The 144,179-nt window shown below is 43.5% G+C and overlaps 2 protein-coding genes across 3 annotated transcripts; both read left to right on the forward strand.

Annotated features, from left to right (window-relative positions):
* The first annotated feature begins 12,663 nt into the window (after nucleotides 1-12,663).
* LOC115131324 (polypeptide N-acetylgalactosaminyltransferase 4-like) lies at nucleotides 12,664-53,142 on the forward strand. Of its 2 annotated transcripts, none has more exons than XM_029662939.2 (11): nucleotides 12,664-13,022; nucleotides 33,449-33,904; nucleotides 35,791-35,960; nucleotides 36,807-36,996; nucleotides 37,086-37,271; nucleotides 37,639-37,756; nucleotides 45,110-45,286; nucleotides 47,513-47,644; nucleotides 48,036-48,146; nucleotides 49,331-49,483; nucleotides 51,100-53,142. In XM_029662939.2, exons 2-11 carry the CDS (start codon nucleotides 33,516-33,518, stop codon nucleotides 51,241-51,243), a joined length of 1,770 nt encoding a protein of 589 aa, XP_029518799.1. In that variant the 5' UTR covers nucleotides 12,664-13,022; nucleotides 33,449-33,515; the 3' UTR covers nucleotides 51,244-53,142. The 2 variants fall into 2 exon arrangements, with proteins under 2 accessions (XP_029518799.1, XP_029518800.1); XM_029662940.2 differs by lacking the exon at nucleotides 12,664-13,022 and adding an exon at nucleotides 13,239-13,260.
* A 2,855-nt stretch (nucleotides 53,143-55,997) lies between these two features.
* LOC115121116 (polypeptide N-acetylgalactosaminyltransferase 12-like) lies at nucleotides 55,998-88,533 on the forward strand. Its single transcript, XM_065020324.1, has 10 exons — nucleotides 55,998-56,978; nucleotides 69,375-69,544; nucleotides 70,223-70,412; nucleotides 77,081-77,266; nucleotides 77,469-77,586; nucleotides 78,600-78,776; nucleotides 82,132-82,263; nucleotides 82,544-82,657; nucleotides 85,169-85,327; nucleotides 87,192-88,533. The coding sequence occupies exons 1-10, from the start codon at nucleotides 56,623-56,625 to the stop codon at nucleotides 87,330-87,332; spliced, it is 1,743 nt and encodes a 580-aa protein (XP_064876396.1). The 5' UTR covers nucleotides 55,998-56,622; the 3' UTR covers nucleotides 87,333-88,533.
* Nucleotides 88,534-144,179: the final 55,646 nt, after the last annotated feature.

The raw sequence follows: 144,179 nt of genomic DNA on the forward strand, positions 1-144,179 counted from the left end.
GATATGGCTGACTTGCTTAAACAAATGTGGTTTCTAATGACAATTGAGATGTACAGACTATGGCATAAGGAGAAGACAAGCGGATAAGAGGCATTCTGTAATTTCTACTCTATGAGCAAGCAAGGATGGACATAGTCAATATAACTATTTGTTTAGCACCTTTGAAATGTACAGCGACAGAATTCAGAGCATGGGCCGTTCTTAGTGTACTCCCTGTACACCAAGTCAGAACCGTAGGATAAATAAAGGGGGCATATAAGCAGACAATGAAAGCTCTTACAATATTCAATGATTTTTCTAAAACAGGTTAAAGGCTACATGTGCACCACCAACTCAGAACAGTAGGCGAAATTAAGAGGGGTAAATAGACCAAATTATTAGGGTGAAGCACATGGGCTACTAACATCTTACTACACAACATACACTTAGTATTACTTTCTTAGCTACAGTATACATATCTTCCTGGCATATTACATAATTTATGTAGCATACAATACATTTTTGGACTCACCTTGTTGTGCTGTGCTCACTTGAACAGGAAGATGGCGCGGCAGTCTTTCTTGGGCAAATATTGTCATCAAAATTTGGCATTCTCTGGATTTATGGTGCTTTCAAAACAACTGGGAACTCTGGAAAAAAAAACAAGGTTGAATCATGATGATGTCATTGATCTTCAGGTTGTAGTTCTAGAAAGAGGCCGGATTTACAATTCCGAGTTGGATGACCGTTCAAAACGTATTTTCCCAGTCGGAGCTTGTTTATTCCTGACTTCCCAGTTGTCTTGAACTCACTGAAGTCAAGTTTTTTTTCACAGTTCTGAGTTAACAGTTGTTTAGAGCGCGGCACAAATCATGCTTCATTGACAGCATGGCCAATGTTGAATGCTTATAATTGGAAATTTGGAAAAGAGCCCCTTAATCCCAGATTTGGGACCACACAGCCACTCCACTGAATAGCAGGCTAGCGATTGCTTTGCAATGCTTGAAGTTAACGTTAGCCACTGTCACTGATTCCTTTCAAACCATCATTGTTGAATTTGGGATTTCCAACTGTTGTGTAATGTTTATTTCTAATGGCCGATGAGCACCGATACGTTTTATCTATAATTTCTCTTCACTATTTCTCTTCATATGACAAGGATTAAAAAAGATTTTCCAGTTGTGGTGGAAATTATACCTTGAACTAATAATGAGGAGAGGCAAAGTCAATAATCAATCAAGGTATTACTTTTATTAAAAATGTATTATAATAAGGAGGCTTGTCGCCCCGCATGTGAAGTGGAGTGAGAGCCTAAAAACAGAGTACAGGAGCATTTATTTAGTCAAGCTACCCCATGCAAGCATCTGCAAAACACGTCACCCTATGTATCCGTATGTGTGTGTGTGAAGGGGGAACAACTGAGTGAAAAGGTTGCCTCAGTCTGTCGCAACTGAGTGAGGGCAACAGGCGCCAGAATGACAGGAAGTCACTCCAGACATACTTCCTCTAACAGTAGCTGAATGGTTCACCCAAGTGCCTTTGACTGTCGGCCCATATGATGCATGGTCGTACTGGTCACACGCACACACAAAAACATGAACCGTTCGCCCAGAAACAGGCTCCAAAACAGAACAATGGCTCTATCACTAGTGTGCAGAATATAACACTTTGCCCTGTCTCTGATCAAGAGGAATCAGTCAGTTTCTGTCATATTCTTGGCTGAGTGCCCAGATATCATGGGTCATTATACACACACAGAACAGTTAGAACAGGCCTCTCTTAATGCACACACACACTTTTCTTATCTTATATAAGTTAGTTAAATAAACTATCTCAAGCCCAATGCATAGGCTTAAAGAAGGATATTTTAGTACACAAGCATTAGTAGGGTTTAACAGAAAATGTCCCTCACACAGTAGATTGCCAACTTGATTCATGATGATGACTGCTAGCTAAGATTTTGAAAGTATGATCTTGACATGATCAGTCCAATCAAAGCTACTGTACAAATAATGTGATTTGACGTAATTGTATCTGTGGATAATGACCTTGAGCCTTCTTGGATGGGCACTTCTAATGTAACTCCATGGCAGCACCCTAAGAGTTTCTAGCTCTCCCCTGAGACTTGGCGGTGACGTAGTGTCCTCATGAGTGACAGAATACTGAGCCAATCACGGCGCAAAGCTCCAAATTTTCTGCTGCCTTGCCCCACCAGAAAGCACTGAGCTAGGATGAACCACCTGCATTTTGGAGGTGCCTTACTCAAGAAAACAATGTTCGTATGCGGTATTATTAACTCAATGACAGATTTTTATTTTACATTGTTTGCAAACTGAAATGTGACATACAGTTGAAGTCGGAAGTTTACATACACCTTAGCCAAATACATTTAAACTCAGTTGTTCACATCTCCTGACATTTAATCCTAGTAAAGATTCCCTGTCTTAGGTCAGTTAGGATCACCACTTTATTTTAAGAATGTGAAATGTCATAATAATAGTAGAGAATTATTTATTTCAGCTTTTATTTCTTTCATCACATTCCCAGTGGGTCAGAAGTTTACATACACTCAATTAGTATTTGTTAGCATTGCTTTTTAATTGTTTAACTTGGGTCAAACATTTCAGGTAGCCTTCCACAAGCTTCCCACAATACGTTGGGTGAATGTTAGCCCATTCCTCCTGACAGAGCTGGTGTAACTGAGTCAGGTTTGTAGGCCTCCTTGCTTGCACACGCTTTTCCAGTTCTTTCCACATATTTTCTATAGGACTGAGGTCAGGGCTTTGTGATGGCCACTCCAATACCTCGACTTTGTTGTCCTTAAGCCATTTTGCCACAACCTTGGAAGTATGCTTGGGGTCAATGTCCATTTGGAAGACCCATTTCCAACCAAGCTTTAACTTCCTGACTGATGTCTTGAGATGTTGATTCAATATATCCACAACATTTTCCATCCTCATGAAGCCATCTATTTTGTGAAGTGCACCAGTTCCTCCTGCAGCAAAGGACCCCACAACATGATGCTGCCACCCCCGTGCTTCACGGTTGGGATAGTGTTCTTCGGCTTGCAAGCCTCCCTCTTTTTCCTCCAAACATAACGATGGTCATTATGGCCAAACAGTTCTATTATTGTTTCATCAGACCAGAGGACATTTCTCCAAAAAGTATGATTTTTGTCCCAATGTGCAGTTGCAAACCATAGTTGGGCTTTTTTTATGGCGGTTTTGGAGCAGTGGCTTCTTCTTTGCTGAGCAGCCTTTTAGGTTATGTCGATATAGCACTCATTTTACTGTGGATATAGATACCTTTGTACCTGTTTCCTCCAGCATCTTCATAAGGTCCTTTGCTGTTGTTCTGATTGCACTTTTCACACCAAAGTACATTCATCTCTAGGAGACAGAACGCGTCTCCTTCCTGAGCGGTATGACGGCTGCGTGGTCCCATGGTGTTTATACTTGTGTACTATTGTTTGTACAGATGAACGTGGTACCTTCAGGCATTTGGAAATTGCTCCCAAGGATGAATCAGACTTGATGAGGTCTACAATTATTTTTCTGAGGTCTTGACTGATTTATTTAGATTTTCCCATGATGTCAAGCAAAGAGGCACTGAGTTAGAAGGTAGGCATTTAAATACATCCACATGTACACCTCCAATTGACTCAAATGATGTCAATTAGCCTATCAGAAGCATCTAACTCCATGACATAATTTTATGGAATTTTCCAGGTTGTTTAAAGGCACAGTCAACTTAGTGTGTGTAAACGTCTGACCCACTGGAATTGTGGTACAGTGAATTATAAATGAAATAATCTGTCTGTAAACAATTGTTGGAAAAATGACTTGTCTCATGCACAAAGTAGATGTCCTAACCGACTTGCCAAAACTATAGTTTGTTGACAAGACATTTGTGGAGTGGTTGAAAAACGAGTTTTAATGACTCCAAACGAAGTGTATGTAAACTTCTGACTTCAACTATATATATATATATTATTATTATTTTTGCTTAAAATGTGGAGCTCAGAATCTGCCCTGAATGACGTGTTGTCACCGATTATAACTCATAGCCTACTAGCAACATTTAGAGGTAGACCACTGTCAAATCTTATTCTAGAGTGGGTTGTGCTGTTTCAACTGGGTTAGGATTATCAGACTGGAAAAGTGAAATATGAAAAAAGCTTTTCAATCATGCACTGGCAGACAGTTCAGTTACCTGTTCGAGGGAGTAAAAATCGCAGCGCATCCGATTGATATTTGCTAGTGGGCTGAGGCAATTAAAGCATTTCAGTGAGAGCTTGCTCGGAACGATTTTATTGTCTCTGTGTTTTGATAGACGAGGGATGGAAGCGGTAGGAACAGTTCCAGCAGTGTTATCAGGTGCAAACAGGATCTCCGGCTCCACAGGGGTAAGACATCAGAGGACGCACGCTTCCCAGTTCGCGCGTCACCGCCTCCGGGCCGTGACTCATCCAGTTGGCATTGACGATGATGAGCTCCCCAGTGTGCTAGGTCGGGGGAGAGAAACGACACTTGACTCCGGATCGAATGTTCCTCTAGTACTCAGGGCCATAACCACATATAAAGACACCGAGGTCCGTACCTTGATAATTGATTCAAGAAAAAAAGTATATATCTTTTTTAAATTTCACCTTTATTTAACTGGGTAGTCCTCAACTGGCAGCTTCATTAAATAGTACCTGCAAAACACCAGACTCAACGTCAACAGTGAAGAGGTGACTCCGGGATGCTGGCCTTCTAGGCAGAGTTGCAAAGAAAATGCCATATCTCAGACTGTCCAATAAAAATAAAATATTAAGATGGGAAAAATAACACAGACACTGGACAGAGGAACTCTGCCTTGGAAGGCCAGCATCCCGGAGTCGCCTCTTCACTGTTAACATTGAGACTGGTGTTTTGCGGGTGCAATTTAATTAAGCTGCCAGTTGAGGACTTGTGAGGCATCTGTTTCTCAAACTAGACACTCTAATGTACTTGTCCTCTTGCTCAGTTGTGCACCGGGGCCTCCCACTCCTCTTTCTATTCTGGTTAGAGCCAGTTTGCACTGTTCTGTGAAGGGAGTATTACACAGCGTCATACGAGATTTTCAGTTTCTTGGCAATTTCTCGCATGGAATAGCCTTCATTTCTCAAAACAAGAATAGACTGACAAGTTTCAGAAGAAAGGTCTTTGCTTCTGGCCATTTTTAGCCTGTAATCGAAATCACAAATGCTGATGCTCCAGACACTCAACTAGTTTAAAGAAGGCCAGTTGTATTGCTTCTTTAATCAGAACAACAGTTTTCAGCTGTGCTAACATAGTTGCAAAAGGGTTTTCTAATGATCAATTAGCCTTTGAAAATGATAAACTTGGATTAGCTAACACAACGTGCCATTGGAACACAGGACTAATGGTTGCTGATAATGGGCCGCTGTACACCTATGTAGATATTCCGTAAAAATCAGCCATTTCCAGCTACAATGGTCATTTACAACATTAATAATGTCTACACTGTATTTCTGATCAATTTGATGTTATTGTAATGGAATGGTTTTCTTTCAAAAACAAGGAAATGTCTAAGTGACACCAAACTTTTGAACGGTAGTGTAACTCTGGGTATTCCTTTCCTGTTGCGGTCCTCATGAGAGCCAGTTTCATCATAGTGCTTGATGGTTTTTGCGACTGCACTTGAAGAAACGTTCAAAGTTCTTGTGGGCAAAGCTGTCATCAAGGCAAATGTTGGCTACTTTGAAGAACCTCGAATATAAGTGTAACGGGATTCTTCCTGGGAAGGAGAGGCGGACCAAAATGCAGCGTGGTTATTTTGATACATCTTTAATAAAGATGAAAATAGAACAATATACAAGAAATGTGAAAAACCAAAAACAGCCCTATCTGGTGTAACAAACACAAAGACAGGAACAATCGCCCACAAAACCCAACACCATATATCATATATCATAGTTGAGTACTTTTTTCACCACTACACTGAGATATGAGAAGAATGTAGTTTAACAAAAGTGTATTCAAAATTCACGGGTGCCTCATTACATTATGTGTGCCAGTTACTTCAGGTCTAAGACAATCATAAATAGTAAACAAGTACCACATCAAAAAGCTCTCATACCATCCAATAGAGTCTGTCAAATGCAATTGAGAAAGAGCCAGTTGTATGCAGTAATAGAACTAGCTCTCACATCTCTGTACAGATCCCAAAAGCAGAAAGCTGGCCATTTGCCTGCCTTTCTTCCAAAAGGATTCTTACTTACTGTACAACTTTCTTTGAGGCACAGTCTTCCAAAACAGCTTGCCCACAAGCTTCACACCTCCTTCTCTCCTCCTACCCCCTTTGTGTCTCTTATAAATGACACAAACAGCTCACAGACTTCGATGTGTTGCCAGGACAATGGGATGAGAGCCTTGGGGAGTTTGGTGCAGGAGAGGGGAGGGAGTTTTTGGAGAGTGTGTGTGTGTGAGATGGGAGTTTTGGAGGTATGAGGAAATGGGGTGGTGTGTTTGCATGCCATGGAGGAGCTTTGTTTAACAGAGGCTCCCAGAGGGCCCCGTGGCTAGAATGGGAATAAGCCCTTCTCTCTCACACATTATCACTTAGAGGATTCAGGTTCTGGCTCAGGTCTGCTTTGGCTGCATAAACAGTTGTCGTGTCTTTACTATCATTAAACTGAAGACTTATGGTTTTTATCAAAGATTCTCTGTAATTAGTATTACGCGATTAGACGGATTAATCATGTAACCGTAATTAACTAGGAAGTCGGGGCACCAAGGAAAAATATTCAGATTACAAGGTTATAATTTCCTAATATATCCTTTCAGATATTTTCATATCTGATCCACAGTCTTCTGATTAATGAATGATTTACTTTACCTCACGTTAGTCTCATTCCAAACATCGTAAATTGTTGGTTATCTGCACGAACCCAGTCTTCACTATGAGTCATCCATACATCAATTGTCTTAAATCATTTATTTATTACTAACTAAGTAATTCACAGAAATGCATAAACAAACAAACAAACAAGGTCAATGTGGTTACAAGAAATGATAGGAGAATGTGCCCTAGTGGGCTAAACCGGCATGGCGGCTTGTTAGACAAAAGGGGAAGTGTGGGTCGTCTAAGAAGTCACTACAGAGTGATAATTATAACAATTGAAATGCTAATTCTTTGCACATGAACGCTCACTCATTCGGGAACAATTGCAATCAATATATATATTTACGCTCAGTGTGTCGTCTTGATCGCTGGTGAAAAGTTTGTTTCTGTTGGAGAGTTTCGTCCTCTCTCTCTCTCTCTTTCTCTCTGTCTTGGTTAGAGGGGATAGTTCAGAGTGATATTAATTAATTTGTTATAGAATGGATGTTTCGGTGGTTGTCGTTCTTCGCGTTCAATGATACCGAATTCCTAGCTGCAGACTAGTAATTAATATCAAAGACTTGTTCTTATTCTGTCGGTATCGATAGTCTAAGAGTTTAACCACGTGGTATGTTTAAAAGATTCAGCAATGGTCTACAACCTTTGTCCTCCCCTAATGGAGAAAAACATGGTCTGGTGATAATTTCTCAAAGTTGGGTTTTATTCGGAATGACAGAAAAGGGCTGTCCCAGGACGCCTGACCCTAACTGGGCTCAGGGGCGGTCCTCTGATTTAGTTAACTCAAATGCCCTTTTTGAGTTTTCCTTCATTAAACAGTCCAAAATCATATTACACAATTTTACAAACAGTATCATACTCACTCATTCATCTTATACAACAATTAGATGTAAACCTCATATCTGAGGCTATTATATAAACAGTGTTATGGTAATGTGGCCACACAGTCTCCCATGAGCTTCCCCAAGTTGTGACAAATGGACCAGTTTGTATCTGGATTCTTCATCCGATCTTTTATACTTTCTCCGGAACATGAAATTTGTTCGTACCTCAAGTTCTGTGAGGTGGAAGGAATTGCTTTGTTCTCCATGAAAATTTACTCTGCCTCTTATACTATGTGGCCATGTGGCAGGGTCTTCTCAGGAATTTACGACCTCTCTGACCACAGCAACCTAGTTGAAGTAGGCACGGGGAGGTAGGGAGAGGGGGATGGGGCTTGCTATGCCCAAAGAGGCCAACGTCATTACACAGTGCATGGCACCCTGCCTCTTGCATCCTTGGCACAGTCACTCACCACCGCAGCACACTGTAGCAGCAGCCCCTGGCACAGAGTCAGTCTGGAGGGTGAGAGACACGTCCTTGTTGTGACCTCTCTACCTCCCTCAATGACAGCACAGCGAACTCAAACAACACTCGCTGTCATTGTCTGTATTTCCCTCCTCACTCACTCACTCACTCACTCACTCACTCACTCACTCACTCACTCACTCACTCACTCACCAACCTCCCTCACTCACTGACTCCCTCCCCCCTCCCTCCCTCGCGGTTGCGTAGTAGAACATCATCTGTAATTGATGGAAATATACTCTGACACATCCATTTGGGAGAGCGAGGGTCTGAGGGTAGGCTCAGGTAATTATGAGTCACTCACTGGGTCAACTAAGGTCGAAAGAAATGTCAAAAGTCCCATTAGTGTGTTCACAAATTGACTAGCCTCGCCAGTCCTGGTCGCTGAAGGTCACCCTTACTATTCCTTTCTAATGGCTGAACTTCATAAGGACAGAAGTCAGAATACGGCAGACCTGGGTTTAAATACTATTTGAAATAATTTCACATACTTTAGTTTGACTTGATTGAGCTTACCTGGCTAAATGGAATCAATAGAATAGTCGCACATGAGCAAACCCATCTGGCACTACAGGCAGACGAAAGCAAACACTCAAAGTATTTGAAAGATTTCAAATAGCATTTGAACCCAGACATGGAATGTGGGCCAGAATCCATCTCAATTAAGAGCCGGGACCTTCCAATAGACCTTGATTCACAGTGATTTATTGCATGGTCTAACCAAATGAAAAACAACTGCAGTGTGTGGGGACACTGGAGTAATTATATCACACTTGAAAATGTAGATATTGGCGATGGTGTTGGAAATGCAACAGGGACACTCCATGTTTGTGGGGAGTACGTTCGGTTTTCCGATCAGCTCTCTCTCCTTTGCATAAATGGCATATCCTTGAACAGTGCTCTACAGATTGCAGATATGGTGGAAGAAGTTCACATGGATGGGATTTGAGATGTCATTGGCCTGCTCCGGTATAGTTCCTCTGTGGAATCTATGGTACACACCAAACGTCTGAGGTGCATGAAGGTGGTGAAGAGTATTAAGAAGGCCGTCGATCAGCATTTCAGATGAGTTCACGACTTTGTGACCTGTCCTTGCAGATCTGATTATTGTGCCACTGGTAAATATGTAATAGGATGTACTATCTAACAAAGCCACTAGATGTCGATGCACACTTTGATAATTGTTTTCCCACTGAGCATTGCCTTTCGACTTCTCTAATGACTACTTGATATTCAGCACTCGAAATCCTTTCAAAATAACTGTATGGTTAATAAGGTCCCAAGATGAGAGACGTGTTCAACTTGAACTGTGTTTGACCTGAAACGACCCTCCAGGTAACAATAAGATGCTATAGTCAGACAATGTTCTAATTGGCTTAATCAGGCCAATCTGAGAAAAAAAGCCTTTCTGGCCTGTTTAAACACAGTTTACCACTTTAATGTTGTTTAAGAAACAATTCATTATTGGAATATATTTGACAAATTATGATCTGAATCAACTTCATTGGTCCTTTATCACTTTCCATAGAACAAGCACAAATTGTTAGTCTTTGTATGTAGGCCGACCACTGTCATGTCATGTGATCTCACATTGATACCATAGCTGTCAACACATTGTATGTTTAGTAGAATGTTTCATTCTAATCAATGAATTGAATGAACATTTTTAAAAAATTAGGAACACATGGGTAAGCGAACTTGTACAATTCAGAGGCTGCAACTAATTAAGCTTTTGGATTCAGGAAAGGTTGAAACGTAAGACTATACAAGAGTCCCTCTTGTTTAGTTGCTTGAGATCTCAGATGATATCAGGGAAACGAGACCCCTCTGGTTCCGCCTGGGGGCTCCTGGGAGAGAAAGAAGTGTCAATTGGTTTCAACGGGAGAAAGAGAGAAGGAGAAAGAGAGGGAAAGATAAAGAGAAAATGAGAAAGAAAGAGATGGAAGATGAAAGAAAAGTTCCCTGGCAGGCTACCAATAGTCACAGGTGTCTGCCGAACAATGGGCCAGTACAATGGTGGTTGCCAGCCTGGCACACTGCTGCCCAGCCAGGACTGGTTCGGTATGAACAGGACCCCTAGAGGAAAAGACACCAAACCAATCCTTATAGGGGATTAAACTGTTAATAAATCATTTGGGGGGTAATTTGTAGCTGTCATTTGTTAATTTACCGTAAAAGAGGTGTAGCCTATACTCTTTTCCTGTTAAAATTATGTTATTACACTGTGACACACGATTCACAGTCTTGTGAGAATGATTGTGAACTTGAGTTATTTACAAAAATTATAACTGGCTTCATTGAATATCCTCAGCATTTGCATTAAATATCGACAACATTCCAGCAGTGGAGGCTGCTGAGAAGAGGACGGCTCATAATAATGTCTGGAACGGATCAAATGAAATGGCATCAAACACTTCAAAACCATGTGTTTGATGTATTTGATACCATTCCACTCATTCTGCTCCAGCCATTACCACAAGCTCGTCCTCCCCAATTAAGGTGCCACCAACCTCATGTACATTCCAGTATTGCGTTTATATTCTTATCAGTGCTAGTCTGTGCATTGAACTTTAGCCACAACCCATTCTACAGCCTGTGATATCAGATTCAAACCTAAACCCCGTTTTAAGTTATGAAACCATAAACCATGTGTTGGTATTGATCTAACATAAGCAACGTTGTCTTGACACTGTGAAATGAGAAGGCAAATAAATGATTCACACAGAACACTTTTCCTGATAGCTGGCTGTGAATTGTATCTATTGGAATTGAATTTGTTTCATATTTTCAGTGTTTGAGTGATCCGTCCTCGGTCGTCTGCAATAGCTACAGACTTGAACTGACACGTGGCCACAGGTGTTCTCAAGCCACATTCATATAGTTCCTCTCCTTTTACTGAAGGTCACATTTCCAAAGTTTTTATTTGGCAAATAAACCTGAACTGACTGACAGCTCTCTGGTTAAAGAAACCTGTTCTCATGCCATACATTTGTTGACATTGCAATGCCTATGTAGTCAATTACACAGAGTAGGCCTAACCTGTTTTATACTGTTGAAATATGCCACACCGGGGCTGCCCTTTGCAATAAAGTCGGTGGAGTTGAAGTCCAGGTTATCTAGGCTACTTCAGGCTTTGAAACACAGGGATGTAGACAGTAGATGGATATTTACCAGGTAATAAAGGCTGGGTACAACAATGGTCTGTAGGATGTGAAAGAAAGGCTTCCTTTAACCAACAGTTGTGAAATACTGACCACAAAAAAGTCAAAGCCAAACAGTTATGGTCCAAAGGTTTGATTCTGTTAACTCCTCCATTCCCAAGCACATTTAAGGGGGTGTTTCACATCCTTTTACATTTATGCATATATGTGCCTTTTGTTTATTCCCACAAGTATTCAACAATTGTTTTTTTATTTGTCAATTTTAAGAAGTTGTCAAAAAGAATGTTAATGTTCAAAAGCATGCAAACTTACATAGACATATTGAGAGTTCAGACTGGGGTACATGAAAATCTAATTAATAAATGCAGGCTCTAACCTGTAAGCCACACCTCTTAAGAGTGTCAACCATGGATAGAATATATATACACATATACAGTACCAGTCAACAGTTTGGACACACCTACTTATTCTAGGGTATTTCTTTATTTGGACTATTTCTACATTGTAAAACTATGAAATAACACAAATGGAATCATGTAGTAACCGAAAACGTTCTAAAGAAATCCAAATATATTTTATATACTTCAAAGTAGCCACCCTTTGCCGTTGTAATGTGTTCGCTAAGAATCGGGAAGCAAGTACAGGGAGTGAATTTAATAAATAATGGAACAAAACGAGAGTAGGTACAGACATAAAAGATTGGAACAGAATCAATAACACCTGGGGAAAGAACCAAAAGGAGTGACAGATATAGGGGAGGAAATCAGCAAGGCAATGGAGTCCAGGTGAGTCTCATGAAGCGCAGGCGCACGTAACGATGGTGACAGGTGTGGTAATGAATAACCTGGCGACAACGACTGCCAGAGAGGAGGAGCAGGAGTAGACGTGACAGCCTTGATGATAGCTTTGCACACTCTTGGCATTATTTCAACTGGAATGATTTCCGACATATGCTGAGCACTTGTTGGCTGCTTTTCCTTCACTGTGTTTCTAACATCAATTTGATGTTATTTTAATGGACAAAAAAATGTTGCTTTAATTTAAAAAAAAAAAAGGAAATTTCTAAGTGACCCCAAACTTTTGAACACTATTAGAGATATGGATTAACTGGTAAAGTGTCACATAACGCCAAACACACACACAATATATATAAGATCAATTAGCTACATTTTTAATGTATTATTTATGACAGAAAATGTGTTACAAGTGGACATCACGTTTTATAAAATGATGAAATATTATTTTTCCCCGCAATGTTATGCTCACGTGTTTTAAAATTATTTTTATGTTTAGCTCTAACTTCCTGGTGACCAACCAACTACACTTGCTTAATCAGCAAACCTGAATTTCTGGAATAACACGCGGTTTTAAAGTAAAACATATTTTCCAGTACGCCTACATTTAGTCTGGTATCTAATTGAGTACACAGCTTGAAGAAGCTTCCATTGAAATCGAGTGAAAACAAGAGCTGGCTACCTAAATTCCAGAACGTAAAAGTGACATCCCCAGCTAGCCAGCGCTCATCAACGTGGAGAGGACGTGGTTGTGCCTTGTGCTTACTGACAGCTGTAGTCAGAGATAGAAGACAGATGCAAACTAGAGAAAACCCTGAGCAGTTTCTAAGAACACGGAATGTAGTGGAATGATAAGGTAAGAATTATATTAACTTGCACACTTGGCTAATCAGGTGTAATCTATCAAGCAAGGTAATTTAGCTAGCACCAATGGTCGCCCTGGACCAGAGCTAACTATCAAGGAGGTCCGTCAGCTGGCTAGCAGATAGATAGCTTTCTCTTTTGCTACAGGACGTTTTGCTAAACGTGGCTAACGTTAGTTGATGTGTAAGTCTCTGGTTCTCGAAAATTACTGGCTGGGCAACCAGCTCCAAGTGAGTAATACGCTAGCGAACGTCAGGTGTATAACAAGCTATCTAACGTTTGAGTCTCTGATTAGATAACTATCTCTCAGATCTGATAGCTAGTTAATATAGCTAGTTAGTTAACGTTAGAAATTCTAATTTGACAGCTGAACTAGGCTAACCTAACCCATGTCCATGCAAATAACTTTTACTAATGTTATTTTGTAACAAACCGTTTGTAACAACAGGATTGATTTAGCAAGTGTGCTTTCTATTCCCTGATTTCACATGGACACGGGTGTTCATTCTAAATGCTTTTAAACCCTTCCCAGTCCCAGCTATGAGCTAGTTATTATAGCTCACTATAAACCTCGTCTAATCTGAATTGAAGAGGATCTAGATTCTCTGCAGTTTTAACATTATCAGCATATTTGCATTACAGTGATAAGTGATTCTGTATTGTCTATAATTGATGCCTGTCAAGTTCCTTGAACTAGCTATCTAGTCTGTTGGAACAAAAGGTAGTCCTGCTGATTGCTGAAGATGGATCTTCTGCTCACTCCCTGCACTCAGACCACAAACTTAACATCTGGGAAAACAATAACTAAACTAAACCTGTCAACATACAAGAATACATCAGTTATCATTTTAGAGTTTGAGTCAACAGCATGCAAGATGCATCACGTCTATTAAAGAGAAAGTAGGCTGAAGCTGAACTACAAGCTTTCCCTGTAGGCTATAGTCTATTTGCGTCAGTGTGTGAAATACATTTGATATAACACTTATCAACCTCCTGATACGGCCAGCCGTCGGTCTTACTACAGTGTGTAGGTCTAGCGTAATCACTGAGGAGTCGTTTGTGTCATTGAGGGATGTTTTTCAATGCTGAATGTTTACACTGAGTAAATGCTCACATAAGCCTGTTGGCACTTGTAGTTGAAGCTGGCCAGCTGTTCCTCTCTGGTGTACCAGTGACACTCCGGGGGGAGGATGAGTTTCCCGTAGGTACAAATCTAGGATCAGCATCCCCTCCCCCCATTCTAACCATTAGGGGGGTAAATGCAAAACTGACCCAAGATCAACGTTGGGGGAGGGGGGGCAACTTTAACCTACACCATTCAGTGACACTGATAACATCATGGTAAAATACAGAATGTACTAGTACCTATTTTGTCATGGGTTTTTCAGTGCTGAAGGTTGATTTTTATTTGCTGGTTGAAAAAAGACACACCGTATATACATTTTAAAAACGTGACAGGGATATCACAAAGAAGTCAGACTTATTTCCATTGTGGAAATAAGTTAACAGCGAGTAAACTCTCACATATTGGCCCTCATGTTTCAGGTTGTCCAGCTGTTCATCTGCAGTGTACCAATCCAATCACTGTACCATTCAGTACTCCATTCAGTGACACAGATACAATCACACAGTATGTGTGTCAATCACACAGTATGTAGGAATGTACTGACACCTATTTTCTAACTTGCAGTTACTGTTGTCAGTGCAACTTGTTTGACTGGTCTCTGAGATGGATGTCACAGCAAAAGCGCAGCCCTGTTCCGTGTTTGTACTTTAACATCCTTGTAGATTACGCTAGCTCTCTGTCAATGTCAGGGGGATGTTTCTTCTCCTTAACTGTTGCAGATGAAGACATTGGCTACATCCATTCCTAGTGGTGTGCTAGTAGAGAAGAGGCTGATGATAATTATGTTGGAACATTATTCTAGGGCTAGGCTAGCCCAACTGGTTCTAGCCCAACTGGTTTGTGCATAGCAGCAGAATTCATTCCACCACACAAAACAATACAAGATTATGGCTGGATTAAAGTCCTTCTACAGGTGGCTATAGTCTACTGTACACTAAACTCTATAGTTTACTGTACACTAAACTCTATAGTTTACTGTACACTAAACTCTATAGTCTACTGTACACTAAACTCTATAGTCTACTGTACACTACTCTATATTCTACTGTACACTACTCTATAGTCTACTGTACACTAAACTCTATAGTCTACTGTACACTAAACTCTATAGTCTACTGTACACTACACTATAGCCTACTGTACACTACACTATAGCCTACTGTACACTACACTATAGCCTACTGTACACAACTCTATAGCCTACTGTACACTACTCTATAGCCTACTGTACACTAAACTCTATAGCCTACTGTACACAACTCTATAGCCTACTGTACACTACTCTAGTCTCTATAGCCTACTGTACACTAAACTCTATAGCCTACTGTACACTACTCTATAGTCTACTATACACAACTCTATAGCTTCTATATACAACTCTATAGCCTACTGTACACTAAACCTATAGCCTACTGTACACTAAACTCTATAGTCTACTTTACACAACTCTATAGCCTACTGTACACTACTCTAGTCTCTATAGCCTACTGTATAGCCTACTGTACATTACTCCATAGTCTATATCCTACTGTACACTACTCTAGTCTCTATAGTCTACGGTACACTACTCTATATCCTACTGTAACCTACTCTATAGTCTACGGTACACTACTCTATAGCCTACTGTACACTAAACTCTATAGCCTACTGTACACTACTCTAGTCTCTATAGCCTACGGTACACTACTCTATAGTCTACTGTACACTACTCTATCGTCTACTGTACACTAAACTCTATAGCCTACTGTACACTAAACTCTATAGCCTACTGTACACTAAACTCTATAGCCTACTGTACACAACTCTATAGCCTACTGTACACAACTCTATAGCCTACTGTACACTACTCTAGTCTCTAGCCTACTGTACACTACTCTATAGTCTACTGTACACTATACTCTATAGCCTACTGTACACTACTCTAGTCTCTATAGTCTACTGTACACTAAACTCTATAGTCTACTGTACACTAAACTCTATAGCCTACTGTACACTACTCTATAGTCTACTGTACACTACACTATAGCCTACTGTACACTACACTATAGCCTACTGTACACTACACTATAGCCTACTGTACACAACTCTATAGCCTACTGTACACTACTCTATAGCCTACTGTACACTACTCTATAGCCTACTGTACACTAAACTCTATAGCCTACTGGACACTACTCTAGTCTCTATAGCCTACTGTACACTAAACTCTATAGCCTACTGTACACTACTCTAGTCTCTATAGCATACTGTACACTACTCTATAGTCTACTATACACAACTCTATAGCTTCTATATACAACTCTATAGCCTACTGTACACTAACCTCTATAGCCTACTGTACACTAACCTCTATAGCCTACTGTACACTAAACTCTATAGTCTACTTTACACAACTCTATAGCCTACTGTACACTACTCTAGTCTCTATAGCCTACTGTATAGCCTACTGTACACTACTCCATAGTCTCTATATCCTACTGTACACTACTCTATATCCTACTGTACACTACTCGAGTCTCTATAGTCTACGGTACATTACTCTATAGCCTACTGTACCCTTAACTCTATAGCCTACTGTACACAACTCTATAGCCTACTGTACCCTTAACTCTATAGCCTACTGTACCCTTAACTCTATAGCCTACTGTACACTACTCTATAGCCTACTGTACACTACTCTATAGTCTCTATAGCCTACTGTACACTACTGTATAGGCTCTATAGCCTACTGTACACTACTGTATAGTCTCTATAGCCTACTGTACACTACTCTAGTCTCTATAGCCTACTGTACACTACTCTAGTCTCTAGCCTACTGTACACTACTGTATAGTCTCTATAGCCTACTGTACACTACTGTATAGTCTCTATTAGAGGTCGACCGATTATGATTTTTCAACGCCGATACCGATTATTGGAGGACCAAAAAAGCCGATACTGATTAATCGGACGATTTTAAAAAGAGACAAAAAAACATGTATTTGTAATCATGACAATTACAACAATACTGAATTAACATAATATAATACATCAATCAAATCAATTTAGTCTCAAGTAGATAATGAAACATGTTCAATTTGGTTTAAATAATGCAAAAACAAAGTGTTGGAGAAGAACGTAAAAGTGCAATATGTGCTATGTAAGAAAGCTAACGTTTCAGTTCCTTGCTCAGAACATGAGAACATATGAAAGCTGGTGGTTCCTTTTAACATGAGTCTTCAATATTCCCAGGTAGGAAGTTTTAGGTTGTTATTATAGGACTGTTTCCCTCTATACCATTTGTATTTCATTAACCTTTGACTATTGGATGTTCTTATAGGCACTTTAGTATTGCCAGTGTAACAGTATAGCTTCCGTCCCTCTCCTCGCTCCTCCCTGGGCTCGAACCAGGAACACAACGACATCAGCCACCCTTGAAGCAGCGTTACCCATGCAGAGCAAGGGAAACAACCATCCCAAGGCTCAAAGCGAGTGAAGTTTGAAACGCTATTAGCGCGCGCTAACTAGCCAACCATTTCACTTCGGTCACACCAGCCTCATCTCGGGAGTTGATATGCAGCGCAATGCTTGACGCACAACGAAGAGCTGCTGGCAAAATGCAGGAAAGTGCTGTTTGAATGAATGTTTACTCGCCTGCTTCTGCCTACCACTGCTCAGTCAGATACTTAGATACTTGTATGCTTGTATGCTCAGTCAGATTATATGCAACACAGGACACGCTAGATAATATCTAGTAATATCATCAACCATGTGTAGTTAACTAGTGATTATGATTGATTGTTTTTTATAAGATAAGTTTAATGCTAGTTAGCAACTTACCTTGGCTTACTGCATTTGCGTAACAGGCAGTTTCCTTGTGGAGTGCAAGGAGAGCGAGGCAGGACGTTATTGCGTTGAACTAGTTGTAAGGTGTAACAGTAAGGTTGCAAGATTGCATCCCCCGAGCTGACAAGGTGAACATCTGTCTTTCTGCCCCTGAATGAGGCAGTTAACCCACCGTTCCTAGGCCGTCATTGAAAATCAGAATGTGTTCTTAACTGACTTGCCTAGTCAAATAAAGATGAAATAAAGGTGTAAAAAAAAAATATTTTAAAAACGATTTTTGATTGTTATGAAAACTTGAAATTGGCCCTAATTAATCGTCCATTCCTATTAATCGGTCGACCTCTAGTCTCTATAGCCTACTGTACACTACTGTATAGTCTCTATAGTCTACTGTACACTACTCTATGGTCTCTATAGCCTATGGTACACTACTGTATAGTCTCTATAGCCTACTGTATAGTCTCTATAGCCTAGTGTACACTACTGTATAGTCTCTATAGCCTACTGTATAGTTTCTATAGCCTACTGTACACTACTGTATAGTCTCTATAGCCTAGTGTACACTACTGTATAGTCTCTATAGCCTACTGTATAGTTTCTATAGCCTACTGTATAGTCTCTATAGCCTACTGTACACTACTGTATAGTCTCTCTAGCCTACTGTACACTACTGTATAGTCTAGACTACTGTATAGTCTCTATAGCCTACTGTACACTACTCTATAGCCTACTGTACACTTCTCTATAGCCTACTGTACACTACTGTATTGTCTCTATAGCCTACTGTACACTACTGTATTGTCTCTATAGCCTACTGTACACTACTGTATTGTCTCTATAGCCTACTGTACACTACTGTATTGTCTCTATAGCCTACTGTATTGTCTCTATAGCCTACTGTATAGTCTCTATAGCCTACTGTATAGTCTCTATAGCCTACTATACACTACTGTATAGTCTCTATAGCCTACTGTATAGTCTCTATAGCCTACTATATACTACTGTATAGTCTCTATAGCCTACTGTATAGTCTCTATAGCCTAGTGTACACTACTGTATAGTCTCCATAGCCTACTGTATAGTCTCTATAGCCTACTAGACACTACTGTATAGTCTCTTTAGCCTACTGTATAGTATATAGCCTACTATACACTACTGTATAGTCTCTATAGCATACTGTACACTACTGTATAGTCTCTCTAGCCTACTGTACACTTTACTATAGTCTCTATAGCCTACTGTACACTACTGTATAGTCTCTCTAGCCTACTGTACACTACTCTATAGCCTACTGTACACTTCTCTATAGCCTACTGTACACTACTGTATTGTCTCTATAGCCTACTGTACACTACTCTATAGCCTACTGTACACTTCTTTATAGCCTACTGTACACTACTGTATAGTCTCTCTAGCCTACTGTACACTTTACTATAGTCTCTATAGCCTACTGTACACTACTGTATAGTCTAGACTACTGTATAGTCTCTCTAGCCTACTGTACACTACTGTATAGCCTACTGTACACTACTGTATTGTCTCTATAGCCTACTGTACACTACTCTATAGCCTACTGTACACTTCTCTATAGCCTACTGTACACTACTGTATTGTCTCTATAGCCTACTGTGCACTACTCTATAGCCTACTGTACACTACTGTATTGTCTCTATAGCCTACTGTATAGTCTCTATAGCCTAGTGTACACTACTGTATAGTCTCTATAGCCTACTGTATAGTCTCTGTACACTACTGTATAGTCTTTATAGCCTACTGTATAGTCTCTATAGCCTAGTGTACACTACTGTATAGTCTCTATAGCCTAGTGTACACTACTGTATAGTCTCTATAGCCTACTATACACTACTGTATAGTCTCTATAGCCTACTGTACACTACTGTATAGTCTCTATAGCCTAGTGTACACTACTGTATAGTCTATAGCCTAGTGTACACTACTGTATAGTCTATAGCCTACTGTACACTTTACTATAGTCTCTATAGCCTACTGTAAACTACTGTATAGTCTAGACTACTGTATAGTCTCTCTAGCCTACTGTACACTACTCTATAGCCTACTGTACACTTCTCTATAGCCTACTGTACACTACTGTATTGTCTCTATAGCCTACTGTACACTACTCTATAGCCTACTGTACACTTCTCTATAGCCTACTGTACACTACTGTATTGTCTCTATAGCCTACTGTACACTACTGTATAGTCTCTCTAGCCTACTGTACACTTTACTATAGTCTCTATAGCCTACTGTACACTACTGTATAGTCTAGACTACTGTATAGTCTCTATAGCCTACTGTACACTACTCTATAGCCTACTGTACACTTCTCTATAGCCTACTGTACACTACTCTATAGCCTACTGTACACTACTCTATAGCCTACTGTACACTACTCTATAGCCTACTGTACACTACTGTATTGTCTCTATAGCCTACTGTATTGTCTCTATAGCCTACTGTATAGTCTCTATAGCCTACTATACACTACTGTATAGTCTCTATAGCCTACTGTATAGTCTCTATAGCCTACTATATACTACTGTATAGTCTCTATAGCCTACTGTATAGTCTCTATAGCCTAGTGTACACTACTGTATAGTCTCTATAGCCTACTGTATAGTCTCTATAGCCTACTAGACACTACTGTATAGTCTCTATAGCCTACTGTATAGTATATAGCCTACTGTACACTACTGTATAGTCTCTTTAGCCTACTGTACACTTTACTATAGTCTCTATAGCCTACTGTACACTACACTATGAAAGATTAGTGGAATCTGTGTGGGTAGCTGGACAGGTAGGATGACTGACAATGAAGGTGAACAGGTGGTCACGGGTCAGGTGACAGAGGAATGTATGAGACTGAGGCAGGAATTCCTTTAACCATAAAGTGGTATATTTACTGGGTAGTCTGTGCTGCATCACAAAGGAAACAAATAACATGTATACAATCAAATCCCAATCAAAGATCAAATCATATCAGTCATTATTAACATAAATTAGGGAATTCAACAGTCCAGTTCATTAAGAAGTCAATAGTAATCATCCGCGAGTCATTTAGGCTCACAACTATTTATCATAAATCATGAGAATACAAACAGTGAATGGTTATACAATCTATAATCCCCATGATCAAAGTCAATCAGTTAGCAAACAATGACGTTTCTCATTTCACGCTTTCAACAGTCTTCATGTGTACATATAATTAATTTCAATACACATGAACCATATCGATTGTGTAATTGGCCTATGAGGATCTGTAGGGCCGTGATCATTGACAATTCACATTACACAATATGTTTGAAGCTTGCGCTCCAAGCCGCGCTCCGCGGTGATAACTATTAACAGTAACTGAATGGCCCACTCTCCCGATCGCCACAGATAATTCAGAAAGGTAACATGAAAGGTAACAGAGTCGGTGGACTTACGTGGATTCATGGACGCACAGAACTTCTGGGTGAGATGGAGTTAAGGAAGAGAAAGCAGCGAGATCAGGCGATGGCAATTTCCTCCTTTTATGGAGTTGAGATCTGTCGGACATTTCCACCTGACCTAATTAAAGCGCCCTGGCCCAGCTGAGTAAATGGCAATGAATTAAAGGAGTATTCCACCAACTCCATGGGCCTTTTCTACAGCCACCCCGAAATTTGTTAAATTCCACACTCCTCAAAAATGGCTCATTGCTCCCCGTCCTCTGTCATCTCAGGGAGAGGAATCAGTCGGGCAACTGGCCGGATATATGTCCGGTTCTTCACCTGGATCTCCACTGATCTAACACGACCATCGATCCCAGGCATGGTCTTAGTTATACAGCCCACTGGCCAGGAGGCTCGAGGCAGCTGAGGGTCCACCATCATTACTACTTGGCCAGTTTCCAGGCTTACCATTTCTCTCCGCCATTTCCCTCTGTGCTGTAGACTTGGTAGGTAATCCCGAATGAATCGGGCCCAAAAATGGTCAGCTAAGATTTGGCTGTGTCGCCACCGGCGTCTGCCTACGAGGTTGGTATCAGCATACATGGCTTGAGGAAGTGACGCATCTCGGCGTCCCATCAAGAGCATATTCGGTGTAACCGGATCGGGGTCAGCGATGTCTGCAGAGAGATATCCCAAGGGTTTGGAGTTCAGAATCCCTTCCACCTCTATCAGGACGGTCCTCAAGACAGTTTCAGTGACAGTTTGGTCCCCTAGTACGACTCGTAAGGCCGTCTTTACAGATTTGATCTCTCGCTCCCATGTTCCTCCAAAATGAGGAGCGCCTGGAGGGTTAAATTTGAATGAGATTTGTTGGTCCTTCAGCTGATCCTGGAGGCTGGGTTCCATGGCTTGGAAGGCTTCCTCCAACCTGGCTTCTCCTGCCTTGAAGTTCGTACTCTGTCAGCCAGAATCTCGTAGGGTTTCCCCGTCGGGAGATAAACCGTAGGGCCATGAGGAAGGCTTCAGTATCCAAACTTTCCAGTAGGTCCAGGTGGACACATCTGGTTGTCAAACACTTGAATAGAATGCCCCAGCGCTTTTCCACACGACGACCTAACTTGATCATCAAGGGGCCAAAGCAATCTACTCCTGTTGACCAGAAGGGTGGTTTAAGGAGGTGCAAGTGAGCAGGGGGTAAATCTGCCATTTTGGGCACCGTAGCTCCGGCCCGCCATCTCTGACATTCTACGAGGCGTATTGGTGCTTACGAATGGCTCCTCGTCCTCCAATTATCCAGTACTTCCGCCTCATCTCCCCATAGACCCTCTCTGGCCCTGGGTGGAGAAGCCGCTCATCATAACTCTTGATGAGGAGCCTGGTAAGAGGGTGTCTGGAGTCAAGGATAATTGGGTGGATAGCATCTGGGTCCAAAACCTCTGCTTGGCGCAGCCTCCCTCCGACTCTGATCACTCCAATGATTGGATCATATTCTGGGGCAAGAGAGAGAAGACGGCTGCCCTTAGCCACTTCCCTACCGGCTTTCAGAGCTTTCAACTCCTCAGGGAAGCTAACTGCTTGTGCTTGCTGGAGGAGTAGTGTCTCTGCCGCGAGGGAGGTAGGTATAGAAGCCACATCATCTGAGGTCTGGTTTGTGGCTGTGATCAGATCCGGCAGTGTGTGTGATTGTGTTAGGTCAGGGAGAGCCGTTGTTGGTTCCGTAGAAATGCTGTAGCATTGGGGCGGACTTCCTTAACTCATGAGCTTCAGTTGGTTGCGGAGGGGCCGCACGCCTGGGGGCTGTCGGCCACTCTTTCTCTGGTTGGGACAAGAATGGTGGTCCCAAGCTCCAGCGATGGGGTTTAGCCAATTCCTTAAGGGTTTTACCTCTAGTTATGTCATCAGCAGGATTGTTTATGCTATCAACATACCTCCAGTCCTGGACTTCTGTTAGTTCTGGATTTCGCAATGCAGTTCCGACAAACACCTTTATACCTGCAGGACTCGACTTGAGCCAGGTCAATACAGTGGTCGAATCACTCCAGTAGATGACCCGTTGGATTGGCAAGGTGAGCTCGGCTCGCAAGGTAGAGGCCAACTGGGCTCCGGAAAGGGCAGCACTGAGTTCCAGCCTAGGCATTGACAACTGCTTCTTGGGTGCAACCCTGGACCTGGCCATGACAAAGGAGACATGGGTGTGGCTTGCCTTATCCTCCACTCTAAGATAGGAAACCGCCCATAGGCTCGCTCCGAAGCGTCACAGAACACATGCAGTTCCAGGCATGATCCCAGTTGGTCAGCACAGGATGGTACATAACATCTTGGCATTTGGACATCAGAGAGCTCCGTTAACTCAGTTTCCCAACAGATCCATCGCTCCACTAGGTCAGCCGGGTGGATTGATTCATCCCAGTCCTCTTGGTCTGCCACAGGTCCTGGACTAAGACTTTGGCCCGTGTTGTGTGTATGGCAGGATATACCCAAGGGGATCGTATTGACTGGCCAGGGTCCGATAGATGGTGCGCAGAGTGGGGGTTTCGGTACTCGGGGGATGAGCGGTGCTTATACCCCAGGGTATCCGGTATGCAGCTCCACCTCAGTCCTAGAGTGGGCTCTTCTAGGTTAGCACCAGACTGCGTTAGCCATAGTTCACTGCTACTGGACCTAGCTTGTGGCGGGAGGTGCCGGATAACCTCCGCTCTGTTACTAGCCCACTGTCGGACCTCAAATCCCCTTGGACAGGAGATTCCGTACTTTATCAAGGAGTGATTTCGCTTCAGCCGTGGATGGGATGCTCTGTAAGCAGTTATCCACATAGAAGGCATTTTCCACTGAATCCAATACTTCTGGGTCACTGTCTGATGCTCCCGTGCGTGTCTCTGCAGAGCGTATATGGCACAGCAAGGACTGCAGGTGGTGCCAAATGGGAGTACCTGCCATTCATAGATTGTGGGGCTCTGCATCTCGTTCCATATCTCGCCATATGAACCGGAGCAGTGTGGTGTCGGAAGGCAGTAAACGAATCTGATGAAACATGGCTTTGATGTCTCCACTGATGGCTGTAGAGTGCTGCCGAACCGGAGAAGGACACCGAGCAAGGAAGGACCTAAGGTTGGTCCGGGAGTAGACAGTCATTCAGGCTTTGACCAGCTGCTTGGAATGAACAGTTGAAGACGAGTCTATACTTCCCACCATGTTGCTGGATAACATGGTGAGGGAGATACCAGGATTCACGGAGTGCGTTTCCCTCTTCATGAGCTGTCACTTCAGTGACGTAGCCTGCCTTCACAAGGTTATGAATCTCTCGGTTATGAACTTCTGCAAGCTCAGGATTCTTCACCAGGCGTCGCTCCATTCCATGCAGTAGTGGGAGTACAGCCAGTGTCGTGGTTGCCAGAGGAGGATGGTTGGGCACCCGTAGCAGGGGGGTTGCATACCTGCGAACGCCATCCATTTCAGTGGTGGTGGTGCTCTTCTCCAGGAGGTCTAATGCATAGGAGTCATTTTTCGAGCGAGTGACCTCCTGTAGCCTCCGGTTGGAGAAGGTGTCCATCTTCCAGAGCATCTCAACATTCCGAAGGAGGTCAGTGGCTGCATCTGGATTGCTTCTGGTGAAGAGGACTTGCTGTGACTGTACAGCTTGGGTGGAGAGAAGTAGATGGGATGGACCTTGCACCGCCCAACCCAAGGATGTATGGACAGCAATGGGTCCTCCTTCTGGTCCAGCTCGTATAGGCTCAGTCGGGGTGACGAGATGTGGGTGGTCTGACCCAATCAGGATAAGTGGTGCTACTCTGGCCAGGTTAGGAAGAGGCAATCCTCGTGAGATGAGGATATTGTTTCTGTAGAACACTTATCGGGCAGGAGTGCTCTGCGAGATTCAAGCCATCTGCCGTGAAGGCATTGGTGATGTTATAGGTCACGTCCCTGTTTCCTGAAGGTGAAATGCTAAAGGTTACAGCAGAGCCTTTCATTTGGATAACATCATGTCGCACCGTTCTGAGATTAAGGGTCTCGGGGGTCCCTTCCAGGTTAAGCTGACGGGTGGCCGCTGTGAGAATGATTGTTCTTTCTGACCCATCATCTAGAACGGCGAATGTATCAATGCTTCTCCCTTCACTTTGCAGAGTGACCTTGACCACCTTCAACATGACCCTTGGAGACCGGTTCTGCTGGTCGAGATACAGCTCCTTTGCAGCTCCTACCATGAGCATACTCTGCTCCTTCTGTGCTTGGGGAATTACATTATGCAACACGGTGAGATGGATTTCTTTACAGCGGTTGCAGGGTTTCCTCAATGTGCAGGTCTCCGCCTTATGACTACGGGCACACTTGTAGCATCGCTCGCCTGAAGTGATCCAGGCCTTCAATTGAGTTTGAGTGAGCTTTTTAACCCTGGGGCATGAGCCAAGGAAGTGCCCCTTACTATTGCAATATGGGCAGTAAGGCTGGAATTTGATGTTCTTGCTCTTGAGAGGGGTCTTCTTCCTGGGTTCCTCCCCGGCCTCACTATTTAAGTACATGGTAGTGGGATTTGGCCTTTTCTGTCCCTGCTGGCGTTCAAACTCCTTCCTTCCCCCTGTGGCTATGGCGGAGATTGTGGCCTGGTGAGCGATGCTCTTCACCTTTGCCTTCACCTCCAACCATGCGGCCAGGTCTCTGAGAGCATAGGTGCTTCTCGAGCCCTCTTTCAGGATGCCCTTATTCAAACAATGTTCAATGAAACTGTCTCTGAGGTACACTGGAAGTTTGCTAAGAAGCCTGTCCACGTGGGAGCCACATTTCAGCTCGTTCCCGTCTTCTCCTTCAACGGATTGGAGCATCGAGGTCAGGGATTGGACAGCCAGGGAGAATTCTTGAAGGCAGCATGGTCTCCATTTTAATTGGAGACGTGTTCAGGATGTTGTTTAGTTCATTCTGGACCAGCTGACGTGGCTCACCATATCTCGCCTTCAGGGCCTGGAGAGCTGCAGTGTATGGTGTTGCGGAGTGCATAAAGGATTGGGCCAGCCTGTATGCACTGGGAAACCGCAAATGATCCATTAGTACTTGGTATTTGTAGCGTTCTGACAGATGACTGTGAATACCCAGTAGGCTCTCCAATGCCATTTCCAAAAGGACAAATTCACTCTCCTTTCCATTTTCAAAGTATGGCAGTTTGGGTCTGGGAATTCCATAGGCTGAGGCTACTAGAAGTTTCATAATGTTGGCTCCCTCTTCTGGTTGCGTGAAGGATAAACCCGGGACTTCTGATGAGCCCACTGTGGCCTCATTGGGCCGGTCCCCTACTGTCCCATACCCACCATTTGTGGCAGCCGGAATTGGGCTAGAGCCCTCCGACCTGTTGTTTGAGGACTGGCCTCGCCCTGGACGAAAGGAACGATTTGCCTTGGTTGGTAATTGGCGGAAAGGCGAAGGAGTGATGCTTTGTCCAGATGGAGGAATGCTAACTTGTGTCACTGGCGGAGCGGCCTGTCTCCCGTGCTCCGTGTTGGCTGTTGACCCCGGAGCCTCCGAGGACTGTGTGCCATGCTGTACCAGAGGGGCAGATTGGGAAAGAAAGGCAGACAGTTCAGGTCCATGTGGAGGGGTGGTCAGGTCAACTCCCTGTTCGTTCCTCTCCAGGAAGGATGTGACCATCCGTGCCTCCTCCAATTCCCTTCTGGCTTGACGGTGCCGTCGCTGCTGTGCCAGGTCCTTGGCAATGAATTCCCTTTCCTGTAGAGCTCTACGGGCCTGCACATCCAATTGGTGACATCGTTCGTCAGCCTGTCGTTCCTCCTCAATCTGTCGCTCAATTTCCTCCAAAGCTAATAGTTTCATCCTCTCTTGTAGAACAGCGGTCTGTGAATCGCTGAGGGCTAGTGAATGGCGGCTGCCATGGCCACTTCCAAAGGGGTATCCACTGGTCGAACTCCCACTCCATCTAGAGTGCTTCGACGATTTCCCATTAGTTAAGGGGTGAGCGGAGCCTGCCTCTGGAAGCTGGTCGACCTGTGCAGTGGGAGTTACCTCCTCTATAGGTTCTTCACGTAGACCACTTTCCTGCTCCAAAGCAGTTTCCGGTCCTTGGCTCAGAAGGGATGGTTGATGGCTGAAACATATAGTTGATCCATCAACTCTTTGAGCTCTGGTGGGCTTGCCCTTTGATGTCGGAACCTCGACCACATAATCCTTAAGATAACCAGGTGCTTGCCTGGTTCTTCTGGTGCTGCTGGTGGTTGAGGATGAAGCCTTTGTTGCTTTAGGCTTAGCTCCTGGATATTTCCTTTGTTCCAAGACCTTTCCCTCAGCTGCTCTCTCCTCCTCTCTTCTTCCTTCCAGTGGAGACAATTCTTCCCTCTCCGCCTCCAATTCCTTTTCACCTGTCTTTGGTTCAGTCATCATCCGGTTCGAAGGACCATTGAAAGATTAGTGGAATCTGTGTGGGTAGCTGGACAGGTAGGATGACTGACAATGAAGGTGAACAGGTGGTCACGGGTCAGGTGACAGAGGAATGTATGAGACTGAGGCAGGAATTCCTTTAACCATAAAGTGGTATATTTACTGGGTAGTCTGTGCTGCATCACAAAGGAAACAAATAACATGTATACAATCAAATCCCAATCAAAGATCAAATCATATCAGTCATTATTAACATAAATTAGGGAATTCAACAGTCCAGTTCATTAAGAAGTCAATAGTAATCATCCGCGAGTCATTTAGGCTCACAACTATTTATCATAAATCATGAGAATACAAACAGTGAATGGTTATACAATCTATAATCCCCATGATCAAAGTCAATCAGTTAGCAAACAATGACGTTTCTCATTTCACGCTTTCAACAGTCTTCATGTGTACATATAATTAATTTCAATACACATGAACCATATCGATTGTGTAATTGGCCTATGAGGATCTGTAGGGCCGTGATCATTGACAATTCACATTACACAATATGTTTGAAGCTTGCGCTCCAAGCCGCGCTCCGCGGTGATAACTATTAACAGTAACTGAATGGCCCACTCTCCCGATCGCCACAGATAATTCAGAAAGGTAACATGAAAGGTAACAGAGTCGGTGGACTTACGTGGATTCATGGACGCACAGAACTTCTGGGTGAGATGGAGTTAAGGAAGAGAAAGCAGCGAGATCAGGCGATGGCAATTTCCTCCTTTTATGGAGTTGAGATCTGTCGGACATTTCCACCTGACCTAATTAAAGCGCCCCTGGCCCAGCTGAGTAAATGGCAATGAATTAAAGGAGTATTCCACCAACTCCATGGGCCTTTTCTACAATAGCCTACTGTATTGTCTCTATAGCCTACTGTATAGTCTCTATAGCCTACTGTATAGTCTCTATAGCCTACTATACACTACTGTATAGTCTCTATAGCCTACTGTATAGTCTCTATAGCCTACTATATACTACTGTATAGTCTCTATAGCCTACTGTATAGTCTCTATAGCCTAGTGTACACTACTGTATAGTCTCTATAGCCTACTAGACACTACTGTATAGTCTCTATAGCCTACTGTATAGTATATAGCCTACTATACACTACTGTATAGTCTCTATAGCCTACTGTACACTACTGTATAGTCTCTCTAGCCTACTGTACACTTTACTATAGTCTCTATAGCCTACTGTACACTACTGTATAGTCTAGACTACTGTATAGTCTCTCTAGCCTACTGTACACTACTCTATAGCCTACTGTACACTACTGTATTGTCTCTATAGCCTACTGTACACTACTCTATAGCCTACTGTACACTTCTCTATAGCCTACTGTACACTACTGTATAGTCTCTAGCCTACTGTACACTACTGTATAGTCTCTCTAGCCTACTGTACACTTTACTATAGTCTCTATAGCCTACTGTACACTTCTCTATAGCCTACTGTACACTACTGTATTGTCTCTATAGCCTACTGTACACTACTCTATAGCCTACTGTACACTTCTCTATAGCCTACTGTACACTACTGTATTGTCTCTATACCCTACTGTGCACTACTCTATAGCCTACTGTACACTACTGTATTGTCTCTATAGCCTACTGTATAGTCTCTATAGCCTAGTGTACACTACTGTATAGTCTCTATAGCCTACTGTATAGTCTCTGTACACTACTGTATAGTCTTTATAGCCTACTGTATAGTCTCTATAGCCTAGTGTACACTACTGTATAGTCTCTATAGCCTACTGTACACTACTGTATAGTCTCTATAGCCTACTGTACACTACAGTATAGTCTCTATAGCCTACTGTACACTTTACTATAGTCTCTATAGCCTACTGTACACTACTGTATAGTCTCTCTAGCCTACTGTACACTACTCTATAGCCTACTGTACACTTCTCTATAGCCTACTGTACACTACTGTATTGTCTCTATAGCCTACTGTACACTACTCTATAGCCTACTGTACACTACTGTATTGTCTCTATAGCCTACTGTACACTACTCTATGGTCTCTATAGCCTACTGTATAGTCTCTATAGCCTACTGTATAGTCTCTATAGCCTACTGTATAGTCTCTATAGCCTACTGTATAGTCTCTATAGCCTACTGTATAGTCTCTATAGCCTACTGTACACTACTGTAGCCTACTGTACACTTCTCTATAGCCTACTGTACACTACTGTATTGTCTCTATAGCCTACTGTACACTACTCTATAGCCTACTGTACACTTCTCTATAGCCTACTGTACACTACTGTATTGTCTCTATAGCCTACTGTACACTACTCTATAGCCTACTGTACACTTCTCTATAGCCTACTGTACACTACTGTATTGTCTCTATAGCCTACTGTACACTACTCTATGGTCTCTATAGCCTACTGTATAGTCTCTATAGCCTACTGTATAGTCTCTATAGCCTACTGTATAGTCTCTATAGCCTACTGTACACTACTATAGCCTACTGTACACTACTATAGCCTACTGTACACTACTATAGCCTACTGTACACTACTCTATAGCCTACTGTACACTACTCTATAGCCTACTGTACACTACTCTATAGCCTACTGTACACTACTGTACACTACTGTATTGTCTCTATAGCCTACTGTACACTACTGTATTGTCTCTAGCCTACTGTACACTCAACTCTATAGTCCCTATACTCTTAACAGCAGCAAACCATCCATCTGCACTGTGGTCAGTCAGACCTTCATGAGATTAAACACTGCTAGGGCTGTCCATACTCTCTTTTTAAAATCCCCTCTGACAGAAGATGCTTGATAAGGTGGTATCTAGATTAGTGTTAGTGTAGCAACGGGGCTGTGTAGCCAGCAAGCAATGGTGGACCCAAAGCCTCCTGTAGCTGGTGGCTTAGTCCTACTTGTTTTGGATTTTTCAGAACTCCCAGTCTTACTCCAAAGAGGAGGCAGATCTTCTCCCTAAGCCTTCTGTTAGGCTGCTGGTCCGAATCCCTCCCTCCCCAGACACACCAAGGGCTATCAGATTCAGTGGGAGGAAGTTGTGATGGACAGCTAATATAAAGGAGGTTTTGTTTAGTAGCGTTCTCTATTTTGTAACCCCAGGCCTCGAAGAAAGCGGCATGGGCCTGGTAATGCCTCGAAGAAAGAGGCATGGGCCTGGTAATGCCTCGAAGAAAGCGGCATGGGCCTGGTAATGCCTCGAAGAAAGCGGCATGGGCCTGGTAATGCCTCGAAGAAAGCGGCATGGGCCTGGTAATGCCTCGAAGAAAGCGGCATGGGCCTGGTAATGCCTCGAAGAAAGCGGCATGGGCCTGGTAATGCCTCGAAGAAAGCGGCATGGGCCTGGTAATGCCTCGAAGAAAGAGGCATGGGCCTGGTAATTCCTCGAAGAAAGAGGCATGGGCCTGGTAATGCCTCGAAGAACTGAAATGGAGACTCATGCTTAGTGACTTAGCAATGCTGCAGCGCACATCAAGCAAATACTCTCCTCAGTTTATGAAAGACCTGAATCTGACAATGTTTTAAGGGTGTTTTGGCTTAGGCCTATCATATAAAAATCTATTTAGGGGGTAACATCCTTGCCATCCTCTCAGAATTTCCCTGTCAAGATCAAATATTGAATATTTTCCAGAGTTAAATTTACGACGTTATAGTAAAGCAGTCTAGTCTTGATAATGGAAAAAATCTCAATGCTAGAGTAGGACGCTGGAGTGTGTGTGTGAATGGAACACATCACATGTAGGCTATATTCGGAGTGGAAAGGTACAGAGTGGATAAAAGCCTGTGGAAGTTACTGTCTAAAGCCTCAGTCAGTCACTGCTGCTGTACTGAGTATCCCTGCTGAAATATTAATACTGTGATTACACTCAATGACAGTAATGCTGGCGACGGGTTTAGCAGTATCTGCCCTCTTTGATTCGCCTCTGGTATGCCTGTCTTTTGAGTTGAGCTATCTGACTGTATCTAAGCCTACATGTTGTTACTACTAGAAGAACATTAGAACAACATTAGGCCTAGACTGTTGCTTAACCCTATCACCTTAGAGAACCTTGGCTATATAGTACGCTTTGAAAAAATGGTTCCAAAAGGGTTCTCTGGCTGTCCCCATTGGAGAACCCTTTGAAGAACCTTTTTGGGTTCCATGTAGAACCCTCTGTGGAAAGGGTTCTCACATCGGGACAGCCAGAGAACCCTTTTGGAACCATTTTTTTCAAAACCTTCTAGGGTGTACAATATGTGTTGTTTCCTGTATAAAATGTTGGATTTGATTAAAGATGCAATGTACAGAAATCGCTCCGCCATTTCCTGGTAGCTAAGATTCTAATCGTTGCCTCATTTCAGTTTGTGACAAAACAGTGTAGAGAATCATTGTACCATCTAAACCACTGTGAAATATTATTTCCATAACAAAAAATATTGTATTTTCAGCTGTTTGAAGCTGGTGTACAAAAATGAAGAACGGGAAGCATAGAAATAGAACAGATCTACCTCTTCTTAGACTTGCTTTCACTGAGAATTACAGATACAACTCTCATTTCTATGTAAATTTGGTCAGGTCGCCCAAAAAGTTACATGTTGAAGCATCTCAACACCACAGCGTAGCAGCCTATAATTCCACCAGTGATCTTTGCTATTTCTATTTAATTTCAGCTCCCATTTAGCCCTGAATTTGTCAGTCAATTTGAGCGGCATCATTAGCAGTGTTTTCTCATTTAGCAGTAAACAGACGTCTCTGTCAAGCATTAGCGCTGCCACGGAGTGGAATGAAATTAGCATAAAATCATTAGCCTTTAAGCGTTTTGTGTTTAATCAAATCTTGTTGTCATGTGGAATGCTCTGAGTGATAATTTTAATGAATCAACATATTTTTAATCAACAGATAGGCCTGTCCCCAACCTCCACTGTCATAATGATTTCTATCACAGTTATGCATAAGTTGTTATAATCAGTATTATTCAGCTGTTGTAATGGAAATATTTAAGATGATAATTTAGAGTAATCAACAGTGTTGGACCTTCTGTAATACAGCATTTCCAGTGTTCTATTTGTAACACTCAAGGTGCAGGTTGATGGCCGCCAGACTTGTTCTGGATTATTTTCATATCTGTTGATAGTGGTTGACGCCAGACTGGAGGTACATAGACCGAGGACACACTGATTATTCACTGTCCTATTGAAGGCATTCTATGAACACTGATTCTGTAGCAGCTGACCAAGTCACTGCCTTTTTACTTTTGTCTTCCTACAAGCCTCTCAGGCTAGTGTTTACACAGCATTTGGTGTGGTCTTAATAGGATGTGAAGGCCCAGTCTCCAAGAGGCCAGTTAGACATTTCCTCTGCGCTGGAGGTGTCTCCCTGTTGCACCTTGTAATAAACCGGATGGATTTTTGAATGAACTATGACTGCTCTCCTTTTTGTTCACCTGGTAGTTCCTATTACAGCCTGTTTTTAAGTGGTTTAGGTCTAATGGTTCACTGTCATGGATCCACTTATAACTCAGCTCAAGGTATCTAATACTTTCATCGTAGGCCAAACTTCAAACTGGACCTAAACCTTTTCTCAGCCCTCCTTGCTGTTTTTGTGTTTTCCACAGAGCTGTCTGGCCTGGGCACTCTTGAGTGGCAGTTGGTGAGACTCCACGTGACTGGTTGCTGGGGGCGATGAGGGTGCGTTGGTCCCGGAAGCTGGGCTTCCTAGCAAAGACCTTCTTCCTGCTGTGGGTGCTATGGCTGGGCTACATTCTCCTAGCCCGCTCCACCGCCTCCTCCATAGGGGCCGATGGAGGGGAGGACGGAGGGGGCCGCATCCTGCGGGTCAGGCACTTCTCCCGTGTGGAGGAGCAGGGAGGTGAGCAGCTGGCCAGGCCCGTGTACGTGAAGGCGCCAGCGGACGCCAACGCGCACGGGGAGTGGGGCCAGGCTACCAGGCTGAACCTCAGCCCGGAGGAGAGGAAGCAGGAAGAGGACAGCGTGGAGAGATACGCTATTAATATCTTTGTTAGTGATAAGATCTCCCTGCACCGACACATCAAGGACAGCAGGATGAAAGAGTGAGTAGCCAAATGATCTTCATCTCAACACAGGGCATAGAGAGCCCCGCCCCTCCCAGCAGTACAATCAGGTAGCCTAGCAGTTAAGATCGTTGGGCCAGTAACCGAACGGGCGCTAGTTCCAGTCCCGAGCCGATTAGGTGACAAATCTGATGTGTCCTTGATCAAGGCAATTAACCCTAATTGCTCCTGTAACTTTTGATAAGAGTGTCTACTAAATGACTAAAATGTTATATAAATTCATCTGGACCAGTAGTTTAGTTTCTGCTGATTGCAGAAACATACTGTTGGCATACAGTCAGCTTCCAATAAACACTGAATCTGTCTGGGCTCACTATCGGCTTCCAATAAACACTGAATCTGTCTGGGCTCACAGTCAGCTTCCAATAAACACTGAATCTGTCTGGGCTCACTATCGGCTTCCAATAAACACTGAATCTGTCTGGGCTCACTGTCGGCTTCCAATAAACACTGAATCTGTCTGGGCTCACTGTCGGCTTCCAATAAACACTGAATCTGTCTGGGCTCACTGTCGGCTTCCAATAAACACTGAATCTGTCTGGGCTCACTGTCGGCTTCCAATAAACACTGAATCTGTCTGGGCTCACTGTCGGCTTCCAATAAACACTGAATCTGTCTGGGCTCACTGTCGGCTTCCAATAAACACTGAATCTGTCTGGGCTCACTCAATAAACACTGAATCTGTCTGGGCTCACTGTCGGCTTCAATAAACACTGAATCTGTCTGGGCTCACTGTCGGCTTCAATAAACACTGAATCTGTCTGGGCTCACTGTCGGCTTCCAATAAACACTGAATCTGTCTGGGCTCACTGTCGGCTTCCAATAAACACTGAATCTGTCTGGGCTCACTGTCGGCTTCCAATAAACACTGAATCTGTCTGGGCTCACTGTCGGCTTCCAATAAACACTGAATCTGTCTGGGCTCACTGTCGGCTTCCAATAAACACTGAATCTGTCTGGGCTCACTGTCGGCTTCCAATAAACACTGAATCTGTCTGGGCTCACTGTCGGCTTCCAATAAACACTGAATCTGTCTGGGCTCACTGTCGGCTTCCAATAAACACTGAATCTGTCTGGGCTCACTGTCGGCTTCCAATAAACACTGAATCTGTCTGGGCTCACTGTCGGTTTCCAATAAACACTGAATCTGTCTGGGCTCACTGTCGGCTTCCAATAAACACTGAATCTGTCTGGGCTCACTGTCGGCTTCCAATAAACACTGAATCTGTCTGGGCTCACTGTCGGCTTCCAATAAACACTGAATCTGTCTGGGCTCACTGTCGGCTTCCAATAAACACTGAATCTGTCTGGGCTCACAGTCGGCTTCCAATAAACACTGAATCTGTCTGGGCTCACTGTCGGCTTCCAATAAACACTGAATCTGTCTGGGCTCACAGTCAGCTTCCAATAAACACTGAATCTGTCTGGGCTCACTGTCGGCTTCCAATAAACACTGAATCTGTCTGGGCTCACTGTCGGCTTCCAATAACCGCTGAATCTGTCTGGGCTTGCGGTCAGCTTTGAGTGAGGCCAGGATCCTTTTTTAAGGCATACGAGCTGTCTGTGTCCATTACTTTACAGAGAGTAGCCTACTTCCCTGACTGGCTTTTCTTTTCTTTTTTTTCATCTCTACATGAGAACTGCTCAGGCATGTGGGACATCGGTGTGATTTCTTTCCCTTAACATTTCTGCCTCTTGCTGTTTCCACAGCTCCCAACAGGAATGACACCAAACGCTCCTCTCCTGCACTGACCAAAGCAACTCTCAAACAACTCTCCAATGAGCCACTGATTGTGTGGTCAGTCTTGCAGTCAGTTTATAATCTGATCCTCCTAACAACAACTCTCTCTCTCATTTGAGTACAGATGCAGAGCTAAGAAGTTTGACTACCGCCGTCTGCCGACCACGTCAGTGATCATAGCGTTCTACAACGAGGCCTGGTCCACCCTGCTCAGGACCATCCACAGTGTTCTGGAGAGCACACCCGCTGTTCTCCTGAGGGAGATCATCCTCATAGATGACTTTAGTGACCGAGGTGAGACAGAGCATGAAACTGGCTTTGCCTGATTTAAGATTTATTTTGGAGAGAAGGGTAGTGCATGAGCGAGAGAGAGAGGGTAGTGCATGAGCGAGGGAGAGGGTAGTGCATGAGCGAGGGAGAGGGTAGTGCATGAGCGAGGGAGAGGGTAGTGCATGAGCGAGGGAGAGGGTAGTGCATGAGCGAGGGAGAGGGTAGTGCATGAGCGAGAGAGAGAGGGTAGTGCATGAGCGAGAGAGAGAGGGTAGTGCATGAGCGAGAGAGAGAGGGTAGTGCATGAGCGAGAGAGAGGGTAGTGCATGAGCGAGAGAGAGGGTAGTGCATGAGCGAGAGAGAGGGTAGTGCATGAGCGAGAGAGAGGGTAGTGCATGAGCGAGAGAGAGGGTAGTGCATGAGCGAGAGAGAGGGTAGTGCATGAGCGAGAGAGAGGGTAGTGCATGAGCGAGAGAGAGGGTAGTGCATGAGCGAGGGTAGTGCGAGAGCGAGGGTAGTGCGAGAGAGAGGGTAGTGCGAGAGCGAGAGAGGGTAGTGCGAGAGAGGGTAGAGCGAGAGAGGGTAGTGCGAGAGAGGGTAGTGCGAGAGAGGGTAGTGCGAGAGAGGGTAGTGCGAGGGTAGAGCGAGAGCGAGCGAGGGTAGAGCGAGGGTAGAGCGAGAGAGGGTAGAGCGAGAGAGGGTAGTGCGAGAGCGAGAGAGGGTAGTGCGAGAGGGCGAGGGTAGTGCGAGAGGGCGAGGGTAGTGCGAGAGGGCGAGGGTTGTGGGAGAGGGCGAGAGAAGAGGGTAGTGCGTGAGCGAGGGAAGGGGTAGAGAGTGAAGCCTTTGACCATCTCTCTGTGTGAAACCCAGTCTATCTGAAGTCTCAGCTGGAGCAGTACATCAGTAACTGGGAGCGTGTCCGCCTCATCCGCACCAACAAGAGGGAGGGGCTGGTCAGGGCGAGGCTCATCGGCGCCAGCTACGCCACGGGTGACGTACTGACCTTCCTGGACTGTCATTGCGAGTGTGTCCCCGGCTGGATCGAGCCGCTGCTAGAGAGGTGTGTGTGTGCGTGTCACATAGCCACCATATTGACAATGTGATTACAGTTTCATGTGTGTAAGTTTCATGTGTATCTTCTCCCTCCAGGATTGGTGAGAATGAGAGCACTATCGTGTGTCCGGTGATCGACACCATCGACTGGAACTCGTTTGAGTTCTACATGCAGACAGATGAGCCCATGATCGGAGGCTTCGACTGGAGGCTGACCTTCCAGTGGCACGCTATCCCTGAGGTCGAACGCAAGAAACGCAAGTCCCGCATCGAACCTATCAGGTCTGTACTGTCTGGTCATCAGTTTGATTACAAAATTAGATCTCTGTCTGTGTCCAAAATGGCAAGCTTTTCCCTATATAGTGCACTACTTTTGACCAGGACCCTAATGCTCTGACTAAAAGTTATAATCCCAACTCAAATACTCTCCGGCCTTGTTTGAAATGGTTTGAAATGCATCTTTCCTTCTCTCCTCCAATCCTTGAGTTAATCAGTTATCTAGTTTGATTGGTGATGCAACTAGACCAAAACATTGCTTTTACTTTAGCTGCCCTCTTGGCCAGGTGACGGGTCATTTTAAAAGTCTTCAAGTCTCTCTGTGACTGTTGATTGGGCTCAACTCCATGTTCCACTATGATCTCTCTCTCAGGTCTCCTACCATGGCTGGTGGGCTGTTTGCAGTGAGCAAGGCGTACTTTGAGCACCTGGGCACATATGACATGGGCATGGATGTGTGGGGAGGAGAGAACCTAGAACTGTCCTTTAGGGTGAGTACTGGACACTGTCACTGACACTATGGCATCAACATCTCAGTGGCTGAACAGTCTATTTAATATGGCATCACAATCTCAGTGCCTGGACACTGTCTTTCAATATAGCATCATCTCAGTGCCTGGACACTGTCTATTTAATATGGCATCATCAACTTCTCAGTGACTGGACACTGTCTTTCAATATAGCATCATCTCAGTGCCTGGACACTGTCTATTTAATATGGCATCATCAACTTCTCAGTGACTGGACACTGTCTTTCAATATAGCATCATCTCAGTGCATGGACACCTGGCATCATCACTGTGACTGGACACTGTCTTTCAATATAGCATCATCTCAGTGCCTGGACACTGTCTATTTAATATGGCGCAATCAACTTCTCAGTGACTGGACATTGTCTTTCAATATAGCATCATCATCTCAGTGCCTGGACACTGTCTATTTAATATGGCATCATCATCATCTCAGTGACTGGACACTGTCTTTCAATATAGCATCATCATCTCAGTGCCTGGACACTGTCTATTTAATATGGCGCCATCAACTTCTCAGTGCCTGGACACTGTCTTTCAATATGGCATCAACTTCTCAGTGCCTGTGGCGTTTGCTGTTCATCTAATCTCAGCAAAAAAAGAAACATCCCTTTTTCAGGACCCTGTCTTTTTAAGATAATTTGTTAAAATCCAAATAACTTCACAGATCTTCACTGTAAAGCGTTTAAACACTGTTTCCCATGCTTGTTCAATGAACCATAAACAATTAATGAACATGCACCTGTGGAACGGTCATTAAGACACTAACAGATGGTAGGCAATTAAGGTCACAGTTATGAAAACTTAGGACAATAAAGAGGCCGTTCTACTGACTCTGAAAATTACCAAAATAAATATGCCCAGGTCCCTGCTCATCTGCATGAACGTGTCTTAGGTATGCTGCAAGGAGGCCTGAGGACTGCAGATGTGGCCAGGGCAATAAATTGCCATGTCCGTACTGTGAGACGCCTAAGACAGCACAACAAGGAGACAGGACGGACAGCTGATCGTCCTCACAGTGGCAGACCACGTGTAACACCTGCACAGGGATCGGTACATCAGAACATCACACCTGCGGGACAGGTACAGGATAGCAACAACAACTGCCCGAGTTACACCAGGAACACACCATCCCTCCATCAGCGCTCAGACTGTCCGCAATAGGCTGAGAGGGGCTGGACATCACCGGCAACAACATCGCCTATGGGCACAAACCCAACGTAGCTGGACCAGCCAGGACTGGCAAAAAGTGCTCTTCACTGACGAGTTGCGGTTTTGTCTCAGCAGGGGGGATGGTCGGATTCGCGTTTATCGTCAAAGGAATGAGCGTTACACCGAGTCCTGTACTCTGGAGCAGGATCGAGGTGGAGGGTCCGTCATGGTCTGGGGCGGTGTGTCACAGCATCATCGGACTGAGCTTGTTGTCATTGCAGGCAAACTTTACAGGGAAGACATCCCTGGGCTAGGGTCATTCCCCCCCCAAAGATGTCCGGGAAATTGCAGGTGCCTTGGTGGAAGAGTGGGCTAACATCTCACAGCAAGAAGTGCCAAATCTGGTACAGTCCATGAGGAGGAGATGCACTGTAGTACTTAACGCCCCCCCCCCTTTGTTCAGGGACATATTTTTCTATTTCTGTTAGTCACATGTCTGTGAAACTTGTTCAGTTTGTTTCAGTTGTTCAATATTGTTATGTTCATACAAATATTTGCACATGTTAAGTTTGCTGAAAATAAACGCAGTTGACAGTGAGAGGATGTTTATTACCTCTCAGGTCCTTGGTTAAGAATAGAATGGACACTTACTTGCATTCTGATCTAGGCTCGCAAAAAGGTTTACTTAAAGTCTATCGGCTTCCCGAGTGGCGCAGCGGTCTTAAGGCACTGCGTCGCAATGCTGACGTGCCACTACAGCCTGAGGTTCGATCCCAGGCGCACAATTGGCCCAGTGCCGTCCGTGGAGGGGAGGGTTTGGCCGGAGGGCGTTCCTTGGCTTATCGCGTATCTAGTGACTCCTTGTGGCAGGGGTGGGCGAACCGGGCGCCTGCAAACTGACCGGTCGTCAGTCTTAACGGTTTCCTCCGACACATTGATATGGCTGACTTCCGGGTTAGTGAGCAGTGTGTTAAGAAGCAGCTCGACTTGGCGGGTCATGTTTCGGAGGACGCAAGTCTCGACCTTCGCCTCTCCCGATCTCGTTGGGGAGTTGCAGAAATGAGACAAGGTTATAACTACCAATTGGAGAGAAGAAAATATAAGATGGTGCATAAAAAGGTTTAAATGTTTTATTTGAGGAAAATGGATATAGGCTGATTCTTGGATGGGGTATCACCTTGAGTGATGTTTTATGTAGGTAGAATTAAAATGCCTCTGCGAATCCCCATTCATAATTGATGTCTTGTGATTTGGTTTACAACAGTTTTTTGAGACTCCAAAGAAATAAATATTGCACGGGAATTAAATGTTTTGATGAGAATGAATAGGGTTCTACAAGGTATAGCTAAGTATCCATTACACTGAGAGAGAATCTGTCTGGTAATTAGGGCATAACTCAAGGAAGTCGCTAAATGTAGTTAGCAAATAGCGAGGTAGCCTAGCTACGTGTCATTTCCCGCAAGCTGTTTTCTTGGCCGTAGTGGGAAACAAACAATTTATAAGATGCAAGTTCATACTATAAATAAAATGTTCTGCAGGAAATAGATACAATTAAAAATGTTCCCAAACAAACTGTTTTTTGACTCTCTGTCATTTGTATAATAGCCGAGAGAGGACAGAGAAGAAGAGTGGTAGTGTTGCTGATTATTCATAGACAAGGTCCATTGTGGTTTCTGCCTGCATTATCACACCACTTACATCCCAATTTGGATCCTTTTCCATAGTCTGGAGAACATTTGAGGCACTAATTTGACTTGTGTGGAAAGGAAAACCTCTCCACAAATCGTATGGGGAAGTTTGAGTCCCATGCATCTTGTCTGGATTTTTGCCAGAACGATTAGGTGAAGGGATACTCTACAATGATATACACTGCTCAAACAAATAAAGTGAACACTTAAACAACACAATGTAACTCCAAGTCAATCACACTTCTGTGAAATCAAACTGTCCACTTAGGAAGCAACACTGATTGACAATAAATTTCACATGCTCTTGTGCAAATGTGTTCAGATCCAAGATGGCGTAGCAGTCAGACGTCATGTCGTGTCCCTTGTATATATCGTTTTTTAAACATATTTTTCTTCGCATATCTTTTAAAACATTTTGCTAAACCTCAACTTCTAAATACTCTCCTGCAACCCGCCTCACCCAATGTAGCTATTTCTTCTAAAGTATTTATATTTACTTCGGATCCGGAACCCCTCAACTGAAGCTAGCCAGCTAACTACCAGCTATCAGTCAGCAAACCATTGCTAGCGGTCTTCAGCTAACCGGTCATCAGCTAACCTTTAGCTCGGAAAGCTCTCGCCAGTTCGAACAACGCGACTCTAACCAGAGCATAACGGACCTATTATTTTTTTTTATCCCCGGATTCCCACCGCAAACGGAACATTTTCAGCTGGATCTTCACAACTAGCTATCTAGCTAACCGCAACCCCGGATGATTACTCCTGGCTAGCGTTTCCACCCACTTAGCTTGAAGCTAGCCCGGCCAGAGCTCCTGTGCTACCACCGAAGCATACTCCTGGGCTACAATATCCGGACCCACGACCGGTCTATCGATGTCACCGCATGAAGAGGAATAAACAGACTCACCCCATCGCGACGTCCCCCAAAGGCTAACTTTCTAGCCCTTGCTATCTCCTTGCTTGCTAATTCGAACTGCTAGCTTGTTTAGCCCCGGTCCGCTAACTGCTACCTTGTTTAGCCCCGGTCCGCTAACTGCTACCTTGTTTAGCCCCGGCCTACTAACTGTTAGCTTGTTAGCACAGGCCTGCTAACCGTCTGAATCGCCGCGTCCCAAACACTCACTGGACCCATATTTACTTTCTATCTCTTTTCGATTTTTAATTTGTTTATACCTTCCGGTAACCTGCCTCACCCAATGTGATACGGAATCGCTATTATTTTTAATTTTTAGAACACACTCAAGAACCTCCAGAAGCTAACTAGCTACAAGCTATTTAGTCATTGTTAGCAACTGCTAGCGGCTTTTACCTTTTACCTTCTGCACAGCCAGACAGTTTTTTTAAACCTGGATAACACTCGCCACTCCAGCTTCCCTGCCCCATCCACCGCTGCCCCCTGGACACTGATCACTTGGCTACATAGCTGATGCATGCTGGACTGTCCATTAATCACGGTACTCCATTCTGCTTGTTTATGTTTTATCTGTCGGCCCCAGCCGCACTCAGGCTCTGTGTGTAGTTAATCCGACCCTCCCTGCCTAGTCAACGCCATTTTACCTGCTGTTGTTGTGCTAGCTGATTAGCTGTTGTTGTCTCACCTACTGTTTTAGCTACTATTTTAGCTAGCTCTCCCAATTCAACACCTGTGATTACTGTATGCCTCGCTGTATGTCTCTCTCAAATGTCAATATGCCTTGTATACTGTTGTTCAGGTTAGTTATCATTGTTTTAGTTTACAATGGAGCCCCTAGTTCCACTCTTCATACCCCTGATACCTCCTTTGTCCCACCTCCCACACATGCGGTGACCTCACCCATTACAACCAGCATGTCCAGAGATACAACCTCTCTCATCATCACCCAGTGCCTGGGCTTACCTCCGCTGTACCCGCACCCTACCATACCCCTGTCTGCGCATTATGCCCTGAATATATTCTACCATGCCCAGAAATCTGCTCCTTTTATTCTCTGTCCCCAACGCTCTAGGCGACCAGTTTTGATAGCCTTTAGCCGCACCCTCATACTACTCCTCCTCTGTTCCGCGGGTGATGTGGAGGTAAACCCAGGCCCTGCATGTCCCCAGGCACCCTCATTTGTTGACTTCTGTGATCGAAAAAGCCTTGGTTTCATGCATGTCAACATCAGAAGCCTCCTCCCTAAGTTTGTATTACTCACTGCTTTAGCACACTCTGCTAACCCTGATGTCCTTGCCGTGTCTGAATCCTGGCTCAGGAAGGCCACCAAAAATTCTGAGATTTCCATACCCAACTATAACATCTTCCGTCAAGATAGAACTGCCAAAGGGGGAGGAGTTGCAGTCTACTGCAGAGATAGCCTGCAAAGTAATGTCATACTTTCCAGGTCCATACCCAAACAGTTCGAACTACTAATTTTGAAAATTACTCTCTCCAGAAATAAGTCTCTCACTGTTGCCGCCTGCTACCGACCCCCCCTCAGCTCCCAGCTGTGCCCTGGACACCATTTGTGAATTGATCGCCCCCCCATCTAGCTTCAGAGTTTGTTCTGTTAGGTGACCTAAACTGGGATATGCTTAACACCCCGGCAGTCCTACAATCTAAGCTAGATGCCCTCAATCTCACACAAATCATCAAGGAACCCACCAGGTACAACCCTAAATCTGTAAACAAGGGCACCCTCATAGACGTCATCCTGACCAACTGGCCCTCCAAATACACCTCCGCTGTCTTCAACCAGGATCTCAGCGATCACTGCCTCATTGCCTGTATCCGCTACGAAGCCGCAGTCAAACGACCACCCCTCATCACTGTCAAACGCTCCCTAAAACATTTCTGTGAGCAGGCCTTTCTAATTGACCTGGCCCGGGTATCCTGGAAGGACATTGACCTCATCCCGTCAGTTGAGGATGCCTGGTCATTCTTTAAAAGTAACTTCCTCACCATTTTAGATAAGCATGCTCCGTTCAAAAAATGCAGAACTAAGAACAGATATAGCCCTTGGTTCACTCCAGACCTGACTGCCCTCGACCAGCACAAAAACATCCTGTGGCGGACTGCAATAGCATCGAATAGTCCCCGCGATATGCAACTGTTCAGGGAAGTCAGGAACCAATACACGCAGTCAGTCAAGAAAGCTAAGGCCAGCTTCTTCAGGCAGAAGTTTGCATCCTGTAGAACAAGAGTACCTCCTCCCAGCTGCCCACTGCACTGAGGCTAGGTAACACGGTCACCACCGATAAATCCATGATTATCGAAAACACAAAACAACATTTCTCAATGGCTGGCCATGCCTTCCGCCTGGCTACTCCAACCTCGGCCAACAGCTCCGCCCAAGCCTCTCCAGGTTCTCCTTTACTCAAATCCAGATAGCAGATGTTCTGAAAGAGCTGCAAAACCTGGACCCGTACAAATCAGCTGGGCTTGACAATCTGGACCCTCTATTTCTGAAACTATCCGCCGCCATTGTCGCAACCCCTATTACCAGCCTGTTCAACCTCTCTTTCATATCGTCTGAGATCCCCAAGGATTGGAAAGCTGCCGCAGTCATCCCCCTCTTCAAAGGGGGAGACACCCTGGACCCAAACTGTTACAGACCTATATCCATCCTGCCCTGCCTATCTAAGGACTTCGAAAGCCAAGTCAACAAACAGGTCACTGACCATCTCGAATCCCACCGTACCTTCTCCGCTGTGCAATCTGGTTTCCGAGCCGGTCACGGGTGCACCTCAGCCACGCTCAAGGTACTAAACGATATCATAACCGCCATCAATAAAAGACAGTACTGTGCAGCCGTCTTCATCGACCTTGCCAAGGCTTTCGACTCTGTCAATCACCATATTCTTATCGGCAGACTCAGTAGCCTCGGTTTTTCGAATGACTGCCTTGCCTGGTTCACCAATTACTTTGCAGACAGAGTTCAGTGTGTCAAATCGGAGGGCATGCTGTCCGGTCCTCTGGCAGTCTCTATGGGGGTGCCACAGGGTTCAATCCTTGGGCCGACTCTTTTCTCTGTATATATCAATGATGTTGCTCTTGCTGCGGGCGATTCCCTGATCCACCTCTACGCAGACGACACCATTCTATATACTTCCGGCCCGTCCTTGGACACTGTGCTATCTAACCTCCAAACGAGCTTCAATGCCATACAACACTCCTTCCGTGGCCTCCAACTGCTCTTAAACGCTAGTAAAACCAAATGCATGCTTTTCAACCGTTCGCTGCCTGCACCCGCACGCCTGACCAGCATCACCACCCTGGACTCATATCAAACATCTCCAATCGAAAATCAAATCAAGAGTCTGCTTTCTATTCCGCAATGATAATTTTTGTGTGATTTTGTTGTCAGCACATTCAACTATGTAAAGAAAAAAGTATTTAATAAGAATATTTCATTCATTCAGATCTAGGATGTGTTATTTTAGTGTTCCCTTTATTTTTTTGAGCAGTGTATCATATGTCCTTTACTATGTTGTATTCATCTGTTCATCTGCTCCACAGGTGTGGCAGTGTGGAGGTTCTCTGGAGATCCACCCCTGCTCTCACGTGGGACACGTCTTCCCAAAGAAAGCACCCTATGCCAGGCCCAACTTCCTCCAGAACACGGTCCGTGCTGCAGAGGTGTGGATGGACACCTATAAACAGCATTTCTACAACAGAAACCCCCCGGCCAGAAGGGTAAAGTACTGTAGTACACTTTACAATAAAATGCTATCTTAACTTATTGTAAAGTGATTAACTAACTTGCTGTAATGTAATAAAGCAATAAACAAACTTGATGTATTGTAAAAAAGCGACAAAGTAACTTATTGTAAAGTGCATAATTCCAGCAGGTGATAAGAAGTAGGTCATGCTCTAGTTAAAGGTGTGATAGTTAGGCTATACCAAGGAAGGAACACCTTAGACTTGGCTATATATTGTAATGGATTAACTTGGTTGGAGGTGTTGCTTCACCTGTCTAGGTGTCAGCAGTGTTGATGAGGTGCTGTCTGGGTGTGAGAGGAATCATCTGTGTGTGTGTGTCTTTTTTTTTGTGTTGGCTGACATCAAGGTTTCATGTTTCTTGGTTTCACCACTGAAATGAATTACATTATTAATGCCAGGGATCTTTGATCAAACAAAACATTACCTTACCAAAGGGAGATGGAGACTGGGTGCCAGTTGGAGCTGGCAGGTTTGAATTCACTTGGGTGTCATTTACATATAGGCCTTTATCAAGGTGGTTTGTTTTGTTTGAAGAGAAATGTGGTCACAGTGGTTTTGGTTTAAACCACCAAAGTAGTTTTTGTCCAATCGGAAGCAAATGGACCAAAACAGGGCGGGAGTACGATCTACCTGAATCTGTCCAATAACAAATGCATGGTTTATTGTTTCTGTTGCAAAATGTTTTGCATAATCCAACTTTAGTGTCACAATCTGACGTGTGTTTGAATTCCCTCCCTTTGGTTTGTTCAAGGTGGGGAGTCCCACTGCTCCCATTAGTACAACACCATGGCAAACGTTACCTCCTTAAACAATCTCAACAACACCCTATCATATGTGAAATCCTTTTCTTATGAACACAACAGCAATTCCCCAACCAGGATTCAAACATATTCAAGATAACGGCCCAGGATGTAGCTACATACACTACATAGCCAAAAGTATGTGGACACCCCTTCAAATGAGTGGATTAGGCTATTTCAGCCACACCCATTGCTGACAGGTGTGTAACATCGAGCACACAGCCATGCAATCTCCACAGATTAATTGGCAGTAGAATTGCCTGTACTGAAGAGCACAGTGACATTCAACATGACGTGATTGGATGCAACCTTTCCAACAAGTCAGTTCTTCAAATTTCTGCCCTGCTAGAGCTATACCGGTGAACTGAATGTGCTGTAATTGTGAAGTGGAAACATCTAGGAGCAACAACGGCTCAGCCGCGAAGTGGTAGGCCACACAAGCTCACAGAACGGACCGCCAAGCGCGTAACAATCAACTGTCTTTGGTTGCAATACTCACTACCGAGTTCCAAACGGCCTCTGGAAGCAACGTCAGCACAATAACTGTTCGTCGGGAGCTTCATGAAATGGGTTTCCATGGCCGAGCAGCCGCACACAAGCAATGCCAAGCGTCGGCTGGAGTGGTGTAAAGCTTGCTGCCATTGGACTCTGGGGCAGTAGAAACTCGTTCTCCTGGAGTGAAGAATCACGCTTCACCATCTGGTAGTCTGACGGAGAAATCTGGGTTTGGCGGATGCCAGGAGAACGCTACCTGCCTGAATTGTTAAGTTTGGTGGAGGAGGAATAATGCTCTGGGGCTGTTTTTCATGGTTCAGACTAGGCCACTTAGTTCCAGTTAAGGGAAATATTAACGCTACACCATATTCTAGAGCATTCTGTGCTTCCAACTTTGTGGCAACAGTTTGGGGAAGGCCCTTTCCTGTTTCAGCATGACAATGCCCCCGTGCACAAAGCGAGCGAGGTCCATACAGAAATGGTTTGTCAAGATCGTTGTGGAAGAGCTTGACTGGCCTGCACAGAGCCCTGACCTCAACCCCATCGAACATTGTTGGGATGAATTGGGATTTCCACCTCGAGCCAGGCCTAATCGCCCAAAATCAGTGCCCGACCTCACTAATGCTCTTTTTTGTGGCTGAATGGAAGCAAGTCCCCACAGCAAAGGCCGTTATTGCAGCAAAAGGGGGACCAGATGTTCGACAAGCAGGTGTCCACATACTTTTGACCATGTAGTGTATGTGTACATGATATGGTGTGTCATATCAAACCACTCCTAGGATTGTCAACTTTGACCTGAACTGCATTTAGCATTGCAGGGAGATTTAGCCTATTATTCTGCTGTAGCTTTAGAGTTGTGTGTGGAAATTGGCGCTAGCTAAATAAGTGTGTTATTTTTCCACAGGAGACCTATGGGGACATCTCAGAGAGGGTGGTCATTCGAGAGAGACTGAAGTGTAACAGCTTTGAATGGTACCTGAACAACGTCTACCCTGACCTGCATGTACCAGAGGACCGGGATGGCTGGCACGGGGCGGTGAGTCTCTGTTCGTCTGTGTCTCTCTCTGTCACTGTCTGTTTCTGTTAGTTTGTCTCTGTCTCCATGTCATAATCAAGTACATTTTTCCCTAAACACCAGAGCACCACTTGAAAAAATGTAGATAGGCAGCATAATCCAGCACTTTGTTCTTTCAAATGTATATAGGTGGCCTCAATAAGTGTCTAGGTGTGGACTCAAGGTGTTGACTTCACCCCAGGCAATTGTTTCAGTCAATCAATCAATCAAATGTATTTTATAAAGACCTTTTTACATCAGCAGTTATCACAAAGTGCTTTACAGAAACCCAGCCTCAACCCCCAAAGAGAAAGCAATGCAGAGACATGGATGGCAGATCTCATGATGCTAATCCAGATCATTCTCATCACAGTTGCTTAGCTCTGGGATGCATTCAGAGTGCCTGGACTACAACGCTCCGGAACACAATCCCACAGGGGCGCACGTCTCCCTCTTCAGCTGCCATGGGCAGGGCGGCAACCAGGTGATATAACATTTCACGTCTGTTTATTTTGTCTCTCCACCCTCCCTGACCCACGTCTGTCTCCCTGATGGACAGACGGAGTGGTTTTTCTGAATATCAACGATATCTGGTGACCACGGGAGAATATCCACCTCATCTAGAATCTAGCTTCAAAGCGAGATACGAAGACATCGTAAACTTTGTTTTAGTATTGCCAGACAGTGTCCTAGATAATATTTTAATCCTAAATCTACAGATATCTTAAACACGCAACTAAGATGTATAACTTTTCTAGCCAAGTTAGTTAATAGCCAAGAAGACTTGCTGGGCTGTATGGATGTATATTTTATGTCCAGTCATAAACGGGGTAGTGAGGCATTCAGGCAGAGGCCTCATCTCCACCAGCTATATCTCTCTGATTACTCATTGATGCATTGCATCAGGTGTACACCGCTTCTAAAAGCAACACGTGTGTGACTGAAAATCTGTTTCCACAACCTGCTCTGAAACAAGAAACGGGAACCTCTACCTTCTCTTTAGCGGTCCCCCCTAGTTCCATTTAAAAGATACATGAGACCACACGAGGGAGAACTCTTGATTTGAATAGAAATCACAGTTACCCCGTCTGAAAGATACATAGGATGTGGGGAGAATGAAGTGAATGATCGGACCATTGAAGATTGATTTATGGGTCGTGGTCAAAAGTAGTGCACTATATAGAGAATAGGTGGTCAAAAGTAGTGCACTATATAGGGAATAGGGTGCCATTTGGGACGCAACCTCAGTGTTTATATCTGGGTGATTGAAATGGTTGGGAGCCTTCTTATTAGCATGATGAACCCCACTGACTGTTCAGTACACACATCTGGCTCAATGGAGATCCATCCAGCAGCCATTTCTCAGAGGGAGAGATGAATGAAAGAGGGGGAGAAAAAGAGAGGGGGAGATGCAGGGGGGGGGGGGGGGGTGCACATAAATGTTTGGTCAACAGACATTAATTTGACCTAAATCCAATCCTAAATCTCTCAAAGGGAAGAGATTCTTATGGTGAAATCTCAGATAGCTGTGGAACGCTAATGTTCAGAGCTGCTGATTTGATAAGCAGAAGCACAGCGAGGAAACATTGATCCATTCCCCAGGATGACAGTGATTACTATAATTCAGAAAGCATGCATGTAAATGCCTCTCTCTCTCCTTCCCCCCAGTACTTTGAGTACACGACCCATAAGGAGATCCGCTATAACTCTGTGACGGAGCTGTGTGCCGAGGTCCCCGAGGGACAGATTTACATTGGGATGACACACTGCCCCCACGACAGAACCCCTACACCCCCCACCATCATCTGGGAGTTCAGAGAGGTGAGTGATGCAGACGCAAGCATAAAGATTCATGTTAACGGAGGAATGCTCGTACACACACACTCATTCATTCATTCACAGAAAAACAAAGCATTTATAGTATTGAGTATGAACAACTGGGCTGATCGAATTTGAAAAGACATGACAGTTTTTTGGAGTTTCTTTTCTACAGTTGTAAAGCGACTTTGGGTCCTTGAAAACCGCTATATAAGTCCCATGTATTATTAGTGGTCTTCATACTACATTTAGGTTTGTTTGCTCTAATGCCTTATACCTGGATCATTGGCAGGGTGCGCATAAGGCTAGGAGAAGCTAAGCTTCCCCTAAAGTAAATTGAATTAAATTGCCAAAATTATATACTGTAATTAGCCTACTCCAGTCTATACAGAAATAAATACTATCATTCAAAATAGGCTACTGCAACAGAAAGCATGGTTTGGCCATAGAGGATCATTAGCTTAAATGTAATATAATAACCTGTGGATTGTTTTAAATCGCATTGGGCAGCACGCAGGGCATATACCAAATAGACCATTGTTTAGTTGCGACCCAGTGAAAAGTAGAGGCCCAGCCAAGCATATCGCAATGTTCAAAAATACAATTGCGAGAAAACAGTTTGGAAAGCAAGTGGCTATTGCTGTAAAGAGACAACAATAGAAAATACTCTAATCTGTCTTTTCGTTCTCAACTTAATTGATTGAACGTCATAGCCTATCTTATCTGCACTAGCGGAGAGCATGTGTGTTATGTTACGAATATTGTTCACTCTTTATCATTGGGTCAGTGCCACATTTGTTTTTGGACAAACATTTCATATTGTATTTGTCTCTCCTTTTTTGTCCTATTATATGGATCAGACAGACAATGTCGTTTTTTTATTGATCTGTTTGTCAGTATCAGCAGAGTAGGCCACCCGGTCATTTTGATCATTTTTATACCAGAGACTCTGGGTTCGCGCCCAGGCTCTGTCGCAGCCGGCCGCGACCGGGAGGTCCGTGGGGCAATGCACAATTGGCCTAGCGTCTTCCGGGTTAGGGAGGGCTTGGCCGGTAGGGATATCCTTGTCTTATCACGCACCAGCGACTCCTGTGGCGGGCCGGGCACAGTGTGCGCTAACCAAGGTAGCCAGGTGCACGGTGTTTCCTCCGACACATTGGTGCTGGTTGAAGGCGCGCTGTGTTAAGAAGCAGTGCGGCTTGGTTGGGTTGTGTATCGGAGGACGCATGGCTTTCGACCTTCGTCTCTCCCGAGCCCGTACGGGAGTTGTAGCGATGAGACAAGATAGTAATTACTAACAATTGGATACTATGAAATTGGGGAGAAAAGGGGGTTTAAAAAAAGAAAAAGAAAAACAGATTCTGCAAATGTCTTCAGTCATATAAAGGGTCGTAAATTATAAAAGGCCATCTTTTTTTGTGAACTATGATTGAATTCTATTATTAGCCTATATTATGACTATCCAATGTAATCATCACGTTAGGAATAGTAGGCTATCTTCCATATGTCTGAAAATACGATGATGCATGGAATGGTTTATTATAAAGGTGCATTTTTATCATGAAAATTAGCTTGAAACTCACACACCGCCTATGACCTGATGCCTCTTACCACTTCAGGACGGGACGCTCTACCACCCTCACTCAGGCATGTGTATCACCTCCTACCGCACAGCCGAGGGGCGCACAGACGTCCAGATGAGAATCTGCACGGCCGGAGACAAGCAACAGCGCTGGAAGTTTGAGAATGGTCACCCTAAGTGACCTCTTGGAGAGAGGGAGAGACTCTCTGCACACTACTGAATACTTGACAAATGTCCTCATTTAAAGTGCCTTTGCAAACCAAATGGGTGGTAGATGGGCGCCACACCTGAGGTGACAATATTTCTCTCTGTCGGAATTCCTCCTTAACAGTTTACCTCCTCTCACTGTGAGGGCTGAAAAACAATAAGAAAGCTTGAACGTGTGGTGTCAGTTCTAAAAGACTGGTTTGAAAGAGGAACAAGGTCATGGGAATTCAGTGGGATAAGCATAGATGCTAACAAATACTCTTGCATTGAACAATGTTTTTTAAATCCTATTTTTGTTGTTTTTTTACAGGTAAACCACACAAAAAGTCATCTAAGGGTGTTTCTGGGGTTTGAATTGAAAAAGTAAAATGTTTACTAAACAAATATGAGTCATTTAGGGGTCTAAAGGATTAGTCTTTCCTAGGTGTTGTTAATCTGGGGTTTGTTACTCAAATATAACACTTTGAGATAGCTAAATAAGTCCAAACGCTTGGTGTCATATGAGACTTACTATACAAGCCCCATCTTGTGTGAGTGAATGAAGTGGACTCTGACACTAGTAGGCTACATGCGTTCTACTCATCAGCTTCTGACTCTGTTTGAAGACTGTTCAAGGTAGGATCAGATTGGGCTGTTCAAACAAGACTTGAAACACTTAAGCGTGCGCTATTGTCCAATTTCACCATTGCCTGAGTGAGGTTGGTGGGACATTTGACATGGTTGTTTGGTAGTATTCACTGTGCTGTGCAAAAACATTCTTTACACAGGCTGATTTATTGTGTCTACAATGTGCCTAAAAAAACAGAACAGTTGTATTTTCGGAGGAGTTTTTTTAACGTGTTTTAATCTAAAATCTACTGTGCCTAACAAAAGCAAAAACATGTTCATTTCACTTTCATAGTAGCAATATTCTCATGGGTGTTTGTCTGCAGCAATATTGTCTGCTCTCTTGCGTAGCCTCACCATTTCAGCTAGCACATGTCATGGCATTGCTTACTGTAGCATTCATCAATTGTTGATCTCTCAAGGGCTTGATTCTCTTAAATGCCCAGTGCAGTCAAAATGAGTTTTTTCCTGTGTTTTGTATCATATTGTACAACTGCTGATGAAACGAACACTGTAAAAGCTAGAAAATGTGATCAGTGTTGGTTCCTGATAGTTGCTGATTAAAAATAAATCTACACAGGACTTTCTAAACAGCAGGTCTTGCATGGATGGAGTTTTTTGACTGCCTGGTGACATCACCAGGTGGTAAATGAGTTAATAGATCAATAACAAAGAGTTCCAAACCAAACTTGGCCAATAACAGCTATTTTTCCCTTCCCCAGACTTACATCAATGCAGCCTTTGTATCAGTACTTGAAACTTCAACAGCACCAGCACTCTGCTCAATCCACTAAACCTAAACTTTTCCTAAAATAACTTTTCTGGTTCACTTGATTGGGATTCTACAACCAATGGAGATGCATAATCGTGTGTGTTGCCATTGAAGTGCTTATTGAAATCAGCTATACTGCCGAAGACTGCTCTTCCTAATGCAGAGTCTTTTTTTGTGGTGCTTTGCACTAGGGCCTTTTTTAAATCAAATATTTGTACTGAATGGTTGATCTTTCAAAGCTTTTATATGATTCTATGAATTATTTTTTATTTCCTTTGTAAATAATACTTTTTGGTATAAAGGGACCTGAATGGGATGGGGCTTATTTGAACTACTGTACCGATTTAATAAGCATAAGAGTCGGTGGGGATTGTTTGTACCGGTGAAGCATGAAAGGGTTCAAATAAAGTTGGAGTTTTGGAAGATTGCTGTAGATCAATTAATGCCTTTTTAACTCACTGACCAATGACTATTAAAATCAAGAATCCAAAGGTGTTGATTTTGTGTTTCTTCTTGCTTAGCACTGACACACGACTCCATTGAAGATTGACAAGCAAGTAAGAAATATTTACTTCACTGTTTTCTTCACTATAGGTATTTCCAAGTATACTGCTTTAGCACCATCTGGTGGCCATGGAAGGAACCAACCCGAATGTCAAATGGTGAAATTGACGCTGTTTGTGGTTCAATAAATATTGGTATGTCATTTTTTTTTACCTTACAGTAAGTAATAAAACAATCAGGATTTTAAACATTCTTGAGTTCATTACATGACATGGTTACACCAACGGCTTCAGTGTTCACTACTCCAGTCAATTACTCCATTACTGTTTGTGAAATTGGATGCGTTTACACAGGCTGCACAATTCTGATATTTTTTTTCCACTAATTAGTCTTGATCAATCAGATCTGAAAAAGAACAGTGGAAAAAAATATCAGAATTAGGCTGCCTGTGTAATCTAGGTTTAGTGAAGTGTAAACCTAAAATAATTTTGCTTGCCATAAATGATGTAAATTACACTTGTAAAATGCTGTAGCATGTGCATTACTCTGGACAGCATCCTGGGGTGTTGCATCATAAGCACCTTGGAAATGAAGCCAATTAGCTGTGGGTTGATGCAGTGCCATATTTGTTGGCCGTTTGAGAATAATGCCATATGAGCTACCGTCTGAGAAAAGAGTGTATGGACAATTTAATTTGCATTTACAGTATCTCGGTTTTTACATATTTTATTTTTTAATTGGTGTAGAGAGAATACCTGTTGTGCTACAACATGAGTGTTGACTCTGTCTTGTATGAAAATGTCCACTTGCATAAAATGTAGCCTAATGTATGTTTTCTCCCAGTGATAGTAAGAAAGACCGGTCAGTGTACCGTGGTATATTACAACACTCCAGTTGCCTTGTTTCGTTGTTCCTTTCACAATAACGCTATTCAATCAAACAGTATGGCACTCAAATGACCTCACTCTGAACAGTTAACTCAATTATTAATCATTTTAATTTGCTTAAAGATGTTTGCTTCAAACTTGACATTTTTTACAAAAAGACCTGTGACAGTGCTAAGAGAAATAATGTAGGAATATTTGTCAATAATGAAAACTTTGTTGCACCCGTAAATGTTGAACGACAAGTAAATGTTAAGTTACTATTTTTATAACACGAGTGCTACTCATGCAAGAACACACAGTAGTCTCTTTGACATCAGTGCATGAAAACTACAGGAAACTCTTCAGACACCATCTCGATATGGAAGTAAATTTTTTCGTAGCAGGTTAGGAGACTGAGGGTAACGATAGGAAAAGGATTAGAGTTAGAGTTAGTGAAAATGCTCTCCTAAACTGCTACAAAAATCCCTGAAAACTATAGTTTTTTGTTTAACCAGGCAAGTCAGTTAAGGACAAATTCTTATTTGCAATGACGGTCTAGGAACAGTGGGTTAACTGCCTTGTTCAGAGGCAGAACAAAATAGTTTTACCTTGTCAGCTTGGGGATTCGATCTAGCAACCTTTTGGTTACTGGCCCAACACTCTAACCACTAGGCTACCTGCCATGGTATAAAGTAGTGTCACGTGATATTGTACTGTTTTAGTGGAGCGGGTCGAGAGCTTCAAGTTCCTTGGGGTCCAAATCACTAAAGACTTCAAATGGTCCACACACTCACAGTTGTGCAGAAGGCATGACAGCACCTCTTCCCCCTCACAAGGTTGAAAAGGTTTATCATGGGCCCTCAAATCCTCAAAAAGTTCTACAGCTGCCCCACAGAGAGCATCTTGACTGGCTGCATCACTGCTTGGTATGGCAACAGCACCACCCTCGATCGCATACATCACTGGGGCCAAGCACCCTGCCATCCAGGTCCTCTATACCAGGCGGTGTGAAAGGAAGGCCCAAGCCATAAACTGTTCTCTCTGCTTCTGCATGGCAAGTGGTACCGGTGCATTAAGTCTGATCCCAACAGTCCCCTGAACAGCTTCTATCCCCAAGCCATAAGATCTCTAAATAGCTAACAGAATCTGAGTTGACCCTTGTATTTCTTATTATTTTTGCACTGTTTCTATGCACACTCACAGGACTCTACACACTCACACACACTGACTCTCCAACACAAAAATAACACGCACACACATTTATACTGACTCTACACACACAAACATAAAATTTGAATTTATGCTGCTGCTACTCTGTTTATCATATATCCTGATGCCTAGTCACTTTACACCTCAACATATACGTTACTACCTCCATCACTCCAGTATCCCTACACATTGTAAATATTGTATTGGAACTGACCCTGTATGTAGCGTCTTACTTTTTCATGTTCTTATTTCTTATTTTTGTTCTACCTTATGTTGTTTTTAGTACTACATATTGATTACTTCATTGTTGGGTTTACTGTGCACATAACATTAAAACTTAAAACAAATGTTTATTTTATTTGTATAATTATGTAAGGGGAATCGAAACGAAACTGCTGTAAGAACTGCTGTTTATTTTGCAGTTCTGTACAACTCATGACACTTGAGAAAGATTACAGTGACTATATCGACTTGAATAATTGTGTGCAGCTTGATTGGAAACACAGTTGTCAGTGGAGGCTGGTGGGATGAGCTATAGGAGTACGGGATCATTGTAATGGTTGGAATGGAATAAATGCAACAGTATCAAACCCATCAAACATATGGAAACCACATGTTTCGACTCTGTTCCTTTTAATTCCCTTCCAGCCATTACAATGAGCCCACCCTCCTATGGCCACCAGCCTCCACTGGTGTGTGTGGATGTTGCAGGTAAAGCTATAACAATGTGATAACATTGTGTCTAATGCGACTGGTGCGAATATAGGAGGGAGCGCGAAGTGGATTTGGAATAGTAGGCTGCTGGCGCCGAACCGCTGGATAAGGCTCTTTGATTTTACCTGGATAATTTTCCCTGGGTGCTACTGCTAATCCATCAAAATAGCTCATCTAATCGGGCAAATCCTTCTTTAACATCAGGTAGGTTAATGGAGAAGACTTTGACCAAGGAAGCCAAGTGCTGGATCTCTGGATAACGGAAAAGCGCGTTGGGAAATGTGACACTTGTTTGATTATTCAAATTCGGTCAACACAGTTGATCAACTTTAAGTAGCCTAGCGTGTTTGATATAAAAAGTTCATTCAATCAAAATAGGAGGAGGACTCTTACAATGAGCAAAGTTATCAGCACCACATTTTCTGTGTTTTGTTGTTGTTTTTGTTTCGTTGATCTGTGGCATATTCATTAAGACGATTGTGTTGCAAAACGTTCTCAAACGGAAGCAAAATGAACATAAAGGGGCGGGACAAACATGAATTTGTCCAATAGAAACTATCGTTTTCGTTGCTTAACGCAATTTTTTGGACTAATATTTTACACCCCTGGTTTGGTCATGCACTTGCATTGTGCTGTTGTAGCCCACCGGGCATGAAAACTTCGCGTGAGGAAGGGAGACACGATGGCACGTTGCATGGGAAGGAATCGGTCAGAGTTGATCGTTTGCCTGTTCGGAGCTTCTATAGTGGGATATTATATTTTTAACAGGCATAATAATCCAGGTGACATAGGTGGAACAAGTCTAAGAGAAGTTCCCATTGAGCAAGATATTGAAAATGAATTGCTTAAAAAGCCTGTTTATGACAAACCGCCGTTGGATTTAAATGCCTTAGGAGAACTGGGCAGAGCTGTCAAATTGAACCTCGTTGGAGAGGAGAAGAAAAAAGAAGAGGAAAGTATTAAAAAGCACCAGATTAATACCTATGTGAGTGATATGATATCTCTCCACCGCAGCCTACCTGAAAGATGGAATCCTCTGTAAGTTGACAGTGAGTTTCAGTGTGTTGTTTATGATATTTTTCCAGCATTCGTCTTGTGATGTAAGAGTGTTATAAAGCTTTTCAAAAATATGACTGACTAAATAAGTGTTGTACATGTAACAGTATAACTTTAGACCGTCCCCTCGCCCATACCCGGGCGCGAACCAGGGACCCTCTGCACACATCAACAACAGTCACCCTCGAAGCATCGTTACCCATCGCTCCACAAAAGCCACAGCCCTTGCAGAGCAAAGGGAACTACTACTTCAAGGTCTCAGAGCAAGTGACGCTATTTAGCGCGCACCGCTAACTAAGCTAGCCGTTTCACATCCGTTACATACAGGCCTACCCTCAGGGGCAACATGCACCCCAAAAATCTGAGGGGAAAAATCTGAGGGGGGCAGTCTCGAGGGAAGCTAGAATTTTCATTTATCAAACACCTGAAACAGATTTTTTTCAGCAATCTAGACATAATCATTGTTGTTAAATCTATGTGAAACATATCCAAGCATACCTTTTGAACTGTCAGGGCATGCATTCATGGATGCCAAGGGAAGCCACCCCCCCCCCACCAAAAAAACATATACAATTATTTATCTTTTGTCTTTTCATAATTTTCCTTCAATTCATAGCATTGAATGCAAGGGAAGCCAGCAAACATTTGGCCTCCCATGTTAAAAAAAGTATAAAATAATAGCTAATCAGTGTTGAGCTAAACTGAGTGAGCTCATCTGTGAATGGTCCTGGCGCACCAAAAAAAAGTGCAAAGGGAAGCCAGTTTGGATTTGGCTTCACTCCTATCGCATCGCATCGAGATAAATACATCATTGACAGAAACAACTTGAATTATTGCATCTCATTGTGTTGTTGTCCTCCTTTGGCTAGTTAGTTAGCTAAAATTGTCCTTTTCCTAAATTAGCCATGGATGGAGTTAGGGATTTGGACTTTTACTTAGTTCTCCGTACTGGCCAATGACAATAACAGCGATTCTGATCCAAACATAAATTCACACATTGTTGTGCCCCTGGACTGAGAGGATGGAAGTTCAATATCTAGCTAGATGTAGAAGGCTAATGTTAACTAGCTAAAGTTGCCCATGAAAGGAAGTTAGGCTAGCAAGCCAGCATTTTAGCCAGATAGCCAAGGACAAAAAAAATAAAAGCCTGTACTGTATGACAGAGTCATAGACCGTTTCGTCAACATGAAAGAGGATGATGTCATTGGCGTTTCTCTACTAGTAGGGTGAGTCAACATGTTTTTTCTACCTGTTGCACGCACACGCATAAATTAGAACCATGGACAGCCACATCATATTTAGCTTACATTGATTGGACTAAATGTTTTTTTATACCTTTTAGTTGTCATTGTATTAGACTAAGTAGAGGTGATTTGTTGAGATGTTGAAATGGGGCTGGAATAGTGGAGGCAGCTCCTGTTTTCTTTGCGACTTGCGGTAACTCTCCGTGGTTCTAAATCAATAGTTGTTTAGTAGTCCAAAAATGTTGGAAATGGTAACTTGCTTGACCATGCTGCAGGTAATGTAACCGTTCCGGTGCTCGACGTCGCCGGTCTACTAATCACCGCCCCCGACAACCATCATTATGCACACCTGCTCCCCATCGTTACGTACAACTGGACCTTATCATGGAATAGAATCAAATAGAATAGAATAAAACTTTATTGTCCATCCAGGATGGAAATGTTTCTTTGGCATCACGTTCCATTAAAAGGATCACAAACACATACATTCTCACATCAGACACATTTAAACCAGTCAGTCCATCATGTTGCATCCACTACCAACATAGAGGACATTAATACATTCACTCACAACTGATCACTGTGCCAACTGCACTAGATAGATCAGTACATATACCGATACAATTTACTTTGCATTTAGTAGTCCAACAGCACAAGGAACGAATGAATGTTTGAACACGTTCTGCTTGACCGTGAGCCTTCTGAAGCGCTGGCCAGAGGGAAGCCTCTTGAACTGAGGGTGGGAGGGGTCGCCAACGACAGCCCGTGCCTTCTTTTTGGTTGCCTTGTGGAACAGAATGCTCAAATGTGCCTATGGTCGACCAATTACTTTTCTGGCTGTGTTTGCTATTCTGGTCAGTTTGCTTTTGCTCCTCACACTCAGATTACCATACCAGACTGTTACATTGAATGTGAGGATGCTCTCCACCAGCTCAGATTACCATACCAGACTGTCACATTGAACGTGAGGATGCTCTCCACCAACACATATTACCATACCAGACTGTCACATTGAACGTGAGGATGCTCTCCACCAGCTCAGATTACCATACCAGACTGTCACATTGAACGTGAGGATGCTCTCCACCAGCTCAGATTACCATACCAGACTGTCACATTGAACGTGAGGATGCTCTCCACCAGCTCAGATTACCATACCAGACTGTCACATTGAACGTGAGGATGCTCTCCACCAGCTCAGATTACCATACCAGACTGTCACATTGAACATGAGGATGCTCCCCACCAGCTCAGATTACCATACCAGACTGTCACATTGAACATGAGGATGCTCTCCACCAGCTCAGATTACCATACCAGACTGTCACATTGAACATGAGGATGCTCCCCACCAGCTCAGATTACCATACCAGACTGTCACATTGAACGTGAGGATGCTCTCTACCAGCTCAGATTACCATACCAGACTGTCATATTGAATGTGAGGATGCTCTCCACCAAGCTGCTGTCCACCAAGCTGCTGTCCACCAAGCTGCTGTCCACCAAGCTGCTCTCCACCAAGCTGCTGTAGCTCCAGAACATCCTGGCTGACCCCAAACCCCTTCTATTTCCTGATTAAAAATAGGCGCCGGCTTGCTTTGAAAAAATTACAGTCTGTAAACTCAGCTTGTTATCAATTTGTGTCCCTAGGTATTTTAAACACTCAACCACCTCCTCTGGTTGGTCATTCAGAGAGAGTGGTTGGGATATTGGTAAATTCTTGCTATTGATGATCAGATCCTTTGTCTTTTCCACATTGATGTGGAGGGCACTTGACCGGCACCATTCTTGAAGGTTGTTGTTCTGTTTTAAATAGCTGTCCCCATCTGACGTAGCATCTTTAAAAAAAATAGTTCTACCAGATCCATGTCATCCGTGTACTTGAAAAGGCTCACATTGTTTCCTTGGGTCTTCATTTCATTAGTGTAGATAGAGAACAACAACGGTGAAAGTACACACCCCTGGGGCGCCCCTGTGTTCAGGGTCAGTTCATCAGAGAGGGCCCCATTCATGAAGTCCTTGATCCAACCTGCAAGGCCTCCGTTGACATTCAGGTCCAGTAGTCGTTTCAGCAGTGTGTGTATTTGCATTGTCTTTAAAGCTGAACTAAAATAAGTAAATAAAATGTGTGCATATGATTACAGAAAAGGTGTTGTTGTGACCTCTTCGCAACTGTCTTGGAGTGTTTGGACCATGATAGTTTGTTGGTGATGTGGGAACTTGAATCCCTCGACCTGCTCCACTACAGCCCCGTTGATGTGATTGGGGGCCTGTTCAGCCCTCCAAATTCTTATTTTCAATGACGGCCTAGGAACAGTGGGTTAACTGCCTGTTCAGGGGCAGAACAACAGATCTGTACCTTGTCAGCTCGGGGGTTTGAACTTGCAACCTTCCGGTTGCTAGTCCAACTCTCTAACCACTAGGCTACCCTGCCGGCCCGCCAAGCTTGTAGCTGTAATCGCAGCCTAAGGTGCTTTAACAAAGTACTGAGTAAATGGTCTGAATAATTATGTAAATGTGATATTTCAGTTTAAGAAATTTTGGTCTTTTGACCAATAAGATCAGCTCTGAAAACGATCTGATGTGAAAAGATCAGAATTGAGTTGCCTGTCTAATTTCAGCTTTAAACACTTTGAATACTGGCCCAGATCTATTATCTTTGGTACCAGCCCTGTTTGTGCTCTAATTCCACTCCTTGTCATGCCAATGACAATCAAATTAAATTGTATTTGTCACATGCGCCAAATACAACAGGTGTAGACCTTACTGTGAAATGCTTACTTACGAGCCCTTAACCAACAATGCAGTTCAAGAAAGAGTTAAGAGAATATTTACTAAATAAACTAAAGTTAAAAAATTTATAAAAAGTAACACAATAAAATAACAATAACGAGGATGTATACAGGGAGTACCGGTACAGAGTCAATGTGCAGGGGTACAGGTTAGTCTAGGTCATTTGTACATCTAGCTAGGGGTAAAGTGACTATGCATAGATAATAAACAGCGAGACGCAGCAGTGTAGAAACAAAGGAGGGAGGTGTCAATGTAAATAGTCCGGGTGGCCATTTGATTAATTCATTGTTCAGCAGTCTTATGGCTTGGGGGTAGAAGCTGTTAAGGAGCCTTTTGGACCTATAATTGGCACTCCAGTACCGCTTGCCGTGCGGTAGCAAAGAGAACAGTCTATGACTAGGGTGACTGGAGTCTTTGACAATTCTTTGGGCCTTACTCTGACACTGCCTAGTATATCAAATCAAATCAAATCTAATTTATTTATATAGCCCTTCGTACATCAGCTGATATCTCAAAGTGCTGTACAGAAACCCAGCCTAAAACCCCAAACAGCAAACAATGCAGGTGTAAAAGCACGGTGGCTAGGAAAAACTCCCTAGAAAGGCCAAAACCTAGGAAGAAACCTAGAGAGGAACCAGGCTATGTGGGGTGGCCAGTCCTCTTCTGGCTGTGCCGGGTAGAGATTATAACAGAACATGACCAAGATGTTCAAATGTTCATAAATGACCAGCATGGTCGAATAATAATAAGGCAGAACAGTTGAAACTGGAGCAGCAGGTGGAGCACAGTCATGTCAGGACTGGGGACAGAAACTGGAGCAGCAGCATGGCCAGGTGGACTGGGGACAGGAGTCATCATGTCAGGTAGTCCTGGGGCATGGTCCTAGGGCTCAGGTCCTCCGAGAGAGAGAAAGAAAGAGAGAATTAGAGAGAGCATATGTGGGGTGGCCAGTCCTCTTCTGGCTGTGCCGGGTGGAGATTATAACAGAACGTGGCCAAGATGTTCAAATGTTCATAAATGACCAGCATGGTTGAATAATAGTAAGGCAGAACAGTTGAAACTGGAGCAGCAGCATGGCCAGGTGGACTGGGGACAGCAAGGAGTCATCATGTCAGGTAGTCCTGGGACATGGTCCTAGGGCCCAGGCCAGTTGAAACTGGAGCAGCAGCATGGCCAGGTGGACTGGGGACAGCAAGGAGTCATCATGTCAGGTAGTCCTGGGGCATGGTCCTAGGGCTCAGGTCCTCCGAGAGAGAGAAAGAAAGAGAGAAGGAGAGAATTAGAGAACGCACACTTAGATTCACACAGGACACCGAATAGGACAGGAGAAGTACTCCAGATATAACAAACTGACCCTAGCCCCCGACACATAAACTAATGCAGCATAAATACTGGAGGCTGAGACAGGAGGGGTCAGGAGACACTGTGGCCCCATCCGAGGACACCCCGGACAGGGCCAAACAGGAAGGATATAACCCCACCCACTTTGCCAAAGCACAGCCCCCACACCACTAGAGGGATATCTTCAACCACCAACTTACCATCCTGAGACAAGGCCGAGTATAGCCCACAAAGATCTCCGCCACGGCACAACCCAAGGGGCGCCAACCCAGACAGGCCGACCACAACAGTGAATCAACCCACCCAGGTGACGCACCCCCCCCAGGGACGGCATGAGAGAGCCCCAGTAAGCCAGTGACTCAGCCCCGTAACAGGGTAGAGGCAGAGAATCCCAGTGGAAAGAGGGGAATCGGCCAGGCAGAGACAGCAAGGGCGGTTCGTTGCTCCAGAGCCTTTCCGTTCACCTTCCCACTCCTGGGCCAGACTACACTCAATCATATGACCCACTGAAGAGATGAGTCTTCAGTAAAGACTTAAAGGTTGAGACCGAGTTTGCGTCTCTGACATGGGTAGGCAGACCGTTCCATAAAAATGGAGCTCTATAGGAGAAAGCCCTGCCTCCAGCTGTTTGCTTAGAAATTCTAGGGACAATTAGGAGGCCTGCGTCTTGTGACCGTAGCGTACGTGTAGGTATGTACGGCAGGACCAAATCAGAGAGATAGGTAGGAGCAAGCCCATGTAATGCTTTGTAGGTTAGCAGTAAAACCTTGAAATCAGCCCTTGCTTTGACAGGAAGCCAGTGTAGAGAGGCTAACACTGGAGTAATATGATAAATTTTTTGGTTCTAGTCAGGATTCTAGCAGCCGTATTCAGCACTAACTGAAGTTTATTTAGTGCCTTATCCGGGTAGCCGGAAAATAGAGCATTGCAGTAGTCTAACCTAGAAGTGACAAAAGCATGGATTAATTTTTCTGCATCATTTTTGGACAGAAAGTTTCTGATTTTTGCAATGTTACGTAGATGGAAAAAAGCTGTCCTCGAAATGGTCTTGATATGTTCTTCAAAAGAGAGATCAGGGTCCAGAGTAACGCCGAGGTCCTTCACAGTTTTATTTGAGACGACTGTACAACCATTAAGATTAATTGTCAGATTCAACAGAAGATCTCTTTGTTTCTTGGGACCTAGAACAAGCATCTCTGTTTTGTCCGAGTTTAATAGTAGAAAGTTTGCAGCCATCCACTTCCTTATGTCTGAAACACATGCTTCTAGCGAGGGCAATTTTGGGGCTTCACCATGTTTCATTGAAATGTACAGCTGTGTGTCATCCGCATAGCAGTGAAAGTTTACATTATGTTTTCGAATAACATCCCCAAGAGGTAAAATATATAGTGAAAACAATAGTGGTCCTAAAACAGAACCTTGAGGAACACCGAAATTTACAGTTGATTTGTCAGAGGACAAACCATTCACAGAGACAAACTGATATCTTTCCGACAGATAAGATCTAAACCAGGCCAGAACATGTCCGTGTAGACCAATTTGGGTTTCCAATCTCTCCAAAAGAATGTGGTGATCGATGGTATCAAAAGCAGCACTAAGGTCTAGGAGCACGAGGACAGATGCAGAGCCTCGGTCCGTTGCCATTAAAATGTCATTTACCACCTTCACAAGTGCCGTCTCAGTGCTATGATGGGGTCTAAAACCAGACTGAAGCATTTCGTATACATTGTTTGTCTTCAGGAAGGCAGTGAGTTGCTGCGCAACAGCCTTCTCTAAAATTTTGAGAGGAATGGAAGATTCGATATAGGCCGATAGTTTTTATATTTTCTGGGTCAAGGTTTGGCTTTTTCAAGAGAGGCTTTATTACTGCCACTTTTAGTGAGTTTGGTACACATCCAGTGGATAGAGAGCCGTTTATTATGTTCAACATAGGAGGGCCAAGCACAGGAAGCAGCTCTTTCAGTAGTTTAGTTGGAATAGGGTCCAGTATGCAGCTTGAAGGTTTAGAGGCCATGATTATTTTCATCATTGTGTCAAGAGATATAGTACTAAAAGACTTGAGCGTCTCTCTTGATCCTAGGTCCTGGCAGAGTTGTGCAGACTCAGGACAACTGAGGTTTGGAGGAATACGCGAGGTTTAAAGAGGAGTCCGTAATTTGCTTTCTAATAATCATAATCTTTTCCTCAAAAAGTTCATGAATTTATCACTGCTAAAGTGAAAGTCATCCTCTCTTGGGGAATGCTGCTTTTTAGTTAGCTTTGCGACAGTATCAAAAAGGAATTTCGGATTGTTCTTATTTTCCTCAATTAAGTTAGAAAAATAGGATGATCGAGCAGCAGTAAGGGCTCTTCGGTACTGCACGGTACCGTCCTTCCAAGCTAGTCGGAAGACTTCCAGTTTGGTGTGGCGCCATTTCCGTTCCAATTTTCTGGAAGCTTGCTTCAGAGCTCGGGTATTTTCTGTGTACCAGGGAGCTAGTTTCTTATGAGACATTTTTTAGTTTTTAGGGGTGCAACTGCATCTAGGGTATTGCGCAAGGTTAAATTGAGATACTCAGTTAGGTGGTTAATGGATTTTTGTCCTCTGGCGTCCTTGGGTAGGCAGAGGGAGTCTGGAAGGGCATCAAGGAATCTTTGTGTTGTCTGTGAATTTATAGCACGACTTTTGATGTTCCTTGGTTGGGGTCTGAGCAGATTATTTGTTGCAATTGCAAACGTAATAAAATGGTGGTCCGATAGTCCAGGATTATGAGGAAAACATTAAGATCCACAACATTTATTCCATGGGACAAAACTAGGTCCAGCGTATGACTGTGACAGTGAGTGGGTCCAGAGACATGTTGGACAAAACCCACTGAGTCGATGATGGCTCCGAAAGCCTTTTGGAGTGGGTCTGTGGACTTTTCCATGTGAATATTAAAGTCACCAAAGATTAGAATATTATCTGCAATGACTACAAGGTCCGATAGGAATTCAGGAACTCAGTGAGAAACGCTGTATATGGCCCAGGAGGCCTGTAAACAGTAGCTATAAAAAGTGATTGAGTAGGCTGCATAGATTTCATGACTAGAAGCTCAAAAGACGAAAAACGTCATTTTTTTTTGTAAATTGAAATTTGCTATCGTAAATGTTAGCAACACCTCCGCCTTTGCGGGATGCACGGGGATATGGTCACTAGTGTAGCCAGGAGGTGAGGCCTCATTTAACACAGTAAATTCATCAGGCTTAAGCCATGTTTCAGTCAGGCCAATCACATCAAGATTATGATCAGTGATTAGTTCATTGACTATAATTGCCTTTGAAGTAAGGGATCTAACATTAAGTAGCCCTATTTTGAGAAGTGAGGTATCATGATCTCTTTCAGTAATGACAGGAATGGAGGTGGTCTTTATCCTAGTGAGATTGCTAAGGCGAACACCGCCATGTTTAGTTTTGCCCAACCTAGGTCGAGGCACAGACACGGTCTCAATGGTGATAGCTGAGCTGACTACACTGACTATGCTAGTGGCAGACTCACTATGCTGGCAGGCTGGCTAATAGCCTGCTGCCTGGCCTGCACCCTATTTCATTGTGGAGCTAGAGGAGTTAGAGCCCTGTCTATGTTGGTAGATAAGATGAGAGCACCCCTCCAGCTAGGATGGAGTCCGTCACTCCTCAGCAGGTCAGTCTTGGTCCTGTTTGTGGGTGAGTCCCAGAAAGAGGGCCAATTATCTACAAATTCTATCTTTTGGGAGGGGCAGAAAACAGTTTTCAACCAGCGATTGAGTTGTGAGACTCTGCTGTAGAGCTCATCACTCCCCCTAACTGGGAGGGGGCCAGAGACAATTACTCGATGCCGACACATCTTTCTAGCTGATATGCACGCAGAAGCTATGTTGCGCTTGGTGATCTCTGACTGTTTCATCCTAACATCGTTGGTGCCGACGTGGATAACAATATCTCTATACTCTCTACACTCGCCAGTTTTAGCTTTAGCCAGCACCATCTTCAGATTAGCCTTAACGTCGGTAGCCCTGCCCCGGGTAAACAGTGTATGATCGCTGGATGATTCGTTTTAAGTCTAATACTGCGGGTAATGGAGTCGCCAATGACTAGAGTTTTCAATTTGTCAGAGCTAATGGTGGGAAGTCGGGCGTCTCAGACCCCGTAACGGGAGGAGTAGAGACCAGAGAAGACTCGGCCTCTGACACCGACCCGCTGCTTAATGGGGAAAACCGGTTGAAAGTTTCTGTCGGCTGAATGAGCGACACCGGTTGAGCGTTCCTACAGCATTTCCTTCCAGAAACCGTGAGAAAATTGTCCGGCTGCGGGGACTGTGCCAGGGGATTTATACTACTATCTGTACTTACTGGTGGCACAGACGCTGTTTCATCCTTTCCTTCACTAAAATTACCCTTGCCTAACGATTGCGTCTGAAGCTGGGCTTGCAGTACAGCTATCCTCGCCGTAAGGCGAGCACAGCGGCTGCAATTAGAAGGCATTATGTTAATGTTACTACTTAGCTTCGGCTGTTGGAGGTCCTGACGAATCGTGTCCAGATAAAGCGTCCGGAGTGAAAAAGTTGAGGAAAAAATAAATAAATATATGAACGGTAATTAAAAAGTGAAAACCGTAAAGTTGTCAGGTAGCAAAATAGGCAAAATAGGTTGGCAACAAAACGCACAGCAACTCGAAAACAAGCCTGCAAGTTGTGACCGGAAATGACGTAGTCAGCTCTTCACAGAAATGGGTCTAGTAGTATAGAGTATAGAGGTCCTGCATGGCAGGAATCTTGGCCCCAGTGTTGTACTGAGCCGTACGCACTAACCTCTATAGCGCCTTACGGTCGGATGCCTAGCAGTTGCCGCAGTTGCCATACCAGGTGGTGATGCAACCGGTCAGTATGCCCTCAGGGGTTCAGCTGTATAACGTTTTGAGGATCTGGGGACCCATGCCAAATATTTTCAGTCTCCTGACGGGAAAAGGTGTTGTCGTGACCTCTTCGCGACTGCCTTGGAGTGTTTGGACCATGATAGTTTGTTGGTGATGTGGATACCAAGGAACTTGAATCTCTCGACCTGCTCCACTACAGCCTCGTCGATGTGAATGGGGGCCTGTTCAGCCCTCCTTTTCTTGTAGTCCATGATCAGCTCCTTTGTCTTGCTCACGTTGAGGGAAAGGTTGTTGTCCTGGCACCACACTGCCAGGTCTCTGACCTTTTCCCTATAGGTTGTCTCATCGTTGTCGGTGATCAAGCCTACCACTTTTGTATCGTCAGCAAACTTAATGATGGTGTTGGAGTCGTGCTTGGCCACGCAGTCATGGGTGAACAGGGTAAACTGGAGGGACTAAGCACGCACCCCTGAGGGGCCCCCATGTTGAGGATCAGTGTGGCAGATGTGTTGTTGCCTACCCTTACTGCCTGGGGTGGCCCGTCAGGAAGTCTAGGATCCAGTTGCAGGGGAGGTGTTTAGTCCCAGGGTCCTTAGCGTAGTGATGAGCTTTGTTGGCACTATGGTATTGAACACTGAGCTGTAGTCAATGAACAGCATTCTCACATAGGTGTTCCTTTTGTCCAGGTGGGAAAGGGCAGTGTGGAGTGCGAGTGAGATTGCGTCGTCTGTGGATCTGTTGGTGCGGTATGCGAATTGGAGTGGGTCTAGGGTTTCCAGCATAATGGTGTTGATGTGAGCCATGACCAGCCTTTCAAAGCACTTCATGGCTACTGATGTGAGTGCTACGGGGCGGTAGTTATTTAGGCAGGTTACTCGCTGACTCTTCCCAGTTGGTCCGCGCATGCTATGAGTACATGTCCTGGTAATCTGTATTCTATAGGATTCAATTTTAGTCCTGTATTGAAGCTTTACCTGTTTGATGGTTCGTCTGAGGGCATAGCGGGATTTCTTGTAAGCGTCCGGATTAGTGTCCGACCCCTTGAAAGCGGCAACTCTAGCCTTTAGCTCGGTGCGGATGTTGCCTGTAATCCATGGCTTCTGGTTGAGATATGTACATACGGTCACTGTGGGACGACGTCATCGATGAAACTTATTGATGAAGCCAGTGACTGAGGTGGTATACTCCTCAATGCCATTGGAACATATTCCAGTCTGTGCTAGCAAAACAGTCCTGTAGCGTAGCATCTGCGTCTTCTGACCACTTCCGTATTGAGCGAGTCACTGGTACTTCCTGCTTTAGTAGTTTTTTTCCACTTGTAAGCAGGAATCAGGAGGATAGAAATATGGTCAGATTTGCTAAATGGAGGGCAAGGGAGAGCTTTGTATGTGTCTCTGTGTGTGGAGTAAAGGTGGTCTAGAGTTTTTTCCTTTTGGTTGCGCACGTGGCATGCTGGTAGAAATGAGGTAAAACTGATTTAAATTTGCCTGTATTAAAGTCCCCGGCCACTAGGCGCGCCACTTCTGGATGTTTGCTTATGGCCTCATACAACTTGTTGAGTGCGGTCTTAGTGCCAGTATTGGTTTGTGATGGTAAATAGACGGCTACGAAAATATAAATGAAAACACTCTTTGTAGATAGTGTGGTCTACAGCTTATCATGAGGTACTCTACCTCAGGCGAGCAATACCTCGAGACTTCCTTACTATTAGACTCCGTGCACCAGCTGTTATTGACAAAGAAACACACCCCACGCCTCATCTTACCAGACGTAGCTGTTCTGTCGGGCCGATTAACGGAAAACCCAGCCAACTGTACATTATCCATGTTGTCGTTCAGCCGCAATTCGGTGAAACATAAGATATTACAGTTTTTAATGCCCCTTTGGTAGGATATTCTCGAACGAAGATCATCCAGTTTATTTTCCAGTGATTTCAAGTTGGCCAGCAGAACGGATGTTAGAGGTGGGTTACTACCGTAGCACAGTTGGTTGGGAGCCCATAAAACGGCAGCCATCCCCTCCAGCGCCATTCTCAACCATTGAGTGCCAATGAGTGGCATGATGGCACAAACGGGTCTGGGATCAGGCTACAGATCGATAACAAGTGATATGTTTCTCTCTTCTCCAGTTGTAAGGACCTGAAGTATGACTACAGGAGGTTGCCATCTACCTCAGTGGTGATTGCCTTCTACAACGAGGCGTGGTCCACGCTGCTACGCACTGTCCACAGTGTCCTGGAGACATCACCTAACTTACTGCTACGAGAGGTGGTGCTGGTGGACGACTATAGTGACAGAGGTACAATCATAGACATACATGGCATGCATGTGCTGATCTAGGATCAGGTCCCCCCTGTCCATGCAATTTGTGTTAATTGTGATTTAAAAGCCAAAATCTTAGATCAGCACTCCTACTCTGAGACCCTGATGGACAGACAGGCTTGGCTAGAGTAGACATGATATGCCATTCTGCCTGTCAAAGCAAATGAGAGACAATAGCTGATGAATATGACATTCAATATGTTAAGGTCACAGGTTTAGTGCACAGTTTTTGCTCTGTACTGAAAGTGCTCTTTCTTGAAAATTTGACTTCTGACATGCAACGTTTTTTGTAGACTAATGAACTAAATACAAAATACAGTTTTTGAGTGAACTATCCCATTGAATACATTTCAATCATTTTGAATGCCAGTTGGTAAACATGCAGCCTTGCCCATCGGTCACTATTTAACCCTCTCATGACGAAGTATTGGCCAAGTGAGTCACTGGAAATATTTGATAAGATTTCTGTCAAGCAGTTGGTTGTATTATTTAATTAATTACCAATTAACCACAAAGTTCAGGCACACCTATTAGCTGAACCACGCTGTGGTAACATATCACATACCTACATTTCTTTGTCAGTCGAGGAAATGTACAATCTTGCTTTTCCATCAATCATGAAATGTAAACAACAGCCCTTTTTGTTCCACCGCAGCTCATTTGAAGGAGCCGTTGGAAAACTACATCTCCAGCTTGAAGAAGGTGCGTCTGATCCGGGCCAGGAAGAGGGAGGGCCTGGTACGGGCCAGGCTCCTGGGGGCCTCCATTGCCACGGGTGACGTGCTGACCTTCCTGGACTGCCACTGTGAATGTCACGAGGGCTGGCTGGAGCCCCTGCTCCACAGGTGAGAAACACCATAGCAGGCCAGGTGAGGACTGCTCTTATTCAGTCTAATTGTGGGACTGTAGTACAGTAGTGCCCCTTCCATTCATTCTACCTTGTAGTTGTACGCATCATGCTGCTGTGGATATGTATAGCTACATCAACTATTTTACCCACCAATCCTCTTTTTCACCAATCCCAAACCTGTAATCCTGCCTACTTAAATAAAGGTTCAATATTTTTTTCATTTTTATAATCTTGTTATACTGCAACCCCCTGCCGCCTGTCGCCAAGCCTGTTTATAACCCTGTTATAACCCTGTTATACTGCAACCCCCTGCCGCCTGTCGCCAAGCCTGTTATAACCCTGTTATAACCCTGTTATACTGCTGCAACCTGCCGCCAAGCCTGTTATAACCCTGTTATAACCCTGTTATAACCCTGTTATACTGCAACCCCCTGCCGCCTGTCGCCAAGCCTGTTATAACCCTGTTATAACCCTGTTATACTGCAAACCCCCTGCTGCCTGCCGCCAAGCCTGTTATAACCCTGTTATAACCCTGTTATACTGCAACCCCCTGCCGCCTGTCGCCAAGCCTGTTATAACCCTGTTATAACCCTGTTATACTGCAACCCCCTGCTGCCTGCCGCCAAGCCTGTTATAACCCTGTTATAACCCTGTTATACTGCAACCCCCTGCTGCCTGCCGCCAAGCCTGTTATAACCCTGTTATAACCCTGTTATACTGCAACCCCCTGCTGCCTGCCGCCAAGCCTGTTATAACCCTGTTATACTGCTGCAACCTGCTGCCCAACCCTGTTATTATCCTGTTATAACCCTGTTATAGGGTGAACCCCTGCTACCTGCCACCAACCCTGTTATAACCCTGTTATAACCCTGTTATAGGGTGAACCCCTGCTACCTGCTTCCCAACCCTGTTATAACCCTGTTATAACCCTGTTATAGGGTGAACCCCTGCTACCTGCCGCCAACCCTGTTATAACCCTGTTATAACCCTGTTATAGGGTGAACCCCTGCTGCCTGCTGCCCAACCCTGTTATAACCCTGTTATAACCCTGTTATAGGGTGAACCCCTGCCACCTGCAGCCAACCCTGTTATAACCCTGTTATACTGCAACCCCCTGCTACCTGCAGCCAACCCTGTTATAACCCTGTTATACTGCAACCCCCTGCTACCTGCAGCCAACCCTGTTATAACCCTGTTATACTGCAACCCCCTGCTACCTGCAGCCAACCCTGTTATAACCCTGTTATACTGCAACCCCTTGCTATCTGCAGCCAACCCTGTTATAACCCTGTTATACTGCAACCCCTTGCTATCTGCAGCCAACCCTGTTATAACCCTGTTATACTGCAACCCCCTGCTACCTGCAGCCAACCCTGTTATAACCCTGTTATACTGCAACCCCCTGCTACCTGCCGCCAACCCTGTTATAACCCTGTTATATTGCAACCCCCTGCTACCTGCCGCCAACCCTGTTATAACCCTGTTATATTGCAACCCCCTGCTACCTGCCGCCAACCCTGTTATAACCCTGTTATATTGCAACCCCCTGCTACCTGTCGCCAACCCTGTTATAACCGTGTTATACTGCAACCCCCTGCTACCTGTCGCCAACCCTGTTATAACCCTGTTATAACCCTGTTATACTGCAACGCCCTGCTACCTGTCGCCAACCCTGTTATAACCCTGTTATACTGCAACCCCCTGCTACCTGTCGCCAACCCTGTTATAACCCTGTTATGCTGCAACGCCCTGCTACCTGCCACCAACCCTGTTATAACCCTGTTATAACCCTGTTATAGGGTGAACCCCTGCTACCTGCTGCCCAACCCTGTTATAACCCTGTTATAACCCTGTTATAGGGTGAACCCCTGCTGCCTGCTGCCCAACCCTGTTATAACCCTGTTATAACCCTGTTATAGGGTGAACCCCTGCCACCTGCAGCCAACCCTGTTATAACCCTGTTATACTGCAACCCCCTGCTACCTGCAGCCAACCCTGTTATAACCCTGTTATACTGCAACCCCCTGCTACCTGCAGCCAACCCTGTTATAACTCTGTTATACTGCAACCCCCTGCTACCTGCAGCCAACCCTGTTATAACCCTGTTATACTGCAACCCCTTGCTATCTGCAGCCAACCCTGTTATAACCCTGTTATACTGCAACCCCCTGCTATCTGCAGCCAACCCTGTTATAACCCTGTTATACTGCAACCCCCTGCTACCTGCAGCCAACCCTGTTATAACCCTGTTATACTGCAACCCCCTGCTACCTGCAGCCAACCCTGTTATAACCCTGTTATGCAACCCCCTGCGACCTGCAGCCAACCCTGTTATAACCCTGTTATACTGCAACCCCCTGCTACCTGCAGCCAACCCTGTTATAACCTGTTATACTGCAACCCCCTGCTACCTGCAGCCAACCCTGTTATAACCCTGTTATACTGCAACCCCTTGCTATCTGCAGCCAACCCTGTTATAACCCTGTTATACTGCAACCCCCTACCTGCAGCTGTTATCTGTTAGCCAACCCTGTTATAACCCTGTTATACTGCAACCCCTGCTACCTGCAGCCAACCCTGTTATAACCCTGTTATAACCCTGCTACCTGCAGCCAACCCTGTTATAACCCTGTTATACTGCAACCCCTGCTACCTGCAGCCAACCCTGTTATATAACTGCAACCCCTGCTACCTGCAGCCAACCCTGTTATAACCCTGTTATACTGCAACCCCTGCTACCTGCAGCCAACCCTGTTATAACCCTGTTATAACCCTGTTATACCCTGCAACCCCTTGCTATCTGCAGCCAACCCTGTTATAACCCTGTTATACTGCAACCCCTGCTACCTGCAGCAGCCTGTTATAACCCTGTTATAACAGCCAACCCTGTTATACTGTTATACTGCAACCCCTTGCTATCTGCAGCCAACCCTGCAACCCAACCCTGCTTATAACCCTGTTATACTGCAACCCTGTTATGCCAACCCGTTATAACCCTGTTATCTGCAGCCAACCCAACCCTGTTATAACCCTGTTATACTGCAACCCCTGCTACCTGCAAGCCAACCCTGTTATAACCCTGCTGCAATCTGCAGCCAACCCTGTTATAACCCTGTTATACTGCAACCCCTGCTACCTGCAGCCAACCCTGTTATAACCCTGTTATACTGCAACCCCTGCTACCTGCAGCCAACCCTGTTATAACCCTGTTATACTGCAACCCCTGTTATAACCCTGCTACCCCTGCAGCCAACCCTGTTATAACCCTGTTATACTGCAACCCCTGCTACCTGCAGCCAACCCTGTTATAACCCTGTTATACTGCAACCCCTGTTATGCTATCTGCAGCCAACCCTGTTATAACCCTGTTATACTGCAACCCCTGCAACCCCTATCTGCAGCCAACCCTGTTATAACCCTGTTATAACCCTGTTATAACCCTGTTAACCCCCTGCTACCTGCAGCCAACCCTGTTATAACCCTGTTATACTGCAACCCCTGCTACCTGCAGCCAACCCTGTTATAACCCTGTTATATTGCAACCCCCTGCTACCTGCAGCCAACCCTGTTATAACCCTGTTATAACCCTGTTATAGGGTGAACCCCTGCTGCCTGCTGCCCAACCCCAACCCTGTTATAACCCTGTTATGTTGCTGCCTGCTGCCAACCCTGTTGCAACCCTGCTACCTGCTCGCCAACCCTGTTATAACCCTGTTATTATACCTGCAGCCCCCCTGTTATACTGCAACCCCCTGCTACCTGCAGCCAACCCTGTTATAACCCTGTTATAACCCTGTTATACTGCAACGCCCTGCTACCTGTCGCCAACCCTGTTATAACCCTGTTATACTGCAACCCCCTGCTACCTGTCGCCAACCCTGTTATAACCCTGTTATGCTGCAACGCCCTGCTACCTGCCACCAACCCTGTTATAACCCTGTTATAACCCTGTTATAGGGTGAACCCCTGCTACCTGCAGCCCAACCCTGTTATAACCCTGTTATAACCCTGTTATAGGGTGAACCCCTGCTGCCTGCTGCCCAACCCTGTTATAACCCTGTTATAACCCTGTTATAGGGTGAACCCCTGCCACCTGCAGCCAACCCTGTTATAACCCTGTTATAACCCTGTTAACCCTGCTGTTAACCCCCTGCTACCTGCAGCCAACCCTGTTATAACCCTGTTATACTGCAACCCCCTGCTACCTGCAGCCAACCCTGTTATAACCCTGTTATACTGCAACCCCCTGCTACCTGCAGCCAACCCTGTTATAACCCTGTTATACTGCAACCCCTGCTATCTGCAGCCAACCCTGTTAACCCTGTTATAACCCTGTTATACTGCACCCCCTGCTATCTGCAGCCAACCCTGTTATAACCCTGTTATACTGCAACCCCTGCTACCTGCAGCCAACCCTGTTATAACCCTGTTATACTGCAACCCCTGCTACCTGCTGCCAACCCTGTTATAACCCCCCTGCTACCTGCAGCCAACCCTGTTATACCCTGTTATAACCCCCTGCGACCTGCAGCCAACCCTGTTATAACCCTGTTATACTGCAACCCCTGCTACCTGCAGCCAACCCTGTTATAACCCTGTTATACCCTGCAACCCTGTTATACTGCAACCCCTGCTATCTGCAGCCAACCCTGTTATAACCCTGTTATACTGCAACCCCTGCTACCTGCAGCCAACCCTGTTATAACCCTGTTATAACCCTGTTATACTGTTAACCCCCTGCTACCTGCAGCCAACCCTGTTATAACCCTGTTATACTGCAAGCCCCCTGTTATAACCCTGTTATACTGCAGCCCCTATCTGCAGCCAACCCTGTTATAACCCTGTTATACTGCAACCCCTGCTACCTGCAGCCAACCCTGTTATAACCCTGTTATACTGCAACCCCCCTGCTACCTGCAGCTGCCCAACCCTGTTATAACCCTGTTATATACTGCAACCCTGTTATAACCCTGCTACCTGCAGCCAACCCTGTTATAACCCTGTTATACTGCAACCCCTTGCTATCTGCAGCCAACCCTGTTATAACCCTGTTATACTGCAACCCCCTGCTACCTGCAGCCAACCCTGTTATAACCCTGTTATACTGCAACCCCTTGCTATCTGCAGCCAACCCTGTTATAACCCTGTTATACTGCAACCCCCTGCTACCTGCAGCCAACCCTGTTATAACCCTGTTATACTGCAACCCCCTGCTACCTGCAGCCAACCCTGTTATAACCCTGTTATACTGCAACCCCTGCTACCTGCAGCCAACCCTGTTATAACCCTGTTATACTGCAACCCCCTGCTACCTGCAGCCAACCCTGTTATAACCCTGTTATACTGCAACCCCCTGCTACCTGCAGCCAACCCTGTTATAACCCTGTTATACTGCAACCCCTTGCTACCTGCCGCCAACCCTGTTATAACCCTGTTATACTGCAACCCCTGCTACCTGCAGCCAACCCCCCTGTTATACTGCAACCCCTACCTGCAAGCCAACCCTGTTATAACCCTGTTATACTGCAACCCCTGCTACCTGCAGCCAACCCTGTTATAACCCTGTTATACTGCAGCCAACCCTGTTATAACCCCTGCAACCCCCTGCTACCTGCAGCCAACCCCCTGTTATAACCCTGTTATAACCCTGTTATACTGCAACCCCCTGCTACCTGCAGCCAACCCTGTTATAACCCTGTTATACTGCAACCCTGCAGCCAACCCTGTTATAACCCTATCTGCAGCCAACCCTGTTATAACCCTGTTATACTGCAACCCCCCCCTGCAGCCAACCCTGCTATCTGCACCTGCCAACCCTGTTATAACCCTGTTATACTGCAACCCCTGCTACCTGCAGCCAACCCTGTTATAACCCTGTTATACTGCAACCCCCTGCTACCTGCAGCCAACCCTGTTATAACTGTTATAACCCTGTTATACTGCAACCCCTGTTATACTATCTGCAGCCAACCCTGTTATAACCCTGTTATACTGCAACCCCCTGCTACCTGCAGCCAACCCTGTTATAACCCTGTTATACTGCCAACCCCCCTTGCTATCTGCAGCCAACCCTGTTATAACCCTGTTATACTGCAACCCCTGCTATCTGCAGCCAACCCTGTTATAACCCTGTTATACTGCACCCCCTGCTACCTGCAGCCAACCCTGTTATAACCCTGTTATACTGCAACCCCTGCTACCTGCAGCCAACCCTGTTATAACCCTGTTATATTGCAACCCCCTGCTACCTGCAGCCAACCCTGTTATAACCCTGTTATACTGCAACCCCCTGCTATCTGCAGCCAACCCTGTTATAACCCTGTTATACTGCAACCCCCTGCTACCTGCAGCCAACCCTGTTATAACCCTGTTATACTGCAACCCCCTGCTACCTGCAGCCAACCCTGTTATAACCCTGTTATACTGCAACCCCCTGCTACCTGCAGCCAACCCTCTTATAACCCTGTTATACTGCAACCCCCTGCTACCTGCAGCCAACCCTGTTATAACTCTGTTATACTGCAACCCCCTGCTACCTGCAGCCAACCCTGTTATAACCCTGTTATACTGCAACCCCCTGCTACCTGCAGCCAACCCTGTTATAACCCTGTTACACTGCAGCCTCCCGTGTTTACTTCTGCATTCTTCTCCTTTTCCTCCCAGGATAAAGGAGAAGCCATCGGCTGTGGTCTGTCCCGTCATCGATGTCATTGACTGGAACACTTTTCAGTATCTAGGCAACTCTAGGGAACCCCATATCGGAGGATTTGATTGGCGGCTGGTCTTCACCTGGCACTTGGTGCCAGAGTACGAGCAGAAACACAGACGCTCTGCCATCGATGTCATCAGGTCTGTGGTACCCTAAAATCCCCAGTGTATCGGAGTGGGAAATAGTCCAATCCTAAATGAACTATCAAGATGTACTTTAAAATGACATGCATATTATTAGAGATCAACAATTGTTATAAACACCATATACTGTATAATTGATGATAATTATGGAACACGTTTTCAAGATCTGCTCTGTAAGCTGAGTGTGTTTTGGTCTCAGGTCTCCTACTATGGCTGGAGGGCTGTTTGCTGTCAGTAAGAACTATTTCCATTACCTGGGCACGTATGACACAGGCATGGAGGTGTGGGGAGGAGAGAACCTAGAGTTCTCATTCAGGGTGAGTGTGTGTGAGAGAGAGAGAGAGAGAGAGAGTTTGTGAGCATAGTGTCTGAGCAACAAAGTGTGTGTGTGTGTGTGTGTGTGTGTGTGTGTGTGTGTGTGTGTGTGTGTGTGTGTGTGTGTGTGTGTGTGTGTGTGAGTGAGTGAGTAGGTAAGAGTGTGTGTGAGCGACAGTGTGTGTGAGATAGTGTGTGTGGACTTTGTGATCTGTGTGTACTTTGTGTGATACGTGTGTACTTTGTGTGATACGTGTGTACTTTGTGTGATACGTGTGTACTTTGTGTGATACGTGTGTACTTTGTGTGATACGTGTGTGTTTGCAGGACTCTATGCTGTTTATCCATGGCTTCTTTCTGACATTGCTGTCATAAGTTAAAAACTCACTGGAATCCTGTAACGGATGGTCACCATATCGTTGTAAAATATGTGTGGTGATTCACTATACACTGAGTTTTACAAAACATTAAGAACACCTTCCTAATATTGAGTTGCACAGGGATGCTGGCCCATGTTGACTTCAATGCTTCCCAAAGTTGTGTCAAGTTGGCTGGATGTCCTCTGGGTGGTGGACCATTCTTGATACACACAGGAAACTGTTGAGTGGAAAAAAACATACACACAATCCATGTCTCAATTGACTCAAGACTTCAAAATCCTTCTTTAAACTGTTTCCTCCCTTTCATCCACACTGATTGAAGTGAATTTACAAGTGACATCAATCAGGGATCATAGCTTTCACCTGGATTCACCTAATCAAAATCACGTTAAAGAACTCTGGATCAAACTTTCTCACAATCAATAAAGTTGCACATTTTGAAGAATTGAAACCAGCATAGAGCTCATGTTTTTCTGGATTATGTTACTTCCTGTGAGATAGAAAACAAAACCGCCACAACAGAACTCCCTCCCATTTTAAAAAGACACACAAGGCTGTTCATTGTGCTGCCTGATTGAATCATGGTGTGTAGCTCATAATGTTCTGGTGTTGCTCCTGCTGTTGTTGTTCTTTAGATCTGGCAGTGTGGGGGCAGCCTGGAGATCCACCCCTGCTCCCACGTGGGCCACGTCTTCCCCAAGAAGGCCCCCTACTCGCGGAGCAAGGCCCTGGCCAACAGCGTGCGTGCTGCCGAGGTCTGGATGGACGAGTACAAGGAGTTGTACTACCACCGTAACCCCCACGCTCGTCTGGTAGGTCAGCCCTGAACAGGGAATAGAAAAATGTGTGACTGCAGAGTTTGAAAGTTTATGGTGCTGAGATTGTTGGTTAGGATCTGTAGGGGAGGTGGTAATATTTTGCCTGCATGCGCAGCTTTAAAAGTATTGATCAAATGCACTCATGCCTTTCCCTGACTGTAGACTAGAGGCCTATCAGAATGATTGATTAATCACATCTTTTCACCTCTGAGGACACACACCGCTCCCCGCGGGCTGCTCTGTAAATGCTCTCCTGATTGAGTGACACTTGTGATGCATAAGGACGTAGGGGACACCCGAGGGGACACTCCGTAAGGTGTGAGATTACCATCGAGAGGCACAGCTCAGTGAGTCAGAGACGCTCCGTCCCGGGAAAACCCAAGTGCCAGGTTGCCAACAGGTTCAAATAAAAGAACATGTTTACATATAGCTCAATCAGGCACAGCTGAGGTGTCACAATGAAACCAACAAAATAGTTGCAAAAGTGCAAAGGCCGCTCATCTGGCACTTGAAGGAGGCTAAACAAACCCTAAAAGTGTTTGAACCGAGGCCTGCCAGGGTACCAGGCTGTCAGTGTGTGTCATTAAAGGGAATGGCCTTCTGGACTGAACACAGATCAGATGGCACTCATCTCTCTGAGAGGAGATGGATGTGCTAACTGCCAAGTGAGAAGTGCCAGGCAGAACACTATCCGCTCCACTCACTCACTCACTCACTCAGTCTCTCTCTCTCTCTCTCTCTCTCTCTCTCTCTCTCTCACTCAGTCTCTTGTTTCCTCTGTCTTTTTCTGACCCACTATCGCTTTGTCTTTCTCTTCCTCTGCCACATCTCTCTTTCTCTAGCTCTTTCGCTCTCTTTCTCTCTCCTCTCTCTTTCTCTAGCTCTTTCTTTCTCTTTCTTTCTCTCCTCTCGTTCTCTTTCACTGTCTCTCTCTCCAATATTCTTCTCTTTCTCTCTCTGCTCTGTTTGTTGGAGGTTTACTAACAGAAGTCAAATGTATTAGAACATCTTCTGCCTGTTATTCAGAAGGGGAATATGCCATTCTGCCCTTTTCAGTAGTACACAATATGAGACAATTGCTCTCAAGAATCTAGTGACTCGTGTTGATAAAGCTTTTGTCAAGCAATGTGATGATTTCTAATATCTCTCAGTATGTACTTGTTGTTTCCTGTTCAACTTTTAATTCACACCAGTTGAAACCTGCCTATCACTACTTGTAGCAGAAGTGAGTAGGGTTGCAAAATGTCCCTACTTTACCAAAATTCCTTGGTTTTCCAGAAATGTGCTTATTCCCCTCATGCTAATTCCACCCCTCCCCCGTCTCCCCGTGACTGATCACTTCCTTCTCTTGGGTCTAAATAAATTGATGAGCAACCAATTAGAGCTGTGTTCAGGCGTGCTGCTCGCATCTATCATCCTGAGGCATTGCTCACCCCCCTCCAACAGGGGCTTGACTCCAAACAGATGTTCCTCTGTGGACCATAGCTCACACCTAACAACCCCTCTGGAGTGGTAAAACACAGTAAACCACCACGCAGAAATTAAGAAATGCTAATGATGATATTAGAATGCTGTGGATGGTGCTGTGGATTGTAACATTTATTTGTGTTAACTGCTCTAGGGTAGGGGGCAGCATTCGGAACTTTGTATGAAAAGCATGCCCAAATTAAATGTCCTGCTACTCGGGCAGATTTGGATAGAAAACAATCTCAAGTTTCCAAAACTGTTAAAATAGTGTATGTGAGTATAACAGAACTGATTTGGCAGGTGAAAATCTGAGAAAATCCATTCAGGAAGTAGTTTTGTAGTTTTCTATTCTATGCCATTTCAAGTATCCATTGATTTAGGACTCAAATTGCAGTTCCTATGCCTTCCACTAGATGTCAACAGTCTTTAGAAATTGTTTCAGGCTTGTATTTTGATAAATGAGGGAGTAAGACCAGTCTGAATGAGTGGACCCTACCGTGTCACAGAGCTTTTTCATGCACAATCCCAAGAGAGTGCCTTTCTTATTTACCTTTTATATTGATGACGTTATTGCTTCTACACCTGCATTGCTTGCTGTTTGGGGTTTTAGGCTGGGTTTCTGTACAGCACTTTGAGATATCAGCTGATATATTTATATAGCCCTTCATACATTTGTTTTGATTTGATTTAGGCAAAAAAAAACTGAGGATTGAATATAAACATCGTTTGACATGTTTCTTTGAACTTTACGGATACAATTTGGATTTTTTTGTCTGCCTGTTTTGACTGCGTTTGAGCCTGTGGATTACTGAAGAAAACATGCGAACAAAACTGAGGTTTTTGGATATAAAGAGACTTTATCGAACAAAAGGAACATTTATTGAGTAAATGAGTGTCTTCTGAGTGCAAACATATGAAGATCATCAAAGGTAAAGGATTAATTTTATCTCTATTTCTGACTTGTGTAAATATTCTACTTGGCTGGTTACTGTTTGTAATGATTTGTCTGCTGTTCTCAAATAATCGTAAGGTATGCTTTTTTAAAAATCTGACACCGTGGTTGGGATTCACAAGAAGTTAATCTTTAAACCTATTTAAATATGTTTTGTTTTCTGAATTTTTATAATGAGTATTTCTGTATTTGATTTTGGCGCTCTGCAATCTCACTGGATGTTGGCCAGGTGGGACGCCAGCGTCCCACATACCCTAGACAGGTTGCTTAAAGGGATCAATCACACACAAGTTTTAGCATTTTGTTTATTAGTCCACTGTTAATACAATCCCCCAAAATGTTGCATGTCAAGTTTTCAAGATACAGAGCAGTAGAGAGCACACACTGTGATGATTATGCATGTTTTGAGTGAACTCTCCTTTAATAGTGACCAGGATGCAGGATGCAGTGGTTCACAGGCAGGTGGAAGTGATTATGTGTGATTTGGGGTTGTGTGCAACAGAAGAGGAGTGTGATGCAAAAGTCTGTTTTTGTAATGTGTCAATGTAATGTACTGTGTGTGTGTGTGTGTGTGTGTGTGAGAGAGAGAGATGTAAACATTTTGAAAAACCATATATGGTGCTGTTGTCTGTCATTGCACACAATATACCCAGAGACTCAAACAGACAGGAAGTCGGTTTCACATTTGATTTCTGAACTCATATCAGCATTGGCTCAAAATAAATACCCTTTTATGATGCACAAAAGTTCTGTTTTAGCCTGAAATCCAGAAGCTGTTTTTCTAACATTCTACTCTGTGTCATGTTTAGCATGGCAAGGAGTGGAATGATAACTGGTACCCAGGCTAGTCCTGTCTATGCTTATAGAAGACTCTAGTTCATAAATTGGAAAGAAATGTGGAACTAAAGTTTCTTGTGCCGTTGTTGTCAGGAGGCCTTTGGGGATGTGACAGACAGGAGGAAGCTCAGGACCCAGTTAGGATGTAAGGACTTCAAGTGGTACCTGGAGAACATCTATCCTGATATCCACGTTCCTGAGGACAGGCCTGGGACGTTTGGAATGGTGAGGAGAATGCTGCCATTTTGACTCCAGGGACAAATTCATTTGGCAAACGGAAACAAACTGAAACTATCTGAACTTGTCCTGTAAGAAAAGCTTGTTATCGTTTACCTATACTACGGTGTGCCTTAATGAACCTCACATTGGCACCACATGAACCTTTTTTATTAAAGGGATAGTGCACTCAAATGTCAGTTATCATAGACCATGTTGAACTTTCTCTTGACTCCCCATACTCATATTTGTACTATACCAATGGCATCTGCATGTTGTTTCCCTCTAGCTGAAGAACAGAGGCATGTCCAGCTACTGCTTTGACTACAATCCTCCTGACGACCATAACCTGGTGGGCCACCGGATCATCCTCTACCCCTGTCATGGCATGGGACAAAACCAGGTAGCTATGGCTCCATCTTTACTCTCCATGTCCTTCATTTAAAACCAGGTACAGTTGAAGTCGGAAGTTCACATACACCTTAGCCAAATACATTTAAACTCAGTTTTTCACAATTCCTGACATTTAATCCAAGTAAAAATTCCCTGTTTTAGGTCAGTTAGGATCACCACTTTATTTTAAGAATGTGAAATGTCAGAATAACAGTCGAGTGATTTATTTCAGCTTTTATTTCTTTCATCACATTCTCAGTGGGTCAGAAGTTTACATACACTCAATTAGTATTTGGTAGTATTGCCTTTAAATGGTTTAACTGGGGTCAAACGTTTCAGGTAGCCTTCCACAAGCTTCCCACAAGTTGGGTGAATTTTGGCCCATTCCTCCTGACAGAGCTGGTGGAACTGAGCCAGGTTTGTAGGCCCCCTTGCTAGCACACGCTTTTTCAGTTCTGCCCACAAATTTTCTATAGGATGGAGGTCAGGGCTTTGTGATGGCGACTCCAATACCTTGACTTTGTGGTCCTTAAGCCATTTTGCCACAACTTTGGAAGTATGCTTGGGTCATCCATTTGGAAAACCCATGTGCGTCCAAGCTTTAACTTTCTGACTGATGTCTTGAGATGTTGCGTCAATATGTCCACATAATTCTCCAGCCTCATGATGCCATCAATTTTGTGAAGTGCACCAGTCCCTCCTGCAGCGAAGAACCCACACAACATGATGCTGCCACCCCCATGCTTCACGGTTAGGATGGTGTTCTTCAGATTGCAGGCCTCCCCCTTTTTCCTCCAAACATAACAATGGTCATTATGGCCAAACAGTTCTATTTTTGTTTCATCAGACCAGAGGACATTTCTCCAAAAAGTATGAACTTTGTCCCCATGTACAGTTGCAAACCGTAGTCTGGCTTTTTTATGGCAGTTTTGGAGCAGTGGCTTCTTCCTTGCTGAGCGGCCTTTCAGGTTATGTAATATAAGACTCGTTTTACTGTGGATATAGATACTTTTGTACCTGTTCCCTCCAGCACAAGGTCCTTTGCTGTTTTTCTGGGATTGATTTGCACTTTTCGCACCAAAGTACATTCATCTCTGAGACAGAGTCTCCTTCCTGCGCGGTATGACGGCTGTGTGGTCCCATGGTGTGTATAATTGCATTTGGAAATTGCTCCCAAGCATTTTTTTCTGGGGTCTTGGCTGATTTCTTTTGATTTTCCCATGATGTCAAGCGAAGAGGCACTGGGTTTGAAGGTAGGCCTTGAAATACATCCACAGGTACACCTCCAATTGACTCAAATGATGTCAATTAGCCTATCAGAAGCTTCTAAAGCCATGACATAATTTTCTGGAATTTTCCAAGCTGTTTGTAAACTTTGTAAACTTAGCAACTGTAGCTATAACTCCATGTTTACTCTCCATGTCCAACATTAAGTAGTGGTCCATACACTGGTGTGCTAGCTTATAGCTGTCATGGTAAACAATGCTCACAGGGCTTTCATGGCCAAAAGCCTTTTCATGGCTTAGTGGTTATTTGGCTTTTGCCTGGGCCTGGCAGACAACATGTGGATAGTGGAAAGAGTGTTTGTCTCATGGCTTCAGATGATAATGTACGTTGACAAGTAGAAAATTGCTTTGTGAATTTGGACTGAAAGGATAGTGATGAAAGCAGTAACCATCACGCTCAACCTTAAATAGTCTTTGTTTGGTACGTTGAACCAATAAAACATCATTTTTGCGCCCAAAGGATAAAGAGAGTATTGTACAAAAGTGATATCCAGTGTGGGCTACATTGAGCCCCTTACAAGTGTCACGTTCTTTCAAAATCGAACCCAGAAGCAGACCAGGACAAGGAGAGTAGGATGAAGGTGAGTATTTATTTACAAGTGAATGTGAATGGGTAGATATATCCAGGTGGCGTAGCGGGCAGCGGTGGTGAGTAAATAGGTGGATCCAATGGGGTAGCGGAATCCTCCTCCGACCAGGTGGGAATGGGGTAAATGATCCGGGTGAGTAACTGAAGACAGAACAAACGGAGGTAAGTTTAAGGCAAGCAATAACGTAAAAAAACAACAAAACAAATTCTATCCAACATGAGGCTGATACTATGGCACAACATACTGTTCATGGCTAACGATCCGGCAGGGAATGGATGTCAGGTCAGAGCTTTTGAAGGGGAGAGGTGATGATCAGGACAGGTGTGCAGGTTACTGATGGGATACAGGTGCGGGTGAATATCGATCTCCCAACAAGCTAATTCGCCCGGCAACCAGACAGGGTGTGTTCCAGGACACCGGAAACACACTCCAGGACAGAAACACAGGCAAACACAGACTCAGGAAGCGGGATTCGTGACAACAAGTTGGCATTGTTATTTCAGCACCCCTCTGTGTATCCACTGTGGTGCCTTACTTTGTACTGGCAACTGAAATGGACACAACTAAACTCACACTACACTGCCCAGATTGCCCACACTCTGCTGGTCTCACCCTGCGTCTCACCCTACGTCTCTCCTGCTGCAGTTCTTTGAGTACTCCAGTAAGAGAAGTGAGATCCGCTATAACACCAGGGAGCCAGCAGGGTGCGCTGTGGGGGACGCCGTCTCCACCTACCTGACTGTGCACCTGTGCAAGAATCCCCGGCAGCCTGTGCCACAGGACCAGAAGTTTGTCCTCAGAGAGGTGAGGGGGAAAGGGACTATGCATCCTAAATGGTAACCTATTCCCTATATATGAGGGCCCTGGTCAAAATGGCACCCTATTTTCTACACTGTTTAGACAATAGGGTATCATTTGGGATGCAGCCAAGAGCTTGTCTTCAAGTGAATGGGAAGGATGGGATGGAGGTGAGGAGGGGAAGTATGGTCATTTTTGGAGGGAAAGGCAGACTTTAACGACAAGGAAGTGGGACAGGAAAACAGGGAGCAGAGGAAGTGGTTTGGGGGAGGGTTGGGAATAGGGGTGGTTTTGGTAACAGAAAGAAGGTGAGGGATAGTGTGAGACTATGGGCCAGAGAGAAAAAGGGTGGCTTAGAAAGAGGGACAGTGGTGGCTCGTAGGCTTTAGATATACGAGGACAGGCTCATTGTAATGGCATTAATGTAAGGGTATCAAACAAATCAAATCAAATTTTATTTGTCACATACACATGGTTAGCAGATGTTAATGCAAGTGTAGCGAAATGCTTGTGCTTCTAGTTCCGACAATGCAGTAATAACCAACGAGTAATCGAACTAACAATTCCAAAACTACTACCTTATACACACAAGTGTAAAGGGATAAAGAATATGTACATAAAGATATATGAATGAGTGATGGTACAGAGCGGCATAGGCAAGATGCAGTAGATGGTATCGAGTACAGTATATACATATGAGATGAGTATATTAAACATATGGAAACCATATGTTTAATACCATTCAGCCATTACAATGAACCAGTCCTCCTATATCTCCGCCCACCACCCTCCTCTGAAGAGGGTGGAGAAAAGAGATTGGAGTGCGTTGTGGAACACCCAGAGGAACACACATGGACCCATACAGGAAGTGTGTAGCTAAATGTTGGTTTTCACTAATCACTCTTGTGTTCTGTGTGTGTGACGTTGAGTTTCTTGTCGGAGCGGCCTCGAGGCCTTCAGAGCATGCTCAAAGGAAATCTTTGACAAACACTGACATTAAGCCCTCCCCTCTCAGCTCTCATCTCTCTCGTTCTCTCTCAGTGATATCTCTCTCCTTCACAGTTCTCAATTTTTCACACTGTCAGTGCTCTCTCTCTCTCTCTCAGCATCCTTATAAAATGTCTCTCCTTCTCACCCACCCACCATTGCCTTAGCCTCCACAGACTTCAACTCCCGTCAGATACAGAATCAACCGGGTATCACTTTAGTAAATCAAATCCCCATAGTCTTTCAATGGAGTAGAGGTCACATAATCTAATAATGTCTTTCGGATAGCTTTGATGTAGCAGTTTGTACACAATGGATCATAGAACATTGAGGTAGCCTATTGTCTGGGTGTGCATACTTGGTTGTTTATGTGTTCAGTGTAGCCATCTATGTAGCTGGAGCTAAAGCATTCTATCTAAATGGAGAGGGCGAGGAAGAGAGGTAGGGAGAGAGAGCAAGCAACAGAAGGCAGGGGGACAATTTCTTGGCCCTCTCTCTCCATATTCAAACATGAGGATTTCAATGTACTGTGATATTGCTGTTTTCACACTGCACTGCTCCCCTCTCTGTAATGCCTGTAGTCTCTGGTGTTCCTGGATGTAGCCTACAAACCAGTGGTTTACAAGTCCACTCCTCCAGGGCTGTATGCAGTCCTACTGCTGTTAATATCCCTTTGGTGCTCATTTATCATTGAGTCCACACACTTGGTTGCTCAGGTAGATATTAGCTGGTTTGAAGGCAAGGATGAAGACCAGCATTAGGTAACAGGCCTGAAGGGCTACTCTATACTAGTGGTCCATTTGGTCTGTCTTGTAAAAGAGATTGTATTTCAATAACCTGTATGAATAAAGGTGACATGTTCTAAATCACTCTTCTCCAATAGGACGGCACCCTTTACCACATGATGACCCAGAAGTGTGTCCAGGCCGTGGACGAGTCGGACAACGGCAGCCGTGCCCCCGCCCTGCGGCCCTGCTCGGACCACGCCAACCAGAAGTGGTTCTTTGAGGAGAGGGGGGAATAGTGGAGCGAGCCAGACGAAATCTCTAACACTGGGGTGGAGGGACAACCAAACCCATATCCTGTAGTTGAGGGAGAGGGATGGAGGCCCCAAGACCCATACTCAGGTCCAGTGTCCCTATGCTGTGGAGATAGCCTGGGTCGTTTTCACTAGGAACTAAACAGAAAAAAAACTTGCTGAAACGGGGAGGTGCTAATTGAATTAGTGCAATTGGAATCACTTGTTTTTGTTTTCTGTTGCACACTGTTTTGAATCGTTGTGCCCTAATGAATATTACCCAAGTCAGGTGAAGCAGGAACCGCTATCTTACCTCCTGTATCTATGCACAACCTTGTGCTTGCTCGACAACACATACCACATATCTGCTTCTCCAATCTTTTTATTCATTTTTTTTTACATTGTTTGGGTTTTCAAACACAGTTTTACATCCAGGGATTTAATGACAACTGTTGCAATTGTTCATGCTGTTATTTACATTTACATTTAAGTAATTTTAAGTCATCTTCTTATCCAAAGTGATTTACAGTACACTAAGTAATTTTTTTCTTGTTTTTCTATGGTTAAGGGCTGTGTCCACTCACTTCAATGGGGTAACACCCATAGAGAATGATAGAGGCCCCAAAAGGTCGTATTTGCATGGGCAACACCATTGAGAGCTTCCACCAATTTAATGCAGTCAACTGGGTGGGACTTCCAACTTCATTGGCTGTTCCCTCCTGGTGACCCTGTTGGATTCATGTCATCAGAAGGGAACAGCAAATAGTTTAGAAGGAAATGTACTACTTCAAAATGGAGATTGCCTTAATGCCCCCCTCTCACTTTCATCGTTTTCCATCTCTCCTTCTCTTGAACCCAGGACCACTTTGCCCCTGGTAGTGGATGTTTTTGGCATTGCAGTGTTCTTGACAGAGTGACAGTATGTACTTGCATTACATTGCAGCTGGATAGCTCAGACTCAACCTCTAGAGAGCGCCAAAGCTTCCATCTTGTGTGCTGATCTTTTTCCCCACTCCAACCAATATGCTCTCAGCTCAGTGAGGTGTGTGCATGGTTCATTTTTATTAGTGATGCATTTACGTCTGTCCCTCATTGTAAGGTCAACCCTGTTTTGTGAACAGAACTCTTGTTTTAATATGGTGAAACCATGACCTTTTTTTGATCATCTAATTGTCAAATCATAGAGTAAAAAGCTGGTTCTACTCTTTCTGGCCATTTTCTAGTGTTTTGTGGTGGGAAACTGAGTGGGTAGATTATAGAACGTCAACCCTGTTGCCCATAGATCTTTATTTCACAACAGGATTGATGGTGATTTAAGAAGAAATCGTTAACCTTGTTACTGTCAACCCTGTTACTTTATTTGCCACTGAATAGGCACTTACTATATTTTTTTATTTATTTAACCTCTTAAGATGGGAAAACGTGTGTTTTATGAAGTTGAACATGTGCTCTTTAGGTGAAATCAAAAGGTGCCGAATTGGACCCAAAACTAAACATATATATATATATAAATACTGTGTCTGTTAATTTCATTTCATTACATTCATGTTTATTTCAAATGAGATATTTACTCAGTTTGTTTCCACTTGACTCTATTTCCTGCAACAACAAGTAGGACAGCGATTGTTGGCATTGAATAAGAAACGTTCATTTAGGCCATCAATTGGGCGATTTTACCCCGAATAACTCCCTTACCTGATGCAAAAATAGATATCAAAAAAGATTTAAAGACAAAGTATACCACTTATTCCCTACAGTTATAGTGCATAAGGTGTCAAAAGATATAGCCTATGTGTATGAAAGATAGATATCTTATGCAAGGAGGTTGTGACCAATTGTGGATGTATTGATCCCTATTTAGCCTAGAAGTGTGGATGTGTGTGGTCACATAGTTGTTGCATTTTTGGTGGATGTTGGGTACACAGCGGTGACACACCCCCACACACATACAGTATCTTTCTGACAGGTCATAGAATAGGGCGGTGCTTCTCTATCATCGTACGTCATAAAGTGGGATGTTCTGCAAGCTGTCCAGATGTTCTCTGTCTGTATGGGACACAGTACTCTGGATGCCTCCCACATGACTCCCTATTCCCTATGTTGTACACTACTTTTGATCAGGGCCAATAGGAGACACAACCTCTGTTAAGTAACTTCTTCCACTTTCACATACTATATATGCACTATGCAATTCTGTTTTGTTTCTCTTCACAGTGTTCTATGACATGTACAGTACCAGTCAAAAGTTTGTCCACACCTACTCATTCAAGTGTTTTTCTTTATATTTCATATTTTCTACATTGTAGAATAATATGGAAGACATCAAAACTATGAAATAACACATATGGAATCATGTAGTGAGCAAAAAAGTGTTAAACAAATCAAAGTATATTAGATTTTTTTTATTTTTCAACATAGCCACCCTTTGCCTTGACAGCTTTGCACACTCTTGGCATTCTCTCAACCAGCTTCATGAGGTAGTCACCTGGAATGCTTTTCCAACTGTCTTGAAGGAGTTCCCACATATGCTGAGCACTTGTTGACGGCTTTTCCTTCACTCTGAGGCCCAACTCATCCCAAACCATCTTAATTGGGTTGAGGTTGGGTGATTGTGGAGGCCAGGTTATCTGATGCAGGACTCCATCACTCTCCTTCTTGGTCAAATAGCCCTTACACAGCCTGCAGGTGTGTTGGGTCATTGTGCTGGTGAAAAATAAATTATAGCCCCACTAAGGGCAAACCAGATGGCATGGGGTATCACTGCAGAATGCTGTGGTAGCCATGCTGGTTACATTTACCTTGAATTCTAAATCAATCTCAGACAGTGTCACCAGCAAAGCAACCCCACACCATCACACCTCCTTTTCCATGCTTCACGTTGGGAACCACACATGCAGAGATCATCCGTTCACCCACCTCTGGACAGATTTCCACCAGTCTAATGTCCATTGCTCATGTTTCTTGGCCCAAGAAAGTCTCTTCTTCTTATTGGTGGCTTTAGTAGTGATTTCTTTACAGGTATTCAACCATGTTGAGATGTGTCTGTTACTTGAACTCTGTGAAGCATTTATTTGAGCTGGAAACTGAGGTGCAGTTAACGCTAATGAACTTATCCAGCAGAGGTAACTCCTTTCCTGTGGCGGTCCACAGGTAAGCAAGTTTTATCATAGGACTTGATGGTTTTTCTGACTGCACTTGAACATACTTTCACAAAGTTCTTGACATTTTCCGTATTGACTGACCTTCATGTCTTAAAGTAACGATGGACTTGTCGTTTCTCTTTGCTTATTTGATCTGTTCTTGCCATAATATGGACTTGGTATTTTACCAAATAGGGCTATCTTCTGTATACCACCCCTACCTTGTCACAACACAACCGATTGGCTCAAACGTATTAGAAGGAAAGAAATTCCACAAATTAACTTTTAACAAGGCACACCTGTTAATTGAAATGCATTCCAGGTGACTACCTCATGAAGCTGGTTGAGAGAATGCAAAGCTGTCATCAAGGCAAAGGGTGGCTACTTTAAAAATTATATTTTGATTTGTTTAACACATATTTGTTTACTGCATGATTCCATATGTGTTATCATACTGTTGATGTCTTCACTATTATTTTACAATGTAGAAAATAGTAAAAAATAAAGGAAAACCCTTGAATGAGAAGCTCTGTCCAAGCATTTGACTGGTAGTGTATATTTACTTGATTTTCGCATTTTAAGATTGTTAAGATTTTGTCCCAATCCAAGTTGAAAGAATAATGGGAAATACTTCACTGTAAAGGGATTGGTCAATCAATATGCTGGATCCAATTCCATGTCACATGTCTTTTTTTTATGCTGTTCATCATTCCAAGTGGCCTTAACCATCATCAGAAAATGAAGGATTCATTTATTTATCTATATTTTGTTTGGAACTGTTTAACTGGAGTAGATTTGATGACACTCAGAGTTGGTGTTCATATTAAGGTACCATTTTCTATTCCTTAACTCAAATGTGTAATGTCTGTATAATAATACAAGTTCCAACTTTTAGGTAATGTATTCTTGGTTGGTATGTCTTCACTTCAAAGCACGTGCATCAAACACCTGAAGTCTTTCCCCATACCATACCAGTACAGTATTGTACTCTGCTGTGGGCCGACGCACATCCAGGTATTCTCTAGTACTGTACCTTTCAAAAACGTCTCCATAAAAAAACACTTAATATTTCATTTTAGTAACTACACATATTATTTATAATATTTCATGTTTGTTCCCTTTGCCATATATGACTCATGCGCCCCAGTGATAGTAATATAGACTGATGCTGGTGGATCCATTTCTGTCATCCTCTTTCCGAGATGGAGTGAGAAGAAGTGAGAGTTCTGTTCGTTCTGTTCAAACCATATCTGATTGGTTTTAACACCAGCTGCTGTGTGAGAAGGCAAAATGTCAAGCTCACGCCAAGTCCCTCTGTTCCCCCTGTGCCTCAGCAATGCCCTGCAGTCTTCCTCAATTACTCATTCATGAAGCTCCGCTGTTTGATATTTCATAGGGTGCCTGCGTGGGCCTCCTTTGTGTGGTGTCATCTGCCTAGGCTGGCTCTCTGGGGCGGTGAGCGGAAAGGAAAGGGTTTAGAACCTTAGAGCTGCGTTCCCTGTCTCTCCTCTCACAGAAACACTGAAGGAAACTACCTACACATATTTAGCAGATGTTATTGCGGGTGTAGTGAAATGCTTGATCTAAAAGTAAAAGAATGCAATTAAGAAATATATAAATATTAGATTGAGCATGTTGGAGTGGCATTGACTAAAATACAGTAGAATAGAATACAGTATGTACATATGAGATGCGTAAAGCAGTATGTAAACATTATAAAAGTTCCTAGTGTTACAATATTGAAGTGGCCAGTGATTCCAAGTCTATGGATATAGGGCAGCAGCCTCTAAGGTGCAGGGTTGCGTAACCAGGTGGAATCCGGCTAGTGATGGCTATTTAACAGTCTGAAGGCCTTGATATAGAAGCTGTTTTTCAGTCTCTCAGTCCCAGATTTGATGCACCTGTACTGACCTCGCCTTCTGGATGATAGTGGAGTGGACAGGCCGTGGCTCGGGTAGTTGATGTCCTTGATTATCTTTTTGGCCTTCCTGTGAAGGTGTCCTGGAGGGCAGGTTGTTTGACCCTGGTGATGCATTGGGCAGACCGCACCACCCTCTGGAGAGCCCTGCTGTTGCAGGCTGTGCAGTTCAAATCAAATCTAATCAAACTTTATTTGTCACATGTGTACAACAAGTGTAGACTTTACAGTGAAATTCTTACTTACAAGCCCTTAACTAACAGTGCAGTTCAAGAAGAAAATATTTACCAAGTAGACTAAAATAAAAAGTAATAATAAAAAGTAACACAATAAGAATAACATAACGAGACTATATACAGGGGGTACCGGTACCGAGTCAGTGTGCAGGGGTACAGGTTAGTCGAGGTAATCTGTACATGTAAGTGGGGGCGAAGTGACTATGTATTGGTAACAAACAAACAGCGAGTAGCAGCAGTGTGCAAAGGGGGGGGTGTCAATGTAAATTGACCGGTGGTGATTTTATGAATTGTTCGGCAGTCTTATGGCTTGGGGGTAGAAGCGGTTAAGGAGACTTTTGGTCCTAGACTTGGTGCTCCGGTACCACTTGCCGTGCGGTATCAGAGAAAACAGTCTATAACTTGGGTGACTGGTGCAGCTCTAGAACCTTTTGAGAATCTGGGGACCCATGCCAAATCTTTTCAGTCTCCTGAGGGGGAAAAGGTTTTGTCGTGCCCTCTTCACAACTGTCTTTGTGTGTTTGGACCATGATATTGTGTTGGTGATGTGGACACCAAGGAACTTGAAACTCTCAACCCGCTCCACTACAGCCCCGTCGATGTGAATGGGGGCCTGTTCGGCCCGCCTTTCCCTGTAGTCCACGATCAGCTCCTTTGTCTTGCTCACATTGAGGGAGAGGTTGTTGTCCTGGCACGACACTGCCAGTTCTCTGACCTCCTCCCTATAGGCTGTCTCATTGTTGTCGGTGATCAGGCCTACCACTTTTGTGTCATCAGCAAACTTAATGATGGTGTTGGAGTTGTGTTTGGCCACACAGTTGTGGGTGAACAGGGAATACAGGAGGGGACTAAGTACACACCCCTGAGGTACTACTGTTGAGTTGTCTGCAAACTTGATGATTGAGTTGGAGGCAGTAATGGGTGAACAGGGAGTACAACGGGGCTGAGCACGCACCTTTGTGGGGCCCCTTTGTTGAGCATCAGCAAAGTGGAGGTGTTGTTTCCTACCTTCATCAACTAGATGCGGCCCGTCAGGAAGTCCAGGACAAAGTTGCACAGGGCGGGGTTCAGACCCAGGGCCCCGAGCTTATCGATGAGCTTGTAGGGTAAGGAAATTGAAGTAGGTCTAGGGTGTCTGGTAAGGTAGAGGTGATATGATCCTTAACTATCCTCTCAAAGCACTTCATGATGACAGAAGTGAGTGCTATGGGGCGATAGTCAGTTAGTTCAGTTACCTTTGCTTTCGTGGGTACCGGAACAATTGTGGACATCTTGAAGCAAGTGGGGACAGCAGACTGGGATAGGGAGAGATTGAATATGTCCGTGAAACGGCTGGTCTTTGAGGACGTGGATAGGGATACCGTCTGTACTGGCATCCTTGCAAGGGTTGACACATTTAAATGTCTTACTCAAGTTGGCCATGGAGAAGGAGAGCCCACAGTCCTTGGTAGAGGGACGCGTCGGTGGCACTGTGTTATCCTCAAAGTGGGGGAAGAAGGTGTTTAGCTTGCCCGGAAACAAGACATCGGTGTCCGTGATGTGGCTGGTTTTGCCTTTGTAGTCCGTGATTGTCTGTAGACCCTGGCACATACGTCTCATGTCTGAGCCATTGAATTGCGTCTTCACTTTCTCTGTACTGACGTTTTGCCTGTTTGATTGCCTTACGGTGGGAATAACTACACTGTTTGTGTTTGGCCATATTCCCAGTCACCTTGTCACGGTTAAATGCTGTTGTTCGTGCTTTCAGTTTTGTGCAAATGCTGCCATCTATCCACAGTTTCTGGTTTGGGTAGGTTTTAATAGTCACAGTGGGTACAACATCTCCTATGCACTTCCTGATGAACTCAGTCACCGTATCTGTTTATTCGTCAATGTTATTCTCAGAGGCTACCCGGAATATATCCTAGCATGATCAAAACAATCTTGAACCATGGATTCCGATTGGTTAGACCAGTGTTGAGTAGACCTTAGCACGGGTACTTCCTGTATGAGTTTCTGCCTATAGGAAGGGATATAATTGAGTCGTGATCAGATTTTCCGAAGGGAGGGCGGGGGAGGGTCTTGTAGGCATGTCTAAAAGTTGAGTAGCAGTGGTCCAATGCTTTCCCAGCGCGAGTACTACAGTCAATGTGTTGGTAGAACTTCAGTTTTCCTCAGATTAGTGTTTTTTTTCATCCCCAGCTACAATAAATGCATCCTCAGGATATGTGGTTTCCAGTTTGCATAAAGTCCAGTGTAGTTCTTTGAGGGCTGTCGTAGTATCGGCTTGAGGGTGAATATACTTGGCTGTGACTATAACTGAAGAGAATTCTCTTGGGAGGTAATACGGTGGGCATTTCATTATGAGGTATTCTTGGTCGGGTGAACAAAAGGACTTGAGTTTCTGTATGTTATCACACAATGAGTAGTTAATCATGAAACATACACCCCCGCCTTTCTTCTTCACAGAGAGTTCTTTATTCCTATCTGCGCGATGTACTGAGATCCCAGCTGGCTGTATGGACAGGGACAGTATATCCCGAGAGAGCCATGTTTCCGTGAAATGGAATATGTTACAATCCCTGATGCCTCTCTGGAAGGAGATCCTCGCCCTGAGCTCGTCTACTTTATTACCCAGAGACTGAACATTAGCCAGTAATATACTCAGAAGCGGTGGATGGAGTGCACGCCTCCTGAGTCGGACTAGAAGTCCACTCCGCATACCTCTTCTCCGCCAGTGGTGTTTTGGAGCAGCCTCTGGAATAGGGTTAAATTACCCTTGGGGGTACAAACAAAGGTTCCAATTTGGGAAAGTCATATTCCTGGTCGTAATGCTGGTGAGTTACCACTGCTCTGATATCCAAAAAGGTATTTCCGGCTGTGTGTAATAACACAACAAATCTGGGCAAATAATGTAAGAAATAACACACAAAAAAACAAAATACTGCAAAGTTTCTTTGGAGCTAGAAGCAGAGCTGCCATATCGGTCAACACCATCTTACTACTGTCCAATGGCTGTTTCCTCGTCTCCGCTGCCACTTGCCTCCGCCTTGCTTTTCTTTCATTTCATTTCAGCTCACCAGGTTTGGGTCTGACCAGGAATTAATTTCAAATTCTGCTTCTGATGAGAACTCTAAACTGCAATTCGGGTCTCGTGTGCAGTCCGGCAGTGTCAATTATGCGTGTGGTATGAATTTACGGCAACTTTGTGTGAAGTAAATACACTAGGCTAAAGGCTACTATGCGACCACCAGTTTGTATAATGTGTTATACTTTTTTTTTTGCCAATCTACTGCTGCGCATGTTGTGTATTTCTTAGAATTGCGTTAGTGTGACATTGGGTTAAAATGTCATCATTTCCCAGATCTTTTTATTTAAAAAATGTGGGAAATTGTGTGTAACAGTGATAACACCAAGTAAAACTGAAATTATAACTTAAAAACACAAAATATAAATATTCATTAACAAACTTATAGCTTATTAGACACATTTCCACTTCCTGAACACATATTACTTAAATAAAGTCCCGGATCCCGTTTACCGATATTAATCCCTAATTTGTATCTCTTCTCTGAATGGAACCCTCTGATCTCATATAATTCTGGTTTCCCCGGGAACAAGGAAACAATGAAACAAAGTATTTGAAGCATGCAACATTTTAGTACTTCAAGAACTCTAAACAGAATTGTACACTAAATTATAGACGGGGGAAATCCAATGGACTTTCTTGTGAAGAAGATTCAAGGTACATTTGCAGTCATGAATCTGATAGCTGAGTGGGATGTTTTGTTTATGAAAACATTTATGGGTACAGTGAACTCTTGCTGATAAAATCAAATTACTATCGGAGCTAATGTTAGCTTGCTATTTATCTGGCCCTGAATACACAAATTGCTCTCAATTTGCCCTCAAAACTCCCCCATCTCTCAATATAAGATTTTAAATAATGTCTCTCTTTATTGTTTGTTTTAATATGTAGCCTTACTTATTTAAATGTAGTACGTGCACTTTTACATGTATTTTATCATGGCCACTGAGTGTTTCAGTCATGTATTTGCATCCTTCTCTGTCTGACTAGAGTTGGATATCTCCAGGTATCATATGAGGGGACACTATAGGAAACTTGACTCTCCAAAGAATGATCCCACAGATGACTTTGCTGATAACACTAGGGCTGCAGAGAGAGGTAAATTATATTGGCATTGTACCCACAACAGATGTAGCCTACATATTGTAGCTACTGTAATTATTGTGATAGATAAATTCCGTCTGGAAAAATAATGCTTGTTCTGATACTCAATATTACTCTCATTTTAGCTGGTTTATCAAAAATGTTCATCACAGTGAAATGTTCAGTCAGAGTTCCCTTTGTGACGTCACTGTTCTGGCCTGTGATGATACATGATGGTTACTCAGAGAACAGAGAAAACCACAAGGGTGTTATCTGCTCAAAGTAGCTGCTGAAACACTGTAGGTATCCACACTGTGGTCATACGCATGGATGCTCTGAGAAGGACTAAGGAAAAAAAGACAAATATTGTAGAAGAAACATCCGGTATGTTAACTTTTTATGCCACTAGTTATGTGACATGATGAAATGTCAACATATAAAAGTGTTTATCAGATGATAGGATGACCTTGATGACATTTATAAAGGGAAGCTGGTGATTGAGCAGAATCAATCTTGGTAAAAGTACAGATAGACTCAAAGGATTTATCCATTAGATGCTGTTGGCTTGATGAAGGCCATCATATCTTAGTGAACTGTAGTGCATCAAACGCATTTCCCACCTCTAGCTGTGGAACAAAGTAGTGACATTTTTCACTCACTTCCACCCCTCAAAACACTCAATTTATTTCCATTTAGACTGACTTTTAGTGGCCGTGCAGTCATGTTTTTTATTTTCACTGTGTACATCACTGAGTACATTTTAGACCCATAATGAAACCTTGGAATTGAAAACTGCATGCTGTCTGTACAGGTTGTGATAGTCTCACAGACTGCCTGAAGGTGCAGTCAAAGACCATAGAGACTTCCCCCTTCAGACCTAACCCCAGCATCTCAGACCTCCTGTCCAGGCTGGGCACCACCAGCTCGGGCCACGGCCAGCACCCCGCCAGCAGACCCTCCGACCACCACCTCCACTACGACTCAATGGTCCACAGCTACTCCCTCAACCCAGCCACTCCAACCCCGGTAGGGTCTAACAACTCGACTGGCGCCGACCCTCATCCCTTGCCGCCGCAGACCATGTACTGCCACCACACCTCCGACTACCAGAGATCACTGTATGGCGAGCTGGATCTTCTCTTCATCCGCAAGGTCACGGCTGCAGAACTAGTCTGTGGGGAGAGTAAGTACAAGTGCTCAGGCTGCCTGAGGTACTACGATCACCTGGGGACCCTGCTGGGTCATATCGACCAGGGCTGGAGAGAGGGCTTCAGCTGCAGGGTGTTCTACAGGAAGCTGAAGAGCATGCAGGACCGCAGGCCCATGGTCATGATGAGTTGCCAGAGCAGGGAGTCTCTTGCCATGGATAACGACCCTAAGCCCTCCAGCTCCTCCACCACATACCTGGGGTCGGCCTCACTGGTTCTGGCACCCCATCCCACCGACAGCGTCGGGAGGAAGGGTCTTGAGACAAGCGATGAGAAGGGAGACATGATCCAAAAGTGGCTGCAGAAGACAGAAGTGACAGCATCACTTCACTGAGGCAGTTTTGTATGAGTTGGTTGGAGAATGTGTGTACTGTAGTATTGTTGCTGGGTTGTCTAGAACTGACAGGGTGTTAACTTGTCAAAAATAAATACAAAAAAATTATACACAAACATAATGTACTGTAGGTTACTTCTTCTTTAAATGTGTTTTACTCAGAAATTAGGAAATTTAAGAGATGAAAAGAGGTTTTCATTCACCAAGGTTCAAATCACCATGCCCATCTTCCATATCACTGTCTTACATCAGATAGTGCAACAATTCCGTCTGCACTGATGATTGAGGAATGATGCCACCTGTCGGAAGACAATGCTTCCATGTAGATGGCACTGCTTGTATGACGTTTATGACGTCACACATGTATTTATTTTGGTGATGGAGAGATGAGAACAGTCAGAACACATATCACACTTGCTCACCAAACTTTAGAGTCTGCTGATCTTCTTACCTCAAAGCCAATGGACACGACAAAGCCAATCAAATGAAGTATGTTTGATTCCCAAAGCAGATGACAAGTATTGACAAGCCTGTGTCGTAGATTTACATTTATTCAAATCTTTTGGCAAAAAATAGGGAGACACTCAAATGTGATTACTTCATTAACATTACATGCAGTGCCTTAGGATTTTATTCATACCTCCGAGAAATGTGTGAGCATACAAGACTAGAATATAAAACCCCCCAAAATATGAACAAGTCCAATGATCCAGTTCCATGTGCTAAACATTTAACATGAAAGGTTGGTGTGTAGAGAAAAAACATGTTTTTTTCCTTCTCACAACTGCTGTAGTTTGTGAATTTGGAGTCTCCTCCGATAGAACAACATTGACAACATTATTTTCTTTAGCGACGTTAGAGCACTTCTTCTGTGTCTTCAAAATGCTAGATGTTTTCAATGGCCTGCTTTCTTGAGTTTAGCCTACCTCTCAAATGCTGTACTGAATAGAAATCTGAAAACTAGAATGGCCAGTCAGCGGCATTGATTTGTGTTCACCTAGCAATGTTTTTATAGATCAAGGTTCTTTATACATACATTCTCCTCAATTCTTGTTTTCTGTCTGACTCCATGAGATAGCCAACCTCCCTCCCAGGTTTTGAGGACAGCAGAGCCACCAGTATAACAGACCCCTGTTCACCTTCCTTGCATCCCCCTGAAGCACACCCCACCCAGGCCTCAGGGACAGGGACATCCACCATATCCAACTCATTCTTCAGCCAAGGAGTGGTTCAAGTCAGTAGAGCCCAGACACGAGGCTACCAACCTGGACTTCAACTTCCTGGGCTTGGCCTCTACCAGGAAACAGGTGGACGGGGAGCTCCAGTACCAGTGTGCTGGATGCCTGTGGCTCTACCCCAGCCTGACTGTGCTGCAGAACCACATCAACCTCAGCTGGATGGAAGGCTTCAGCTGCTGCGTCTTCTACAGGAAGAGGGAGGTTTGCCTCAGGAACGACACCAGGAAGCTCCACGAGAGGGTGCTAGTGAGTAGTGGTGCCAAGAAACAGCTGAGTACCCCACATGCAGGGCAGACCTGGGCCTTGCTAGAGGGGGTAGGAGTTGAGATGGAATGGGACCAGAAATCAGCTCTGGCATTTCGGACAAACCAGATTTTCTTTTCCCTTGGGGCCCCCAAACTGTCCCTTTTTCTTATCCCTCGAGGCACACTGGCCCATTATCCAGATAATTATCATTTTTTGCAAAAAACATTAGTTAGGCAGGCCCACTAGAATACAAATGAACCAGCCCATCTTGCATTTGTCCGAAATGCCAGAAGGCCAGTCCGCCCCGGGAAGGAGTGGAGGGCAGACAAGTTAGAAGCAGGGGGATCAGGCTCCTGGAGCTGGAGGGAGGAAGGAAGGAGGAAGGGACAACACCCAGCCAGAGGTTGACTCAGGAGTTGGTAGAGACAACAAGAAGGAACAGCGCCTTTCACAAGTGGCTGAATGAGATTGACGGTTACCCCATCCCTGATGTCACCCTGTTGCCAGAGAGAGCTTTAAATGCATCCATCTTTTTGATTCCTCAGTTTCACTGAATGACAAAGATTATTGGCATTGCATTTCTCGGTGGCAAGGTGTAATTGCTGTCCTGGAGGATTTGCTCTGGAACGGTGGGACTTGTATGTTGTTTTTTTCACGAGAAGATCAGTTGCTGTCTGTGTGAATTCAAATCCCATCACTGCTGACCAGAGCTAAATAGTACAGTTCTGGCCTCGTGAGCATGTACCCTCCTCATACCAGACCCTGGCCAACACTTTATTATTTTCCCCATCTGTTTCTCATTCTGCTCAATTGAATGTATGAGTCACTCAATTGAACAACATTAACATATTTGGACTTACAGGATTTGAAAAGTGTTTTAGAAAATAATTTGCCCACTGCGGAATTAATTATTCTAGTCTATTAATCTTATCTACTGTAGAGGAGGCAGAGTGGATAAGGAGCTGTGGAATCAACCAAGCTCAAAGCCCAGGCATCCAAGTAGACGAGCTTCAGATAATGTTCATTTAAGAGAGCACAACGTTAATTTTCCTCAGATATGAGATGTAGGCCTATCCAGCTGTAGGAAGATTTTTCATGCATAATTCATCACTGACACAATTTAATGATTGGTTTATAAAATGACAAACAACTGTTTGTTTAAGCAGCTATGCATTACATTGCTGATGGTGGCAACTTTAGAATATTTTTCCTTTTACTGGGTGTTAAAAGGCAATGTTGCTATCATATTTCATGGGTACATTACACACAATATCCTCTAGCCACTTGGAAAAATATGTTGTACCAAGTCTGCATCTGAGCCTGCAGTGTATTCCTACAACATCCTGTAAAATGGTCAATGTGGCACCGCAGAGACACACATCCAATGGGGTTTTAAAAGCACAGTGAGTGGTCACAGACTACAGCCCAGGTACCTGTCACACAGAGAGGGAGAGAGAGAGAGAGAGGGGGGGAATAACAATATCCTCAGTGCAGTAGGTAGGGGGTGTTGATGAGCATGGGGTTGGGTTGGTGTGGGCAGGGGGTCCCGGTGCCCAGCCAGTAGCCAAGGTATCAACCTTTTCCAAAGGAGGTGATCGATAAGGCTCATCGCTGGGGGACACCGGAACATTCTCAGCTGAGGGGGAGAGGAGGAAGGCAGGAAGCTCACACAAACAGTCAGAGATGAGGAAGTGCTAATTGCCTGTGGATGCTAAGAAGGGATCCCCGCTGGGCCTATCCTGGTGGTATGACCCAGGGCTAATTGAGTTCTGGGGGGGTCAGACAGAATGGTTCTGAAGGTGGTATTTATTTACAGGGGCAGAAGATGAGCTGGCTCAAAGGACATTTACAAGATGCTGACAACACTAACATAGATAGTAGACTTACAAGATAACGAACAATAATCTAAATGGCCAATTAATGAAGCTACGACTGGGGCCTTTAATCTAGGCAGAGCACCTTTAAACTAGGCAGATGACCCTTAAACTAGGCAGAGCACCTTTAAACTAGGCAGAGAACCTATAACACTGAGTTTAGATAAATCCTCACACAGCTGAGTTTAAGAGAGCCCTGGGAAAACATGTCCCTCCAGCCTAAGCTCTCCTCAAAATGAGCAACCTGAACAGGTTAGAAGTCCAAACAAGTATTTCATCAAATAACATTAACATGTCACTCTATAATCAATATTTTGAACAGACATAATATCACATAAACAAATATAGATATTAGGTGGGAAAAATGACATAGATAAAATGTTCTAGTTACTGAGCACACGCACCTGCTGGATAACTATAACTAACTATAACTAAATCTGAGGCCTGCACCAGACCCTAACCTGCTAATATAGAAAATGCGCTGTAGGCTAAAGTCAGACAGTGAAAACAATTTTTTTGACAGGGGGTGCAGGCCATTTTTTGACAGGGGGTGCAGGCAATATTTTGACAGGGGGTGCAGGCAATATTTTGACAGGGGGTGCAGGCCATTTTTTGACAGGGGTGCAGGCCATTTTTGACAGGGGTGCAGGCAATATTTTGACAGGGGGTGCAGGCAATATTTTGACAGGGGGTGCAGGCAATTTTTTGACAGGGGGTGCAGGCCATTTTTTTTGCCTGATTTAGATATGCATCTGCTTTTAATTTCTGACATTTTGGACTATTTGTTAGTCAACTTGGCTATAATTAGATGCATGCAGCTTCTCTTCTGTCATTATATGTTGCCCTAGAAGACTAAAGAAACCCTTGCTCACCAGAATGTCATAAATGAATGCTTCAATCTAGTTGACATCGGTAAGGTTTTCTCTGTCATCTCTGGTTCTTTCACTTAGCAAAGATGTTTAGGGACTGAAGTAAAATGTAAAAATGTAACAACCAAAAAAGGAAAGATTTGCTGTGAAAAATTACATCAGTTTGACCGGTTGTAAGGAAATAGAAAACTGTAAAAATGACCCAACATGTTTCTGATAGATTTCAGTTCTGCTTGGATGCATATTTTATGTGGTTGAAATACTATCAGCTTTTATGATGCTGATAAAGATCACGCCACTACAGACAGTATCTAACGGCCATTTGCATTGTCTAAAAATGCTGAAAGAAAAAAAATCATATTTCTTCTGTTCCCGAGCCAAAATTTAGCCTACATTTGGTGTATCATTGTACTGCAAGAAATGCTTAATTCTGCAGGAGTTAATCAAGGCTACCTGAGAGGTTACAGACCTACAGTCAGTGTCCAGATTTCAGTTTCCATTGAACCCATCTGAACAGTAGGCTACAGTTCCCTTGATGTGCCATAGGCCTATTTGAAGTCTCAGTCTTGTCACTGTGGAATTTGTATAGCGCCTCACAATCACACATAACACAGCCATCTTCCTCTTTTACCACTTCACCAAACATGACTTTTCTGGCCCTCCTTTCTCTTTATTTCTAACTCTCCGTTTCGCTGCTTTTCTCTTGTTGAATTTAACTCCCACATTGTCCTTTTTGCCTCCATGGATGACCTTAACTTTTTCGGCCCGTTTCCAAAAGGATTAGGCGATTGGCATGTAGGCTATTTGGTGCTCGTACAGTAAGCTTACGCACTAATGCCACCCTCATTTCATGACCCTAAACCCACCCGCCCAGCGGATATCCAACCCGTGTATCACTATAAGGGTAAGGCTACTGTATAGGCTTAACACTATCTATCTTTTAGAAATACTCCCAACCTTAACCCACAATGCATACTAAACTGTCACTTGTTACATCACATCATTTAATGCATTGTCTAAGGAATCTTGAAAGCGCCCTAGCACTCAGTGGGTATTGCTATGGAAATGATGCATGTACTATAGAATCTCCTTCATTGAGTCAGCTCAGTACAAAAGGAAGCTTTGGCTGTTTGAAAAAGTGGCCGCTAGTTTATGTTCTCCTTTCATCAGCCTGAAGTGTAAGGCCATTATGGTGTCCAAGATCTGTAAACTAACAGACAACGTTATTCATTAGCACACCCTGAGATTGATGCATGTCTTGCCCTGCTTCCTTAACCCCCACATCTGAATCAACATCTTTAATGGATTGCATTATGAACCACTCCATTGTTAGTGAGCTGAACCTTATTCACCAGACAGATCTTATCCACCAGACAGATCTTATTCACCAGACAGGTCTTATCCACCAGACAGATATTATCCACCAGACAGATCTTATTCACCAGACAGGTCTTATCCACCAGACAGGTCTTATCCACCAGACAGGTCTTATCCACCAGACAAATCTTATCCACCAGACAGATCTTATCCACCAAACAGTTATTATCCACCAGACATATATTATTCACCAGACAGATCTTATCCACCAGACAGATCTTATTCACCAGACAGGTCTTATCCACCAGACAGATCTTATCCACCAGACAGATCTTATTCACCAGACAGGTCTTATCCACCAGACAGATATTATCCACCACACATATATTATCCACCAGACAGATCTTATCCACCAGACAGGTCTTATCCACCAGACAGGTCTTATCCACCAGATAGGTCTTATCCACCAGACAGGTCTTATCCACCAGACAGGTATTATTTACCAGACAGGTCTCATTCACCAGACATATTTAACCCACCAGACAGGTCTTATCCACCAGACAGATCTTATCCACCAGACAGATATTATCCACCAGACAGATCTTATCCACCAGACAGTTATTATCCACCAGACATATATTATTCACCAGACAGATCTTATCCACCAGACAGATCTTATTCACCAGACAGGTCTTATCCACCAGACAGATCTTATCCACCAGACAGATCTTATCCACCAGACAGATCTTATTCACCAGACAGGTCTTATCCACCAGACAGATCTTATCCACCAGACAGATCTTATTCACCAGACAGGTCTTATCCACCAGACAGATATTATCCACCACACATATATTATCCACCAGACAGATCTTATCCACCAGACAGGTCTTATCCACCAGACAGGTCTTATCCACCAGATAGGTCTTATCCACCAGACAGGTCTTATCCACCAGACAGGTATTATTTACCAGACAGGTCTCATTCACCAGACATATTTAACCCACCAGACAGGTCTTATCCACCAGACAGATCTTATCCAGATATTATCCACCAGACAGATCTTATCCACCAGACAGTTATTATCCACCAGACAGATCTTATTCACCAGACAGATTTAACCCACCAGACAGGACTTATCCACCAGACAGGTCTTATCCAACAGACAAATCTTATCCACCAGACAGCTCTTATCCACCAGACAGTTATTATCCACCAGACAGATATTATTCACCAGACAGATCTTATCCACCAGACAGATATTATCCACCAGACATATATTATCCACCAGACAGATCTTATCCACCAGACAGTTATTATCCACCAGACAGGTCTTATTCACCAGAGAGATCTTATCCACCAGACAGATTTAACCCACCAGACAGGACTTATCCACCAGACCGGTCTTATCCACCAGACAAATCTTATCCACCAGACAGGAATATCCACCAGACAGTTATTATCCACCAGACAGATCTTATCCACCAGACAGTTATTATCCACCAGACAGATGTTATCCACCAGACAGCTCTTATCCACCAGACAGGTATTATTTACCAGACAGGTCTCATTCACCAGACATATTTAACCCACCAGACAGGTCTTATCCACCAGACAGATCTTATCCACCAGACAGATATTATCCACCAGACAGATCTTATCCACCAGACAGTTATTATCCACCAGACAGGTCTTATTCACCAGACAGATCTTATCCACCAGACAGATTTAACCCACCAGACAGGACTTATCCACCAGACAGGTCTTATCCAACAGACAAATCTTATCCACCAGACAGATCTTATCCACCAGATAGTTATTATCCACCAGACACATATTATTCACCAGACAGCTCTTATCCACCAGACAGTTATTATCCACCAGACAGATATTATTCACCAGACAGATCTTATCCACCAGACAGATATTATCCACCAGACATATATTATCCACCAGACAGATCTTATCCACCAGACAGTTATTATCCACCAGACAGGTCTTATTCACCAGAGAGATCTTATCCACCAGACAGATTTAACCCACCAGACAGGACTTATCCACCAGACCGGTCTTATCCACCAGACAAATCTTATCCACCAGACAGGAATATCCACCAGACAGTTATTATCCACCAGACAGATCTTATCCACCAGACAGTTATTATCCACCAGACAGCTCTTATCCATCAGACAGGTATTATCCACCAGACAGATGTTATCCACCAGACAGCTCTTATCCACCAGACATATATTATCCACCAGACAGGTCTTATCCACCAGACAGGTATTATTCACCAGACAGCTCTTATTCACCAGACAGGTCTTATCCACCAGACAGGTCTTATCCACAGGTCTTATCCACCAGACAGATATTATCCACCAGACATGTCTTATCCACCAGACAGGTCTTATCCACCAGCCAGATATTATCCACCAGACAGCTCTTATCCACCAGACAGATATTATCCACCAGACAGGTCTTATCCACCAGACAGGTATTATTATTATTCACCAGACAGGTCTTATCCACCAGACAGGTCTTATCCACCAGACATATATTATTCACCAGACAGGTCTTATCCACCAGACATGTCTTATCCACCAGACAGATATTATCCACCAGACAGGTATTATTCACCAGACAGCTCTTATTCACCACCACCAGACAAATGTGATGTAACATGTTGTTTTCCCAAAAAAATTATCTTTTACCAACTTTCTTGAATGAGTCATCCTGTTTTTCCTTCACTCCTCCATCTCTTTCTCTCTCCTTATGTTTTCTTTTTGTTCTCTCACTTTCTCAATCACTCTTTCTGCACCCGTCTGTCCACCTTGATAAGTCTTTCAGAGTATTCGTGTGTGAGTGTGTGTGTGTAAGAAAGGCATAGCGAGAGATACAGAGAAAGGGTGGGTGACAGTGCTCCATCTCCCTGTGTGCCAGAGCAGCAGAGTGGCAGGTTGCCTAGCCGTGGGGCCTCTAATGAAGAGAGTCTGTGTGCTTTATCGATTGACTCAGTCACCTGATGCGTGGCTGGGCCCGTTAATGGCCTAATGGGGTGACACACTGAGAGAGGAAATACCAAGGGGAGCACCAGGTGTGTGTGTGTACTGTGTGTGTATAGTGTGTGTTTGTGTGTACTGTAAGAGTGTGTTAGTGTGGGTATAGGCATATTTGTGCATGATTGTGAATCTGTATGTCATCACTGCCTCTACGTAAAAAAAGAGACAGGGTTTAATTGGTGTTACAGTGAAGTATTTGGATGCCACACTATTGGCCACTGTGTTAGAGCTGATATCAGCAGCATATTGCAGGTACTTCCATCCACACACCTCATTATGTCTCTCCTCCTCTGTCCGTAGGTTGTTGGTTTTGGTTGCGTAATACATATTAAGCCTGCCCATTAAACATGAATGAACGACTGATTTTCTCATCCATCTTTCATGACTTTCATTTGTTGAGCTATTTGCCTCCAAAAAATATTGTGTTGGATGTTCTTTTCGCGATTTCTGAATCAGCGTTTTCTCACAGCACCTTGTTCAGTCTACTGAAAAAAATAAATGTACTGTGACTTGTTTTTCTACCGCTGTCGTGCACTGGGCTCTAGCCCGTGAGCCCAAATGGTGTTCTTGTTAATGGTACATGATAGAGTCATCCTAGATTCTGATCACATGACCCTCATGTCATGTCTACGTCTGCATATCTGAGAGTCTTTGTGTGTATTATGTCTGAGTGTATATGTGTGTGGTGGTCATAGCCAGTGATCCAGGCAGCAGTATGTCTTCTGTTGCTCCAATTTATACTGACATTATTAACATGTTACAAAATGGAATAATAACATCATAAAAAAGGCTTTTTAGAGTATATGCCATATGAGGATATTCATGTCGGTATAGAGTACATACAGTAGCCTACATATGAACGTCCCAACTGTGTTAGCCCGTTGAGCTAAAGCCTAGGCATTGGCTCTGGCTCTCACTTCACCAAAAGACCCCTTGACTTTTGCCACATTTTGTTATATTACAGCCTTATTCTAAAATGGATCAAATCTAACATTTTCCCTCATCAATCTACACACAATACCCCATAATGACAAAGTGAATACAGGTTTTGTAATTTGTAAAACAAACAAACAACAGAAATGCCTTATTTACATAAGTTTTCAGACCCTTTCCTATGAGACTAAATTGAGCTCAGGTGCATCCTATTTCCATTTATCATCCTTGAGATGTTTCTACAAGTAGATTGGAGTCCACCTGTGGTAAATTCAATTGATTGGACATGATTTGGAAAGTCACACATCTATCTATGTAAGGTCCCACAGTTGACAGTGCATGTCAGAGCAAAAACCAAGCAATGAGGTCGAAGGAATTGACGGTGGAGCTCCGAGACAGGATTGTGTTGAGGCACAGATCTGGGGAAGGGTTCCCAAAAATGCCAAGATTGAACTCTTTGGCCTCAATGCCAAGCGTCAAGTCTGGAGGAAACCTGGCACCATCCCTACGGTGAAGCATGGTGGTGGCAGCATCATGCTGTGGGGATGTTTTTCAGCGGCAGGGACTGAGAGACTAGCCAGGATAGAGGGAAAGATGAATGGAACAAAGTAGAGAGCGATCCTTGATTAAAACCTGTCTCAGAGTACTCAAGACCTCAGACTGGGCGAAGGTTCACCTTCCAACAGGACAACGATCCTAAGCACACAGCCAACACAATCCAGGAGTGGCTTCGTGACAAGTCTCTGAATGTCCTTGAGTGGCCCATCCAGAGCCCGATCTAATATCTCTGGAGAGACCTGAAAATAGCTGTGCAGCGATGCTCCCCATCCAACCTGACAGAGCTTGAGAGGATCTGCAGGGAAGAATGGGAGAAACTCCCCAAATACAGGTGTGCCAAGCCTGTAGCGTCATACCCAAGAAGACTTGAAACTGTAATCACTGTCAAAGGTGCTTCAACAAAGTACTGAGTAAAGGGTCTGAATACTTATGGGAATGTGACATTTCAGTTTTTTATTGGTAATAAACTTGCAAAACTTCTAAAAACCTGTTTTTGCTTTGTCATTGTGGGTATTGTGTGTAGATTGATGAAGAAGAAAAAAATCATACATTCTAGAATACGGCTGTAACGTAACAAAATGTGGAAAAAGTCAAGGGGTCTGAATACTTTCCGAATGCACTGTACGCATTAGGGTCCTAGTGATCTGTGTCCCAAATAGCACCATATTCCCTAGTGCACTACATTTGAACAGAGCCCAATGGGTGAGTGAGTGCATGTGTACGTGACTCCACAGACAGATGTCGGTGCGATGGGAAGTTTTGTAAGCCTCCTGGCCAACAGCATTCCCAAGCTACCCCATCAGTTATTGATGCAGCTGATCGCCTTGCGTGGAAGAGAACATCTCAATCCACCATTAGCCTAATCAGTGGAGAAAAAAAGCAATCATGATCTTGTTACCGTGAGCCTCACGGTCTCTCTCTCAATTGAAATCTAAGTGGCTTTATTGGCATGGGAAACATTGCCAAAGCATGTGAAAAAACTAAAACAAACCAATCACCACAATAACCAACAAAGCGAATTAAACAAAACGAAATAAAAAAACAATCTACAACAAATAACAGTAAACATTACACACTCAAGAGAATAACAATGTTTAAGATATTATATTATTAGCGGTTAAAACATTTTGTATAACATTCATAAGACTGATATGGGGGTGCATACAAAGATAAATATAGGTTATAGTTACATTGGTGCTTCTGACCCACTGGTTGACCTTTACTTGCTCCACCAGGTCACATATTGTGCTGCTGGGATTGCACACTGCGGTGCAGGCGTGACACTTCCGACTTCAACTATACTTCACACCAATTCATGAGATAGCCCACCACAAAGGACATCAGGCAAAGCCCATTAATAAATATGTGGGGCCAACTCATAAACAATATGCAAAATCTGATATGGACAGTGTTCTTGTATTATTGTCTAAATGTGGCTTCTCAAACGTATTGGTGAAGTCAGATGTGGTCAGAGAGAGAAAAGAGGCCTGAAAGGGTGCTTCCCCTGTAGATGTTGTACCTCTTGAAGCCCCACTATGAAACGTTCTAGCTTTGTATGACCTCAGACTTCTAGGATCTATGAGATAAAGTCATATTTAACTAGCACTACTAAAGGAATGATTTATATGTTACAGTGTTGTAATAAGATTTATATTGGAAAAACATCCCACACCTTGAAAGTACTTCTTACAGAACATAAATCCACTATTAGGCGTCAAGATATCACCTCACCAGTTGAGAGACACTTTATAGAACAAAATCATTATATTGATGAATTGCGTTGCGTCGTGATCACATTTTGTTTTATCCGCCATGTAGAGAAGGTGTCTATGAAAACAAATTATTCCAAAGAGAGGCCATGTGGTTCTATAAATTAAATTCTGTATCTCCACACAGTTTTCAAAGATTTCAATTTCACCTCCACATATCAGATTTTGCATATTGTTTATGAGTTGGCCCCACACATTTATGAACGGCTTTGCCTGATGTCCTTTGTGAAGGGCTATCTCATGAATTGGTGTGATGTATTTAGGTGAGCGAACACCTGCGGAAATTGATTTGTGAGTTGCCCTTCGTGCCCACTCCCATGCCCTGTGACTCATTTGTATACAGGTAGACCAGAAAAGCCTCATCCCTGATTGGCTAATGAGGGTCAACCCTGATTAGAAGCACCTGCTGCTCATCTGTTGTTCTTTACAAATGTTGTTTTGAATGAATGGAAAGTGTACATACACACTGAGGAAGGCTGTAAAGCTGAAACGTCTGCTATACCTGATGCAGTAAAAACATTTTAAACATTGAATAATGAAGTAAGCTTTATGAAACATATTTTTGAGTACAAATCCATTACACCCCATAGTAAAGGCGTATGTTCTGGTTTTCTGGCTCTCTGTGTTTTTCGTTTCTCAATTTCTTTCTCCGGTTTTACACCTTCACTATTGCAGCGAAACATTTTGTACAGGAAGTTGTCTAGGAGGGATTGAATTTGTTTTTGGCCAATTGTTCTATGGTAGGTTTCTACACTACCCTCCTTCCATCTATAGTGTTTCTTAATGGCATGCAGTTTGTTGGGCTTCGATGCCTCGGGGTTGAATATAGCTTTGTTCAAGTAGGCTGAGATTTTGCTGTGGTCTGATAGGGGTGTCAGTGGGCTGACTGTGAACGCTCTGAGAGACTCTGGGTTGAGGTCTGTGATAAAGTAGTCTCCAATGCTGCTGCTAGGGATGAGCTGTAGGTCTACTTACCGTAGAAGAATATAAATATATATAATATATCAAATATATTTTGATGTTTAACACTTTTTTGGTTACTATATGATTCCATATGTGTTATTTCATAGTTTTGATGTCTTCACTATTATTCTAGAATGTAGAAAATATAAAAAATAAAGAAAAACCTGTGAATGAGTAGGCGTGTCCAAACTTTTGACTGGTACTGTATCTTCCTGGCATATTAAATAATTATGCAGCATACAATACATTTTTGGACTCACCTTGTTGTGCTGTGTTCACTTGAACAGGAAAGTGGCGCGACGGTCCTTTGTGGGCAAACGTTGTCATCAAAGTCTGGTATTCTCTGCATTTACGGTGTTTTCAAGACAACTGGAAACTCGGGAAAAAACAAGGTTGACTCAATGATGACGTCAGTTATCTTCAGGTCGGAGCTTTAGAAAAAGGCCAGAGTTCCCGACTTGCAATTCCGAGTTGGATGACCATTCAAAACGTATTTTCCCAGTTGGAGCTCCCAGTTGTCTTGAACTCACTGAAGTCTCAGATTTCCCACTTCTGAGTGACCAGTTGTTTTGAGTGAAGCAGAAGTCATGCTGGATTGACAGCATGGCCAATGTTGAATGTTTATCCTTTTAAGCTTGGAAAAGACACTCTTAAAACCAGAATTGGACCACACACCCACTCCACTGAATAGCAGGCTAGTGATTGCTTTGCAATGCTTGGAGTTAGCCACTGATTCCTTCCAAACCACTCATGGTTGAATTAGCTATTTCCTACTTGTTGTGTAATGTTTATGTCCAATGGCCGATGGCCGATGAGCACCAATACGTTTTATCTATAATTTGTCTTCGTGTGACAAGGTTTGAATAGGATTTGCCAGTAGATTGTCGACTTGATGACTGCTAGCTTGATAGCAAAGATTTTGAAAGTGCGATGTTGACATGATCAGTCCAATCAAAGCTACTGTAGATATAATGTGATTTGACATAATTTAATCTGTGGCCAATGACCTTGAGCCTTCTTGGATGGGCACTTCTAAAGAAACTCTATGGCAGCACCCAAGGGGCTTGAATTTTCAAGCTCTACCTGTAGATTTTGCGGGGACGTAGTGTCTCCATGAGTGACAGAACACTGAGCCAATCACGACTATTGCCACCACAGATAGCACTGAGCTAGGATGAAACATCTGCCTTTTGGAGCTGCCTTACTCAAGAAAGCAAAAAACTGACCATGTTTGTATGCGGCTTAATTAACTCAATGATTGTTTTTTTTTTTATTTTACATCGTTTGCAAACTGATATGTGACATGTTTTAATGCCAAAATAACATGCAACATTTTTTTTTTTTTAGCTAAACAGGTGGGGCTCAAAACAGCTGGGGCTCTGCAGTCATCAACACATTTCTTTGGGTTGTCCATGAGGAGCTCCTTTTGTATTCTTTCTGTGCCTTGTAGTTTTTTAACATCCAAGGGGTACTGTATTGTGATGACCTCTGCACAGGGGGAAGCCATGGACTAGGGGGGCAAAGAGGCCTCTGCACAGGGGGGAAGCCATGGACTAGGGGGCAAAGCAAAGAGGCCTCTGCACAGGGGGAAGCCATGGACTAGGGGGGCAAAGAGGCCTCTGCACAGGGGGAAGCCATGGACTAGGGGGGCAAAGAGGCCTCTGCACAGGGGGAAGCCATGGACTAGGGGGGCAAAGAGGCCTCTGCACAGGTGGAAGCCATGGACTAGGGGGGCAAAGAGGCCTCTGCACAGGGGGAAGCCATGGACTAGGGGGGCAAAGAGGCCTCTGCATTTGGGTGGGGGAGGCTGTGAAACGTCACACCTCAGTGTCAATTGAAGTTGCAGCCAGGTCTGTTCTGTCCTAACAAGCTTGGTAGCCGTAATTTAGCATTCAGTTCTTATAAAGTAAAATATCTAGATATTATTGTAATGTATTAAAAAAAAATTGAGGGAGAGTGCAGAACAAAAAAATTGCCTGGGTTGAAGATGTCTATATCAGTCCACTAAAATGACTAGTAAAGGCCTAGTGAACTACTTTTGTGAAAAAATGGGAACTAAATGTCTTTGAGCATTTACCAGCATTTGTAACTTGAGTCTGATAATTATCTGTACAAAAAGTTAATCTGATAATACTTGGATTTAAAAAATACTTGCTTGATATACAGTGCATTTGGAAAGTATTCAGACCCCTTCCCCTTTTCAACATTTTGTTGCGTTCCAGCCTTATTCTAAAATTCATGAGGAAACATTTTTATTTAATCAATCTACACACAATACCCCATAATGACAAAGCGAAAACAGGTTTTTAGAAATTTTAGCAAATGTATTAATAATAAAAAACAGAAATACCTTATTTACATAATTATTCAGACTCTTTGCTATGACACTCGAACCATTTCTATATGGACCTCGCTTTGTGCACTTTGTGCACGGTGGCATTGTCATGCTGAAACAGGAAAGGGCCTTCCCCACACTGTTTCCACAAAGATGGAAGCACAGAATGGTCTAGAATGTCATTGTCTGCTGTAGCATTAAGATTTCCCTTCACTGGAACTAAGGGGCCTAGTCCGAACCATGAAAAACAGCCCCAGTCCATTGGCACTATGCATTCGGGCAGGTAGCGTTCACCTGGCATCCGCCAAACCAAGATAAATCCATCGGACTGCCAGATGGTGAAGCGTTAGTCATCACTCCAGACAACGCGTTTCCACTGGTACAGAGTCCAATGGCAACGAGCTTTACAACACACCAGCCGACGGTTGGCATTGCACCTGGTGATCTCCCGACATACAGTTATTGAGCTGCATCCAGAGGCAGTTTAGAACTTGGTGGTAAGTGTTGCAACCGAGAACAGGCCATTTTTACGTGCTACACGCTTCAGGAGTCACGTTCTGTGAGTTTGTGTGACCTACCATTTCACAGCTAAGCCGTTGTTGCTTCTAGTCATTTCCACTTCACAATAAAAGCACTTACAGTTGAAGAGGGCAACACTAGCAGGGCAGAAATGTGATGATCTGACTTGGTGCCACATTAAAAGTCATTGAGCTCTTCAGTGCTGCCAATGAGAATGAATGGCTGTGTATTCAATTTTATACACCTGCCAGCAACGGGTGTGGCTGAAATAGCCGAATCCACTAATTTGAAAGGGTGTCCACATACTTTTGTCTATACAATTTTCTTTGCAAATGCATCTTATTTCTTTGTGAAAAGTGAAATGGTCTATTCATTCCTTTTCCATTTTAGCAGACACTCTTATCCAGAGAAACTGTCTGTCTGTCTGTCTGTCTGTCTGTCTGTCTGTCTGTCTGTCTGTCTGTCTGTCTGTCTGTCTGTCTGTCTGTCTGTCTGTCTGTCTGTCTGTCTGTCTGTCTGTCATCGACTGGCTCTTAACCTTTCAGGAGTAAACTTTTATTTGTCTTGGGTGGATTGGATTTCCTCCATAATTAATGGTGCTGGCCAAGAGTCCTGGAGCGCCAGTACCCCTCTGAGATCAGTCAGCCACGTGGGCCGGACCGTCTGGGCCTCCCTCCTTTCCTCACTGACTGGCTGGCTGACTGGCTGGATGGGTGGCTGGATTACTGTCGGGCTTTCTGGCTGACTAGCCAGCCAGAAGGTTGGCTGACAAGCTGACTGACTGACTGGCTGGCTGGCGAACTGTCTGGCTGACTAGCTGGCTGACTGACTGGCTGGATGGTTCTCATTAGTGAAGAGAGCTTATTTTCTATATAGTGCACTACTTTGGACTAACGTAGTGCACTATTTAGGGAATAGAGTGCCATTTAGTATGCCAACAAGGACTGACAAGGTGTTGTATAATGGAGGAGGAGGATCACTGCTGGATCTCTATCTATCCATCTGTCACGATGGGAATGCCTCTTCCTGTTCGGGCGGCGCTCGGCGGTCGTCGTCGCCGGCCTACTAGCTGCCACCGATCCCCTTTTCTGTTTCATTTAGTTTTGTCTGATTAGTTGCATCTGTTTCTTGTTTAGGTTTTGGTTTTGGGCTATTTAAACCCGGTAGGCCCGCCGGCTTTTGTGCGGGCTTGTTTTCTGTTATTTGATGTGTGTGATTTCTGTGGAAGTATTTTGTTCTCGTACCGTTTTCGTCCTGTTGTTTTGGACTGGGTCTTATTGCGCCCGAGTGTGTGGCGTTGACCGACACTGGTTTTTGGGAATAAATATTCCACATATTACTACCCTGCTCTCAGTGCCTGACTCCTCCACCCACTACTTCTAGAAGTACATGACTCTATCTATCTATCTATCTATCTATCTATCTATCTATCTATCTATCTATCTATCTATCTATCTATCTATCTATCTATCTATCTATCTATCTATCTATCTATCTATCTATCTATCTATCGATCATCTCTTTCTATGGACCCATCAGCCCCACACCCTGTACACACACATGTATAAGTCATCGACTGGCTCTTAACCTTTCAGGAGCTAACTTTTATTTGTCTCGGGTGGATTGGATTTCCTTCATAATTGATGGTGCTGGCCAAGAGTCCTGGAGTGCCAGTCCCCCTCTGAGATCAGTCAGGCAGTGTGTGTGTTTGTGGTTTTGCACTAGGGTTTTGCCTGTGCTTAGCTCCATTATGTTTAATAAAACTCCCCTTAACGATACAAGCATACCCATAACGTGATGACGCCACCACTTTGTTTGTAATATGTTGAATTGGATTTGCCCCAAACATAACACTTTATATTCAAGAGAAAACGTGAATTGCTTTGCCATATTTTTTTGCAGTATTAATTTAGTTCCTTGTTGCAAACAGGATGCATGTTTTGGAATATTTGTATTATGTACAGACTGTGATACGAGAAAACGGAGGATGGATTAACAACATTGTAGTTACTCCACAATGCTAACTGAAATGACAGAGTGAAAGGAGTAACTACAATGTTGTTGATCCATCAGTTTTCTCCTATCACGGCCATTAAACTCTGTAACTGTCTTAAAGTCACCATTGGCCTCATGGTGAAATCCCTGAGCAGTTTCCTTCCCCTCCGACAACTGAGTGAGGAAGGACACCTGTATCTTTGTAGTGACTGGGTGTATTGATACACCATCCAAAGTGTAATTATTAACTTAATTATGCTCAAAGGGATATTCAATGTCTGCTTTTTTTTCACCCATCTACCAATAGGGGCCCTTCTTTGCGAGTCATTGGAAAACCTCCCAGGTCTTTGTGGTTGAATCTGTGTTTGAAATTCACTGCTTGACTGAGGGACCTTGCAGATAATTGCCTGAAACCCCACCTCTTTAAGGAATACCTAGGATAGGATAAAGTAATCCTTCTCACCCCCCTTAAAAGATTTAGATGCACTATTGTAAAGTGGCTGCTCCACTGGATGTCATAAGGTGAATGCACCAATTTGTAAGTCGCTCTGGATAAGAGCGTCTGCTAAATGACTTAAATGTAAATGTAAATGTAGTCATTAAAAAATCATGTTAAACTCTATTATTGCACACAGTGAGCCCATGCAAGTTATTGTGAGTTGTTATGTAAATGTTTATTGATGAACTTATTTAAGCTTGCCATAAAAAAGGGTTTAAATACATATTGACTCAAGACATTTCAGTTTTTCATTTCTTTTGTTTTTGTAACAATGTCTAAAAACATAATTCCACTTTGATATGATGTGGTGTTGTGTATAAGCCAGTGACAAAAAAAACTCAATTTAATCCATTTTAAATTCAGGTTGTAACACAACAAAATGTGGAAAAAGTCAAGGGGTGTGAATACTTTCTGAAGGCACTGTATGTCTAACACAACAATTAAAGGATTGTGAGACAGAGATGTAAAATAAGCCAGTGACAAAACCAATTTTAATCCATTTTAAATTCAGGTTGTAACACAACAAAATGTGGAAAAAGTCAAGGGGTGTGAATACTTTCTGAAGGCACTGTATGTCTAACACAACAATTAAAGGATTGTGAGACAGAGACTGGAAGACTCTTTCTGACATGCCATGTTAACCATCACAGTGTTCTGAGGAGAGACTGCATGGTGTTTACAAGATTTGCGTTCCAAATGGCACCATATTTTCTATATAGTGCACTACTTTTGACCAGGTCAGAAATAGTGCACTATAGTCAATAGGGTGCCATTTGGGACACATTCTAGGAGATGCCACATAGTGACAGAAATACAGCAGCCTGGCTGTGGGTGTGTAACATATCCCCATGGCAACCAAACACTCTTGCTTGCAATGAAGAACCATATTTTCTGATTATTACTGATTTTGTATCTCATATATTTACTGTGATAATCAGTTTCAAACTTACATGGAAATATATTTGACAAAACTTTCAATGATTTCATATTGACTTGGCTATGCAACTATAAACATGTCATGTCACCAAATATGTCCAAAACGAAGATACATGGATGGTTCTTTGTTGCAAGAGTTAATGTACTGTATGTACCAGGTGGGTCAGGTGACCCCCTCAGTGATTGTCATCTGTAGATGCTTTGAAGGGAACAGGCATAGAAATGGAGGAGAAGTTGATAATCTATCTATTCTGGGAGTATTGTATCTTGGTCAGCACTGTTATTCAGCCAAACAGCTACTGGCAAAGAGATCTTCACTGCTGTAACTGTGGTACAGTGTGGGTCATAGCAGTCCCAGCACATTGAACACATTGTAGGGTTTTTAGTTCTAGTGTTTTGCATCCCAAATGGAACCCTATTCTCTATTTAGTGCACTTTTGACCAGGGCCCATAGGGTTCTGCGACATAGTCTGGGTAAGGACAAAATCAACCCAAACTATTCTTTTGATCTTCTGCTGTTTTTGGGAAGACATCTGGTGATGTTCCTAATGTGTTGTAGGGAAGACATCTGGTGATGTTCCTAATGTGTTGTAGGGAAGACATCTGGTGATGTTCCTAATGTGTTGTAGGGAAGACATCTGGTGATGTTCCTAATGTGTTGTAGGGAAGACATCTGGTGATGTTCCTAATTGGGAAGACATCTGTTGTAGGGAAGACATCTGGTGATGTTCCTAATGTGTTTGGGAAGACATCTGGTGATGTTCCTAATGACATCTGTGATGTTCCTTGGGAAGACATCTGGTGATGTTCCTAATGTGTTGTAGGGAAGACATCTGGTGATGTTCCTAGGAAGACATCTGGTGATGTTCCTAATGTGTTTTGGGAAGACATCTGGTGATGTTCCTAATGTGTTTTTGGGAAGACATCTGGTGATGTTCCTAATGGGAAGACATCTGGTGATGTTCCTAATGTGTTGTGGGAAGACATCTGGTGATGTTCCTAATGTGTTGTAGGGAAGACATCTGGTGATGTTCCTAATGTGTTGTAGGGAAGACATCTGGATGATGTTCCTAATGTGTTGTAGGGAAGACATCTGGTGATGTTCCTAATGTGTTGTAGGGAAGACATCTGTGATGATGTTCCTAATGTGTTTTTGGGAAGACATCTGGTGATGTTCCTAATGTGTTTTGGGAAGACATCTGGTGATGTTCCTAATGTGTTGTAGGGAAGACATCTGGTGATGTTCCTAATGTGTTGTAGGGAAGACATCTGGTGATGTTCCTAATGTGTTGTAGGGAAGACATCTGGTGATGTTCCTAATGTGTTGTAGGGAAGACATCTGGTGATGTTCCTAATGTGTTTTTGGGAAGACATCTGGTGATGTTCCTAATAGGGAAGACATCTGTTGTATGTGTTTTTGGGAAGACATCTGGTGATGTTCCTAATGTGTTGTAGGGAAGACATCTGGTGATGTTCCTAATGTGTTTTTGGGAAGACATCTGGTGATGTTCCTAATGTTGGGAAGACATCTGGTGATGTTCCTAATGTGTTGTTCCTAATGTGTTGTAGGGAAGACATCTGGTGATGTTCCTAATGTGTTTTTAGGGAAGACATCTGGTGATGATGTTCCTAATGTGTTGTAGGGAAGACATCTGGTGATGTTCCTAATGTGTTGTAGGAAGACATCTGGTGATGTTCCTAATGTGTTTTAGGGAAGACATCTGGTGATGTTCCTAATGTGTTGTAGGGAAGACATCTGGTGATGTTCCTAATGTGTTGTATGTGGGAAGACATCTGGTGATGTTCCTAATGTGTTGTAGGGAAGAAGACATGTGTTTCATCTGGTGATGTTCCTAATGTGTTTTTGGGAAGACATCTGGTGATGTTCCTAATGTGTTTTTGGGAAGACATCTGGTGATGTTCCTAATGTGTTGTAGGGAAGACATCTGGTGATGTTCCTAATGTGTTGTGGGAAGACATCTGGTGACATCTGAAGTGATGTTCCTAATGTGTTGTTGGGAAGACATCTGGTGATGTTTCCTAGGGAAGACATCTGGTGATGTTCCTAATGTGTTTTTGGGAAGACATCTGGTGATGTTCCTAATGTGTTGTTCCTAATGTGTTTTTGGGAAGACATCTGGTGATGTTCCTAATGTGTTGTAGGGAAGACATCTGGTGATGTTCCTAATGTGTTGTAGGGAAGACATCTGGTGATGTTCCTAATGTGTTTTTGGGAAGACATCTGGTGATGTTCCTAATGTGTTTTGGGAAGACATCTGGTGATGTTCCTAATGTGTTGTAGGGAAGACATCTGGTGATGTTCCTAATGTGTTGTAGGGAAGACATCTGGTGATGTTCCTAATGTGTTGTAAGGGAAGACATCTGGTGATGTTCCTAATGTGTTGTAGGGAAGACATCTGGTGATGTTCTGGGAAGACATCTGGTGATGTGTTTTGGGAAGACATCTGGTGATGTTTGTTCCTAATGTTTTGGGAAGACATCTGGTGATGTTCCTAATGTGTTGTTCCTAATGTGTTGGGAAGACATCTGGTGATGTTCCTGGGAAGACATGATGTTGTAGGGAAGACATCTGGTGATGATGTTCCTAATGTGTTGTTTTAGGGAAGACATCTGGTGATGTTCCTAATGTGTTTAATGGGAAGACATCTGGTGATGTTCCTAATGTGTTTTGGGAAGACATCTGGTGATGTTCCTAATGTGTTGTAGGGAAGACATCTGGTGATGTTCCTAATGTGTTTTGTGGGAAGACATCTGGTGATGTTCCTAATGTGTTGTTTGGGAAGACATCTGGTGATGTTCCTAATGTGTTGTTCCTAAGGGAAGACATCTGGTGATGTTCCTAATGTGTTGTAGGGAAGACATCTGGTGATGTTCCTGGTGATGTTCCTAATGTGTTGTAGGGAAGACATCTGGTGATGTTCCTAATGTGTTGTAGGGAAGACATCTGGTGATGTTCCTGATGTGTTGGGAAGACATCTGGTGATGTTCCTAATGTGACATTGTGGGAAGACATCTGGTGATGTTCCTAATGTGTTTTGGGAAGACATCTGGTGATGTTCCTAATGTGTTGTAGGGAAGACATCTGGTGATGTTCCTAATGTGTTGTAGGGAAGACATCTGGTGATGTTCCTAATGTGTTTAGGAAGACATCTGGTGATGTTCCTAATGTGTTTTTTGGGAAGACATCTGGTGATGTTCCTAATGTGTTTTTGGGAAGACATAATGATGTTGTAGGGAAGACATCTGGTGATGTTCCTAATGTGTTGTAGGGAAGACATCTGGTGATGTTCCTAATGTGTTGTATGTGGAAGACATCTGGTGATGTTCCTAATGTGTTTAGGGAAGACATCTGGTGATGTTCCTAATGTGTTTTTGGGAAGACATCTGGTGATGTTCCTAATGTGTTGTAGGGAAGACATCTGGTGATGTTCCTAATGTGTTGTTGGGAAGACATCTGGTGATGTTCCTAATGTGTTTTTGGGAAGACATCTGGTGATGTTCCTAATGTGTTTTTGGGAAGACATCTGGTGATGTTCCTAATGTGTTTTTGGGAAGACATCTGGTGATGTTCCTAATGTGTTGTAGGGAAGACATCTGGTGATGTTCCTAATGTGTTGTAGGGAAGACATCTGGTGATGTTCCTAATGTGTTGTAGGGAAGACATCTGGTGATGTTCCTAATGTGTTTTTGGAAGACATCTGGTGATGTTCCTAATGTGTTTTGGGAAGACATCTGGTGATGTTCCTAATGTGTTGTAGGGAAGACATCTGATGATGTTCCTAAATGTGTTGTATGTGTTGGGAAGACATCTGGTGATGTTCCTAATGTGTTGTAGGGAAGACATCTGGTGATGTTCCTAATGTGTTTTGGGAAGACATCTGGTGATGTTCCTAATGTGTGGGAAGACATCTTGATGTTCCTAATGTGTTTTTGGGAAGACATCTGGTGATGTTCCTAATGTGTTTTTGGGAAGACATCTGGTGATGTTCCTAATGTAGGAAGTGATGTAATGTGTTGTAGGGAAGACATCTGGTGATGTTCCTAATGTGTTGTAGGGAAGACATCTGGTGATGTTCCTAATGTGGAAGACATCTTGTTCCTAAGGGAAGACATCTGGTGATGTTCTGGTAGGGAAGACATGATGTTCCTAATGTGTTTAGGGACATCTGGTGACTAATGTGTTGTAGGGAAGACATCTGGTGATGTTCCTAATGTGTTTTTGGGAAGACATCTGGTGATGTTCCTGGGAAGACAATGTGTTGTAGGGAAGACATCTGGTGATGTTCCTAATGTGTTGTAGGGAAGACATCTGGTGATGTTCCTAATGTGTTGTAGGAAGACATCTGGTGATGTTCCTAATGTGTTTTTGGGAAGACATCTGGTGATGTTCCTAATGTGTTGTAGGGAAGACATCTGGTGATGTTCCTAATGTAGGGAAGACATCTGGTGATGTTCCTAATGTGTTGTAGGGAAGACATCTGGTGATGTTCCTAATGTGTTGTGGGAAGACATCTGGTGATGAAGGGAAGACATCTGGTGATGTTCCTAATGTGTTTTTGGGAAGACATCTGGTGATGTTCCTAATGTGTTTTTGGGAAGACATCTGGTGATGTTCCTAATGTGTTGTAGGGAAGACATCTGGTGATGTTCCTAATGTGTTGTAGGGAAGACATCTGGTGATGTTCCTAATGTGTTGTAGGGAAGACATCTGGTGATGTTCCTAATGTGTTGTAGGGAAGACATCTGGTGATGTTCCTAATGTGTTGTAGGGAAGACATCTGGTGATGTTCCTAATGTGTTTTTGGGAAGACATCTGGTGATGTTCCTAATGTGTTTTTGGGAAGACATCTGGTGATGTTCCTAATGTGTTTTTGGGAAGACATCTGGTGATGGAAGACATCTGGTGATGTTCCTAATGTGTTGTAGGGAAGACATCTGTTTTGGGAAGACATCTGGTGATGTTCCTAATGTGTTGTAGGGAAGACATCTGGTGATGTTCCTAATGTGTTGTAGGGAAGACATCTGGTGATGTTCCTAATGTGTTTTTGGGAAGACATCTGGTGATGTTCCTAATGTGTTGTTCCTAATGTGTTGTAGGGAAGACATCTGGTGATGTTCCTAATGTGTTGTAGGGAAGACATCTGGTGATGAAGAAGACATCTGGTGATGTTCCTAATGTGTTGTAGGGAAGACATCTGGTGATGTTCCTAGGGAAGACATGATGTTTTTTGGGAAGACATCTGGTGATGTTCCTAATGTGTTGTAGGGAAGACATCTGGTGATGTTCCTAATGTGTTGTAGGGAAGACATCTGGTGATGTTCCTAATGTGTTGTAGGGAAGACATCTGGTGATGTTCCTAATGTGTTTTTGGGAAGACATCTGGTGATGTTCCTAATGTGTTTTTGGGAAGACATCTGGTGATGTTCCTAATGTGTTGTAGGGAAGACATCTGGTGATGTTCCTAATGTGTTGTAGGGAAGACATCTGGTGATGTTCCTAATGTGTTTTTGGGAAGACATCTGGTGATGTTCCTAATGTGTTGTAGGGAAGACATCTGGTGATGTTCCTAATGTGTTGTAGGGAAGACATCTGGTGATGTTCCTTGGGAAGACATGATGTTCCTAATGTTTTTGGGAAGACATCTGGTGATGTTCCTAATGTGTTTTTGGGAAGACATCTGGTGATGTTCCTAATGTGTTGTAGGGAAGACATCTGGTGATGTTCCTAATGTGTTGTAGGGAAGACATCTGGTGATGTTCCTAATGTGTTTTTGGGAAGACATCTGGTGATGTTCCTAATGTGTTGTAGGGAAGACATCTGGTGATGTTCCTAATGTGTTTTTGGGAAGACATCTGGTGATGTTCCTAATGTGTTTTTGGGAAGACATCTGGTGATGTTCCTAATGTGTTGTAGGGAAGACATCTGGTGATGTTCCTAATGTGTTTTAGGGAAGACATCTGGTGATGTTCCTAATGTGTTGTAGGGAAGACATCTGGTGATGTTCCTAATGTGTTGTAGGGAAGACATCTGGTGATGTTCCTAATGTGTTTTTGGGAAGACATCTGGTGATGTTCCTAATGTGTTGTAGGGAAGACATCTGGTGATGTTCCTAATGTGTTGTAGGGAAGACATCTGGTGATGTTCCTAATGTGTTTAGGGAAGACATCTGGTGATGTTCCTAATGTGACATCTGGTGATTTTAAGGGAAGACATCTGGTGATGTTCCTAATGTGTTTTTGTTTTTGGGAAGACATCTGGTGATGTTCCTAATGTGTTGTAGGGAAGACATCTGGTGATGTTCCTAATGTGTTGTAGGGAAGACATCTGGTGATGTTCCTAATGTGTTGTTCCTAAGGAAGACATCTGGTGATGTTCCTAATGTGTTGTAGGGAAGACATCTGGTGATGTTCCTAATGTGTTGATGTTCCTAATGTGGGAAGACATCTGGTGATGTTCCTAATGTGTTTTTGGGAAGACATCTGGTGATGTTCCTAATGTGTTTTTGGGAAGACATCTGGTGATGTTCCTAATGTGTTTTTGGGAAGACATCTGGTGATGTTCCTAATGTGTTTAGGGAAGACATCTGGTGATGTTCCTAATGTGTTTTTGGGAAGACATCTGGTGATGTTCCTAATGTGCATCTGGTGTAATGTGGGAAGACATCTGTGATGATGTTCCTAATGTGTTTTTGGGAAGACATCTGGTGATGTTCCTAATGTGTTTTTGGGAAGACATCTGGTGATGTTCCTAATGTGTTGTAGGGAAGACATCTGGTGATGTTCCTAATGTGTTGTAGGGAAGACATCTGGTGATGTTCCTAATGTGTTTTTGGGAAGACATCTGGTGATGTTCCTTGGGAAGAATGTGTTTTTGTAGGAAGACATCTGGTGATGTTCCTAATGTGTTGTTGGGAAGACATCTGGTGATGTTCCTAATGTGTTGTTCCTAAGGGAAGACATCTGGTGATGTTCCTAATGTGTTTTTGGGAAGACATCTGGTGATGTTCCTAATGTGTTTTTTGGGAAGACATCTGGTGATGTTCCTAATGTGTTTTTGGGAAGACATCTGGTGATGTTCCTAATGTGTTGTAGGGAAGACATCTGGTGATGTTCCTAATGTGTTGTAGGGAAGACATCTGGTGATGTTCCTAATGTGTTGTGATGTTCCTAAGGGAAGACATCTGGTGATGTTCCTAATGTGTTTAGGGAAGACATCTGGTGATGTTCCTAATGTGTTTTAGGAAGACATCTGGTGATGTTCCTAATGTGTTGTAGGAAGACATCTGGTGATGTTCCTAATGTGTTGTAGGGAAGACATCTGGTGATGTTCCTAATGTGTTTTTGGGAAGACATCTGGTGATGTTCCTAATGTGTTTTTGGGAAGACATCTGGTGATGTTCCTAATGTGTTTTGGGAAGACATCTGGTGATGTTCTGGGAAGATGTTCCTAATGTGTTGTAGGGAAGACATCTGGTGATGTTCCTAATGTGTTGTTGGGAAGACATCTGGTGATGTTCCTAATGTGTTTTTGGGAAGACATCTGGTGATGTTCCTAATGTGTTGTAATGTGTTGGGAAGACATCTGGTGATGTTCCTAATGTGTTTTTGGGAAGACATCTGGTGATGTTCCTAATGATGTTCCTAATGTGGGAAGACATCTAGGAAGGTGATGTTCCTAATGTGTTGTAGGGAAGACATCTGGTGATGTTCCTAATGTGTTCCTAATGTTTTGGGAAGACATCTGGTGATGTTCCTAATGTGTTCCTAATTTTTGGGAAGACATCTGGTGATGTTCCTAATGTGTTGTAGGGAAGACATCTGGTGATGTTCCTAGGGAAGAATCTGTGATGTAAGGGAAGACATCTGGTGATGTTCCTAATGTGTTGTTGGGAAGACATCTGGTGATGTTCCTAATGATGTTTTTGGGAAGACATCTGGTGATGTTCCTAATGTGTTGTAGGGAAGACATCTGGTGATGTTCCTAATGTGTTGTAGGGAAGACATCTGGTGATGTTCCTAATGTGTTTTTGGGAAGACATCTGGTGATGTTCCTAATGTGTTTTGGGAAGACATCTGGTGATGTTCCTAATGGAGGGAAGACATCTGGTGATGTTCCTAATGTGTTTTGGGAAGACATCTGGTGATGTTCCTAATGTGACATCTGGTTGTAGGGAAGACATCTGGTGATGTTCCTAATGTGTTTTTGACATTGTATGTGTTGGAAGACATCTGGTGATGTTCCTAATGTGTTGTAGGGAAGACATCTGGTGATGTTCCTAATGTGTTTTTGGGAAGACATCTGGTGATGTTCCTAATGTGTTTTTGGGAAGACATCTGGTGATGTTCCTAATGTGTTTTAGGGAAGACACATCTAGGAAGACATCTGGTGATGTTCCTAATGTGTTGTAGGGAAGACATCTGGTGATGTTCCTAATGTGTTTTTGGGAAGACATCTGGTGATGTTCCTAATGTGTTTTTGGGAAGACATCTGGTGATGTTCCTAATGTGTTTTTGGGAAGACATCTGGTGATGTTCCTAATGTGTTTTTGGGAAGACATCTGGTGATGTTCCTAATGTGTTTTTGGGAAGACATCTGGTGATGTTCCTAATGTGTTGTAGGGTTGTGGAAGCAGAAACCACTTGAATTCAGAAAATACTTTGGGACCCTTGAGGCTGTTGACCAGATTTCCATTACATTTTTTACATTTAACTAGACAAGTCAGTTAAGAACAAATTCTTATTTCAATGACAGCCTAGGAACAGTGGGTTGGTTAACTGCCTGTTCAGGGGCAGAACAACAGATTTGTACCTTGTCAGCTCAGGGGTTTGAAGTTGCAACCTTCCAGTTACTAGTCCAACGCTCTAACCACTAGGCTACCCTGCCGCCCCAGATGGAGTTAGGGAAATGACTGAAGTCAATACTGATGGTAATCACGTTTTTTTTTCTTGTTGTGTGTATGTGATAGTCTGTGTGTGTGTTTATATCTTTGTGTGTGTGTATTCATGTGTGTCTACATCTTTGTGTGTCTGTGTCTGCCTTCATCTGTGTGAATGTGTGCGTGATCATACCCGCTAATTAAAGTGACAGTTTTTAATAATAGTTCTAGGGCTAATGTGAGATGGCACAGCTCCACTCTGCCAGGCCCTCAGACCTATAGGCTCTAATTAAGAACTGGGTTCGCTGACATCCAACCCTTAAAACAGATCTGACACATTGACATCCTGTTTTCCTGTCACTCCAGCAGACTTTAGACGGTGCCACAGCTTCAAATCTCACTATTTTACCTCCCTTCCTGTCACACCACCAGACTTTAGACGGTGCCACAGCTTCAAACCTCACTGTTTCATCTCCCTTCCTGTCTCCACCAGCCTTTAGATGGTGTGACAGCTTCAAACCTCACTGTTTCATCTCCCTTCCTGTCTCCACCAGCCTTTAGACGGTGTGACAGCTTCAAACCTCACTGTTTTAACTCCCTTCCTGTCTCCACCAGCCTTTAGACGGTGCCACAGCTTCAAACCTCACTGTTTTATCTCCCTTCCTGTCTCCACCAGCCTTTAGACGGTGTGACAGCTTCAAACCTCACTGTTTTAACTCCCTTCCCTTCATTGGCTATGCCTGGCAGATTAAAGCATTTCCTGTTCACACACGTACGCACACACACACGCAGCCAGATAGGTACACACACACACACACACACACACACACACACACACACACACACACACACACACACACACACACACACACACACACACACACACACACACACACACACACACACACACACACACACACACACAGACCTCTTGTTGGCGTTGTCTGTGTTTCCAGGCGTAGCTGTTTCCGATGATGAACAGCAGCTGTCATAAAGGTCCCCATGTTACCTCCATAAAAATATTTTTAACCCTTTTGTGATGTTCGGGTCTGTGGGACCTATTTTCAATGTTTACGAAAATAAAACAATGTTTTTCCAACCTGAGACTCATTGGCCTTGACTCATTTTCTGTGAAGAACATGTAAAATAACACATGTTTATTGAGTGTGTGTAGGTGAAAACATGTAAAAATGAAACAAAAAGGTTTGCTGTGTGCCTTCACTCTGTCTTCCTCCTCACTGGGCCTGCTGTTTCAACATAGCACCAAGAACCTGTCTGTCTGTCTGTCTCCCTGCCTGTCTGTCTGTCTCCTGCTTTTCTCGCACTCTTTACCCTTTTTAGTGTGTGACACTGCACAATGTCTTGCAGGAACCTGCACAATGTAATTACAATACATTTTTTCGATATGTTGTAAAAAATGCAGTATTTTCTTACCATCTACCCCAGCCAGTTGCAAATTGGGGGTGAGACACAACAAATAAATAGCTTTGCATGTGTGGCTCCTTATCACATTCAATCAGTATGGCAAAAATCATCTCTGCTCAGAGGGCCTTAGAAATTATTTTTGCAGAGAGAGAAGCTAGACTATTTGCATTGTGTTCCCCCCCAACCCCTCTTTTACGCTGCTGCTACTCTCTGTTTATCATATATGCATAGTCACTTTAACTATACATTCATGTACATACTACCTCAATTGGGCCGACCAACCAGTGCTCCCGCACATTGGCTAACCGGGCTATCTGCATTGAGTCCCACCATCCACCAACTGCCAACCCCTCTTTTACACTACTGCTACTCTCTGTTCATCATATATGCATAGTCACTTTAACCATATCTACATGTACATACTACCTCAATCAGCCTGACTAGCCATTGTCTATATGTAGCCTCACTACTTTTATAGCCTTGCTACTGTATATAGCCTCTCTACTGTATATAGCCTCGTTACTTTTATTTTTCACTGTCTTTTTACTGTTGTTTTATTTCTTTACTTACCTATTGTTCACCTAATACCTTTGTTACACTATTGGTTAGAGCCCATACGTAAGCATTTCACTGTAAGGCATTTCACCTGTTGTATTAGGCACACGTGCCAAATAAACTTGGATTTGATTTGATTAGTGTGGAAGGAGCGTCTTCCACTTTGGAAGATTAAGAATGTTCCAAATATGAGGATCATGTCTCTGTCAATTCAGAGTCTGACAGTGAGTTGGAAAAAGAGAATGAGATTGACCCTCAGCCAGCCCCAGGACCAGCCCGTCAGCAACCAGCTCATCAGCAGCCGGCAGGAGGAGGTATATGGATGTCAAAAAATTGTGAAATTGAATGGTCTTCTTGCCCAAGGAGTGAGCCAACCCGCATGGCTGCCAATGTGATGCGGATGCAACCAGGGCCGACGAGGATGGTGGTTACTCATGTTCAGGACATCGTCTTCTTTTCAACTGTTCATCCCAGACACCATCCAGAAAATCATTCTGGACTGCACTCATTTGGAGGGAAGCTGTGTTTTTGGAGAGAGATGGAAGGATATGAACCAAACTCATTTATATGCATACTTTGGGGTTCTTATCCTTGCTGGTGTTTTCAGATCCAATGGGGAATGAAGAAAATGGCGGAGAACTTTTCGTGCAGCAATGTCTCTGGAAAACTTCATTATTTAGAGATTTACGCATTTCAATAAAAGAGACACCAGACCAGCTCAGCGGCAGAGAGACAAGCTAGCTGTAATCAGGTCAGTGTGGGACAAGTGGGTGGACCTCCTTCCCCTGTTTTACAACCCTGGGTCCAACATTGCTGTTGATGAGCAGCTTACGCTCTACACCTGCATTGCTTGCTGTTTGGGGTTTTAGGCTGGGTTTCTGTATAGCACTTTCAGCTGATCTAATAAGTGCTATATAAATACATTTGATTTGATTTGATTTAGGGGCCGCTGCCTCTTCTAGCAGTACAGATCAAATCAAATGTATTGGTCACATACACGTGTTTAGTAGATGTTATTGCAGGTGTAGCGAAATGCTTGTGCTTCTAGCTCTGACAGTGCATTAATACAGTTGAAGTCGGAAGTTTACATGCACCTTAGCCAAATACATTTAAACTCAGGTTTTCACCATTTCTGACATTTAATCCTCGTAAAAATTATCTTAGGTCAGTTAGGCTCAGGGTCAGGGTAAGGCAGAGGTCGGTAATCCAGAAGGGGACAAAAGTACAGATCGGCAGGCAGGCTCAGTGTCAGGGGCAGGAAGAGTGGTCAGGCAAGGGTCAAAACCAGGAGGGCACGAAAAGAGAGACTTGAATAAGAAGGAGCTGAGACACAAAACTCTGGTTGACTTGAACTGGCAACAGACCAACAGAGAACACAGGTATAAATACACAGGGGATAATGGGGAAGATGGGCAACACCTGGAGGGGGGTAGAGACAATCACTAAGACAGGTGTGACACTGTTAGATATTACTGATACAGTTGAAGTCTGAAGTTTACATACACTTAGGTTGGAGGTTGTGGAGGTTTTTCAACCACTCCACCAATGTATTGTTAACAAACTATAGTTTTGGCTAGTCAGTTCGGACATCTACTTTGTACATGACACAAGTCATTTTTCCAACAATTGTTTACAAGACAGATTATTTCACTTATAATTCACTGTATCACAATTCCCGTCAGAAGTTTACAAACACTAAGTTGACTGTGCCTTTAAACAACTTGGAAAATTCAATAAAATTATGTCATGGCTTTAGAAGCTTCTGATAGGCTAATTGACATCATTTGAGTCAATTGGAGGTGTACCTGTGGATGTATTTCAAGGCCTACCTTCAAACAGTGCCTGTTTGCTTGACATCATGGGAAAATCAAAAGAAATCAGCCAATACCTCAGAAATAAGATTGTAGACCTCCACAAGTCTGGTTCAATCTTGGGAGCAATTTCCAAACGCCTGGAGGTACCACGTTCATCTGTACAAACAATAGTACGCAAGTATAAACACCATGTGACCACGCAGCCGCCATACCGCTCAGGAAGGAAACACGTTCTGTCTCCTAGAGATGAACGTACTTTGGTGTGAAAAGTGCAAATCAATCCCAGAACAACAGCCAAGGACCTTGTGAAGATGCTGGAGGAAACAGGTACAAAAGTGTCTATGGCCACAGTAAAATGAGTCCTAAATCAACATAACCTGAAAGGCCGCTCAGCAAGGAAGAAGCCACTGCTCCAAAACCGCCATAAAAAAGCCAGACTACGATTTGCAACTGCACAAAAGAGTTCCATTACAGTTTGTAGAAACATGTCAAACGATGTTTACAATCAATCCTTTGGGTCTTTTTTATAATAAATCTTCAATAATATTCCAACCGGACAATAGTGTATTCATTACAGAGGAAAAAGAAGGAACGGCGCGCCCGCGTGACCACGCAGTAAACAACTGATTGGCCACAGCCTAGTCCACTTGTTGAAACAGCTCTTATTCGACCCCCTTCCACAATAGAAGCCTCAAACAACTTTCTAAAGTCTGTTGACATCTTCTGGAAGCCTTGGGAAGTGCAATCTGGCCCCATAGACACAGCATATTGGATAGGCAATCACTTAAATTAAACTACAAACCTCAGATTTCCCACTTCCTGGTTGGATTTGTCTCAGGTTTTCGCCTGCCATATGAGTTCTGTTATACTCACAGACATCATTCAAACAGTTTAAGAAACATCAGAGTGTTTTCTATCCAATACTACTAATAATATGCATATATTAGCTGGGACAGAGTAGGAGGCAGTTTACTCTGGGCACCTTATTCATCCAAGCTACTCAATACTGCCCCCTGTCACCAAGAAAAAAATTGTATTTGGCTGAGGTGTATGTAAACTTCCGACTTCAATTGTATATATGTGAGTGAGTGATTGAGATGTTAGTAAAATTTGTGTTTTCATCATTCTAGATTGGAGCCGGTAGCAACAAGAAAAAGTGCTGTGATGTCTGTGGACCTAAGAAGGACAGGAATACACAGTTCACATGCATAAAGTGCAAGAAATATATTTGCAACACACACACACAGTAAAACTCTGTCCCTCATGTGGTGTGTAGACCGGCCTTAATTTGTGTTCAATAGGGCTCATTTATCATTTCCTTAAAATACTATAAAATGTGTCCTTCCAATTTGTTCAGTTCAAAGCAATTAACATCAATAGTGATGAAAACCTTGTTTCATTTATATTTGTTCAAGATTAACATGATTTGTTCCACTCATGTCTTGATTATACTAATAGCGTTTTTATTGATAAATGTGATCATGCAGAGGTGCAAATGGCAAATATTAACCATGTATGCTTGGAATGGGTGGCAGAGAAGTCAGGCGCAAAAGAACAAACTTTGTATAAACGGAGTCGTTTAAAAAGTGCTCACAAAACTCTGAACACCAAAATAATTAAAGTGGTTACAAAACCCGCCACACACCAGAACATAACTTGCACATAACATACAATCAAACAATCACCGAAAAGGACATGAGGGGAAACAGAGGGTTAAATACACAACATGTAATTGATGGGATTGGAACCAGGTGTGAAGGAAGACAAGACAAAACTAATGGAAAATGAAAAATGGATCAGCGATGGCTAGAAGGTCGGTGACGTCGACCACCGAACACCGCCCGAACAAGGAGAGGGACCAACTTCGGAGGAAGTCGTGACAATGCTGTCTATATTGCTTGTAATTTATCCAAGTCTACATCTAAGTATTAAGTATTTGTACGTAAATGGTTACGGCTGTATTGTTTTAAAAACCCAATAATGTTGTGGGACCCGTGAACGTTGGGTGAATAACAAAAATTCCCCAAACTGATACTCTATGTTAACTCAAATACTGGATACTGGAGGCCAGAATGCTTTCTCATGAATGGCAAGATATGCGTACCCACTTTTAAAACATTACCCATGTTTGTCTACTTCATCTGACTTCTAGCAGATACAGAAACTAGTAAATCTTAAAAGTCATGCAATGGTAACATGCTGATGCAATGTTGCTAATTACAGTCTTATTACGAAGCTACAGAACTATAATTCTGTGATGATGAATTTCAGCCCTAAATTTTATTTCACATTTTATTGGTCACAAACACATATGCAGTACATAGCTGACAGTAGTCATCTGGATGTGAAATGTCACTGAATAGGAACACCTACGTGAGACTGCTATTCATTGACTACAGCTCAGCGTTCAGCACCATAAGCTATGGACCCTGGAACTAAACACCTCCCTCTGCAACTGGATCCTGGACTTCCTGACCCTCGGGTGGTAAGGGTAGGTAACAACACATCTGCCACGCTGATCCTCAACACGGGGCCCCCTCAGGGCTGAGTGCTCAGTCCCCTCCTATACTCCCTGTTCACCCATGACTGCATGGCCAGGCACAACTCCAACACCATCAAGTTTGCCGATGACACAACAGTGGTAGGCCTGATCACCGTGTCATGACGTTGGCCTGGGGGTAGGTTTATGACAGTCATAAATACCTCTTCCCCCCTTTTACCTCTCTCTACCCTACTGATGTGAAATTTGAAAACCCCAAGGTTAACATAGAGATTCTGGGAACATCAGAAGGTGGGGGGAAATGAACTATATTCTGAACATATGCGGTGGTACTTAATGAATATGATGTCAGTTTGGTTGTCATCTGAGACATTCTCATCAATGATAAGATGACATAAACTCTACAGTGGAAAGTCTGCACATTGTAGTTATCGGATTCACATGGAATTGTTGTTCAATTTAAATGTTTGAATATAAAATTATTGGTGAAGAGATTAAATGTAATTTTAGCTTCCAAATGAGAAGCTAGTCAGGGCTCTGCTCAATCAGTGACCCGCCCCTGTGAAGAGACATGGGCTGTAGACTGTGAAACACGCCCTTCTCCCTCCACTATATAAGCCCTTGACGACAATAGGTCTGCAGCCTCTGCGTTAAAAGGACTAACATGTCAACTACAGAACTAAGCCAACCTCAGCGTGAGCTTTGGTTGCGAATGGTATGAACTTTGAACTCTTATTCACTACAGAAGTGATACCTCCTAGCCGTTGAGTAAGCAACAGTAGCTGCAAACTTTGGCTAGGAAAGAACAGACAGATTATCCCGTCTATCACACAACGACATTACTACAACGTACCCAATTGACCACCAGAGGCATTCTTCAAAGGACAAAGGACTCGGTTTGGCAACACGGCCTTCCATCTACCACCAACCTACCGAAGCGCAGCTCAGAGTAAATACTTTCACTCAAACCCAGCCCCTTTTCTTTTGTGTAACCAGCTGTCATATCTGTTCCGCCCGCTAGGGACGTTTTTCTTTATGACGTAATTTGTAATCAAGGTATGATTCATTCTTTGTATATGTAATTCTGTGTGATTAGTTAGGTATTTAGTAAATAAATAATTTAACCCAATTTTGTATTGCTGATTCAACTTGTTAGCCAGGGAAGATAACCAAGAATTTACAACTTTCAGATGAGGCTGAATTAAGGTGACGATTAATATTGACTGCTATTGATGTAAAATATTACTAGGTCTTTAAGAGTTTATTCGGAAGATCTATAAATATTATTTTTTGGTGCCCCGACTCTCTAGTTAATTAAATTTACATGATTAGCTCAATCATGTAATATTAATTACGGAGAAAGGATTTTATAAAATAGCATGTCATATCACTTAATCCGGCATAGCCAAAGACACGACAACCGACAACGATGAGACAGCCAGGATAACAACCTCTCCCTCAACGTGATCAGGACAAAGGAGATGATAGTGGACTACAGGAAAAAGAGGACCGAGCACACCCCCATTCTCATTGACAGGGCTCTAGTGGAGCAGGTTGAGAGCTTCAAGTTCTTTGGTGTCCACATCACCAACAAACTATCATGGTCCAAACACACCAAGACAGTTGTGAAGAGGGCACAACAAAGCCTATTCCCCCTCAGGAGACTGAAAATATTTGTCATGGGTTCCCAGAACCTCAAAAAGCTTTACAGCTGCACCATCGAGAGCATTCTGACTGGTTGCATCACTGCCTTGTATGGCAACTGCTCTGCCTCCGACCGCAAGGCACTACAGAGGGTAGTGCGTACGGCCCAGTACATCACTGGGGCCAAGCATCCTGCCATCCAGGACCTCTATACCAGGCGGTGTCAGAGGAAGGCCATAATAATTGTCAAAGACTCCAGCCACCCTAGTCATAGACTGTTCTCTCTGCTACTGGATGGCAAGCGGTACTGGAGTGCCAAGTCTAGGTCCAAAACACTTCTTAACAGCTTCTACTCCCAAGCCATAAGACTTCTGAACGGCTAATCAAATGGCTACCCAGACTATTTCTGTTGTGCCCCCCCACCCCCTCTTTACGATGCTGCTACTCTCTGTTTATTATCTATGCATAGTCACTTTCACTCTACCAACATGTAGATATAACCTAAATTGGAGATTCAATTTAACTTGTATTCGGCGCATGTGAGAAATACAATTTGACTTGATTTGACAGTAGTCTCCTCAACAGTCTGTACCCCTGAATGCATTTCTGCTCTGTTCCAGTGGATCCATGAATCTCCATTTCTGTTATAGAGGTTCTGCTGTTACTGTTTGTCTGACTGTTATATATTTGTAATGTATCTGTTGTCGTCTCCGACACCCCTCAACAGTGAGATGACTCATCCCTAGGGCTTTTATACGCAGCACACAGACATCTCTAAATACAGGAAATAAAGTGTGGTTGATATTAACAAAAACAACCTTCAAATCTTGAGGCTGTGTTTTTCGTTGAGCGCTACTCAGTTACTCTGAAGGCAACCCAGTGTGTCCCTCCCCTCCTGCCTTGGGAAGGATACGAGTGTAATCTGCAGTGTCTTCATGTTCCCAATCTCATAAAACATGCATTTTCCCTGCGACGCCAGCAAACGGCTGTGACTGCAGTGAGAATCACCAATAGAACTTCTTGGTATGCATGGGATTCTCAGGACTGTGACTCCTGATTTGGAAAGCAATTATTCAAATATCTCCTCCACTATAACCGCACCATAGGCGTGTCAAGAACAAGAAGAAGAGGAGCATCTTTGGTTCATAATAAAATCGTTCTGCAGTGTCTGGTATTCCAGTAGTAACCGACTTCAGTTTGATGTACAGTCCATTATTGGAGTTTTGGTTTTGGACTCAGCCATGTGTGAGATGACTCGGTTGTAAGGTCACACCACTCTTCTCCTTTGACGCTAGTGTGTGTCCTAAATTGCACTCTATTCCCTATATAGTGCCCTACTTTTGACCATTATTTATTCCCTTAATCCTTTCATAGCACACTACTTTTGACCTTTTGACCAGGGTCCATAGGTATTGAATAGGCTAAGGAGTAGGGTGCCATTTGGGTTACACACTTAAACTGCATAGTTTCTCCTCTACAATGGTGATGAGGCACCGGTAGTATCTTTACTGTACGTTTGTTAACATTACAGGCAATTTGGACTTCAATAGGTTTTCCTTGACAAGATGAAAACCCCTCACCCTCAATTCTGAGGGATTATTAGACGACAGAGAGTTTGATTAAAGGATATAGCTTTTTAAACTATACTATAAAAGGACACCTTGTTAGGTTCCTACAATCCATGAATGCCCCTTCGTTCTAACTATAGAACTGAGATACTGAGCCATGTTTTCCATCCTTTCCTTCAATTCACCAAACAGTCATTTAATCCCTCACATGGGTCCTAACTAGCTCCATCTCTGTATTGTAGAGTCCATTCAACTCCGCCAGTCAAACATTAGGAAACCTACTTGCATAATAACACAACCGTGCACTTGAATAGAATATGATGTTCTTTCTTGCTTGCCTCTTTATCTCCCAATGCCTACACCAACACACGCGTGAAATTCTATTCTTTTCTAGGCCTCTAATGTTAACTAAACCAAGCTGTACTGAATGCGTTTTCATGTCAGAAATGGTGTGATTTAATACGGCAGAATTCCATTTCAATGAAAAGGAAGAAAGGAAACATGATTAACGATCTGTCAGGCAGTCCAGTAATCAGCAAATCTTCTAAATACGTTAGTAAGAATAGACAGAGTGAGGCGGCTGTTATAAAATACACCCATCGGAAATATGATAAATCCGCCCTCATCCATAGTGTTTGGAACACCTGACGTATAATTCGATGTGCGTCCAACAGTGCATTGTCAGAGTAGCAGTCCTCAAGCCATCCCATTAATCTCTATTGAACATTGACATGTGTATACTGTATATATGCATATATACTGTCACGTTCGTCGTCATGATGAGACCAAGGTGCAGCGTGAATAGAGTTCCACATATTTTTAATGAACTGAAACTCACCAACACAAAACAACAAACAACCAAATGAAACGTGACGCTACTAGTGTGCACACAGGCACCTAACTGTAGACAAGATCCCACAACAGAAAGTGGGAAACAGGGCTGCCTAAATATGATCCCCAATCAGAGACAACGATAAACAGCTGTCTTTGATTGGGAACCATATCAGGCCAACATAGAAATACAAAACCCCCTAGACCTACAACAACCCTAGACGTACAAAACCCTAGACATACAACACTAGAGTACCCACCCTAGTCACACTCTGACCTAACCAAATATATAGAAAACAGACAGAAAACAGAGATATCTGTATACAAAGATATATATATATATATATATATATATATATATATATATATATATAAGAACACCATCCCAACCTTGAAGCACGGGGGTGGCAGCATCATGTTGTGAGGGTGCTTTGCTACAGGAGGGACTGGTGCATGTCACAAAATAGATGGCATCACGAGGAAGGGAAATTATGTGGATATATTGAAGCCACGTCTCAAGACATCAGTAAGTAAAAGCTTGGTCGAAAATGGGTCTTCCAAATGAACAATGACCCAAGCATACTTCCAAAGTTGTGGCAAAATGGCTTAAGGAGAACAACGTTAAGGTATTGGTATTGGAGTGGCAATCACAAAGCCCTGACCTCAATCCTATAGACAATTTGTGGGCAGAACTGGAAAAGCATGTGCGAGCAAGGTATAGCTCCCTCCAGTAACCACGAGCACAACCGTTCCTTGATTTTAACTGGCGGCTTTATTCTGTAGCTTTAGTCAGAATCATCACCTTCCGTGAGAACTATAAAGTAAATGAAAATACAGTTAAGCACACTCCTACAACCTTCTTATCTTATGAGTGACTTATTAGCTTGGTATAACTCTGAAGTGCTTACATACATAAACAGTTTAGCCGGAGCTTTAACAGTATCAGATTAAACACATGAAAAAAGGAAAAATACCTCATTGGCTGCTTATTCCTGGCATGAATTCACACTTCATCCTTAATTATTGTAATGTTACCATCCTAACATACACACTTCAACCTTTACGAACTACACCCGATGACATGAAAATTTAGCTAACACAGCGCGGGATTGCCTTCCCTCCAAAGGTGTGTTGCTACAATAATGATCCCCGTTACAACAGTTATTAGCTACGTAGTTCCACTTGTCTTATCATTTCCCCCGCATAGCGAACACGTTAACAATTCAAACAAAAAACAACGACATAGACTTACAGGTTAACTGTCAGTTACACAAGGAGGCCTACAAACCTGACTCAGTTACACCAGCTCTGTCAGGAGGAATGGGCCAAAATTCACCCAACTTATTGTGGGAAGCTTGTGGAAGGCTACCTGAAATGTTTGACCCAAGTTAAACAATTTAAAGGCAATGCTACCAAATACTAATTGAGTGTATGTAAACTTCTGACCCACTGGGAATGTGATGAAATAAATCATTCTCTCGACTATTATTCTGACATTTCACATTCTTAAAATAAAGTGGTGATCCTAGCTGGCCAAAGAGAGGGCATTTTTACTAGGATTAAATGTCAGGAATTGTGAAAAACTGAGTTTCAATGTATTTGGCTAAGGTGTAAGTAAACTTCCGACTTCAACTGTATGACTGCTTTCTTCTTTTTCAATACGGTTGCCATTATGGTCCAATTAGCAGAATATACACTGAGTATACAAACGTTAAGATCCTGCACTGTCCATGACATAGACTGACCAGGTGAATCCAGGGGTAAGATATGACCCTTTATTGATGTCACTTGTTAAATCCTCCTTTCAATCAGTGCAGAAGGAGAGAGAATGAGACAAGTTAAGGAAGGATTTCTAAGCCTTGAAACAATTGTGTATGTGTGCCATTCAGAGGGTGAATGGGCAAGACAAAAGATTGAAGTGCCTTTGAACGGGGTATGGTAGTAGGTGCCAAGCACAATGGTTTGGGTCAAGAACTGCAACGCTGCTGCTCAAAAGTTTTCCATGTGTATCAAGAATGGTCCACCACCCAAATGACATCCAGCCGTTTTGACACAACTGTGGGAATCAATGTAGTCAACATAGGACGACATCCCTTAGGAACGCATTCATAGTCGTGATCAAAAAATGTAGGATGAATGATTCGTGACATGGATGAAATGATAAGAACATTGGAACATATTCAGTTACATCAATATAATTTAATCAAATCATGAACGTTGATTGCATGTATTTATACAGATGTGGTTGCTACAACATATTTAGCTCAGTCGGTAGAGCAGTAGGACAATGGGTTTCATTCCCAGGACCACCTGAGAGTAAAAAATATGCACACATGGCTAAGTTGCTTTAGATAAAAACATCTGCTAAATGGCATATATGTATATGTATATATATATAAATATAAAACAACATGTAAAGTGCTGGTCCCATGTTCCATGAGCTGAAATCTAGAGGAAAAATAAACGCACACCTTTTTAGGCGAGGTGCTGGCTAGCGGAGTGGAAAACTTGAAAATAAAGGAGAAATTTAAGATCCCAGAAATGTATACACGAAAATCTTATTTCGCTCAAATGTTGTGCTCAAATTTGTTTACATCCTTGTTAGTGAGCATGTCTACCTTGCAAAGATAATGCATCCACCTGACTGGGGTGGCATATTAGGAAGCTGATTAAACAGCATGATCATTACACAGGTGTGCCTTGTGCTGGGGACTATATAAGCCCACTCTAAAATCTGAAGTTTTGTCACACAACACAATGCCACAGTCTCAAGTTTTGAGGGAGCGAGCAATTTGCATGCTGACTGCAGGAATGTCCACCAGAGCTCTTCCCAGAGATTGAAATGTTACTTTCTCTACCATTAGCCGCCTCCAATGTCATTTTACAGAATTTGGTAGTACGTCCAACCAGCCTCACAACCGCAGACCACGTGTAACCATGCCAGCCCAGGACCTCCACATCCAGCTTCTTTACCTGCGGGATTGTCTGAGACCAGCCACCCGGACAGCTGATGAAAATGGGTTTGCAGAATCGAAGAATTTCTGCACAAACTGTCAGAAACCGTCTCAGGAAAGCTCATCTGTGTGCTCGTCATCCTCACCAGGCTCTTTGCCTGAATACAGTTTGGCGTCGTACCCGACTTCAATGGGAAAATGCTCACTTTTGATGGCCACTGGCACACTGGAGAAGTGTGCTCTTCACGGATGAATCCCGGTTTCAACTGTACCGGGCAGATTGCAGACAGCATGTATAGCATTGTGTGGGTGAGCAGTTTGCTGATGTCAACATTGTGAACGGAGTGCCCCATGGTGGTGGTGGGGTTATGGTGTGGGCAGGCATAAGCTACGGACAACGAACACAATTGCATTTTATCGATGGCAATTTGAATGTAAAAGAGATACTGTAACGAGATCCCGAGGACCATTGTTATGCCATTCATCCACCACCATCACTTCATGTTTCAGCATGATAATGAACGGCCCCATGTCATAAAGATCTGTAATCAATCCCCAGAAGCTGAAAATGTGCCAGTTCTTCCATGGCTTGCATACTCACCACAATCAACAGCCTGATCAACTCTATGCGATGGAGATTTATTGTGGTGGTCACACCAGATACTGACTGGTTTTCTGATCCATGCCCCTACCTAGGTATCTGTGACCATCAGATGCATATCTGTATTCCCAGTCATGTGAAAGCCATAGATTAGGGTCTAATGAATTAATTTAAATTGGCTGTTTTCCTAATATGAACTGTAACTCAGATACATTCTTTGAAATTCTTGCATGTTGCAGAGTCTGAGTCCCAAATGGAACCCCATTCCCTCTTTAGTGCAATACTTTTTTACCAGGGCCCATAAGGTTGTGTTCAGAGGTAGTGCACTATATAGCTAATAGGGTGTCATTTGGAACAGAGATGTACTGTGGTCCAGACAGAGGTAGAGTTAGACACCATGGTTATGCTGCTAGTTCATTGTCACAGGGATCATAATTAGACCCTTGGGTAAAAAGCAGAGCAGGGAAACTCACTATAGCTTTATAGTATTTTTGTTCAGTGTATATGTACAGTCAGGTACATAATTATTGGGACCTTTGAAAAAGATCATCAAAAAAGACTGCATAAATAAATAACACAAATACTGAGCTATATTGCATGCTCAAATTTGTTGAAAATTATTTCATTTTATAGTAATATAATTGCTCAAAGAAAGAGATTTTGTTTAACACGTAATAAAGAAATCTCTAAAAGATAGAGGTCAAAATGATTGGCACCCCTGTTTTCAGTACGCCAGCACCCTAGCCTTGTGAGGATAACAACACAGCCGTTTTCTAAAATGTTTTATGAGATTGGAAAAAACATTGAGTGTCATCTTAGACAACTCCTCCATAGATAATATTTCCAGATCCTTGATATCTTTCTCTCTCTCTCTCTCTGCTGCAGTTGGAACAGTGAGGGAGGTGTCTTATGGGGGAATAAACAGATGGGACATCACAGAAGGATATCACAGAACAGAAAATAACAATCTGGCAATACTGAGAGAAGTCAGATCGACTGGTAGGAGGCTTTCATCTGGTCTAAACAGTTAGAAACTACAGAAATCCATGGTTGCCTCCCAAATGTCAACCCATTCTCTCTATAGTGCACTACTGTTCATCCCTAGCTTTGGCTACAAAATGGCAAACCAATTGTGTTCTTATTTATTTTCACAGAATATATTCTGAAAGACATGATTTGGCCGGACATTACTTTAGGTGTAAAATAGTGATCTGGTAGCACTAGCACTGTCTCATTCATCAACATGGAATTGTCAACCCTCTTGAGGCTAGGTATTACAATACCTTTCTGATAGGCATTTTTCATTTTTTTTATACACTTTTTTAGAAAGCTGATATAGTCTGCAGGTAGGCACATGTAGTTTCACATTTCCAGAACAGTATTTCGGAGCAGTATTCTCAAACTTCTCCCTTTATCTGAATAAAATCATCATCATGAATTGCAATGAATGACAAAACCAGTTGAGGAGAAAGCTCCTAAGTGTGCCAAATAAATACATATATACAATACCACCGGAGATCGATGCAATCTCCAGCCCTTGAACGTAGCAGTGCCTGCTGGTTTTTATCGGTCAGTACATGTCACTGATTGGTTAAGGAGTAACAACACCTGCTATCCCAGCTCTAAACCATACACTGGCTCTGGATTTGTCCCAAATGGCACCCTATTCCCTATTTAGTGCACTCACACTGATTTAAATGCAGAGAAGATCTGAGAAAGTCAACCAGCAGACACTGTGGCCCTCCAGTAGCTTCCAGTGTAACCCGTTACTTTAGGGTCAAGTTTGATTAGGATAGTTAAGAGATGGTTAGGCCCTTACTGTAACACACAAGTGGTTCCAGCAACAAGCCTATGGGGACAGACTGGTCCTCTAGGAATTATGATTATGTAGCGGTTAGGTGACATGAAGCCAGGAGGGTCTGTGGTAGGCCTAACCATACCCACCTTAATGCCTCTGTTTGTGTCCTTAATAACGATAGACGGACACATCATCATGGCTATACGCCAAATGGCACCCTATACCCTATATAGTGCACTACTTTTGATCATAGTCCATTGGTCCTTGTCAAATATAGTGCACTATAAAGGGAATAGGGTGCCATTTCTAACATGAACCATGACATTTGTAGATTAGGCAGAGCCATACACACTTCTGAGGTTAGAGGAGTGATGGAAATGTCTATGGTCAGTGGATTTGCCTTAAAAGGTTGCCATACATGTCTGGGTAATGTGGATGTACAGATCTCAACAGAATGGAAATGATCCGTAGCAGATGTTTCATCAGACTATGCATAATGAATAATTAACAGCTTTAGGCTTTAGTTCAGTGGGCTAACACAAAGCTGGCCTAGTGCAGACCTGATTCAGTAGTAAACTATACACCTGCATCCATATTGCCTAGTTTACACAATACCATGTCACATAGTCCACGCTATATAGTTTATTTCAGGTTAAATGACTTTCATTACACTCTATAATGTTCTGTTTACATGCTCATACATTTTTAGAAGGTGACCAAACAGGTGAAACGCATAGTATCTCTGCATGCACCGTTGGCCTAACTAAATGCATTATAATTGCCGGAGGTCAAGCTAGTCTAGGCTATGGTGCCTCATTGACAAAACAGCAACTATGGAAATGCTTTCAAGTGTTTTCCATGGCACGAAAAGAGCAGTTGCCCCTGGTATGGATTCGCCTTGCTCGTTGATGCTGTTTAAGAAAAATCATAAAATGTACAGCAAACAATTTCAATAATTGCCTATTTTTCTGTTCGACTTCAGACGCCAATGGCGAAATGCAGTCGGTCATGTGTGGGTAGTTTGTGGTTAGAAAGGGATTGAGCGCCCTTGGCGAAGTACAGGTAGGTAATGGGCTAGACTGAATATGAAAGGCTTTCACCGGAACATTACAAGCAGCCATGACTGTAGCATACTTTTTTACGCCTTGATCACACCAACAGTGTCGTGCGCAAAATGGTACACAGCATCATCTGGATATGTGTGCAACAAACGTTCAAAATTCACCTTCTACTACCATTTCTGTCAAACTGTCTACGCTAACAGATTGACGCATATGTTCGATAAATCCAACATTTGCACCACACCGAACGCACTGCAACTGCCTCTGCAACGCAATGCTGCAAGGCAAACGCAGCCTTTCGTTGGAAATGAATGTTATTCTGGTGTACCAAAATGAAATAATGCTGTCAGTGTGTTCGAGGCACAGAGAGCGCCGTGTCTAATGCTGTGTTCAGGACTTTGGAGAGCTGCATCTTGCTCATTTAGTCCTCAGAAACTAGACTCAAACGGCACCAAAACCCCTATTTGTCAGATTGTATCAAATGTAGAGTATGTACACCTAATTATATTGTTTCTATTATGCTTTCATTTCAATTGGCATACCATTTTAAATCATTACCCACCAAAGTCAAAGTGGACAATTACTCATGAGGGGAAGAGTTAAGAAACCGCTTGAAGATGCTAGGTGGCAGTGTTTATTTAACAAAGCGGGCGGTAATATGCATTCGTTGGTGTCTCTGACACTTTGTTTTTGTGGCGTTCAACATTCTCTTCTGCTACCATAACTTTATTATTATTATTTTTTAAATAATTTATTTTATGAACCTGGTGCTTCTGTAACGGAATCCTTAGATTGCTTATCTTGTGCTTCAACATATAAAATATCAACCATTTTGAAATGTAAGCTATATACTATGTTAATATATAGCCTTCATAATATATTAATGTTTTACGACGCATAACCATAGAGCCATTGCTTGACACAGCAGGCTACATGCAACCCCTCTTGCATGTTTGAAATCCTGTCTGTCTTCTAAACATGAAAGCCCAATAAATCACCTTTGCCTGTTAGGCGACAAGAGCTTGCACCATTCATCCATCCCTCTGCGTTCCCCTTCCTCCCCTTTCTCTCCCCCCCGTTTCCACATATATTTTGCTGCTCCCATTCGC

Source organism: Oncorhynchus nerka, linkage group LG7 (assembly GCF_034236695.1).
Source record: "Oncorhynchus nerka isolate Pitt River linkage group LG7, Oner_Uvic_2.0, whole genome shotgun sequence".
NCBI lineage: Eukaryota > Metazoa > Chordata > Actinopteri > Salmoniformes > Salmonidae > Oncorhynchus > Oncorhynchus nerka.

What these genes read in the sequence shown, in the direction of transcription:
- LOC115131324 (XM_029662939.2), top strand. Translation starts at nt 33,516, where the DNA reads ATGAGGGTGCGTTGGTCCCGGAAGCTGGGCTTCCTAGCAAAGACCTTC. An exon ending in TCCCGCATCGAACCTATCAG is followed by an intron (nt 37,272 to 37,638) that starts GTCTGTACTGTC and finishes TCTCTCTCTCAG; the next exon opens with GTCTCCTACCATGGCTGGTG. An exon ending in ATGGGCAGGGCGGCAACCAG is followed by an intron (nt 48,147 to 49,330) that starts GTGATATAACAT and finishes CCTTCCCCCCAG; the next exon opens with TACTTTGAGTACACGACCCA.
- LOC115121116 (XM_065020324.1), top strand. Translation starts at nt 56,623, where the DNA reads ATGGCACGTTGCATGGGAAGGAATCGGTCAGAGTTGATCGTTTGCCTG. An exon ending in CCTGAAAGATGGAATCCTCT is followed by an intron (nt 56,979 to 69,374) that starts GTAAGTTGACAG and finishes TCTCTTCTCCAG; the next exon opens with TTGTAAGGACCTGAAGTATG. An exon ending in GTAACCCCCACGCTCGTCTG is followed by an intron (nt 78,777 to 82,131) that starts GTAGGTCAGCCC and finishes CGTTGTTGTCAG; the next exon opens with GAGGCCTTTGGGGATGTGAC.